The 144,179-nt window shown below is 42.5% G+C and overlaps 2 protein-coding genes across 2 annotated transcripts; one reads left to right on the top strand and one right to left on the bottom strand.

Annotated features, from left to right (window-relative positions):
* Positions 1 to 28,008: 28,008 nt before the first annotated feature.
* Positions 28,009 to 94,881, top strand: ZNF292 (zinc finger protein 292). The gene is made up of 8 exons (XM_024201821.1): positions 28,009 to 28,170; positions 71,414 to 71,568; positions 72,140 to 72,218; positions 73,048 to 73,183; positions 79,402 to 79,604; positions 80,516 to 80,652; positions 82,359 to 82,500; positions 86,770 to 94,881. The coding sequence occupies exons 1-8, from the start codon at positions 28,009 to 28,011 to the stop codon at positions 93,982 to 93,984; spliced, it is 8,229 nt and encodes a 2,742-aa protein (XP_024057589.1). The 3' UTR covers positions 93,985 to 94,881.
* A 13,395-nt stretch (positions 94,882 to 108,276) lies between these two features.
* On the bottom strand, positions 108,277 to 109,083 carry GJB7 (gap junction protein beta 7). Its single transcript, XM_024201819.1, has one exon. It carries the CDS (start codon positions 109,081 to 109,083, stop codon positions 108,277 to 108,279), a length of 807 nt encoding a protein of 268 aa, XP_024057587.1.
* Between the last annotated feature and the right edge of the window lie 35,096 nt (positions 109,084 to 144,179).

Genomic DNA, 144,179 nt, shown 5'->3' with positions numbered 1-144,179 from the left:
TTGAGACAAAGAAGAGATTGACACAGATGCTAATTTTTTTTTAAAAGGACAGATTTTTTTATTAATTTTAGCTCAAACTAAGTTTTAATTAAACTTGTAAATTCTCAGAAAATTCATTCTGTAATCAAAGAATAAGTGCTGTAAGTTTTGGTAGGATACACTGTATTTTGCATACCAAACAAAGAGGTCAAATCCTTGCTTTTAAGTGCAAAATAGAACTCAACCTTACCTACTTTTAAGCAGACCTCCCTGAGTAGGGTATTATGTTGTAATTTGAAATACAGAGGATCACTGTGTCCCAAAACCACCGACCAAGATTTAATAATGATCCATCACAGTGGTATAATTTACCCAGCAGGTAAGAGCTGGGAAGTGTGTTACACCATGATAAAAGGTTATTTAATGTTAGCAAAGATAATAAAACTGTTTGTCAAAAATATATATAACATAATGGGGATTTTATTTAAACTGGAACAATTACAACTGGATTCTACCTACCTATTATAACATTACATTGAGGAAGGATATACATAATAAAAAAATTCTAATGGTTCAAATATAGATGTAAGCAGAGTCAGGATGAGCTCTACCCTGACATCTGGTGGTGAATTATGGCGAGTGTGGAAAAGAATTCCAGGGGCTGATCTTGTTTGCATAGGCACACCCACTCACCTGGCATGAAACACAGCAGCTGAAAGTGGTTACTTTGGCTGGTGTGGGATCCCCAGTTTCTCTATTATTGGGGCAGGAAGAATAAAGTTTTGTTACCCTGATTCTGTGAATCAAGGCCAGTGGAACTGTTGTATGACAGAAGGACTGAGTGAGTCCTTCACCATTACCTAAGTAGCACTTGCTTGACAAGGGGCATGGGTTACAAAACCCAGTGAAGGGAGAGAGGATGGGGACAGGTATTTGTACCTGATGGTATGGGCCCCCTCTGAGGGTTTGAAACACCAATTGCATCGCCTCCTCTCTCCACTGTTGAATGTCAGAGCTAACTTTGATTCCCGTAGGAGTCTAGTTACAGACTGCTGAGCTGAATTCACTTTGGGCCAATGGTGCACCAGCACTGGGGCTCCCCTACTATGAGCTGAAATCGCTAAGAGCTGAAATCACAAAAGAGCTGATGTTATTAAGAGCTGAGATCACTGAGTGCTGTGTTAACTAGTGGGGGAGCCTGAAGCTATATTGCTCAGCAGCTGACGGAGCAATTTGTGGGGACGACTGGAGGAGCAGCGAGCGGCGTGGAGACTTGCGGGGCCGGTTGGAGTGGCCCAAGGAACGGCGAGCGGAGCTGTTTGCGGGGACGGCTGGAACGGCTCACAGGTCGGTGAGCGGAGCGGAGCGGCTTGTAGAGCGGAGCAGTTCGTGGGATGGCAGGAAAGTGGACTGGCTCGTGGTAAAGGCTGCGGCGGAACCCCCACGGAGAAACAGACGGCTGGCCAGCCTCGGATCACGTAAGGTGCCCCTTAACACCCTGCGTGCCCCCCCCCTTTTACTCTGGGGCTGCACGGATCAGGGACAGAGACTTTGGGAGTTGTTGGACTTTTGGGACTTTGGGTGGTTGCTGGACCCAAGAGACTTTGGGGGTGTTGGACTTTGGGGACTCTGGGTGATTTTTGGGTTGCTGGATTCAAGAACCAAAGGGAAAGGACACAGCCCAATTTGCTGGGGTGGGTTTTGCTCATGGTTTGTGTTATGAATCCTGTTTGTGGTGTTTTTCCAATTTTATGCTGATGTCGTTTACCTCATGTTATTAAACATTTTCTGCTACACTCAGACTCCGTGCTTGCGAGAGGGGAAGTATTGCCTCTTAGAGGTACCCAGGGGGGTGGTATGTAATTGTCCCAGGTCACTGGGTGGGGGCTCGAGCCGGTTTTGCATTGTGTTATTGAAACGGAACCCCTAGATACAGAACCCGGCCCTTGTTGCTGCCAACTAGATGGGCAGAAGGGTTACATATATGTATTATACACACACGCTCTATAACTAACTACTAAGTGTATGTAACAAAATATAACCCTCTAACTAAAGAAATATATCTATGTCTATCTCTGTATGCACAGGCTTTTATCTTATATGGTGTTATTTTTTCCTAGTTCAAGGTTGCACTTTCCTCAAATATGTCACTGGGTTCTGTCTAATGCCCAAGACTTTGAGACTCAAGTGCCTCTCGTGACTTCCTGAAGAGATGGACTAGACTCCAGTGATTTTTGCTTGCAAGGGTTCATATTAGACCAGACCCACTGGTATTCCTGTTCCAGATCTCCGGCACCGCACAAATCAATAATAGGAGACAACCAGAACTGATGGTCAGGAACAAACAGGAACTGATGCTCAGGAACACACCATCAAACATGGACTGACTTGACCAGCCACCTTTAAACTAAAGGGATCCTCTTTGGCATGTCTGTCCTGCTCAGTCTCAGTGTTTCCACTTACTCTCAGTTTCCCCTCCATCCCTCTCTCTGCTCTCTCTCCTCACCCTGTTTCTCTCCGTTGACTCACAGACTCTCTGTTTCTCTCCATCAGGCACTGCCTGACTCTGTCCCTCAGTTGTCCCACTCTTCTCCAACTGTCACTTCCCCTCCCTCTGAGGGGAAGGGCCATCTCCTTTCACTTTCTCAGAGGGTGGGGCTTCTTCCTCTCCATAGAACAGTGACAGTGCTTTCACCCTGAACACACCCTAAATCACCATACAGTCCCTTTAACATATTTATATACAGAATCACAACCAGTGCCTCCATAATATTGCAGTAGTACCCACAATGTACTGGGCATTGTACAAACAAGGAAAGATGCTATCTCTCACCCCAAGAGCTTACAGTCTAAAAAGCAACACACAGATGAAGGGCTAGGGAAGGAGAAACAAGCAAAGTAGCCAGGGTAATGACTTGATACTTCCATTTTTTGTCCTATTTTGTTCAGTCCTTTCAGTTTGATAAATCCCTTACCTATCACCAGCCCCTCAGCATTCCCATCCATCATCCAGTACTTGACTCCCACCATACCTGCCTACAGTGTGAAAATGGAAAGCCTGAGATTTTCATTTTGGCTACTTTCTGCGCCCCCGTACCTCTCTTGGCCATCTGACAATAAGCGTTTTTCTATTAAATTAGGGGGGAAAGTACTCCTCTACTTTGAGTGACCTTAGACAACAGTGGGCCTTAGAGCTGAGGAACTCACTTCTTGACAGCCAGCCTAAATAGGCCCTATCTCTCGATTCCTCCTCTGTGCCATTTGTATCACTCTTCCAGCTACAGCACTAGAAGTCCTGAGATTTTTTGATGGCAGTCTTGAAGGACTGAGAAAGTTAACGAAAACCTGAGGTTAAGCATGTATGATCCCCATGTACCACTTCCACATGGAGTCACTGTCCAGCCCACAGTACCCACACCCAGCCCTCACCACAACTTTACTCCTTCCTTCCAGCTGAGGGGATGAAGCCAAGATCTGGCCCAGGTGCCATTACTTCCTATGTTTGATTATTTACAGCTGTTTGGAAAACCAAACACCCATGATTCATTGGCATTACTTTTTTTTTTTTTTCCCCCAGATACCTTTATGGCATTCTCCAACAGTATATATCATAGTTATATAATTCTGTCATTACACATTGTAGTTACATCAATATAAGACCTAAATATACCTCCTTGTAATTATGTATTTTCATTCATTAATGACAATTGGCTCTTTTACCATTTACAATAATTACACCAAAATGTAATACTGTATTTTAAGAAGAAATTTGCATAATAAAATATAATATTTAGGGTCTAGGACCACTCTACAAGAGTGCTGGAATCTACAGAAAAGCACAAAGGCTCTAATCCTGTCATGACCCACGGGCCTCAAACCTGGGTCCCACTCCAACCCTCCATCTGGCAGCCACATTCAAACTCACCATCTAGCTGTTTGCTCATCTGGGACCCATGAAGCCCAATCCCAGTTTGAGGCTCTTGCCCTGCAGTCCTATGGGCAAAGTCCTGGAGCCGCTCATTGGCCTGCTGGCCCTATTTACACCTGCAGCAGGAACAGAACGCTATCAGGACATCTGGGCTCCATCCTGTTCTGGACTGTGTGTCCTCTGATTTCCTGGCATCCTGACCCAGCATGACTCCTGGTACTGATTTGTGGATCTGACCTCCAGTCTGTCTCCGGGCTCTGACCTCCTGGTATGCTGACCCAGCCTGACTCTGGTTCCCGACTCATGGTTCTGATCTCCAGTTATCCTGATCCAGTCAACTCCTGATTCCTGTCTTGTGACTGAAGACTCTAGCTCTGTCTACTAGGTCTGGCCGCCCATGACCTGGCCGTGACAGTGACTCCTGTAAGGCACTCAAAGTCCTTGACTCCCGTTGATTGGACCCTTGATTCTGCAGTCCTTGTCTGTTTACAAAGCACTTAATCATATGCTTAAGTCCAGTGACACCTAAGCAAGCACGTATGTCTTTGCTGAACAGCAATGGATTTAAGTACATGTGTATATGCTCTGCTGGACATAGTTCAGTGGGAGTTCAGAAAACTCAGAACTTTAAAGTAGGCATTCAGCAATCTGCAGAATCAGGCCCATTCTCTTTAATACCTAAGTATTGTAGAGTACAAATTAGGACCCAGTCCTACCCCTCTTAATGTCAATGTTTGTTTGGCCATTTACCTCAATCGGAGCAAGATTAGTCATATATTTTTCCTTCGTCATTTGTGCCTAAGTAATGCAAAGTTTGTCTCAGATCTTTTACTATTATGTAATTTAATGCGGTTTTTATACAGGAATAGTATGCATAAGAATTGCTATCTCAGGATAAAAAGAGAGCTACTAAATTGCATGTCCTGAACAAAGGAAATATTTTTCAAATGTTTGCTTCAAAGGGGATTTAACGGAGGAAGTTAATGCTTTCCAGCATGAATCTCCATTACTATAATACCAGTGGATTAATTGTACGTAAAGCTGAAGCGCTGTCTGAGGAAAAATTGCAGCATAAGGAAGGTTGATGTAAAGTGTGGGATGGCTGGCAGAGATATATGTATAATTTATAATGAATTTTATTAAGCAACCGTTATATTCTCTCAACATTTTTGTTATTCCCAGGACTAACTCTCAACTCTGTTATAGGAAGCATTTTTATTTTATTCCAATAAATCATTTTTAAATCAAGAATTTTATTACATTTCCATCTTCTCATTTTCACTTGCAGTGTTTTTTTTTCCCTGTGCAATGATTTTATCATCTGATTCCAATCAATATTCCTGTAACAGGCAGTACACGCAGCTCATCATCAGTCAAAGAATGGCAAGGGACTACAGAGCACTTACATTTGCCGAATTTGAAATCCATTCCTCCTCCTCCTCCTGTGGTTAGAAAATGGCACTTTTTTTTTTTTTTTTTTCTGTACTTGGCACTTGGATTTGTATTACACCAAGGACTTCCAGTTTGCAGTATTAATTTGCTAAAAAATTAAGGCACATTATATATATATATATATATATATATTATTTCTTCAAATAAACATGCAGCTATAAAATCCAATCTTGGGGAATGTTTTTTTATGCTCTGTGACAACCAAGAGCTGTGTCACTCAGTGTGACAAACTGATTAGGGAAGAGCTAAATATCAGAGAGCTGGCAACACAGAAAGCAGGTTGTAATGCAAAAAATAAAGGGGCTTTTTCTACTGAGCACGTATCTACCAACAAGCGCTTACCTTAATTTTAACAGGATTTTGGCAGCCATCAGTTAAAAGCCAAAAAAATGTTTAATCACTGGAATGCCCTATCTCTAAGCCCAAACAAGGGACCCTCTTTCTTGCATACCTAAAGAGGAACACAGTTTTTACCCTACAAAATGTAAAAGGAATTGAAACAAGGATTTCCTGCTCCATTGACTGCATCTCTTACAAGATATGGAGGAAATGCGGCAAAGAATGTAATGAATGTAGCACATCTTAGTCAATATGCACCTCATAAAATACCCAGTGATTGAACCCTGTTTTATTCAACCTTCAGTACATTTTTCAATAAACAGCTAAGACCCTGATCCTCCAATTGGATCAGCATGGGCAGACCCTTGCACACAAGTGCAGCTACTGTGACAAAGTTCCTCCTCTATCTTGGTGGGTCCTGCGCTTATTGGTGGATTTTCTTGCCTCAGAGATTCACCATGTGGGTTGGGGAACAGCCCAGAGACCTTCCCCTCTGGGAGAACCCACAGACCAGGTCAATTGGGAGGTTTGGGGGGAACCCGGGCCCGCCCTCTACTCCGGGTTCCAGCCCAGGGCCCTGTGGACTGCAGCTGTCTATAGTGCCTCCTGTAACAGCTGCATGACTCCCTGGGCTACTTCCCCATGGCCTCCTCCAAACACCTTCCTTATTCTCACCACAGGACCTTCCTCCTGGTGTCTGATAACCCTTGTGCTCCTCAGTCCTCCAGCAGCACACCCTCTCACTCTCAGCTTCTTGCTCCCAGCTCCTCACACTCCCACCACAAACTGAAGTGAGCTCCTTTTTAAAACGCAGGTGCCCTGATTAGCCTGCCTTAATTGATTCTAGAAGCTTCTTCTTAATTGGCTCCAGGTGTCCTAATTAGCCTGCCTGCCTTAACTGGTTCTAGCAGGTTCCTGATTACTCTAGTGCATCCCCTGCTCTGGTCACTCAGGGAACAGAAAACTACTCATCCAGTGACCAGTATATTTGCCCTCTACCAGACTCCTGTACTCCACTGGTCTGGGTCTGTCACATATCCCTCCCCCCTGCTCAAAGCCAAGGGGTTGGGCAGCTTGGGACGCCAGACAGAGCACACGTGACAAGCCATCGGCGTTGCCATGACGGTTCCCTGCTCTGTGTTGCACACGGAACTGGAAAGGTTGGAGGGATAAGAACCATCTGGTCACTCTTGTGTTCTTCTCCTTGTTCCGCTGAATCCATTGAAGAGGGGCATGGTCGGTCACGAGGACAAATCTGCGCCCGAGCAGGTAGTAGCGCAATGTTTCCATGGCCCATTTTACAGCAAGGCATTCTCTCTCCACCACTGCATATTTTTGTTCCCTTGGAAGGAGTTTCCGACTGAGGTATAGAATTGGGTGTTCCTCCTCCCCGACCATCTGTGATAGAACGGCCCCCAACCCTACTTCCGATGCATCCGTCTGCAGGATAAACTCCTTGGTGAAATCAGGGGCTATCAGTATGGGGTTATTGCAGAGGGCAGTCCGTAGGTCTGTGAATTCTTCCTCTGCTGCGTCAGACCATCTCACCAGATCAGGTCCACGGGCTTTCACTAGGTCTGTCAGGAGGCTTGCCCTTGTGGCAAAGTGGGGGATAAATCATCGGTAATACCCCACCACACCTAGGAACGCCCAGACTTGTTTCTTGCGACTTGGTCGGGGCCAATTTTGGATGGCCTCTAGCTTGTTCACTTGGGGTTTTACCAGACCTTTTCCCACAATGTAGCCAAGATATTTGGCCTCCGTAAACCCTACAGCGTACTTGGCAGGGTTTGCTGTAAGGCCAACTCGCCTGAAGGTATCGAGGACTGCCTCCACCTTCTCCAGATGGATTTCCCAGTCTGGGGTATGAATGACCACATCGTCCAAGTAGGCAGCAGCATAACTGTTATGCGGGCGTAATAGCTTGTCCATGAGGCGCTGGAAGGTAGCTGGGGCCCCATGTAGTCCAAAAGGGAGGACAGTATATTGAAAAAGACCCTCTGGTGTAGAGAACAGTCTTTTCCTTTGCGTCTTCTGCAAGGGGAATCTGCCAGTACCCCTTTGTCAAGTCTAGGGTAGTCAAGTACCGGGCATTACCCAGACGGTCCACTAGCTCATCTATGCGAGGTATGGGGTATGCGTCGAACCGGGATACTTCGTTTAGTCGCCGGAAGTAGTTGCAAAATCTTGTGGTGCCATCAAGTTTGGGCACCAGCACGATTGGGCTGGACCACTGACTGTGGGATTCTTCGATGATCCTCAACTCCAGCATTTTTTTTACTTCTGCTTTTATTTCCTCCCTTTTTGCCGCTGGCACCCGAGAGGGCCTCATTGTTACTCTGGCCCCAGGGTTCGTGACGATGTGGTGATATGTCTCAGTTGTTCGACCCGGTTTGGTCGAGAACACATCTTGGTTCCGGAAGATCATCTCAGACACCTCATTCTTCTGGTCTGGTGTTAAATCGGGAGACACTCTTACCTGTTTGGAAGGCTTGTTTTCCTGGGTTAGGTCTTTTTGGACCGTTGTGCATGCCTCTTGTGCATGCCAAGGTTTCAGAAGGTTAACGTGATAAATTTGTTCTTGTTTTCTGCGTCCTGGCTGCCGCACTTTGTAGGTTAATTCCCCCACGGGTTCAACCACCTCATGGGGCCCCTGCCATTGGGCCATAAGCTTGCTTTCTGCCGTGGGTACCAACACCATAACCCGATCCTCTGGTTGGAACTGTTGTACTTTTGCCTGGCGATTGTAATGGGTTCGCTGGGCCTCCTGTGCCTTCTCCAAATGTTCCCGTACAATAGGGGTAACCCGGGCTATCCGGTCTCGCATCTGCATTACATGCTCTATTATATTTCTCCCCATTGGGTTCCTCTTCCCAGATCTCTTTGGCGATATCTAGTATGCCACGGGGGTGATGCCTGTATAATAACTCGAAGGGGGAAAACCCAGTTGAGGCCTGTGGTACCTCCCTGATAGCGAACATAAGGTAGGGTAGTAGGGTGTCCCAATCCTTCCCATCCCGACTTACCACCTTCCTTATCATAGCCTTGAGGGTAGACCGAAGTTCTCAGGGTATGTATATGAAGCAGCGTACAGAGGTCCTTCATTTGCTTCGACATAAATGGGGTTCCTTGGTCGGTTAATATCTCCTTCGCTAGCCCTATTCAGGCAAAGATCCCCACCAGCTCTTTGGCTATAGTTTTAGAGGCCGTGTTCCGCAGGGGGACGGCTTCTGGGTAGCAAGTAGCATAGTCCAAAACAACAAGTATATATTGGTGGCCCCGAGCCGTCTTCTCCAGGGGTCCTACTAGGTCCATGGCTATTCGCTTGAAGGGGACCTCTATGATGGGAAGGGGTACTAAAGGTGCCCTCAAGGGGGGACGGGGACTGTACAGCTGACACTCCGGGCAGGAGGCACAGTACCTCCGCACTTCTTCATGTACTCCAGGCCAGGGTCTTCTCGTAGGACTCGTGCCAGGGTCTTCTCTACCCCCAAATGCCCCCCAAAAAGATGACTATGAGCAAGACTTAATACAGTGTTCTGGTGTTTTTGAGGTACTAGGATCTGCTGTACCTTCTGCCCCTGTACTGGTGCAACCCGGTATAAGAGATCCTTCTTCATTATGAAGTAGGGTCCTGGTCCCTGGGTTTTTCCTTCCACGGGGACCCCATCTATTTCAGTCACCTCCTTCCTAATGTTGTCATACCTTGGGTCTTCTGCCTGGTCCCGTCCAAAATTTCCTCTCCCAGGGCTAATCTGCCCAAGATCTAGGGGCCCAGTCTCTGTTGCCTCTACTGGTTCAGAAGCATTAGGGTGGGGGTCAGACTCAGGTGCTTCTCCCTCCTGCATGGCCTCCTTTTCAGCTGCGCGGGTCTGCCTACCTACAAGAGCAACCCTCTGGCTTTGGGTCAGTATTCGGGTTCCCAAGGCCTTAGCTGCCCTTCTTTCCCTTTTTGTCTTTCTACCCTGTCTGGGAGTGGAGAACAAATCTGGGGATATTTCAGAGAAGATTGGGGGTTGACAGTCTGCTGTGGATGCCTCACCAATTTTAGGGTCCCCATCTTTCTCCAATCCCCCTACTGGGAGTAAGTTTCCAAACTCTGGGAAGTCCCTCCCTATGAGCACCGGGTATGGGAGTTTAGGGACTACACCTGCTGCTACCTCAGTAGCGTTCCCTTGGATCTCGATTTTTACTGGGATGGTGGGGTAGTAATTAACTGTCCCATGGACACATGTTATCCCCGTACGTTTAGCCTGCAGCAGCTGACTACGCTTCACAAGCTTCCCTGAGATAAGCGTGGTAGCACTCCCCGAATCAACCAGTGCCGTGGTCCCTACCCCATTTAGTTTCACTGGTCTGGTATACATATGTGGGGTTAGTGAGACCCCCACAAGGTGGATTAGGGAGCATGGATCTGCCCAGTTCCCCAGGTTACACTGCATAGGCTCCTCAGCATTGGGACACTGTGCAGCTATGTGTTCCCACTCCCCGCAGGCATAACATCTGTATGGAGCCCTAGGCGTTCCCCGGTCTCTTGGTTTGGGCAGTCTAGCACCACGATCCTCTTCTCCCTCAGTGCTCCGACTCTTTGTGGCCTCTGATGGGCCTTCAGCCTCTCTCTTTTTCCACCTGGGCCCTCCTGGTGGCCCAATCACCCGAACTTTAGGGCTTGGTGCTGCTAGTTTAACCCGGGGTGCCTCTTCCTTAACTGGTCGAGTCAGCTCCCTCGCTGTCCTTCGCCTCTCTACCAGGGCGACAACCTCGTCATAGGTGGAGGGTTCGTTCTGGCTTACCCAGGCACGAAGGTCTGGTGGTAGTCCCCTCATGTATCGGTCGATGACCAGAACCGCTAGTATCTCTTCCGGACTCCGGGACTCTGTTTGCAACCACTTTCGTGCGAGATGGATGAGGTCATACAATTGGGACAGCGGGGTTTTGTCTTCCTGGTACCTCCAACCGTGATACTGCTGGGCCCGCACTGCTGTTGTTACCCCAGATCTGGCCAGGATCTCTGCTTTCAGCTGGGGGTAGTTTTCTGCAGCCTCTTCAGGCAGATCGTGGTAGGCCTTCTGGGCCTCCCCACACAGGCATGGGGCAAGGATGCCAGACCACTGATCTCGAGGCCAGACCTCCAGTAGGGCTGTCCTCTCAAAGGCCAGAAGGTATACCTCTACATCATCCTCCCGTGTCATTTTCTGCAGCCAATGGCTGGCCCGTATGAGCCGCGTCCCATCATGGCCGCGATTCAGCTCTGTAAGGGACTTTACCTGGTTTACCAGTTCCCACCACATAGCTCGGTCTTGAGCAGCCTGGTCCATCAGCAGGCGATTAGTCTCTTGCTGCAGCCGCACTGCCTCCTATTGGGCGGCTGCCTGGACACGGGTAGCTTCCTGCTGGGCCGCCATAGCTTGTATCAGTGCCCGCACTACGTCATCCATTGTGGTGAAAAAAAATAAACCCTCTCCTTTTTTTTTTTTTTTTAAATCACCCTCCTTCTTCCGCCACGCTGTGCACCCCAAGATCCCACCGCTGACACCAGTGTGACAAAGTTCCTCCTCTATCTTGGTGGGTCCTGCACTTATTGGCAGATTTTCTTGCCTCAGAGATTCACCATGTGGGTTGGGGAACAGCCCAGAGACCTTCCCCTCTGGAAGAACCCACAGTCCAGGTCAATTGGGAGGTTTGGGGGGAACCCGGGCCCGCCCTCTACTCCAGGTTCCAGCCCAGGGCCCTGTGGACTGCAGCTGTCTATAGTGCCTCCTGTAACAGCTGCATGACAGCTATAACTCCCTGGGCTACTTCCCCATGGCCTCCTCCAAACACCTTCCTTATTCTCACCACAGGACCTTCCTCCTGGTGTCTGATAACCCTTGTGCTCCTCAGTCCTCCAGCAGCCCAGCCCAGCCCAGCCCAGCCTCAGCTCCTTGCACCTCTTGCTCCCAGCTCCTCACACTCACACCACAAACTGAAGTGAGCTCCTTTTAAAACCCAGGTGCCCTGATTAGCCTGCCTTAATTGATTCTAGAAGCTTCTTCTTAATTGGCTCCAGGTGTCCTAATTAGCCTGTCTGCCTTAACTGGTTCTAGCAGGTTCCTGATTACTCTAGTGCAGCCCCTGCTCTGGTCACTCAGGGAACAGAAAACTACTCATCCAGTGACCAGTATATTTGCCCGCTACCAGACTCCTGTACCCCACTGGTCTGGGTCTGTCACACTACATTAGCTTTCATGGGTTTCTGTGCAGGTAGAGGACTCTTTCCCTGAATTTAATTTAAGGACAGGGGTCTACGCTAGCCAAGAGTGCATGGAAAAGTGATGAGACAAAGGCAATGCAGAGAGTAGGAAGAGGTGCAAGAATAACAGGAGTTGGCAAAGAGGGATTATATGTAGGCAGATGAATGTATGCAGCAGGTGTGGGGCAGAAGACTTTAGAGAAAGCCTGGAGGAAGAATATGAGCAGGGCTTTGAATTAGGTAGGACACAGAGGAAGACAGACTAGGGATAAGGAAAGAAAAGGAAGACACTAAGTAGATAAAAGGGAAGCCCTCGTTTTTGTGTGCGTGTTTACAGCTGAATTTTGACCCTGAAATGATAACACAAATTGGAGGTCAGGTGGCTTTCCCCTGTAATGCTAGAGGTTGGATGACTCACAGCAAGTGTAACTTTGATCTATTGGCAATCACAAACCCCATTGAAACTTGTTGATGGGTGTGTGTGGAGTGGATAAACCTCACACAGGGTTGCCAACTTTCGACTTTCTGAAAACTGGACACACACCCCCACCCCGTCTCTTCCCTTCCCTAGGTCCCACCTCCTGCCCCACCTCTTCCCCCCAAAGACTCTGACCCGGTCCTGCCTCTTTCCCCCAGGCCTAGCCCCTGCTCCATCTCTTCCTCCTAAGCCCCCACCCGGGCTCTACCTCTTCCCCCCAATGCCGGGCCCCCCACTTGCTTCTCTCCCCCCTCCCCCTTCCTTCTTGCTTGATCACCTCCACCGCCCTTCCCCTATCCCAGCTGCGCTCCCTCTGCTCTGAGTCTGGGACAGGAGCTGCAGCCTGACACAGAGCCTGCCTGCCTGCCTGCAGGTAGGAGGCAGCCCCAGCTGAGCAGGGGCTAGCATGGATTGATCACCCGGCATCTCCCCCGCCCGCAGTAACCGAACTTTTGGTGTCCAGTCAGTATATCTGACCAGACACTGCCAGGTCCCCTTTTCGACAGGACTTTCCAGTCGAAAACCAGGCACCTGGCAATCCTACTCACATTGGAGACTTAAGAGTGCAGAAATAACTCCGGGCCCAGGAAGCCTCAGCTTGTCAGACCTGCTGGGCATGCTCCAGTCGAAGGAGGGACTCGGTGGGCATGGGAGAAAGGCAGACCTGCACTTGTTGCTGCAAAGGGACTACACCATGAGGGTATTCCCAGGGTGAGGTCTGCTGCACAGAGGTGAGATTCCCTACCCTACTGAGATCCATGGATAGGGCCCTACCAAATTCATTGCCGTAAAAAAATGCATCATGGACCATGAAATCTAGTTTCCCCTGTGAAATCTGGCTAGTATAGGGGAAGTGCAAGGCTGGGGGCTCCTACAATGTACCAGGCTCCAGCTGCTAGTCCCGCCCAGTCTGATGGGGATAGGACTTCCTCTTCCCCTGCAGGGGCTGCCCCTGGGCCTGGGCCTGGGACAGACCCACCTCCAGGATCTTCCCCCAGCTCCAGGAAGCTCTATGGCTGTTGGCTGGGAGTCCAGCTCCAAAGGCAGTGCTGGTGCCATCAGCAGTGCAGAAGTGACAGTGGCATAGTATGGTATGGCCACACTTACTTATGCACCCTCGCCAGTAGCAATGCAGAAGTGATGGTGGCAATATCATACCATGCCACCCTTACTTCTGCGCTGCTGCTGGCAGCAGTGCCGCCTTTAGAGTTGGGCACCCAGCCAACAGCCGCTGCTCCCTGTCTGCCCAGCTCTGAAGGCAGCACCAGGAGCAGTGCAAAAGTAAGGGTGGCAATACCACAATCCCCCTACAATAGCCTTGTGATCCCCCATGATCCTCCTTTGGGTCAGGACCCCCACAATTACACCAGCTTCAGATCTGACCAAAGGCTACTGGCAGATCCCTCTGACAAGGAGTGTGACACTGCTTCCCATATTTTTCATAGTAATATTATATGATTGTGTCATAATCATAATGTATTTTATGCAAGATAGGTCATGTGAGGTATCATTGGAAAGGTTGTGATTTACTGAATATGATTATCCTATTTGTATGCATGTGATATTTTTGTATCTAAAGTTAAGAATATTGACTACACATCTGTACTACAAAAGTGTTTGCACCTGGGGAATGCCCACCAGATAAAATGCAATCAGTCTGGCTGGCTAGCTGGGAACAAGTCAATGGACCATTAGGGAGAACAATAGGTCTTTGAAGATGCTAATCTAGCACCTTCCTGAGAAGCTTTCCTGGGATGCTACAAACAACATCTGACTCATGGCTGCTTTGACACTGCAGGGTCATGTGATCAAGTCATCTGGTACTGGACTCCATGATAGAATACCAGTATTTTTCCACTGGGGTGGGGTGGGAATCACACTGGAAAACAAAGGGTTCCCGCCATATGTAAAACCTATTTAAAGCAGGGGAGTGACATAATCAGGGTGGTTCTTCACTGAATCCCCACCCAGACTGACTGATGTGAACATCTAAGGGTATGTCTACACTACGAGGGTAGTTCGATTTCACTTAAATCGAATATGTGGAATCGATATTACAAAGTCGAACGTGTGTGTCCACACTAAGGACAGTAATTCGACTGTGTGAGTCCACACTAACGGGGCAAGCGTCGACATTGGAAGCGGTGCACTGTGGGCAGCTATCCCACAGTTCCCGCAGTCCCCGCTGCCCATTGGAATTCTGGGTCGAGCCGCCAATGCCTTCTGGGTAAAAAAATGTGTCGAGGGTGCTTTTGGGTAACTGTCGTCATCCGTCCATCACTACCACCCTCCCTGAAAGCGCCAGCGGGAAATCCGTTCGCGCACTTTTCTGATCAGTGACAGCGCGGACGCCACAGCACTGCGAGCATGGATCCCGCTGCGACCATCGCTGCAGTTGTGGCCGTTCTCAACGCCTCGCAGCTTATCATACACCTTTCCCTGGGGCAGATGCAGAGAAATCAGGAGAGGAGGCTACGGCACCGCCGTGAGGGCCTGAAGTCGGAGAGTAGCACAGAGCTGTCAGAAACCACGAGACCCAGCGCCCAGGACATCACGGTGGCAATGGGTCATGTGGATGTTGTGGAACGGCGATTCTGGGCCCGGGAAACAAGCACGGACTGGTGGGACCGCATAGTGCTGCAGGTCTGGGATGAATCCCAGTGGCTGCGAAACTTTCGCATGCGGAAGGGGACTTTCCTTGAACTTTGTGAGTTGCTGTCCCCTGCCCTGAAGCGCAATGACACCCGGATGCGAGCAGCCCTGACTGTCCAGAAGCGAGTGGCCATAGCCCTCTGGAAGCTTGCAACGCCGGACAGCTACCGGTCAGTCGCGAACCACTTTGGTGTGGGCAAATCTACTGTGGGGGTTGTTGTGATGCAAGTAGCCAACGCAATCGTTGAGCTACTGCTCTCAAAGGTAGTGACCCTGGGAAACGTGGAGGTCATCATAGATGGCTTCGCCGCGATGGGATTCCCAAACTGCGGTGGGGCTATAGATGGGACTCACATCCCTATCCTGGGACCGGACCACCAGGCCAGCCAGTACATCAACCGAAAGGGCTACTTTTCAATGGTGCTGCAAGCACTGGTGGACCGTAGGGGACGTTTTACCAACATCAACGTCGGATGGCCAGGCAAGGTTCATGACGCTTGCGTGTTCAGGAACTCTGGTCTGTTTAGACAGCTGCAGGAAGGTATTTACTTCCCGGACCACAAAATAACTCTTGGGGATGTGGAGATGCCTACAGTGATCCTCGGGGACCCAGCCTACCCGCTAATGCCCTGGCTCATGAAGCCCTATACTGGCGCCCTGGACACTGAAAAAGAACTCTTCAACTACCGGCTGAGCAAGTGCAGAATGGTGGTGGAGTGTGCTTTTGGCCGTCTCAAGGGGAGATGGAGAAGCTTACTGACTCGCTGTGATCTCAGCGAAACCAATATCCCCATTGTTATATCAGCTTGCTGTGTGCTCCACAATCTCTGTGAGAGCAAGGGGGAGACCTTTATGGCGGGGTGGGAGGTTGAGGCAAATAGCCTGGCTTCTGATTACGCCCAGCCAGACAGCCGGGCGATTAGAAGAGCCCAGCGGGACGCGCTGTGCATCCGGGAGGCTTTGAAAGCTAGGTTCCTCAGTGAGCAGGGTAACCTGTGACTATTAACTTTGTTTAAAGAGAAGCTGAACCTGCCCCCGTTTCTTTACCCAGTTTATGTTGACTATCCTCTCCAGCTACATACCCCCTTCACCCCCTTCCCAAAAAATAAAATCTGTTCTGTTTTGTTAATGAACACCGTTGTCTTTATTACTGTTTTCGCGGGAATGTTTTAAACCGGGGACGCAGACTGTGGCGGGGGGCGGGTTTAGTGTTCTGATGCAAATGATGCTTCTAAACTCCCGGAATGACAGGCTCCGCAGTGGTGGACTGGTTGTTTCAACGGAGCCTGCCAGCACTCCTGGGCGGGACTGCGTGTATGTGTCGGATATGTGACTTTCTGGCAGGGGGAGGAGGGTTACAGATCCCCTGCTGCGTGGCTCTGTGATCCAGGATAAGGACCGCTGCATAAGATCTGTAACTGCCCTCCCCCGCCACAAAGTCACAGAGCTAACCCCCCCCGAACATGAAAACCACCTCCCAGACTGACCAGGGCAACTAGTGACTGCACTGTGTATGTGTCCTGATGCTGGACCTGCCCCCGCCTCTGTACCCTGCTAAAGGTGACTGTCCTGTCCAATTACCAAGCCCCTTCCCCCCCTTCAGACAGACTCTCCTCCAAAAGAAAATCATGGAAACAGTAATTAACAGAAACGAATATTTTATTATGAACCACACATGAAACGGGGGGGGGGGGGGGGAAACTTGGACGGGGGCTTGTGTGAGGTGGGTAGGAAAGAACTTTTCAAATTTTGGGGAATAAGAGCCCAAGAGTGCTAGAGCAGTCTGCAGTGGTTGACTGAAAGTTTTAATGGCCCTTGCCGCCCCTCCTTCTTTGGACTTTGGGTGAGGGGGGTGTGGGACTTGGTGGCGGGGGAGGGCGGTTAGAGATAGAGCGCAGCGGGGCTCTGTCCTCCTGCCTCCGGTCTTGCAGAACATCCACAAGGCGCCGGAGCGTGTCCGTTTGCTCCCTCATTAGTCCAAGCAGCGTTTGAGTCGCCTGCTGGTCTTCCTGACGCCACCTCTCCTCCCGTTCCATGATTGCTCAGTGCATTTGGGACAAGTTCTCCCTCCACTGTGTCTGCTGGGCTGCCTGGGCTCGGGAGCAGGACATTAGTTCTGAGAACATGTCCTCACGCGTCTTCTTCTTCCTCCGCCTAATCTGCGCTAGCCTCTGGGAGTGTGATGCCAGGCTGGGTTGGGAGACAGTCGCAGATGTGTCTGTGGGAATGGGAAAAAGGGAGTGAATTCCTGAGACAGATAAATGAAGTTGTGAACAAAGAACATAGTCTTTCTCTGTGAACAAGACCATGCACTGCACCTCTCACATGCGCACTCAGGACAAGGTCGAATTTTCGGACCTCGCCTTCAGTGCCTGGGGTCTTGCAGTGGCGATCTGAGAAGCGGGGCAGGACACCTCAACTTGTGTAGCAGGCAAACATGGTAAGCCGTAGACTTGTGGCTGCTTAAAACTTTAATAGTAGCACTGGCCTCCTTTCACATTGAAAGCAAAGCCAGTCTCTGCTGCCAGCAATCCGGCAAGCATGAACTCTGCCCCTGTCCCACCCCCTCGCGGCTGTCCCAGGGAAAGATCCCTGTATGCTGCCCCTCTCCCGCCTCCACCGCGTCGCTGTAAAGCAGTCCCAATACTAACATTCCCCTCCCTAATTCAAAGCAGGGCATCATGAGTGACATCACCCTGATGAGGATCTCGGACAGCGAGAAGGAACGCATGCTTAGGGAAAGCATGCAAAAACCAGGGCTGTATGCCGCCATGCTTTGCCGTGCAATGATCCCTGAGTATTTGATTGTCTCCTGGCGAGGAAACGTCTCGTACCATGGAGGACCCAATAAAATCGCTCTCCCCAGGAACCTGATGACCAGGCTTGAACATTACCTCCAGGAGACCTATGTTGAGATCTCCCATGAGGATTTCGTCTCTATCCCCGGACATATAGACCGGATTTTGGTGTAGCTGCACTGGCAGGGACTAAAGAGTGGAGCGTCTTGGGCAGCAGAATCATGAAAAACCGGACATTGTTAGTTTTTTTTTAAATAGTTGGGACTAAAAATTTTATCGCCTAAGGCAAAGAAATCATGAAAAACCCATTGTTAATATTATAAATATTCCAGTTCTGTTAAAAATAAAAGTTTAGATGTTTAAATCACTTCAAGAAAAACCCATTGTTAATATTTTAAATATTCCAGTTCTGTTAAAAATAAAAGTTTAGATGTTTAAAACACTTACTGCTTGATCCTTCCCCTGATTCTGTGTCCGGGGTAACGGCTGGGGACGGTTGGTACGGGATCTCGGTAAGGGTGATGAAGAGCTCTTGGCTGTCGGGGAAATCAGCGGTGCAAGCGCTGTCGACTGCCTCGTCCTCCTCATCTCCTTCCTCATCTTCCCCGTCCGCTAACATGTCCGACGAGGAACCGGCTGCGGACAATATCCCATCCTCAGAGTCCACGGTCACGGGTGGGGTAGTGGTGGCGGCCGCACCTAGGATGGAATGCAGTGCCTGGTAGAAACGGGATGTGTGGGGCTGGGATCCGGAGCGTCCGTTTGCCTCTTTGGTTTTTTGGTAGCCTTGTCTCAGCTCCTTGATTTTCACGCGGCACTGCGTTGCATCCCGGCTGTATCCTCTCTCTGCCGTGGCTTTAGAGATCTTCTCCGTAGATCTTTGCATTCCTTCTTTTGGAGCGCAGCTCTGAAAGCATGGACTCATTGCCCCACACAGCGATGAGATCCAAGACTTCCCGATCAGTCCATGCTGGGGCCCTCTTTCTAGTCTGCAATTGCACGGCCATCTCTGCTGGAGAGCTCTGCATCGTTGCCAGTGCTGCTGAGCTCGCCACGATGTCCAAACAGGAAATGAGATTCAAACTGCCCAGACAGGAAAGGGAATTCAAATTTTCCCGGGGCTTTTCCTGTGTGGCTGGTCAGAGCATCCGAGCACTGACCGCTGTCCAGAGTGTCAACAGAGTGGTGCACTGTGGGATAGCTCCCGGAGCTATTAGCGTCGATTTCCATCCACACCTAGCCTAATTCGATATGGCCATTTCGAATTTAGCGCTACTCCTCTCGTTGGGGAGGAGTACAGAAGTCGAATTTAAGAGAGCGCTATGTCGAACTAAATAGCTTCGTGGTGTGGACGGGTGCAGGGTTAATTCGATGTAACGGCGCCAAATTTGACATAAAAGCCTAGTGTAGACCAGGCCTAAGAAACAAAGACAAAGGGGAGGAGAAGAACTGATCCTAGGCTGGGAAGGTATCTGGCCTGTGAAAGAAATGCCTGGAGTTTTAAGCTGCAACCAAGAGCAGCTTGCCTTCAAGAACCTCTGCAATCTGTCTAAAACAACAGGGTGAGAAATTACTACTTGTAACTAGTTTCTTTAGTATTTTAAGATTATATTGTTTTTGTTTTATTTTCTGGGTAATGTGTTTTGATCTGCTTGCTATTCCTTAGAATCACTTAAAATCTATCTTTTTGTAGTTAATAAACTTGTTTTTGTTTTCTCTAAAACTAGTTTGTGGAATTCATAAATGGGGGGGGTGTGACAAAAAGCTGTGCATATCTTCCTCCACATTGAGGGACGGGGCGAATTTCAATGAGTTTACACTGTACAGTTCTCTATGCAGCACAAGACAAGTAATTCCATACTGAAGCCTTCCCATGCCGTGCTGATTTCAGTCTGTGTCTTTCTGCAGCTGGGTGTGTCCCTACATGTGTGTGTGCTGGAGGAGGCTTGAGGGCCTGGCTCAGCAGGACAGTGTAAGGGAGCCCAGGCTGGTGGAACAGGCGGGCTCAGCGGTACCCCAGTACATCAGGTGGCACCCCGGGGTGGGGCAACCCATCACAAGGGGGTCTTCAGAGAAAACAGCCTTTACAACACCTTTCAGCCTGTACCATTTCAAGATTATGACCTTCAGCCTTCATGAGGCTACAGCGACCTTCCAAAGATTGATTGACACAGTCCTGCAACCACATGGTCAGTATGCAATTGCCTACATAGATGATATAGTCATTTACAGTGGTAATTGGGAGAAACACCTTGAACATATAGTGATGGTCCTAAAGGCTCTTGAGGATGCTGGCCTCACAGTGAACACAGCCAAGTGCCAGTTGAAGTTTCATGAGGTGTCATATCTGAGATACACCGTCGGAAGGGGCAAACTTAGGCTTTTAATCAGGAAGGTCCAGAACTTGATGGACTACCTTATCCAATTGACAAAGAGGCAAGTTAGTTGATTTCTGGGTCTAGCCGACTACTATAGATGGTTCATACCAAGCTTCACCATGATAACCATACCTCTCACAGACCTAGTAAAGAACTCTAGCCTCAAGAAGTTTGCCTGCTCCAAAGCCTGCAATCAAGACTTCAGGACCTTGAAAGACCTCCTGAGCAGTGACTCAGTCCTCTTCCACCTGGACATCACATAATGGTTCATACTCCACACCAATGCTTCAGACATAGGGCTTGGGGCAGTACTGTTCCAGGACTTTGAAGAGGAAGAACATCTAAACATCAGCCAAAATCTATTTCTCCAGGAGAAGGCATACTTGACTATAGAAAAAGAGGCCTTGGTGGTGAAATGAGCCATAGAAGCTTTACGGTAATATCTACAGGGAAACATCGTTCTCTTTATAAAGGATCACACACCCTCTGCTGGCTCAATTCTATGAAGGACACTAACCCCTGGATTATGAGGTGGTATTTGGCCTTACAGCCTTATGCCTTCTAGGTAGACCACAGGCCAGGGAACAAACACCAGAATACAGACTTATTTTCCTGGGATGGAGGACTGCCAGGCTTGGACATGGACACAGCAGCACCAGACTTAAGGGATGGGGGAGAGATGGGGTGGATAAACCCCACACTGGAGAGTTAAGAGTATAAGAACAACTCTCTGCCTGGGCAGCCCCACCCTGACAGGCCTGCTGGGCATGCCCCAGTTGGATTTAAAAGGGAGTCTCTTCAGCACAGCAGGGTGGCAGGCAAAGAGAGGCAGATCTGCGCTTGCTGCTGCAAAGATACTATGCCATAAAGGCATTCCCAGGGCAAGGTCTGCTGTACAGAGCCAAGACTCCCTACCCTGCTGAGACCCAGGGACCAGGTCACCAGGGACAACTGCCAGGCACAACATGCCCCAAGGGGAGGGGCAGACTGGCAGGAAGAGGCCCAGGGAGAGCATTAACCAGACCACAGGTAGCATTCTCCTACATTATAGTGAAGACCCTGGGTCAGAACCCAGTGGATTGGGAGGGCCCAGGTTCCCCTAACTTATAACTGCTAGACAGGGCTGCTGCCACAGACTGCAACCTCTGGGCAGGGAGGCTCGCCCCTGCTCACAGCGTGCTAGTCACTTTCCATTCCAGATGAATTGGGAAACAGTTAAATGCCCCTTTACTTAATGATAGCTGAAACAATGGAAGCCACACAAAGCCACCACACAAAGACTGATGCCTGTGCTCTCACAACTCAGACACAGTTCCCCTGGAGGGAAGGACTCCGGCAGTCCCAATGGGCTCAGATGTTGCAGATAGTCCAATCTTTCCCTTCTGTGTTCTCACATGACCTGGATGAACGTGGCTAATTTGTAACCATATCACACAGCCCAGACAGAAGGTCCAGAAAAACCACTGTTTCCTGCCCAGGAAGATGTGAGACACCATACATCAGGAGCTACAGGCAATGTTGGACCTTGGGGTGGTAGAGGAATCTCACAGCAGGTAGAGAAGCCCCATTGTCCAGCTGCCCAAGATAAATGGAATGATGCAGTTTTGTATCAACTATACATATAAAATGATGGGGTCTAAATTAGCTGTTAGCACTCAAGAAAGAGATCTTGGAGTCATTGTGGATAGTTCTCTGAAAACATCCACTCAATATGCAGCAGCAGTCAAAAAAGCGAACAGAATGCTGGGAATAATTAAGAAAGGGATAGATAATAGGACAGAAAATATCATGCTGCTTCTATATAAATCCATGGTATGCCCACATCTTGAATACTGTGTGCAGATGTGGTGGCCCCATCTCAAAAAAGATATATTGGAATTGGAAAAGGTTCAGAAAACAGCAACAAAAATTATTAGGGGTATGGAACTGCTTCTGTATGCGAAGAGATTGATAAGACTGGGACTTTTCAGCTTGGAAAAGAGACGACTAAGGGGAGATATTATTGAGGTCTATAAAATCATGACTGGTGTAGAGAAAGTAGATAAGGAAGTGTTGTTTACTACTTCTCATAACACAAGAACTAGGGGTCACCAAATGAAATTAATAGGCAGCAGGTTTAAAACAAATAAAAGGAAGTATTTCTTCACACAACGCATAGTCAACCTGTGGAACTCCTTGCTAGAGGACGTTGTGAAGGCCAAGACCATAACAGGGTTCAAAAAAGAACTAGATAAATTCATGGAGGATAGGTCCATCAATGGCTATTAGTCAGGATGGGCAGGAATGGTGTCCCTAACCTCTGTTTACCAGAAACTGGGATTGAGCGACAGGGGATGGATCACTTGATGATTACCTGTTCTGTTCATTCTCTCTGGGACACCTGGCACTGGCCACTGTCGGAAGACAGGATACTGGGCTAGATGGACCTTTGGTCTGACCCAGTAGGGCCATTCTTATGTTCTTAACTTTAGGAAGGTAAATGTGATAGCCACATTTAAAACATATCCCAGGCCCCAAGTTGATGAGTTATTAGAACTGTACTACCTTTCCACTGTACTCCCATCTCCCCATTCCTTGGAGAGGGAATAATGTGTAACCACCCCAGCCTAATTCCTGCCCCAACATTCCTCTTTTCGCAGGCCCAGCACCCTCCTCCTGCACAGATCCCTGGACCAGATAAAAATTCTTCATGTAGTCCAAAATGTGGGGAGAGGGCACAGATCCCCTCTTCTGCACAGTAGGGGTGATTTGCACATGGAGGAGACAACATGAGGATCTGAGGGCATGATCTCACTACATACACCTCTTTTTCTTTTTTTTAAGGGATAGTTTCATAGACTTAAATATAGAAAAAGATTTTGGATAGGGACAAAAATGATGGGACCTTGATCTGAATTAGGATAATGAGATGATACCATAATACAAATAAATAATAAATTAATAAAAAGCTCTAAATAAATAGGATATTTTAATATATATACTACTTATACAACATATTCCTGTACTGCATTCACATTTTTTCACTTTGAGCTCATATCTCATTACTGTGAACTGTCCTCACCGGATCCTCTGTATTACTGCTTTCTAGCAATAATCTCCCATTTATTTTGTCTGATAATAATCCTCACATTTATTATGGCATATTGCAATATTGTTGGGAGTCACATGACAGTGCTGTTAAAGAAATCCTACAAATTGTAGGGTCAGTATAAGCAATTAAATCTTGGAAAATGTTTATTGTTGGTTGTGGAGCAATTCTTTTTAGAAAATGTGCATATCACAAGGAAAGTTTGTTCTTGAATATCTACTCATTTTCAGAGCTGCTGTTGCCTACAAGATATACCCATGCAATCAGAGAAAGATATTACATTGTGACAAAATATTATGAGCCAGATTCTCAGTTGGCATAAACTGGCATAGCTTAATTGAAGTTAACAAACCTACACTGATTTAAACCAATTTAAGATCTAACCCTATAGCGTAATGTTGCATTCATTCAAATGTTGCATTCAGAGTGTCAGGATCATTCTTTTTTCATTTTTTTTTTAAGATGAGTACTTTTTTTTTTTTACCTAGTACACTGATACCTCAATTTTCCATAAGCAGTTATCAATGGTTTGGCAAGTTTATTCTCTAGAATTCATGTTGTCAGAGCTGCAGATTTGTATATATTACAATCTGCAATCTACTTCTTTGGTCTTCTTTTCTTTTTAGTTGTCCCAATTATGACACAGGCCAACCTCAAAAATCCCAAAACTGCTGAGAAAATAATACTGCAACTTTTAATGATCCAGATAAATGGAAGGTAGGATGAGACAAAAAAACAAAAACAAAAAAAACCAACTAGAGTTCATTTGAGTTTTATTACATTGCTCATGCCTAACAGGGTTGCCACAACTCACAATTCAATAGCGAGTCCTGTGCTTTTGAGCAATATGTTGCTCATGCTTGACAAGAAAATTTATTTCTCCCCCCCCCCCAAGTTTTCTTCCTTGTTGCTTTCTTCTACTCGGTGATGTAGCAACAATATGAAATTTATCAGAATCATGCTCGTTGACTGATATGTAACATCCAGCTTTTCAGGAATCTGATATGTTGAATGTTACCATATGCACATGAGGCAGAATGGAGCACCGAGGAAAAGCTACATATGGGTGCAGACAATATAGAAACTAAGGCCAATCCTTCAGACACTTAAACTCAAACTTAACTTTACCCATGTTAATAGTTCCATTGAACTCAGCTACTCATGTGTGCAAAGTTAACCACATGCATAAATGAAGGATTAGGGTCTAAAAGCCAGTGAGACTGAAATAACTGCACAGGAGATGGGGAATTGCTTCTCTTTCTAAGTTCACTGTGGATTTAAAAAAAAAATCTTGCAGGGAATCACACCTTTTTCTTTCAAAAAAGATTAAATGGATTTGTGTGTACAAGCTGGGAGAAACAGAAATATTAACTGAAAGCCACAGTCTGAACAGAACATTTAAAATACAAAGAAAATTAGTTCTACTTTGTCTGCAATTTTTTTCTTCTGTATCTTTTATTATTCAGTGCTTAGACAATTATATGTTGTTTTCTGTTTCTGGCATGTAATATATAATGCTCTAATATAAAGGTAGAGCATTCTGTAAAATAAAGTGCCCTTCAATTCAAATTACACTTGACAAAAATCAACAGTTTTCACATAAGAACATAACATATCTGACAGAAATATGACCATCACTCAGTTCCAGTCCATAGAAAATTTAAAAATTGGTGGATGTGGCATGTATGTGTGTTTGCATGAGACAGACAGAGAAATGAATTAGGCGAGCAGGACAAAGAATTCTGTAACTGGTGGGAAACAGTGACTAGTGAGTATGTAGTTGACGACAGTGTAACAGGACCACTGTCTTTTGGAACCAGGCTTAAAGGAGCAATGTTCCAGCTTTCTGCAGCCTTGCACAAACAGAAATAAAACAGTCTCAGGACAGGCTTCCCTCAGCCTGATCTAAATGAGAACAAAACAAATTCAACTCTAAAGTCTCTGAGAACTAACATGTTGTTTTGTAAAAGCAAGACAATAGATTTTCCAGTTTCTCCTTGCTCCCTGGCCTGGGCTCAACTCAGAAAACCCCTGGGAAAGGAGGAAACAAGACAGCAACACAGAACAAGGATGGGCTAAGAATCTGAAATTGACTAACGTGGTTCCACCCCTAAGTGAAAATAATTATAAATAGCAAAATAAATAATTGCAGAGAATTATCCAGTGAAGCACTCTAGGGGAAAATATTTGGACTAATACTGATGCATGAATAACTTAGTAGAAATACCAAATGTCACACTGTGTAGGCAGATGTTTCCAGTGTTTGCTTCTTTCTGTTAATATTGAAGTTGTGGGTGGTGGGTAGTCACTTTCAGTTGCAAAGATGTATCAGCGTGCCTATTCTCAGGGAGTTGCACAATTGTTTGATTTTTCTGGTACTGCGTTGAGGCTGAGATGTGCAAAGATGGAACTGGAGAGGTGTGCCCCTGAATATGGTAGAAGACAGTGAGAAGTGGGTTTTTCATTTAGAAATAAAATAAATAGAGAAATGGAAGACTTAAAAGGAATCGGGCCCTAGAGTGGTGGACAGGATGTTTGCCTGTTCTGTGAAGCTGGAGACATACCCGTCTAACATGAAAAGTTTGGCCAGGGACTGAGGCTTTCATGGAATTTTCTAGGCTCTCAGGTCTACCTCTACAATCTTGCCTTTTCAGTGCTGCCACTGTGAAAGTCTCCACCTCCAAACCCATCATTTGTGCAGTCCCACAAGGATCAATTTTCTTTCTGATCCTAATCAATATGTACCTGCAGCTACTAAGGAGAATTGGTAAGACAACACAGACTCAAATGCCAACAATGGGCAAAGGACACATACTGTAACTCTATTTTTCTTTCATTGCACATGATAACAGAACTGTCGCCAAACTGGCACAGTGCTTGGCCAAGATCAGCCCATGAGTGAACAACAGCTTGGTGAGCATAGGGAAACACTTTGAGGGGCTTGTAGATACAGAGCAGTCTCCTTGGGTTGAAAATACATACCCATAATTGGTTAAATCTATCCACAGTTTAGGTGTGTTCCTGAATTCCTTGCTGACAAATAGCAGCACCTGTGAGTAACACCATCCCTACCATCTCTGGTTGGATAGTAGGTTTCATCACTTCCTGACAGATGGTGACCAGACTTCAGTAATACACACCTTCATCACCTCCTGAATGAACTACACAAATGCAACATCCACAGACACAAAGCCATCAGCTCTTAGGAAACTCCAACACAGCAGCACATCTCCTCCGCAGCATGGATTAGTAGGAGAAAATTAACCCTGCCCTTGCCTCTTTATACTGGCTTCCCATAGGATATCAAGTCAAATTCAAGGTCTCAGTCCTTATCTTCAAGGTACTTAATGGGCTGGAGCCAGGATACCTAAAAGATCTCCTGAGATGAGAACTGTGGTCAACAACTCCACTTCTAAGGCACACTGGAGCTGATCACCATAATGGTAATGCTCATTGATGCAGGAGATGGTACTTTTTTGGGAGCTGACTCAAGGCTGTGGAATGAACTTCCACAGGATATAACAACCAACTCACAGGGCTGTTCTAAGTAAGATGTGTGTTTTTCGCCTTCAATAATAAAACACATATAACACAGCAGTGATAAACTAGATAAATACAAAATATTTAAAATAAACCCACAAAATTCTCCCCAGTGGACAGAAAAGAGAGTCACACATAACAAAAGTTAGTCATGTCACCCAGCGCAGTTCGGAGGGTGCTCAGTTACCACACTCACGGCCGGCTCCAGGGTTTTGGCCGCCCCAAGCAGCCCAAAAAAAAAAAAAAAAAAAAAGCCGCGATCGTGATCTGCGGCGGCAATTCGGCAGGAGGTCCTTCGCTCCGAGCGGGAGTGAGGGACCGTCTGCTGAATTGCTACCGAATAGCTGGACGTGCCGCCCCTCTCCAGACCGGCCGCCCCAAGCACCTGCTTGCCAGGCTGGTGCCTGGAGCCGGCCCTGACCACATTGGTGAAGACAGCATAAGTAGCAGAATAGAATAGAAAGACCATGATGAAGCCTGTTTAGGGAGACTGCAAAGAAATCGGTTATTGAGCACCCTAGAACAAAGGAAGAATAGACAGATGGGGGTTGTCTTGACAGGCTGCAAAGAAATCTCATCGGCCTCCCTTTCCTGCCCTTCGCTGTGGAGCCTGGGGGGAGGCAGCCATTCAGAGCCAGGGAGCCCGTGAGTCCAGCTTCATTTGTTTTATGCCTCCCACACGGCAGTGGTGCCAGGAATGGCAATGAGGTTTCCTGGCCCCTCTGACTCCCGCCCTCTAGGCCAAGCTGCTCTGAAACGGGAGGGAGGCTCCACAGCAGCCTAGATCAGCGCCAGGCTCCTACCCGCCTGCCCACCAGCACGTCACGTGACCCAGGGCACTGAAAAGGCAACCAGACAAGACTGAGCTTCGTCCTCTCTATTTGCCGCCAAAAGGCCATCGGAGAAGGATCACGTGGCGGCGACGCAGCTCCTGTCCCATGGGCGCGCGCCATCGCGTCATGTGACACAATGGCCACTCCTCCCAACCAAAGCCTTCGGCAGTGGGCGAGGGAGCGCGCGCTCCCGCCTCTCCTCCGCACGTGACCCCTCCCCGGAACGTGGCATTGTGTAATCACGTGACCTGAGCGGCGAAGGACGGGGACGAGGGAGGGGGGTTGCGTACGCGACGGAGCGGGGTGCGAAGATGGCGGATGAGGAGGCCGAGCAGGAGAGCGGTAACCTCGGCGGCGGCCTTCTGGAGCTGCAGCGCCTGCGGGAGCGGCTGCTGGAGCTGGAGAGCGGGCTCCGGGAGAGCGTGGAGCCGGCCGTGGAGGCGGCCACCGAGTACTGTCAGCAGCTGTGCCAGGTCAGGCCGCCTCCCGCCCTCTCCCCCCCCTTCGTGTGTGTGTGTGTGTGTGTGTGTGTGTGTGTGAGCGAGAGCGCGCGAGCGGGGGGCGGGAGCAGCGCCGCCCCCGCCGCGCGCGGGAGGAAGCAGCAGCTCGGCGGCGGTTAGTCCCGCTCAGAGTTGGTTGGCCCCGGCTGGCGCGGGCCGGGGCCATGGTGCAGCGCGGAGGCTGCCGCTCATTGTAGGCTCGGATTAGGCGGCCCGCCCCCCGCGCTGGGAGCTGCTCCCGGCCCGTAATCCCTCCCCTCGCCTGCCCGCGTCTCGCGGTCTCTGGGCCCCTTTGTTGTGCTTTGCGGGCTGGTGTCGCCTCGGCTCTGAAGGGCCTTTGTTCCTGGCGGCGGCGCTAGCGGCCCTGGGAGTAGGGCGGTGAGGGCCCCCCCTCCCCCGGGCAGGGCTCGCGAGCCTGGGGGTGGAGCTGAAATTCCGTTCAGCGGCCCTGTTTACACTCCGCGCGCGCTCCGGAGTGCGGGGCGGCCGTGCGGAGAGTCCGGCACCGCCCTGGGGCTTCCGTTATTGTCCGCCGCCGCTGGGTCTGCCCCGCCCGAGGGGAGAAGGGTGCGCTCGGCCTCCTGTGAGGCGAGGGGGCTGCGCTGCTCTTCTCCTTCCTCACGCCCAACGGAATCAGTTTGCAGTGACGGGCTGGGGGACTGTCGGAGCCCCGTTGTCAGTATCACCATCGCTATCGAATTGGTGCAGGAAAAGCATTTCCCGTGGCATAACTCTACAGTTATAATAGCCTCCTATCTTCTCCTGTAAGACAACGTAAATCATACTGAATAGTTCACTTTTCTTCTGTCCCTTCTCAACTAAGGAGTAAAAAATGTTTGTTCAGCTAAACAATAAAATGTTTCTAAACTGTTAAACACCAGAAACCTACAAAAAATACTTGTCTGCAGAATTCTTGCAGGATAAAGAACTTCCAGTTCCAGCGAGAGCTTTTTACATACACGGCCCCATCCACCATAGTGTGTGTAAATTCCTAAACTAGGTCTCCTCTGCCCTGCAAAAATTCCACGTGTTTTCTTTGCTTTTTTTCCCCTACTCTTTTTAACATCTTAATATCAGGTATCACTGGAAGATATAAAGAGAGATATTTTAAAGTTAACTGCTCCTACTACTAAAAGGTTGCGTCAGTTGTGATGGCCCTACAGAGGGCATGGATCAGATTCATAATGCCAGTGAGTGAAAAGCACTATGATTCAATGTTACTTTAAACAACTAAATTCGAAGATACTGAAGTCTTTGTAAGTGCCAAAGAAACAAATAGATTTTGTTTTTTAAATCTGTAACATAGCTTTTCACCAGCTAAGCAATACATTTCCTATCTCTTTATCTACTCTTGAACCCTAAACATGTAGTGCCCACAATCTTGCTGATGCCTAAATGTGTAGTGCTCTCTGTTATGGAGTTTCTTCATAGTAATGGTTATGGTTCAAATTGTAAGTTTGGCTATATACATTGGGTGACAGTGGTTGTTAATGCTGCTGTAGAAAGTCTACATCACTGGAAGTCTCCCCATGGAATCCATATTTTTAGTGGTACTTCAAAGACAACTTCTACCTTGATTTTTAAAGATAGTGTGTTATTTGTATATGCAAAAAAATTAGAAAATTTGACTGCATATTCAAAACTTGCAACCTTAATTCTATGCAAAGTCTGAAAAGCAGTGCTGAAGAAATGTATTGGCTATCACAGTACAATTTACTACGCATGGAAAATGCAAGAGAATGTCAAGATTAAAAACTATAATATGAAAACTTTTGTTGTGTTTTGTTAGATAGCAACAGTTGAATTTGAACAACCAGGCAGAGTTGAACAGATGCATAGATAATGTCAGTCTTTATGAGGCGGGTAGCACTAATTGTGATGAACTATAACAAGCTTAAGAAATTGTAGGTGTTAGAACACCACTTGAGAAATAAATGTACCTTTACGCTTCTTAGAGTAAAGTATAGCTATAAAATGTGCATTAGTTCATCAGTAGATTCTGAAGTTCCAAGCCGAATAAGGGATTTAGCCACTCAAGTTGTGTTAACTTCAGTAGAAGTTGATTAGCTAATCCCTTAGCTAATTTTAAAATTCCATTCTGGTATACACCGTTCAGGTGTCGTAAGTCTTAAAAATACGTTTGCTTGTTCCCTAAAAATAGGATAGCTTTATTCCAGAGTTGTTTACTTATCCTGTAAGAGTGAAACAAAGTGTAAATTCAGTTTTGTTGTAGTTTCATACAGTTTTCATTATACATGTAAGGTAAACATTTTTGTGTATTCAATTTTCATTGTTGCATAGACTTTACACGTTTTAATCATTCTTAGAAAAACATACATGGGATATTAGGCTGTACCTTATTATTCTGCATAGTTCCCAGAAAAGTGCAGTTACTTTATACTATCACAGTACAGCTGGTGTAATGGGATTCAGTTTTACTCTCATTGATTCCATATCAACATTTGTTCAAATTGCATGTAAAGTGACTTTCTTAATTGCAACTCAGTGTCTAAAAGATATGCTGTATTTCTTTGGCTTCTGAATAATCACCTGTAACAAAGATACTGAAATCAAGATTTAGTAATGGACTTGAAAGACAGACTAGGTATTTGCTTTCTAAGAACTAAACCTCATAGCCAGAGGCCTAGTCTCAACAGGCTGTTACATGTGGAAGTCCAACTGTAACCACAGTTTCTGAGAAGAGGGGGTGTACTGGGTTACCTACCAAGTTACTGCCTCTGCCTATGGCTCACGGGCTCCATCTTTCATGTCTGTCTCTGGCTAGTAGTTACTTGAGGGGCTTCAAATTTAAACATCTCTCTCTGAGCCTGTGGGTTGATGGATAGGAAAGCTGTTTCTACTTCTCCAGCTTCTCCTTTTAGGAACATAGGAATTGCCATATCACATCAGGCCAGTGGTCCTTCTAGTCCAATATGTGTCTGTCAGTAGCCAGTGCCAGGTTATTTAGAAGAAGGTGTAAGAAAACTTATGGAACAACCAGGCTACAGGGAAGATTTTTCTAATCTTTGACAATTAGAGGCTGACTTATGCTCTTTTTATGAAATGAAACTGTAAATGTTTTCATCCATATAAATATGCTTATTTTATTCTCTAGTTGGATCTACTTCCAGCTACAGTGTATGCATCTGTTGCTGGTCATACACTTCACAAGCACCAGGAAAGTTATACTGACAAGATCTTGTCCTCTCACTGCTGCCTGCAGGGTCTGAATATTAGTAGTGAAAGTGACTAGTCCCTTGTCACTTACACTAAGCAAACTACTCAAGCAGTTTGGTAAAGCTATGACCAGCAGCAGAGGCCCTAGAGCAGTGGTTCCCAAACTTTAACAACCCGTGAACCCCTTTCACTAAAATGTCAAGTGTCGCAAACCCCCTCCTAAAAATGAATATTTCCAGGGATTTTCTCGTTTGCCTGAATACAAATTATAAAAGCAGTGATCTTGGACATTTGTTTTTATGACATGCTTATTTACACACTATTTATTATTATTATAATTATTTATCATTACAGTATTTTTATTACATTATGAAAACAGCAATAATCTTCCAAGATCTCACTTTCGTAGCTTGTATCGCTTTGAATAAGCCTGTTATAAGACCAGGCTCCTATGTTTCATCAAGGAGCATCAGATATGAAACAGCTTGAAGGTATTTAAGAAGCCAACTCAGAGTTCCTCCTACACAAGCATTCAGGTCTTGAGCAGTCTAGGCAAACAATGCACATTACAACAAAGCTTAAATTTGTTCTTCATAATAATTTTAAAAACAATACTGTCTATTTAATTTTAAAAAATCCATCTCCCTTTCCATTTCTTATAAGAAGTCTTGAAGTTTAAATCTCCTCAATGTGATAGAAAGGCTTGCTTTGATCTGCTTAGCTCTTGGAAGTCCAGGGGCTCCGGGCTGCTGTCCTCGTGCTGTCCGCGGTCCCTAGGGACAGCTCTGTCTGCCATTAGGGAATTTTTTTCCGAGAACCCCCTGTATCATTTCATGAACCCCCAGGGGTTCACGAACCCCAGTTTGGGAACCACTGGCCCTAGAGTGATCTGTATGCAGACTCAGGAAGACAGATCTGTATTGGTTCACTTTTTTGAAGGTTATCTTCAATGACAAGAAGTGTATTTATACCTATCTCATAGAACTGGAAGGGACCTTGAAAGGTCATCAAGTCCAGCCCCCTGCCTTCACCAGCAGGACCAAGTACTTATTTTTTAATGAAAAAGATTCTGAAGTAACTGATGGTTTAAAATGGACAACTCTCCAGAGAAACTGTCCTCCTTGCCACTGATTAATATTTTAAAACTTTGATTTGATAATTTTAATAATACTTAGTTTAAAAAAATTCAACTCACTCTCCTGTAACGGTGTAGAGCCAATACAGCACTGACCAGACTGCCAGAGCTCTAAGCCAAACCTTTACGTATTGCATAATAACTACTATAATCTCCTCCTCTTAGGCATTGACTACTGTAACCTTACAGCCATTAAGTCAGTTGAAAATAGGGCTGCCATATCCTCTCTTCCAACTGTTTGCTTTGTGACACCTTCCTCCTCTCATCCATCTGCTGATTCCTTCCTACTGCATCAGATATAAATTTCTTGTCCTTACTTTTAATGTCCTTCGCTGTTTAGCTACACTCTACCTATCAGGCTTTTTATTGCCTTCACTCTACTAATAGCCAGCCTTAATCTCATACTTCTCCTACACCTTATTTCGCTTATGTTGCCCCTTTTGTGTGGTATAAAGCTCCTTCAGATCTCTTGTAAGAGTCTCTTCTGCTGCTCTGCCTACAGAACATTGCCAGCTGTTAACAGCTCAGCAAATAGGGAGCTAAATTGTGTATAGTCAGTCTCTGAAAACTTGCTGCATACCCACATCTTTTTATCCCGTCTACCTATTGTGTCTTGTGTCAGTGGCTTTGTTTATATTGGGAAAATGCATTTTTAGAAAACATTAACCAAAAACATATAACTAGTAAAATGCTAATGATTTTCTCTTTAGTGTGGACAAGAACAATCATTTTTTGTAAAGTTAGCTAGTTGTGATTACCCTGAGAGGCTCCCTGGCGTTGATAGCATAGTTGCAAAATCATTAAAGTAGGATTAGAAGAGCCAGTGAATGAGGTTTTTTAAGTATAGTTAGTCAGAAAAAGACCTGTTAATATAATGTGCTTTTCCAACATATCTGCTCCCTCTGTGTATTTTGAGTCATATCTGCTTGCTTTAAAACAGGGGTCGGCAACCTTTCAGAAGTGGTGTGCCGAGTCTTCATTTATTCACTCTAATTTAAGGTTTCACGTGCCAGTAATACATTTTAACGTTTTTAGAAGGTCTCTTTCTATAAGTCTATAATATATAACTAAACTATTGTTGTAAGTAAAGTAAATACGGTTTTTAAAATGTTTAAGAAGCTTAATTTAAAATTAAATTAAAATGCAGAGCCCCCCGGACTGGTGGCCAGGACCCGGGCAGTGTGAGTGCCACTGAAAATCAGCTTGCGTGCCGCCTTCGGCACACGTGCCATAGGTTGCCTACCCCTGCTTTAAAACAATAACTTTAGATATTAGTAGACTACAGTTGTGCCTCGAGGTCTCGGTCAGGGACTGGGAACCCACTGTGCTAGGTACTGTATAAACCCATAACAGAGCATCCCTGTCCCAAGGATTTACAAATCTAGGTTAGATCTTGATTATACTGGGAAAATGCATCAGGTTAGAAAAACATGTTAGCTGGTCAGGGTTAACCACAGCCAGCTAGCATGACCTTAAATATTACTGGCCTTGTTCACACTAACAATAATGTTTAACATGCTCTTTTGGAACTGGTCCCTGATTGGGACCACTAGGCAGTACTACAATATTATTAGTAATAAAGACTTGAATTATTAAAGTAAACAAATGTGACTTGGAATAACTACACACACACGGAGCAAGATTTGTTAAGTAAGAACATGCTGCTGACCATAACTAAAAAAGACCCCCATTAAGTTGCTATTCTAATCATACTTTAATGTCTTTCCATTATGCTATCAAATCTGTTTCTGCCCTTAATGGCGATTTGTTGTTCAAATGTATATATGTCAGCATTCACAAAAAGTATCCTCAAGTTTTGCTATACCTAATAGTTTATCCATACATTTCTTACATAAGCTATACATTTATCTAAATATGCTATGCCATACTAAGGCAAGACTTGCACTTGACCTCCATCTGATCTTCCTTATGCCAGGTAGATTTTGTGTGGCTTACTGGCATTGTTTTCCAGTTATTTGCAAACTTATCCACCAGGAACAGACTAAAATAACATTTCACATCTGGGCCAGAACAATCCAAATAACCTTTTTGGCTAGTGCCCAATGCCTAACTGATAGCATTCTCTTCCCATCCTCCTCAGTATTCTGCCTCTCCGTACAAACAAAAGTTCAGTTCTGCTGCACTGCTCTTTCTTGGGCGGGGGGGAATCAAGCACTCCAATTCTACATGAAACATCCAAGCATTGCTTCTGTGAAACAGGGATCACCTATAGGAGTCCATATATTATAACATCACGATTCCTCAGACTGGTATCAGTGGTGTAAACATTCATGGATGCCCGTGTGACAGACTGGGGAGCACAGATAGCCCACACAAACCTATCAGGGGAAATGGTCTGCCCCAGAAAGGAGGATGAAAGTGAACTGTTTGAAATTTAGAGCTATCTGGGAAAACAATATCTTGGTTAAACTAATTGAAAACTCAAGAAGGTGAGACAGTTGGACAACAATAGTCTACATAAATTGAGGTTGAGGTAGAATACTCGAAGCACAGATCTTGAAACAAAAGCTGTCTCTCTGAAAATGGGCAGAACAACGGAAGTTCTTGGTAAACTGTAAATTCTTTGGGTAAAGACTGTGTTTTATACAGTATCTAGCACACTGTGGCCCTGATTTTGATTGGAACTTCTGAGCACCATTGCAATACAAATAAATAATAGCTGTTTACATATAGGGCAAACTCAACATTTCAGTCCGGTGGCAGTCAACATGCGTTTTCCCTCAAGAGTGGGAAGAGAATCAGCAAATGAGCACAGATCAATTTGCCTCAATCAACAATAAATAACCAGATTTTTACATGTCAGATTATGGGAAAAGAAAGCATGGAAAACATACATTAACATTTAAATGTTGTGACCACCTAGTGCATTCCTTCCCCCTTCCTGATCAGGTAGCCTAAAAAATCAAGCTGGATGGAATCAGAATATTTCTGTGATAATGCCTTGTAAGCTTTTTGTTCGTCTGACTCTTAAAGATGTCAGCTCGCTTCCTTGGAGTCTATGTTCTTGACAGTGGCATAGCTGTGTTGTTGTAAGGTCTCTAATGTAGACATAACCTAAAACAGTGGTCAAACTCCATCTGCAAACTGAAGTCCTAGTTAGCAGCTAGAACTTGACTTTAGTGGAACCAACCTTTGAACCAATGTCTACCATTTCCCTGTTACGTTTTTAGTTGAAGTTAATACACTATCCATCAAAGAACCGTTATGTGGCTTTTTGTTTCCTCACAAAGTGGTCAGACTCTATCCAAACTCCTCTTCAAGTTTTCTTCTCTTATCACATTAATAAAGACCTCTCCTTAACACCTTTATTTCTGAAGCGCTCTGACCCTAAGTGTTCAAAATACATTGTCTGAATGTGAGAGGAATTATCAGTAGGGCTGTCAAGCAATTAAAAAAATTGCGATTGCACAATTAAAAAAATTAATCGCCTTTAATTGTGCTGTTAAACAATAATAGAATACCGATATTATTTAAATATTTTTGGATGTTTTCTACCTTTTCAAATATATTGATTTCAATTACAACACAGAATACAAAGTGTACAGTGCTCACTTTATATTTATTTTAATTACAAGTATTTGCACTGTAAAAAAACAAGAATAATATTTTTCAATTCACCTAATACAAGTACTATAGTGCAATCTCTTTATCATGAAAGTTGAACTTACAAATGTAGAATTATGCTTAAAAAAAACTGCCTTCAAAAATAAAACTGTAAAAATTTTAGAGTCTGCAAGTCCACTCAGTCCTACTTCTTGTTCAGCCAATCGCTCGGAAAAACAAGTTTTTTTTACATTTACGGGAGATAATGCTGCCCACTTATTTGCAATGTCACCTGAAAGTGAGAACAGGCATTTGCATGGCACTTTTTTAGCCCGCATTGCAAGATATTTACGTGCCAGATGCGCTAAAGATTCAGATGTCCCTTCATGCTTCAACCACTATTCCAGGGGACAAGCATCCATGCTGATGATGGGTTCTGCTCGATAACAATCCAAAGCAGTGCAGACTGACGCATGAAATACATGGCAAAATGCAGGTAAAACAGCAAGGAGACATGTCGTTCTCCCCCAGTGACTAATGTAATTTTAATGCCTTTTTTTTTTTTTTTTAATGCGCATCATCAGCATGGAAGCATGTCCTCTGGAATGGTGGCCGAAGCATGAAAGGGCATACGAATGTTTAGCATATCTGGCACGTAAATACCTTGCAATGCCGGCTACAAAACTTAGGGGAGCAGGGAGCTGATGCGGGGGGGGGGGGGGGGCTGCCGGTCCACCCTGGTTCCAAGCCCCCACGAGCTAGCTTCAACGGGCTACTCTTCCTGCAAGCAGTGGACAAAGCAGGCGGCTGCCAAACAACGTTATAAGGGAGCATTGCACAACTTTTAACAAGCCTGTTCCCTAATTGATCAGCAATGAAACAACGTTAACCAGGATGACTTTAAGTGAGGAGTTACTGTACACTTTGATTTCAGTTACAACACACAACACAATATATATGAAAATGTAGAAAAACATCCAAAAATATTTAATTTCAATTGGTATTCCTTTGTTTAACAGTGTGATTAAAACTGCGATTAATTGCAATTAATTTTTTTGAGTTAATCGTGTGGGTTAACTGCGATTAATTGACCGCCCTAATTATCAGACATTACTTGGCAGAACAAAAGCATTTAGAAACATATATTTGCAGCATATGCAGAAAAGTAAAAAGACAACGAGACACAAAATGCTATCCTATTAAGATTGGTCTGAGCCATTGTTATTGGAGCATACAGGAAATCAGGTAAAATTTACTACTGCAGTCTTACTCAAGATCCATTTCAGCTTCATGGGCAAAGAAAATAGAGCACTGTGTGGTAAATGGGCAGAGAATTTGGGTAATGACCTTTTTGTTTGTTTTCACCAAAAAGGTTTATAGCAATTAGATGTCTAACATAGTGAATGCCAGTGAAAATGAGGTATAGGATCAGAGGCTAAAATAGAGCAAGAACAAGTTTAAAAATTACTTAGACAAGTTAGATGTCTTTCAAGTAAATAGGACCTGATGAAATACATCCTAGGATGCTCAAGGAGTTGACTGAGGAGATAGCTGAGCCATTAGCAATTATCTTTGAAAAGTCATGGAAGATGGGAGAGATTCCAGAGGACTGAAAAAGGGCAAATATAGTGACAAACTATTAAAAAAGGATATAAGAACAACCTGGGGAAATACTAACCAGTCAGCTTAACTTCAGTACCTGGAAAGATAATGGAGCAAATAATTAAGCAATCAGTTTGCAAACACTTAGAAGATAATAAGGTGATAAGTACCAGTCAGCATGGATTTGTCAAGAACAAATCATGTCAAACCAACCTAATGGCTTTATTTGACAGGGTAACAAGCCTGATGGATGGGGGGTAAGTGGTAGATATGGTATATCTTGACTTTAGTATGGTTTTTGATACTGTCTCGCATGACCTTCTCATAAACAAACTAGGGAAATGCAACCTAGATGGAGCTACCTATAAGGTAGGTGCATAACTGGTTGGGAAAATGTTTCCAGAAAGTACTTACCAGTGGTTCTCAGTCAAGCTGGAAGGGCATATTGAGTGGGGTCCCGCAGAGATCAGTTCTGGGTCTGGTTCTTTTCAGTATCTTTATGCCATTATCTAAATCATTGATGAAGAGTACACTTATAAAGTTTGTGGGAGATATCAAGCTGGGAGGGGTTGCAAGTGCTTTGGAGGATAGAATTAAAATTCTAAATGATCTGGACAAACTGGAGAAATGGTCTAAAGTATATAGGATGAAATTCAATAGGACAAATGCAAAGTACTCCACTTAGGAAGGAAGAATCACTTGCACACATACAAAATGGGAAATGACTGGCTAGGAAGGAGTACTGCAGAAAGGTATCTGAAGGTCATAGTGGATCACAAGCTAAATATGAATCAAGAGTAACACTGTTGCCCAAAAAAAAAAAAAAAAAAAAAAAACGAATATCATTCTGGAATGTATTAGCAGGAGTGTTGTAAGCAAGACATGAAACAGAGGTTGGCAACCTTTCAGAAGTGGTGTGCGGAGTCTTCATTTATTCACTCTAATTTAAGGTTTCGCATGCCAGTAATACATTTTAACGTTTTTAGAAGGTCTCTTTCTATAAGTCTATAATATATAACTAAACTATTGTTGTATGTAAAGTAAATACGGTTTTTTAAATGTTTAAGAAGCTTCATTTAAAATTAAATTAAAATGCAGAGCCCCCCGGACCGGTGGCCAGGACCTGGGCAGTGTGAGTGCCACTGAAAATCAGCTCGCCTGCCGCCTTCGGCACCCGTGCCATAGGTTGCCTGTCCCTGACATGAGAAGTAGTTTTTCCACTCTACTCCACCCTGTTTAGGCTTCAACTGGAGAATAGTGTCCATTTAAGGGCACCACATTTCAGGAAAGATGTGAACAATTGGAGAAAGTCTAGAGGAGAGCAGCCAAAGATGATTAAAGGTCTAGAAAACATGACGTATAAAGGAAGATTGAAAATAATGGTTTAGTCTGGAGAAAAGAAGATTGGGATGGGGGGCATGATAACAGTTTTCAAGAACATAGAATGTTGCTACAAGGAGAAGGGAGGAAAAATTGTTCTCTTTAACTTCTGAGGATCGGACAAGAAGCAATGGGCTTAAATTGCAGCAAGGACAGTTTACGTGGGACATTAGGAAAAACTTCCCAACTATCAGGGTGTTTAAACATGGCAATAAATTGCCTAAGGAGGTTGTGGAATCTCCATCATTGGAGATCTTTAAGAGCAGGTTAGACAACCAGTGATCAGGGATGATCTAGCTAATACTTACCCCTGCCTTGAGTGCAGGGGACTGAACTAGATGGCTTCTCGAGGTCCCTTCCAGTCCTACAATTCTATGATTCCTCCACTTCTTTCCTAAGGCATTTTTAACTCAGTGTCTTGTTTGTGGATGTAGGTTCTCGTCACTAGGTTCTGCAGTCTCTTCATTTCTTCTCATTCTCTTCTCTCTGTCCCCACAACTCTGTGTCCTAGAAGTTATATTTCTGGTTTGATGGATTCCCTGTGTGTGAGAGTGACAATTCCTTGTCAGTCGGGAGAACCATTTCTTTGTTAGCATTAGTGGTTAGTCTTGCTTGATTATTTAAATCGGTCAATCTGGGCTTGGCACAGTCTCTTGCCCTCATAGGAAGATTCATTTAATGCCAAAAGCTTCTGGCAGAGCTGCTTCCATGACTGCTAATAGGTGTGGCTGCATGAAGTCATCTTTGATTGTTGGTCTAATGGATTTACTATGATGAAAACTTTAATTTACTGGAACAAAATTATCCTATGTGAGATGTTTCAGTGACAGGCAGCACTCCACATTCATTCAACCTTTCAGAAACCCACCCCTGCACTTAACACTGTTCTGTCCTCTATGTTGCAGGCAGCAGTTGAATTCTTGTAAAAATCACTTTGTAGTACTTATAGTATCAAAAGAATGATATGGGCTTGAGGGGAAAGTGTCATCTAAGAATGGAATCAAAGAGGACTTTTTTGACTCATTATGCTTCAAAGCGATGGAGAGAATCATGAGAGTATGACGAATAGACAAATCTTAAAACAAGTATACTACTTCCCAAAAGTGTTTGGTAAATTCAAAAATATATTTAGAGTTCCTAATGATTAAAGTAAATTAAAATAGATTAGGGCTTCTCAGTTCTTGTGGTCACTATCTGATCTCAGCGCTGTGTGTAGACAAGCTTTGTGTTATCTGGTGATGACAGGGTGCAGCATCCGGAAGGGGAGAGAAGAAATGTATCACCATGCAAACTCATAGACCAGTAGAAGTGTGTGCGCGCATGTGCAGGGTTGAACTGATGAGAAGCAAAAGAATCTTGTAGGGGGAAAAGGGGGAATATTCCATGGAAAATTTTGAAATGCCCTATGTAACTTCCCATATGCCAGAGATTTTAAAGTATGGTGTTATCCTGAAAAGTGACCTCTTTTTACAAATATAAAAAAAACAAAACCAAAGTGGTTCCATGTTCATTCTTATTGATTAAAAACTTGCAAGTGAAATTGTCATCTTCTCACTGTCAACGCTGTAGCCTCAAGCTGGGTTCTTTCCATCTTGTACATCACCAACCATAATAAAGGTTTCCTGGCTCAATTATGTCCTTTAGTGACACCTTACCTTACAACCTCACTGTCTTCAGATTATGCTTTTTTTATGTTGCTTTCCATGCAACCATCATACTGTAACTACTGATGGAATGTTGCAAAATAACAATATCCCTGTGTCACATATATTTGCTTTTTAAAGGAAGGAACTGAGACACAGAGAAAGTGATTTGCCTAAGCTACATAGTGAGTGAGTCAGTGACAGAGGGCTCCTGGATCCCAAGAGATCAAGGTGCTATATGTGTTAATAAATGGACCATGTTTATTACTAACAATTGGGTGAATCTTTTGCTGATGGAAGAGGTTATAAACTAGATTCAGATAACTGACAAGATTAGGGGAGATTATTTAAATTTAAGTGTTGGGGAAGCTGATAGGTTATAGTTCATAGTTAGACAAGGACCATTTCTTGGTGTCTAATACAAAGAGTCTCTTCCTCTAGTAAAGGATAGAGGAGAAATTACAACTGAACTAGATGGGAAGGTTCAGATCATGGGAAAACTCCAGAAAAAAACTTGGTTTTAGAGTAGAGTTAAACAAAAATAGGAACACATCCAAGAAAACTGACAATTCAACTAAACCAATTCAAGATGCTCAAGCAAAAATATGTGAAATAGATTGGCAGTGGATGAATTTAACATAATAGGTATTTCTGAAACATGGTAGAATTTCAAAAATCAATGAGATACTGTAACAGCTGGCTACAAACTACACAGAAGGGAAGATTAAGAAATAAGACTAGTGAGATGAAAACTTGAGACGAGAGATCCCTACAGTCGGAGTGGTATGGATTCCAAAGATACTGAAAGTTAAGGAGATCAGAAGCACCTAAGTCTAACAATGCATGACTTCAGCTACTCATTTTTAAACAGAGAGAATGTCGCAACACTATGAGGTTTAGGGAAGCAGGTTCTCGACGCTTTAAAAAATTGCTGCTTAGAATAGTTAATTCTTGAGGATGCAGAAAAATTTCTTTGTCCTACTTCATGCAAGATTAGATTCAAGAAGTAACTCTAATTGGATCACCTAAGTAGTAATAGAGAGTGCAATATGACTCTGTTCAACAACGTCGGAGATGAATGGTACAAAAAACAAGTGCTATGACACTCAAGTTCAGAAAGGGGGATTGAAGCAAAACTCCTGCCTTGTATTCCCGACCAGCCTCAACCTAGACACTAGAAATTCTCTTAAACCCACCAACCTTCTGTATCGTGCATTTCTAGTAAGTGCTGTAAACTCACAAACCACCCACAATGTTTGGCTCAAAGGCCATTTCCCCATTTCACTTCCCGTAAATGGGAATATTTAACATCTTGCCTCTTCCCTTCTATGTACAGACCAAGAGACTCAATCCTCCCTCTCCTCATCTTCGTCTTTACCATGATTTCCCCCCCAGTCCACATGCTTGCTCTGGGAATGACAGCAGCCCTGATACCAAAATTGTTTTCTTCCACTTCTGCTTCCATACTATTTGAAATTCCCTTTCAAAACCCCAGTTCCTTGCTCTTCCACAGATTCCATGTGACTATGAGCAAGTTTTTAGGGTATGTTTCCACTGCAAACTAAATTGTAATTGTAATGCAGATGGGCATACCTATGCTCGTTTTAATCTAGCTGGAGTGGATAACAGTAGTAGTGAAACTGTGGCAGTATGGGCATCAGCATGGGCTAGCAACCAGAGTCATAACCAGAGTCATATCTTGGTAAGCTAGTGCTGCAGCGTCAGCTCATGCTGCCAGGTCTTTATTGCTATTTTTACTTGCGCTAGCAATGTTAAAACTAGCAGGGCCGGCTCTACTGTTTTTGCCGCCCCAAGCAGCGCGCCGAATTGCTGCCGCGGACGGCAGGGGCAGTCCGTGTGCCGTTAGGGCGGCACGCGCGTTTCCGCAGCAGCGGCGATTCGGCGGCAGCTTCTGTCTTCAGCCGGAAGACAGAAGCCACCGAATTGCCGCCGCGGGCAGCTGAATATAGAAGCTGTCTCTGAATTGCCGCCGCCACGGAAACACGCATGCCGCCCTAACGGCACACGGAGTACCCCCGCCGTCCGCAGTAGCAATTCAGCATGCTGCTTGGGGCGGCAAAAACACACCGAGTGCCACCCCTTGCAGATTGCTGCCCCAAGCACCTGCTTGGAATGCTGGTGCCTGGAGCCGGCCCTGAAAACTAGTGCAGTGAGCCTACCTGTGCTACTGTTGCACTTTAATTTGAGGTGTAGACATACCTTTAGTCTCCCTGTGCCTTAGTTCCCCATCTGAAAAATGGGGATAATAGTACCACCATAAAGGGATGTTGTGAGGATAAACATGTTAATGGTTGTGGGATGCTCCCTTACAGAAAAAGATGATATAACTATGTAAGACACATGAACATGAATGGGACTCTTCCCGTTGCTTCAAGTTGAGCTGTGTATAAGCATTTGCAGGATCAGAGCCTTAGTGTTGCCAGTGTAGTCTTTTGTGTGGAATTTAAAACTTTAGCTGTGAATTAATTGTTTAATAACTGTCATGAGCATTAATCTTTTTCTTGAGACAGGTGGTTGGTTGCACAGCATCTGCACAAACATCCTTATGTTACTGCATAAGGATGTTTGCAATCTGTTACTGCAATCATGACCTGGAACATATCTGCCATAGCAGTCCTGGGTCTCTTCTGCAGAGATAATTTATTTTGTGACTGATTTAAATAGTTGCCAGGCATTAAAGTGAGATCACTTTTTTTTTTTATTTTTTTTTTTTTTTTTTTTTTTTTTTTTTTAAGATGTTTGAAGCTAGACCATTAGTCTGCAGTTATATCTTCTGGAACTATTGAAATGAAAACCTAGATAGTGAATATGCACAGTAACTAGGGCAGGTGGACAGATTTATGAGGATTACCATCAAACAAAGCTAGAGAACTGCTATTCTTTATTTTCTGGAAAGAGCCAGGAGAGAGGAGTTAATGATTACTTTCATTGACTTTGCTTCCCTGTCTTTACCTGTAGTTTCTTCCACAAATCTTAAGTGTTCTGTGAATTTTATGAAAGACACTATGAAAAATAAAACTCTGTCATGACTCCCACCATTAAATTGACAAGATCCAACAGCCATTGTAAGTAAACAGTGTCTACACAGACAGTGCATGGCCCTAACTACACCAATATAATCTTTGTGCCTCTCGTGGAGGTGGAGTTGTTGGTGTAGTAGGGTACTACCATTGGCAGGAGGAAGGCTGTAGTGTAAACAGTGACATAATTAGGTCGAGTAAGCTGCCTGTGGTATGGACCAGCCCTGAGAAAACAAATTGTGTTGGTTGCAAAATGTTGAAGCCCTTTTTTATTGGAGTTAAAATGTATCTTTATTCAAGAGTAGGTAAATAAGCTGTATTGTTTCTTTTTAGTGCCAGTCAATCAAATTACAAGGTGTTCTTCTTTCTTCCCAATATCAGACTTCTTGTGCTGCTTCCACAAAACCCCTTCCTGCTGGACAGTGGACAGTGAGAGTATAAGCATAGAATCTGGTTTCTTTTTGCCCAGTCCTTTGCATTTTTGCCACCGGAAATTGTAACGGTTTTTTGTTAAAGCGGTGCAGTTTTTGTGTCGACCAGGCCTAATTAGCCTTATCCCTAGCAAGGATTGCAGGAGCAGTGGATTTGAGTGCTGTCTTACTCTGTTTAATGGAGGCTGTTGCGGCAGGAGGGAGAGAGAATCAGGGGGGAGGGATAGCTCAGTGGTTTGAGCATTGGCCTGCTAAACCCAGGGCTGTGAGTTCAATCCTTGAGGGGGCCACTTAGGGGATCTAGAGCAAAATCAGTACTTGGTCCTGCTAGTGAAGGCAGGGGGCTGGGCTCGATGACCTTTCAGGGTCCCTTCCAGTTCTATGAGATAGGTATATCTCCATATATTAAATTTTAAATATCTTTGCTTCTCCTTTCTTCCTTCTACTTTTCAGCTATTCCAGGCATCAAATGATTAGCACCGCACATAGTGTGGCCGCATAGCAGTAACAGAATGGAACTGGTCCGTTTCACATTTGGGCTAGAGTACAGTACTGTGGGAAATGAGGGTAAAAAGGGAAATAAAATTAAAGGGGATTCAGTTGAAGTGGTAGAGAGAAGCATACTGTTCAAGTGTAAGGTTGAGATATGTACCCCAGAAAGAGAAGTGGAAATACATCTCCTTTGCATGCTCTTTAAAGTATACTGGGTGCACTGATAGAGGAGAGGTAGCAATGTTATAGTTAAGGTTGAGATTAAATTACTGTTTCACAGCCAGTTTTTCTAAGTGCTCTAAAGTCTACATGCTAACGTGGATTGCTTTGAAAATTGCTGTACCTCGTGGATCTCAGTCCAAATTTGAGGTCATCTGAGCAAGAGGTTCCTAAGATACAACCCCATTTAAAAAAAAAAAAAAAAAGCTGATGTCAAAATTTTATAGTTCTACAATTTGGGGATTTTGGGCATAGGTCTGAGGTTTGATCGATTGCTCTTATCCTCCTCAAACTGCTATCTGCCCCCAGAGGATTGGTCTCTGCTAATGTCTGTCATCCACTGCCTTCAGGGAAGCAATATTTTAAAAGTTGTCCAGGGTCTACAGTGTGGATCCAGCCAAAATGACAAGCCAGAGTGTCATTTATTTGTGTACGTGCAGCATGACTGGGGCCTTGTTGTGTGCCAGAATGTTTGCAGGCAGCCTTACATCAAAGTGAGTGGTTCAAGATAACATACTGTGGCTATTGAAACCAAGCAGCACCCAGGTACTGTGAGCTTGAGTCCTTTCCTTGGCAGCTTTCTGAGAATGTGTATTGTGTACATTAGTTGCAGTTTGCTGCATTCTGTGGGAGCGTCTTCTGGAAGTTTTACCCTGAGAGAATTTCTGGTTTTAACAGCTGATATTTCAGAGCGCTCTAAAATCCACATACGTATTCAGATTTTTACCGTAAAACTATTATCAAGGACAATAACATTAATTAATAGAGGGAAGATTAAAGACAGCATTTGGGTATTGTAATCATGCTCTTATTGAATAATGGTACTGAGTGTGAGCAAAGAAAAGCAAGTTGTCGTGACTCTCAGCAAGTTGAAAAGATTGCTGAGCATCAGGAAACATACCAATAGAGAGGCCCATTCTAAGGACTGGCATAAGGTTGACATTGGCAAGTGTGGTTCCAGGGTAATGTCATCAGTCAAAACAACTTATGTTTATCCAGGAAAAATAAGCACAGAAAACAAATTACAACTTCCTACGGTAATTCTTCCAGTCTACACAAACCAAGGGTTCACACCTGTCAATTTCACCTTTTGAAATGCTATAATTTCTTGGAGGGGGAAGGGTGTGAAGAAAATGTCAGATTTAGAACAATTTTAGTTACATGGCTGACAATACTTCTGAAGTAAATATCTCACTGCTATTTTGGAGATAGCTTACACTTGCTCCAAAGATGTTGTCTTTTCCTCTGTGGTGTAAGCACATTATCAGTACTAATTTTTCTCCTGGTCAGCCTCCTTTACAGATAGCATTGACAGTGCAGTTATGCTGATTAGTCGCAGTGCTCAGCCGTGATGATTGACTAATTTGAACACTTTCTACAGTGACAGGAACAATAATTACTTTCATACAGTCATGGCTTTGTGTTTGTTTCAGGTCTGGTTCACATTATAGCATATTAGTACATGTGTTTGCAATATAAAGAATTGCACAGTGATCCCCATTGGGGGGATCCTGGGCCTTGTGTTCAAGGGGCAATGCTTAGTCCTCTAAGCCAGAGTCTGAGTGCATTACTCACCAAGAAGTTCCTGAGGAAATAACTCTTAACCGTTGCAAATTGTCTATAAGTTGACATCCTAAAGCTTTTAGAGTGCAATAACTTTTGAAATACTTCTAAACTGATCCTTGGCGCTATTCAGTAGCTGATCATGGGGACAGTCCATACTTTACATTTCATCAAGGTCAGAGTCTTAGATTTTCCGTAGCTTTGCACCAAAAAGGTATATTAGTTATATTAGTCTGATAGTTATAAGCAGCTCACTTTAAATGGCTGTATATCTGGGAACCTCTTGACCAAATGATCCCAAATTTTCATTACAAACTAGCTCCCCTTGTGGCATACCATTTTCAAGACTATTTCTCTATACAGGTGGATATTAGAGCACTTTGATCATTAAAATCGGCTCCTCATTAGGGAGGCTGTGTCAGAGGGACCCTTTGACCAAATAACCCCAATTTACACCACTATCTCTACCCTTGGCCCTGATGTGATACAGTGAGACAAAAGCACCACCACAGTTAAGGTTACATCAGGGTTTCTATTTAACAGGGGTGAAAAGGTCTACAAAACCATCGTGAGTTAGCGTTTTTAAATGTTTGTTGTAGCTTGTACACTGCTTAGATTATTTTTTCTCTATAGCAGTTGGGGACGGGGGAATATAACTTGAGGTTTGCTGTGACTTTTGAAAAGGTTCATTTGACATTTTCTGTAGTGTCTCTGCTGTAGAAAACTCATACTTCTATAGGATTTTGACAAATAATGGTTCTTTAAACAGCTTTTGTTAGAGTAGAAAAGCATGGAGTGATTTTAGTTGTCGATTTGCATTAATTTATAACATTTTAAAACTGACCCTTCCAAAACAAAAGTCTTCTCCAAAAGCCTGAGGCATATAAGAGTGACTCCTTGTTCTTTAAGAGTTAGTCCCCAGAAACCTATGAGGAAATCTTCAATATGCTAGCCGTAAGCGTTTAAATTTAGCAAAGGGTAATAGATATACCACATTTTTCTACTGACCAATTTTATCTCCATTCCCTAGGTCCTGCACTTTTGAAAATAATCAATTATGGACCAATTCCACCTGTCACTTCCCCTGCCCACAGAGCTTCCCTAGAACAGTGGTTCTGAGCCTTTCCAGACTACTGTACCTCTTTCAGGAGTCTGATTTGTCTTGCATACCCCCAGTTTCATCTCACTTAAAAACTACTTTCTTAGAAAATCCGACATAAAAGTACAAAAGTGTCACAGCATATTTACTGAAAAATCGCTTTCTCATTTTTGCCATATAATTATAAAATCGATTGGAATATATTGTGCTTACATTTCAGTGTGATACTTGAACCTGTTTTTCACTTGCGAGCCTTGTCTGAAGCCCGAGCCTTACCACCTAGGACTGAAGCATGTAACTTAGCGTCGCGGGGGACTCCTGTGGCATAGGACCCAGGCAGTTGCCATGCTTCCTACGTCCTAATGCCAGCCCTGTGGTTGTCACCACCTAAACCCGTCCCGCAACCTCTGTGGAAGACGCAACCCCCAGGTTGAGAAACACTGATCTAAATGAGTTGAGTATCCCCGGAAGACCTCTGCGTACTCCCAGGGGTACGCATACCCCTGACTGAGAGCCACTGCCCCAGAAGAAGTAGGGTGAAAGTTACATTTTTTGATATATTTCAGTTTGCTAGGGCAGCAGTAGCAATACAAGATTGTAGAGAGTGGAGAAATACTGAGGGAGCAGATATACAGAAAAGAGTAGAAATGGAAAGAGTGTTTTTTGGTCTGGTGATGCAATGGTAACACTGCAGAGTTCAGCGCCAAGTGCCAGCAGTGCCTGGAGGAGGAGTTGAGGCAGTACACACATGGTCCCTGGGAGGAGAAGCAGCAACCTGTTTTCCTTAGCTAGAAAAGGGGAATAAGAAACCAAGACATTAGAGCAGTGGTCCCCAAACTTTTTCTGACGCTTCCCCCCCTTTCCATCATGGAACCTGTCTGTGCCAGAGCCACGATCTGGGGGCTGGTGCAAGGTTGGGTGGCGCTCCCTTCCTGTCCTCCGGGCAGAGCCTGGCCCAGGTCCCGCCACATATCCCTAGAGTGGCACACGCCCCACAGTTTGGGGACCACTGCCTTAGAGGAGGGTGGGAGTGAAGAGAGAGTGACATCTCAGCAGACCCTTGGAAAAGGAAACGAAGGGAAAGAGAGAGAGAATTAATTTTAGGATGCATGAAACTGTTTCTGGTTTTCATCAGCCAATCAGGTTTTGATTCATAAATAGCTATAAATGTAATGTGTATGGACAATAATTCATTTTTGTTACTGTTTTGGAACAAACACCAAGTGCTCATCTCCAGAGATGCATTAAATACAGATGGCTTTGGAGATACACACAGTGCATGTTGAAGAAGATAATTTGTTTTTTCTGCATAGCCAGTATGTAGATTTCAGTAATTTGTAACAGTACGAATTAAAATTGTTTCAAGCTTTTTGAAGGCATTATTCCTCAATGAGTATTCACTTATGTTTGTTGAGAGATGGTAAAGAACAAAAATTGCAAAAATAAAAAAGCTGACAAGGAAAATATAAATAAAGCTAATAGCCACCTCTCTGAATTCCAACTAATAAGTGTAAAAACGCTAACCAGTCCCATAAACTTGAAACAAAGTGGGGGGTGGAGGAGGGGAGATAATTTTTAATTTCAAATCAGAGCTTTTATTCAGACTCATCCATCACCAAGGAGGAGGAATCATTCTCCAAAGCTGTCACCACTCAACAGGATGGTATAAATCAAAAGAGAAGCCTCTATCAGTATCTTCTTCAGCTTCCTAACTGGAAACATACCAGAAAAATCACATACTAAAAAATTCAAAAACAAAGAGTTTTCATTACCAGAAGAAGAGGAACTGTGTCACCTGGACAAAGGAGAGGAGAAGAGGAGACTGGATAGACTGTTCCTTCTCCATTTATTTGAACTGCGATAAACTATTTCTGTATTAAAAATACATGTGGGACAGATGGAAGAATATTGTGAAGGATAAGAATTGGGGGCATAAGTACTTCCATTTCAAAATCCAGGAAAGTTCTGTGTATGTTCCTCCATCTAACATTTAAGGACCTTTATAAAGACAAAATAGGAAGAAAACACAAGTAGAACAAGAAGTCCAAATTGAGAGCTTAAAATTTTGTATTCAAACCCAAGGAGAAAAAGGGCCCTTTACCTTGCAAAATGTGGATGCAGCTAGTCCTTTCATTATTAACATCAGAAGCAACTGTTCTTTCATAATGATCTGGTGGTGCAAAGTGTCTTTGTACCAAAATTGGTAATTATTGGTAATTATATACCTTTTCTACACCACCATATGTGTAGGATGTTTTTTTGATCAGTGCATCCAGGTTTTTGTTTTACATTACTATAGTACTTGAATTACCTCCTGTTACTCTGCTACAGAAGACTCCTTCAAGGTCATGGACCAAGCTGTGGAAATGGAAGAAGACTTTAAAATCTCTTTAACAAGAGATCACATTTAGGACATTCATTTTGGATAATTTTCCAAAGTATATGGGATTTAAATTGTCAAAGTGCTCTGATGGTATCAAGCTGGATTAAGGTGTATTATTATTTGTGCCACTGTAATGCCTAGGAGCCCTAGACATGGGCTAGGACACTATTGTGCTTAGGTGCTACACAGAACAAAAAAAAACTGTCTCTAATCCAGAAAGTTTACAATCTAAGAAAAGACACAACAGATAAATAGAGATGGAGTATAGTGAAACAATGAGACAGTGTTGCTCAGCATCATGGGCAGTGATCTCAACAGTCTAACCATTGTCAAGCCCCATACACATTATGACATCAGGCCCTCTGTGTCTCCACCTCTGCCCCTGTATCATGGCCTTGTCCCTAGTGTAGAGGTGGCAAAGAGGCAGGGGCAGTAGCATAGGGCTGCTTTCTCCACTCATGAATGGTGGTATGGTGTCTGTCATGTTTTCCCCTCCACCCCCAAATGGGAGCAAGCAGGAGCGTTCTCCCACCTAGAGAGGTAGGACTGGCGGTGGGGACAGAGCAGGAACAGGCACAGTATTTACCCCAGAAGTTGGGATGTTTTTGGGACGATGGGCTGTCCCCGCTGCATTCCTTCCCTATCTGCTACATCCAAAGTCTCCTTGGGGTAGGGTAGGTGGTGCCTCCCAGAGCAGTGGGGCTTGGAATTTAATACTTTGCTGCATGAGGTAGTTCAAACTGTTGTTTCTAGGCTGTCTACTATAGCAGACACCACTGCATCATTTAGATGTGTATCATGGTTTTGAGTTTTGCTTTGCAACCATGAGGGATAGACACTTTTTAAGTGAAAGCTGAGTTTCCAAAGTCATGTGACTTAAGACCTGGTGATCGAGGCACAGTCATATAATGCCTTATCTTAATGTGGCCCTGCATACTATTAGTAGCTATATGTGTATGACCCTCTTAAGGACTGGATCAAAAATAGTAGCTTTTACACAACAACAAAGGGTGGTGAAGAATCGTGTGCGTGTGAAAAATTATAACCAAATGCCTGTTTCCTATAGTTACTTGACTCCACGGGCAGTAAAGACAAATAAAGTGAATTTAGGCAGAGGCTGCCAACTTCTTGAAGTCCTTATAAAAACATATCTATCTTAAACACAGATAAGAGGCAGGTAGATGTTGTGAGAGTTTGGGAATGCATCAGAACGTAGTTATGGTTTGCGGGGTGACCTTAATTGTTCATTTCTATACTTTCTAATTTTCTTAAGTGTATAATAGATACAGAAATATTAAATAAAGAAAATACAACCTTAACCTTAAATTTCCAAGCACGGGTGGGTGGGTGAGGTATTGTTGTTTTCTTAAGAACTACTGTACTAACAAGGAGTTTTTAAAGCCTTAGAGTCATAGTTTGAAATCTAGACAATGTTTAAGCATGAGCTAAATATTCTTTCAGGTACTACATGTCCCCTGCCAATTTGTGACTTTTAAAACTGCATTCTTGTCTTGAAAATGTTTTCTTTCCTCTTTTGCTTTGTGAAAGACCCATGGAAGAGGAGGAAACTAACTGACCTCTATAGCAGAAACAATTTACACAAAGTAGATGAAATAAAAATAATAAGAGGAGAGAGCTCAAATTTAGAACTAACTCTTTCTTTTCTGTGTTATTGAATAACAGACTTGTGCTTTAAGTTTGGGATTTTAAATAGACATTAGTTATCTCCTTTAGCATCACTGGTCTTGTCTGTTGTAATTGGCTCTCCCTTCAGTATTATTATCCAAAAGATTTGCAATATAAAGATTAGGAATTACATTTGTATTCTAACTTATTTGGGGGTTGCCTGTAAGTTGCCTTACAAAATCTTTCAATAAACTGACCTGTCATAGGATTTGCAGAGGAGAACAAACCAATCACCTGTGTTATGTGGTATGGAAAGTCATGGATTTGGCTTCTACTCTAGGTTAACATATCAGCAAGAAACTGTCAGGTCCCATATCAAAGAGTGTACTTTTGTAACACTGAATTTAACTACCCTGTTCTTGGGGTGTTGAATTGCCAGCCAAGTACTTCTACACAGCTACCAAAAATCCTCTCAACTATTTTTTTTTTTTCTTCCCAGTTTTAGGTCTGCACTGAAGTGCAGAGCCATACTGATATCCACATAGTGTTGTATATTCCTAGCATGACACACAGTTATGTCCACCAGCAGAAAGGAGTCCCAGCATCTCCCTAAAATATTGCTGTTGAAGGAAGCCTAGAGTGTCAGCTATAATCCACTACAAAGTGTATGCAGAAGACTGTTATAAATTAGCATTTCAGTGAAGGATACAGAGCTCTACATACAGAAAATCCTGTGAAGCACGACTTACATGGCAGATCCTCAGCTGGTATAAGTTGTCTGACTTCAGTGGCTCTATGAAGTGAGACATCTTATATCCACTGAGGATCTGCTCCCATATCAAAGTTCTTCCTCTCATTGGAAGGCAAATAGAAGAATATCTGACCTGCAGAAAACTAAATTGTGGCTGAATAACTGCACAGAAATCAGATCAGAAACTGAAATTTCCTGAACTGATTCAGCCATGTTGTGCACACACCTAATATTAACAACTGTTAGATGCTCAATTCAGATTTCACCAAAGTTTTGTCATTGCAGGAGACCAGGGCAGCCCTTTCTCCCTTCATTGGTCAGTCTTTGGTATCAACCTGAACATAGCTGTTTTCATCCTGTCTTGAAAATTGTTTATTTGCATGGTCAAATACACCTAGCAAGCCTCTGAAGATGGTAGGGCTCAAAAGGATTTCTTCTCATGGGAAGGATGTTAGGCTGAAGATTTTGAGAGAGGGAGACACTATAGTTGCCCTTCTGAGGCCAGCGGGACAAGTGGACTCAGGAGGGTTTGTCCACAGTGGCATGGATGTTTAAATATGTGATCATTGCTTCCATGTTCAAATAAAACTTTAGTATGGAATAGAGGTCTTGCCACATTATGCAATACACCATTGAGAGCACACCAAGTTTGAAAATGTCCAAAGAGACCTCCTACACTTTATCCAATGCCACTTTAAATATGATGATGGTGGGGAGAACAATAATGCTAATCACTAGCCCAACCCTCTCCTTTTTATATATACCTCTTTAGATGATACATGAGTTTCCCCAGCTAGTTTGGCTGCCATTCTGCTTTACTCCAGTTACCCGCAAGTTCAAATTTCTTGAACTCTGTAGTGTGCTTTATTTTATGAAACTGTACAGTCTCAAAGCATGTGAAACTGTACTCAGCTGGGATTAGCCAAAAAAATCTGGTGTTCGTTTTTTTGGATGACTGACTTCATAGAATCATAGACACGTAGGGCTGGAAGAGGCCTTGAAGTCAAGTTGTGCCCATGTGGAGAGGCAAGAGTAAGTAAACCTAGACCGCCCCTGTCAGGTCTGCACTGTTTGTCCAGGCTGTTCTTTAGCTCAAATGATGGGGATTCCACAACCTCCCTTGGAAGCCTATTCCAGTACTTCTAAATTTAACTATAAAATTAGTTAACGTAAGAGTGTATTACAAGACTTAGAACATAAGAGCAATCATACTGGGTCAGACCAAAGGTCCATCTAGCCCGGTATCCTGCCTTCTGACAGGTTTCAGAGTAACAGCCGTGTTAGTCTGTATCCGCAAAAAGAACAGGAGTACTTGTGGCACCTTAGAGACTAACAAATTTATTTGAGCATAAGCTTTCGTGAGCTTGTCTTCTGACAGTGGCTAATGCCAGGTGCCCCAGAGGGAATGAACAGAACAGCTAATCATCAAGTGATCCATCCCTGTCGCTCATTCCCAGCTTCTGGCAAACAGAGGCTAGGGACACCATCCCTCCCGATCCTGGCTAATAGCGATTGATGGACCTCTATCCTCCATGAACGTATCTAGTTCTTTTTTGAAACTTGTTACAGTCTTTGCCTTCACAACATCCTCTGGTAAACAGTTCCTCAGACTAACTGTGTGGTTGTGTGAAAAAATACTTCATTTTGTTTGTTTTAAACCTGCTGCCTATTAATTTGATTTGGTGACCCTAATTCTTGTGTTCTGTATTCCTTCTCATAACACTTCCTTATTTACTTTCTCCACACCAGTCATGATTTTATAGACCTCAATCATATCCATCCATAGTCGTGTCTCTTCCAAATGGAATAGTCCCAGTCTTATTAATCTCTCCTTATGTGGAAGCCATTCCATACCCCTAGTACCATGGATTTATATAGAGGCAATATGATATTTTCTGTCTTATTAGCTATCCCTTTCTTAATGATTCCCAACATTCTGTTTGCTTTTTGACTGCCGCTGCACATTGAGTGGATGTTTTCAGAGAACTATCCACAACGACTCCAAGATCGCTTCGAGTGGTAACAGCTAATTTAGTCCCCATCATTTTATATGTATAGTTGGGATTATGTTTTCCAATCTACATTACTTTGCATTTATCAACATTAACTCAATTTGTGATCCACTATAACCCCCAGGTCCTTTTCAGCGGCACTGCTTTCTAGCCAGTTACTCCCCATTTTGTAGTTGTACATTTGATTTTTTTTTTCCCCTTCCTAACTAAGTGAAGTACTTTGCACTTATCTTTATTGAATTTCATCTTGTTGAATTCAGCCCAATTCTCCAATTTGCCACAGTTGTTTTGGATCTAATCCTGTCCTCCAGAGTGCTAGCAACCCTCCCAGCTTGGTGTCATCTGCAAATTTTATATGCATATCCGCCACTCTATTATCCAAGTCATTAATGAAACTATTGAATGGTACTGGACCCAGGACTGACCCTGTAGGATCCATTAGATATGCCTTCCCGGTTTGCCACTTGGTAATCTGATTTCAGTGTACAAAAGGTGGAGGGAGGGAAGGCTGATGGGTATGGAGGATCTCTGCTTGAATTGTTGCAGAAAATTAGACACTGCATATTCAGTCCACTTTCCGATTTTCACATCTGAAAAGTATAGCGATTATATTTCTTAAATATAACATATATACCACGTTTATAGTTACAAAACAAAACCATTTTGTCTGAATTCACAAAAGCCATTAACTATTAAAGTATAATACATGTTTGTGGTTTCTTTATAGTTTATTAACTCAAGTGGCCAAATTAATCTGTTTTGTTTTTGCAGCCAACAAAAATCTTCACATCTTCTGGACTGAGGCAAAGCATAAGAAATTTCTGCCCCAAAGGAGGGGGGCAGGGGAAATAACTGAAAAGAGGGTTTTAGTATGGAATGGTGCTTTTGACCTTAACTACAACTTCAATACTGCAACACTGTAATTTTGAGCAAATAATGTTGATCTGTATTCTGTGCCTTCTAATAAACCATTTTGAAAGTGGAATAGCACTACAAATCTCATGAGCCTAATCATCTTCCAGCTATGCATCCTACAATGGATCTTGTGTATCCCTTCAAGCCTTCATGTAAATATTCTGATTTACTCAAAGCCTGCAGTAGATAAATGCAGAGAATGTTCAGGAATATCTGTTTAAAGATTCATTTTCTGTAGTGAAGTTCATACATGCAACACTTGTCAGTTTACACAATGTAAATCTACTTGCTATATCCTAGTATTTTTCCTTTCACAAGTTGTATAGCTGAAATAAAATGCTGTTTTAATCCCACATTCAGCAAAATTGATTGTACCTGTACTCGGACCAGGATACCTTGGTTGGTGAAAAGCCTATCCTTCTTAGGGTACGTCTACACTACGGGATTAATCCGAATTTAGATAATTCGAATTTGGGAAACAGATTGTATAAATTCGATTGTATGCGGCCACACTAAGCACATTAATTCGGTTTTTACCCACATTAATTCGGCGGTGTGCGTCCATGTACCGGGGCTAGCGTCGATTTCTGGAACTTTGCACTGTGGGTAGCTATCCCATAGCTATCCCATAGTTCCCGCAGTCTCCCCTGCCCATTGGAATTCTGGGTTGAGATCCCAGTGCCTGATGGGACCAAAACATTGTCGCAGGTGGTTCTGGGTACAGCCTCACCCCTCCCTCCCTCCCTGCATGAAAGCAACGGATGGCAGACAACCATTTCACGCCTTTTTTCCTGGGTGAACACTGCAGACTCCATACCACGGCAAGCATGGAGCCCGCTCAGCTCCAGACAGCAGTCATGAACATTGTAAACACCTCGCGCGTTCTCATGGAGTTTATGCTGAGCCAGGACCAGAAAAACGAGGCGAGGAGGCGGCGGCGGCGGGAGTGCAGCGACCAGCGTGATGAGGACATGGACACGGACACAGAATTCTCTCAAACCACGGGCCCCGGTGCTTTGGAGATCATGTTGTTAATGGGGCAGATTCTATCCATGGAACGCCGATTCTGGGCAAGGGAAACAAGCACAGACTGGTGGGACCGCATAGTGTTGCAGGTGTGGGATGATTCCCAGTGGCTGCGGAACTTTCGCATGCGTAAGGGCACTTTCATGGAACTTTGTGACTTGCTGTCCCCTGCCCTGAAACGCCAGAATACTAAGATGAGAGCAGCCCTCACAGTTGAGAAGCGAGTGGCGATAGCCCTGTGGAAGCTTGCAACGCCAGACAGCTACCGGTCAGTCGGGAATCAATTTGGAGTGGGCAAATCTACTGTGGGGGCTGCTGTGATGCAAGTAGCCAAAGCAATCATTGAGGTGCTGCTACGAAAGGTAGTGACTCTGGGAAATGTGCAGGTCATAGTGGATGGCTTTGCTGCAATGGGATTCCCTAACTGTGGTGGGGCGATAGATGGAACCCATATCCCTATCTTGGCACCGGAGCACCAGGGCAGCCAGTACGTAAACCGCAAGGGGTACTTTTCAATGGTGCTGCAAGCACTGGTGGATCACAAGAGACGTTTCACCAGCATCAACGCGGGCTGGCCGGGAAGGGTTCATGATGCTCGCGTCTTCAGGAACACTATTCTGTTTAAAGGGCTGCAGCAAGGGACTTACTTCCCGGACCAGAAAATAACCGTTGGGGATGTTGAAATGCCAATAGTTATTCTTGGGGACCCAGCCTACCCCTTAATGCCATGGCTCATGAAGGTATACACAGGCAGCCTGGACAGGAGTCAGGAGCTGTTTAACTACAGGCTGAGCAAGTGCAGAATGGTGGTAGAATGTGCATTTGGCCGTTTAAAAGGTCGCTGGCGATCGCTACTGACTCGCTCTGACCTCAGCCAAAGAAATCTCCCCGTTGTTATTTCTGCTTGCTGTGTGCTCCACAATCTCTGTGAAAGTAAGGGGGAGACCTTTATGGCAGGGTGGGAGGCTGAGGCAAATCGCCTGGCTGCTGATTACTCGCAGCCAGACACCAGGGCGATTAGAAGAGCACACCAGGAAGCAGTGTGCATCAGAGAAGCTTTGAAAACCAGTTTCATGACTGGCCAAGCTACAGTGTGAAATTTCTGTTTGTTTCTCCTTCATGAAAACCCGCCCCCTTTATTGACTCATTCTCTGTAAGTAACCCACCCTCCTCCTTCCCCCAGCTTGCTTTCAAACCAAATAAAGTCACTATCGTTTAAAAATCATTTATTCTTTATTCATAGATTATAAAAAGAGGGAGGGATCCCGGGTGGGGTTTGGGAGGAGGGAAGGAAAAGGCCATTAAGAAATGGTTAAAAAAATGACAGCCTTTTGCTTGGGCTGTCCACTGGGGTGGAATGGGAAGGTGTACGGAGCCTCCCCCCCCGCGTTCTTACACATCTGGGTGAGGAGGACATGGAACATGGTGAGGGGGGAGGGGGGTTATACAGGGGCTGTAGCGGCACTCTGTAATCCTGCTGCCGTTCCTGAAGCTCCACCAGACGCTGGAGCATGTCTGTTTGCTCTCGCAGTAGCCCCAGCGTTGCTTCCCGACTCCTCTGATCTTCCTGCCGCCACCTCTCATCTCGAGCGTCCCTCATGTCCTCACGTTGGTTCCTCCTGTCCTCACGTTCACTGGCTTCTTTCCTATACTTTGAAACCGTGTCCTTCCACTCATTCAGATTAGCTCTGTCACTGCGGGTGGATTGCATGATTTCTGCAAACATCTCGTCTCGCGTCTTCTTCTTCCGACGCCTTATCTGTGCTAGCCTTCGGGATGGAGGAGGGAGGCTTGAAGAATTTGCAGCTGCAGGAGGGAGGGAAAAAATGAGAGAATTTTTTAAAAAGATACATTTTGCAGAACAATGCTTATACTCTTTCACGGTGACCAACACTATTCACATTACATAGCACATGTGAGTGCCTGTGGCTTTGCTGCTAGAGATCACAGACGCAGGTCCGGGCAACAAAATTCGGCTTGCACGCAGCCATGGTAAGCCATTGTCTTTCGGCTTCTGCGCCCTCCTTTCCCACATACCGAGCAAAGCCCGTTGAGTGCTGCGGTTTTCCTGTTAACCTTCAGCAGCAGAAAACAAACTAACCCCCCCCCCATCCAATTCTCTGGGATGATCGCTTTATCCATCCCCCCACCGCGTGGCAGGAACCAAACTAACACCCCCCACCCCGCCATGAATTCTCTGGGGTGATCGCTTTATCCCTCCCCCCACCGCGTGGCTGGTATCAGGGAAGATCCCTGCTAGCCAAACGTGAAAAGAGCTCGGCCACGCCCCCCCCCCCCCCCACGCTCGCCTAACTGCAGGGAAGGATTTCTTTTCAGCCACACGCAAACAGCCCAGTAGGAACGGCCACCTCTGTCCCCTTAATTAAATTCCCGTATTTCAACCAGGTTACCATGAGTGATATCACTCTCCTGAGGATTACACAGCAAGATAAAGAACGGATGTTGCTTGAATGCCAGCAAACACCGGGACCATACGCTGCCAGGCTTTGTCAGGCAATGATACCAGATTACTTGCTGCAAGCATGGCGCGGTCAAGTGTCCTACCATGGAGGACGGAATAAGGCTGCACTGCCCAGAAACCTTGTGGCAAGGCTTTTGGAGTACCTCCAGGAGAGCTTCATGGAGATGTCCCTGGAGGATTTCCACTCCATCCCCAGACACAGGATACTGGCTTGGGAGGGTTCGGAGGGTACTTCACTCAGGCTGAGAAAAAGCTCCTGGCTGTGGGGGAGAACGGAGTGCTGGGTGCTCTCCGCAAGCTCGTCCTCCTCCTCCTCCTCCTCCTCCCCGTCCGCAGAATCCTCAGGTGTAGCTGAGATTACCCCCGCCTCAGATTCCACGACCACAGGTGGGGTAGTCGTGGCGGCCCCCCCTAGAATTGCATTTAGCTCGGCGTAGAAGCGGCATGTCCCCGGCTCTGACCCGGAGCGACCGTTTGCCTCCTTTGTTTTTTGATAGGCTTGTCTGAGCTCCTTCACTTTCACGCGGCACTGATCTGAGTCCCTATTGTGGCCTCTCTCCATCATGCCCTTGGAGATTTTTTCAAAAGTTTTGGCATTTCGTCTCTTTGAACGAAGTTCTGCTAGCATTGAATCCTCTCCCCATATAGCAATCAGATCCAGTACCTCCCGAACAGTCCATGCTGGTGCTCTTTTTCGATTATCAGCCTGCATGGTTACCTGTGCTGATGAGCTATCTGTGGTCACCTGTGCTCTCCATGCTGGGCAAACAGGAAATGAAATTCAAATGTTCGCGGGGCTTTTCCTGTCTACCTAGCCAGTGCATCCGAGGTCAGATTGCTGTCCAGAGCGGTCAGTGGTGCACTGTGGGATAGCTCCCGGAGGCCAATACCATCGAATTGCGGCCACACTACCCCTAATTCGAATTGACAAAATCGATTTTGGCGCTACTCCGCTCGTCGGGGCTGAGTACAGAAATCGATTTTAAGCGCCCTTTATTTCGAACTAAATGGCTCCGTTGTGTGGACGGGTGAAGGGTTAATTCGAATTAACGCTGCTAAATCCGAATTAAAGTCGTAGTGTAGACCAGGCCTTAGGGAGAGGAGGGTATCTGCATGAGACTTGATGGGTGGAAACAAAAGCCCATCTCTTCATGGTCATACATGCAAGGTGGACATCAGTGATTTAGATGGGCTTTACCAAGCATATCTAGATTTCAAAAGTGTGGCTGTAAGGTCAAAGAAATATTGCTAATATATTTGGCATGCGGTATTTGATAGCTTGAGACTGATGCATGGAAAGCATTGCAGTGTGTTAACTTGAGCAGTACTAGATGTAAATAATGCTGGATGCTTTTAGCAGGTTGGTAAATGTGATGATAGTTTCACAGTGGGTGAGGGAGAAGAGAGAATGTGATTCACTGAGCAAACCACAGTGAATTTGCCAGATCTCACATTTTTCTCTCATACTTATTTTGAGAATTAGGGAACTTAGGGCTTGTCTTCATGTACTGTGCTACATCAGCAAAGCTGTACCATTGTAGCACTTTAATGAAGACGCTACTAAGGGCTTGTCTACACTACCACGTGAGGTCTATCTAAGATACGCAACCTCAGCTACGTGAATAGCATAGCTGAAGTCGACGTACTTAGATCTACTTACCGCGGTGTCTTCGCTGAGGTAAGTCAACAGCTGATGCTCTCCCGTCGACTCCGCTTACGCTTCTCGTTCTGGTGGAGTACTGGAGTCGACGGGAGAGCGCTCAGCGATATATCGACCCCCGCTGGATCAATCGCTGCCCGCCGATCTGGCGGGTAGTGTAGACAAGCCCTAATCAATGGGATAGTTTCTCCCATCAACATAGCTAGCACCTCTCAGGGAGATGGATTATGTCAATGGGAGAAGCTCTCCTGTCGACAAATCGCAGTCTACATGGAGGGTTAGGTTGATATAACTATGTGGCTTGGGTGTGGATTTTTCACACCCCTGAGTGACATAGTTATACCGATATAGATCTGTAGTTTATATCTGGCCTCCGTTTACTGATGAATACATTTTTGTTCTTGTTTCCATTTTGTACCAAGAAAAGGGAGCTGGGTTGATCAACTTCTCCTAAACCTCTGTATAGCATCTGAAATTTAATTCCACAACCCCAGTTTCTGCTTGTTTTATTGATCAGTGATAATACATCATTGTCAATACTGTTAGTTGGTTGTTTTTTTTTATAAAAGATATGCAGGCCTTTTCAGTAATGCCCCCCCCCCTCATTTTCCTACATTTATAATATTGTAAAACCTCACACTCAGTTGAAACTTCGTGGTGGTGGGGTTTTTTTCATTTGAATAAAAATAAACATTAGCCTTGACATTTCTCAGTTTTTGAATCTGTATAATTTTTTCATTTGTGTGTTTTCACTTGTGTAGCCCAAATGAATTAGATCTTAAAGGGGGGGGGGGGGGGGGGGGAATGAATTAGGTCTATAAAATAGTCTGTTTTGAAAAACTAATTCAAATTAAAGGTCCAGGATAAATGTCAGGTCTAGATTTAAATGTCAGCTACGCTATATGAGTAACTTTATCCATGAAGTTTCGTAAGTGTCTTTAATGAATATGGTATGCTTCCTAAATATGTAATTACATGCCTGAGAAAAGCAGTTGCGGAAATTATTTAATTTATAAATACATCAGAGCTTTCCCAACGTATGAACCAAAACATGTCTAAATATCACCTTGCCTAGCCTGTAGCCATTCTGCTGTGTGTGTGTAACTTGTTAAATACTGCATAAGTAAATTCAGAATTCACTTTTTGACCCCATTACCATAGATAGTACGTGCCCTATTAGCTTCCATATAAACATTTCCTTTCGTATAAAAGGAGAATTCTATGAATTGTTATGAACTAATAAAAGAGGAAATTCAAAGTCCATTTTGACAATCCCATCTTTAAATATCCATCACTAATTTGATGGACCTGGTACAGTATGTCATGTACCATTATATCTAAGGAAAAGTCTTGTGTAGCATGTGATTCTTAAAAATAAATCAATTTAAGAAAATGTGCAAAATTAACTATGTTGAACTTAAACACCATTTTGTCCCCTTTTACTTCATAAGGTCACCAGTCCTTTGCTCCACCATTCACAACTTTTAAAAATAGTCTTGACTGTCTGAGGATTATTGCTTTATTTAGGAGATGATAAAACAAGCAAAACGGTGATGTTAAGTTGGGACTGAAAGGTATAGTGTTGCTCAGCATATGTTTGTTAGTTCCAGTGCAGAAGAATAAAAGAGAAGGCACATTAGAGTAAACGTTTTTCCTTCAGTGACATTCTCAAGAATAAAATGCATTGTCATTACAGTTTTTAAGAAAAAATGTTTTAATAAGAACCTAATTCACTGTGAAAGGTGCCACAATGACAAGTCCTGTATTCACAGACAGGAACAGTAATGCTGCTGCTTGTCCAAGGTATCTCATAGCGTCTCATTGTTGTGCTTCACCATTAACTTGGAGAGACCAACATATCTAGTAAAAAGAAGGTAGTTAATTCTGCAAAACTTGTCAACTCTCAGAGACCAATATGGCAGTATCCTATTTTTGGAGGGATGCTAGAGGTTAAGCCCCCCCTTATACTGTAGTCTATTAATACTACTCCTATTTCCAGGTAAAGAGTGAAAAACTCCAGTGGTGGTTCCCTTCCTCCCTCTCACTCTCTTACAAACACTGCTGTCTGTTGGCTCAAAGAGTGAAGGACATACAGTTTGCATTTCCAGACCATTTATCCTTATGAGCTGATATCTTACCTCTAAAAAATATTTAAACAGATCAGTTCTAGCAAAGCCAATCAAAAACCATAGTGCATCTGACCACTTGTTTTTGGTTACATGAGGGTGGTTGGGAAGAGGAAGGAAAAATTCCTTTCCTGAATTCTGCTTCTTTCAAGATGTTGAAGCGTGAGCTTTGGTTATTCCAATATTAGTAGGCATAGCCACGTTAGTCATAAAACTATCCAAGGACTAAATTCAGACCCCAAAATAGATGTTCATTACAATTGTATCATCTTGCCTGGCTCCTCCCTCCTGCTTAGTTAGCCTTTCTCTCTTCCCTTCTGCTTTATTTACTCTCCAACTCTCTCGTTGTGCCTATCATACTGTGTCCAGTAGTGCTTCCACAACAGTACAACTCTCCAAAGTAGCAGCAGTAGAGTGAAACAGATACAATCCAACTCCGTTTCACTCTTCTAGTGGGGAAATGCCACGTTCTGGAGCAATGAATCTCTACTACTGCAGGCAGAGTAGAATTACATTTTTCATTCCCTTTTAAATAAATGGTGGAAGAACACTAAAACCTAGTCTTTATGGGTCTTTATTGCCAGTGTTAGGGAACCTGTTATGCTCATACAAAGCACATGGGATCTTTATAGAGGAAGGTAAATACACAGCATTTATTGAGAATACCACAGTTAGCATACGCTTTTTAGACACACACACATACACACATAATCCTGCCAGTGATGTTCATAGTTACCAGTCTGTTGTAGCTCGAGTCAATCTAATGGCCAGTTAGATTGAGCACGAGTGTGGAGCTGGTCGCGATCCGATGCTCCCAGGCTTTGCAGGACTGAACCCAGAGTTCCATGGCAAAACACCCCAGCTTTATAGTTGTAAATTCCCATTTGAGTTCATGCATTTTGCAATGTCATTCTGTAATCATTAGTCCTTAAGTGGTGTTATCATTTGATGATTATTGTCGGGCTTCCCATCGTTATCTCTTATTTGTTGTCTCGCCTTCGGGGGTGCCTGCCTCACCTCCGAGGTCGTCAATGCTGCTAACATATTGTAACATCGGATACAATGGATGTTTTCTAATTGTCTCCTGGTCTTTCCAAGTCTCTCACTTCTTCTTGACCATCTGGACATTTGTGATGGCTTTCACACTTTATCTTTTTCTGATGCATGCATTCCTCATTCACACAAACAATCTCTTACAGAAACCTTCAAAGGTATACAGACCGCAGTATTGTATATTCAGCAGAATACATTGTAAATTAAGCCTTGCTAAATCTTATAACTAAAACAATTCACATTGGGGCTTCAGACCCTCAACATTCCTCTAATCTTCTTAACATAGATACAATAGAGAATCCTGTCTCTTACTTCCTAATTTGTAATACATATAGGAAACCATAGTAGCTTTATAACTTATTCTAAAACAAAAGGGTGACCATAATCACTCATAAGGATTGTTCTGGTCTGTCATTCCTTTCTGCTATTCAAAAGGGGTGGCTGACAGGATGAAATTAAATCATACATTAATTCTCATAGTAAATTATAAAATCCAGCTCCTACAAACCTACATTTAAAACTCTATTCGAGCTAAAACAGTTCTTAAGTTTTGGTCCCCTAGCATGATAGGGCTCTAGGTTAAGCAGCATAGTTTAGCCCTGTTCTGCTTCAAACTGTTAAATTGTACTAGGGCCATTTTATGCTACACTTGAAATAGCCAAGGTAACAAATTTCAATACAATTATTCCCATCACCTTTTTAAAAAAAAAAAAAAAAGGGACAGTGCAGTTTATAGTATACAAATTGCAACCATATTGTCACTAGATGAGGAGAGCTGTGTTGAAAACAGTTTCCTGGTTCTATTTGTAGTCTGGATGAGCCCTTAGTTGAAAAACAGTTTTAAATAAGCTTTTCTCATTAGTAGAGACAGAGCTTAATAGGCTGTCCAAACTAGAATGTAACAGTATATTGCTAGAACACATTAGCTAGCTAACACCTTCTAAAAGTCTAATGTAGACAGGGTAATGTAGATTTTAAATAACTAGTCGAATTAAAGCTTGGGAGGAGCTTAAGTTTTCACTTGTCTGCTTTGTGTACACTAGATTTTTTTAAAAGTTAACATGTTCTAGCACACCTTTTAAATCCTAGTCTAGACAAAGCCAGAGAGTATGAAGTCTTTAGATTGTAGGTCACAGTATGTCCCAAGCATAAAACTTCATTAAGATAGTCATTACTTATGAAAAATGATTAGTATGTTAGATTTATTTTAAAACACACAATACACCCACTCTCTCTTAAATATAAACAAGCAAATAAAACTAAAAAACTTAAACAATAAACCTATTTCTCCTCCAGGTTGGCAAGGAAGTCTCATATTTCTATTTTTAAATACGCAGGAGATGCTCTGGTATAATGGGGGTATGATCCAGTTAGCCTGCATAGAGCTTGCAGTTCTCAGATAATAAACTCCTAGATAAGGTCCTGATCCTGCAGATGCTTACACATGTGCCTAACTTTACTATTATGAATACTCCCACTGTAATCAATGGAACTACTCATGGTGTGAATGAATAACTTGCAAACCCAACCTTCCAAAAATTGTTCAGATGATAAACCAAATGAGGAGTTTCTAGGCCAACTCATTTTTTTGTGGTGATATTTTTATTGGAAAAAAGTCTGAAATATTTCACTTTTTTTAAACTGCCAAATCTTAGTGTTTAGTCCAGTTATTTTTTTAAAAAATTCTGGTTGAGTATATAAGAAATTTCAGAAGAATGGTGTCCGTTCTGGCAAAGCTGAAGTGGGGAGATGTCAAAATCAGACAATAGGAAGTCAATGGTAACTATATACAGTTCTTTCAAGATATTGAGTATCCGTCCTACTACACAATAGCACTAACTAGTATCTCTATTTAATTCCATCTGTTGGTGTAATTATATTTCTCTAAAGGCTATAATCATTTTTAAACTAGTGACAAATTGACAAGCAATGAAAATTAAGTTAAAACTAACCTATGGTTGTGTCAGTTACTACTCACAAACTCCAACTAGCTTTAAAATGGGTAAAGGCATTTTGTTTCTCATACACTGGTCACAGCTATTCTGCACAGCTAGTATAGTTTCACAGACGAGGCTAAATATCAAGGAATCTTTAAAATGAGACTTGTTACATTGTGGAATAGTGTTCTGGGATAGTGGTAGAAATTTTTTTTTAACATTTAAATCTTGACATAAGGTACATTTACACTGCACACTACTGGCAGCAGCAATGAAAAGCAAGCTGCATCCATACTACAATGTGTAGTTACATGTGTCTGTGAAAGCCTCTGGTAGGGGAGGCAGCTTGGAAAGGCTCTGGCAGCTCCCCACCACAGCAGCCTTTCCTTGCTGCCTCACCACTGCCAGTCTTCCAGTTTGGTGGAGAAAGGCAAGAGGAATAAAGAGGCACTCATTTAGCACAAAATCAAAATGTCAGGAGTAAAATTAATCAAGGCACTTGAAAAGAAGGAATTCTATATTTGCCTATACACCAATGCCAAGAGTCTGGGTACTAAACAAGGAAATGGAATTGCTCATTTATGAGCATAAATTCAATGTAGTTGGTATTACTGAAACTTGATGGGAAGACGCACGTGATTGGAATGTTAAAAATCACTGGTTATAACTTATTTAGGAAAGATCGAGTAGGCAAAAGGGATGGTGGAGTGACATTCTATCAAAAATGGCATTGCCTGTTTCTGAGTCACTGATAACTCAGAAGAAAATGATCTTGTATTCTTATGGATTAATGTTCTGCACATAACATGGGGTACTAGATGATGTCTGCTTTGGACCACTAAATCACACTATACATCAGGATGGACAGTTCTCTGAACATCTAGCTTTATGTGTAGGAAAACAATCTGTTATAATGGAGAACTTCAGTCTGAATGATGTATATACTGGAGGTTTCATGCTGCAAGTACTCAAACATCCTTGGAATTTCTAGAAATTGCAGATGACTTTTTCGTATCTCCATCATCCAGCACGAGGAAGTCTATATCAGACCAAACGTTGACAAATACAGACTAATTGATCTCTGAACTAAAAATCAGGTTAGAATAAATTTATTTGCAAACAAAATAAAGTCAAAACAGTAATATACATACTTGGTGCTTTAAAAGCGCTAATTGCACAAAGTTGAAAATAATTATGAGCTGAATCAGCTGGGAGAGAGAATTTAAACTGTAAACTGCGAATGATAATTAGGAGCTCTTTTTAAGAACATTTTACTAGATGCCCAAAAAGCCAGTAAAGAAAGAAAAGGCTACATTGGTTTAAAATAACAGTGTGGTGTAAAGGGGAGATAAAAAGTGTGTGTGTGTGTGTGTGTGTGTGTAAATAATATAAAACAAATGGGGAAAAAGGGGAATTGATAGTATAGGTTAGATGCTAGGAAGCATAGAAAATTGGTAAAGGACTAAAAGGGAAATCTGTGGCCAGCAGAGTTGAAGACAATAAAAAGGAGTTTTTAAAAGAGTATTCCTTTCATTTTTTATACAAACAATGGAATTGGCCCATTACTACCTGGACATTGTAGAATTGTTAACAATAATGCTGAAAAAGCAGAAGTGGTCATTAACTATTTCTGTTCTGTATGGAGGGGGAGGAAGCAGATGATGTTTTCCTATCATATAATTATGATAACATATTTCCCACACCAGCAGAACAAAGGGTGATGATAGACATTTTTTAAATATCCGGTCCACGTCACTTGCATCTAGGAGTTTTAAAAGAGCTGACCTCAGAGGTCTTGCGGCTAGTAATGTTGATTTTCAATAAGTCCTGAAACATGGGAGAAGTTCCAGAGCACTGGAAGAGAGCTAATGTTGTGCCAGTATTTTTAAAAGGGTAAATGGGATGACCTGGATAATTATAAGCCTGTCAGCCTGACTTTAATCCTGGGCAAAATAATGGAATGGCTGATACGAGACCTGACTGATAAAGAATTAGAGGGTAATAGAATTAATGCCAGTTAACATGGGTTTATAGAAATAAGTCTTGTCAAACTAATTTGATCTATTTTAGTGAGACTACATAGTTGATTGATAATAGTGTTTGATGTAACATATTTAGATTTCTATAAGGCGTTTGACTTGTTCTTGCATGACACTTTAATCAATAAACTAGAATGATACAAAATCAACATGGCACACATTAAATATATTCAAAATTAGTTAAATTATAGTTTCTCGGAATGTAATTATAAATACAGAATCGTTGAGTGGCTGAGTTTCTAATGGGGTCCCCCAAGGACAGGGTTTTGGCCTTGTGCTAGTCAATATTTTTATCATTTGACTTGGAAACAGGGCCGGCTCCAGGCACGAGCCTGGCAAGCAGGTGCTTGGGGCGGCCACTCCGGAGAGGGGTGGCACGTCCAGCTATTTGGCAGCAATTCAGCGGACGGTCCCTCACTCCCACTCAGCGAAGGACCTCCCGCCGAATTGTCGCCGCAGATCGCGATCGCAGCTTTTTTTTTTTTTTTTGGCTGCTTGGGGCGGCCAAAACCCTGGAGCCGGCCCTTTATCTGAGATAAAGTTCTCAGATGACACAAAGGTAGGTAGAATAGTAAGTAGTGTAGAGAACAAGTCACAGATGCAGAGCAATCTGGACTGATTGATTGGCACTGGCAAACTCTGCTTCAGTAAAGCCAAATGTGTAAGGACAGGAAGGGGGATTCTATCCTGAGAAGAAGTGATGCTGAAGAAGACTTGTGGGTCTTGGTGAATAATCCGCTGACAAGGAGCTTCCAATGCAACACTGTAACCAAACTGGCCAATGCAATTCTCGGATATATATAAACAGGGAAATATTGAGTAGGAGCAGAGAGGTTATATTACCTCTTTTTTTGGCACTGGTGCGACAACTACTGGAATATTGTGTCCAGTTCTGGTGTCTGCAGTTCAAGAAGGATGTTGAAAAATTGGAGAGAGTTCAAAGAGCTACAAGAATGACTAATAGGTTGGAAAACACACCTTATAGTGAGAGACTTATTTCCCAGAGTCTATTTAGCATATCCAAGAGAAGGTTAAGAGATGACTTGATCATAGTCTAGAAGTACCTCCTTGGGGAACAGAAATCTAATATAGAGGGCTCTTCAGTCTAGTACACCCATAACAAGAACCAGTTGCTGGCGGTAGAAGCTAGACAAATTGACTAGAAATAAGGTGCAATATTTTAACAGAGAGAGTAAGTCATCATTAGAAGAATTTACTAGTGGTTGTGGAGGAGAAACTTTGAATCAAGATACAAGCACAGTTAGTGGACTTGAAGCAGGCATTAATTCGGGGAAGTCTCCCATGGCCTGTGTTGTACAGGTCAGACTAGACCAGTGGTTCTCAAACTTTTGTACTGGTGACCCCTTTCACATAGCAAGCCTCTGAGTACAACCCCTCTTCCCCATATAAATTAAAAACACTTTTTTTATATATTTAACACCATTATAAATGTGGGAGGCAAAGCGGGGTTTGGGGTGGAGGCTGACAGCTTGCGACCCCCCATGTAATAACTTTGTGGAGAACCCCTGGACTAGACAATCACAACAGTCTCTTCTAGCATTAAAGTCTGTGAATCTAATGTTAATGAAATTCTGGTGGTTTCATTAAAAATGTTTGGTTGACTAGACAGATTTTTAAATGTTCAAATGGTAATTACTGTTAAGCTTTTGCCATCTCAGAAACACTCAGCGGATATAGTGAGCCACTAAATCACATGTAAATAAGCTTTAAAATAAAAATCTGTGTGCTAAAACTTTTCAAGCTTTCTTCTGAATCCTTTAATTATAGAAGGAGATGGTAGCAGCCCCTATGTTTTAGTTGCCTACATTTTCCATTATAAGGATTTTTGTGTACTTTTGTTTGAGAAGCTCTATCAATTGTGTACAGCAGACCTTTGATATTCTGCAGGGCGAATCCTCTGACGCTATAGCAGTGCCTTTTCTTTGTCCCATGAAATTCCATTGAGGTTTAGTTTAGTTGGAGAGTGTTAAAAAATAAATAAATCACCATTTCCCTTCTCTGTGTGTCAGGAAACTTCTAGCAGCTTGCCCAAATCACAGGGCGCACTTAGGCTAGGCTAATGCTGCATAGCTCCCAAAGCAGCAGCTTCAACACTGAGAACACTTAGAAAGCTGCCAGAGCATTTGTAACAGTATTGGGGTAAGACAGAGCCAAGCTTGGTTCCCCCTGAACTTAGAGCCCAGTTTCCTACCACCACCTCCAGCGGACACCAGATGGGGCAGGAGCGCCTCCAAATCCGGGGGTTGGGAAGAGATACACAAATCTGGTTCCACCCATAAACCCCCCAGATTCAGCACAGACCCCCCCAGCAGCCTATTTTTGCATCTGTAGGGGGCCATGTGGGACAGGAGCCCCCATGTCCCAGGGTGGCAAAGGAGCGATGGGTTGAGCTCCCCTCCGCAACCACCCTGTGGAACCAGCACATGGTGCTAGCAACCCATCTCCTCTCTGGAATAACAGCCTTCTCTTGCTGCCAGCTGATGTGGTTAGTCCTGTAGTTCAAGTGGTAGCAGTCTGTGTGCTGCAGTGCTAAAGGCTCAGATTTCAAACCCTGTTGATGGTCCATGATGGGGAAGTCATTACAATTGTATATAATAAAAATATTTTTACCTTTGTCCTTTAAAAATAAAACCATGTTAAAATGTTGTTTAGGTTATAAAGGCAGGCACGTGGAAGTTAGGAAAGCCAGATTTACAGTTGCCCATGCAATCATAATTTGGTCCCCTTGTGCAAATGCATTATGATGCAGTCTTTAATTACAGGATCATATATTATTTTTTCCAGAGCCATTGTACAGATTGGATGCCCGGGGTAACAGTGCATTGTAATCCAATGATTTTCTCCCTTCTATGGAAAGCCAGATAGCCACAGGCAGCTGTAGGCAGGTCTTGGCAGGATACAGAATTATAAAACAAAAGTTTGCGTGCCTGGCTGCAGTAAAATGGCAAATTCCGCTACAAAAATTCTGAATTCCGTAGCATCTTGGGAAAATACCAAATGCTGCAGCTGTAGAATCGCAGAGGCCACAAACCCTAATTGATATGAAAGGGGCAGTTATGCCTCTTCTTTTGTTTCACCCTCTCTTCAGACTTCGGTGGGCATCACTGCAATAGATCCTGTTTAGAGAGTATTGTAAGTATTCCTGTGTCAAATAGGAAGTGAATTTGAATCCTGGTTGGCTAATGTCATGGGATTCATGCATTATATTTTTAGAATCCAAGTTGTCAAGTCAGCTTTCCTTCTAGGACAGACAGTGTTTCTGTTAAATGGCACAGGTAAATGGGCAGAAGAGAGGATGCAGACTCCTGAGAAACAGCTCTCTCAGGGTAGGGAAAGTAAGGAAACAGCTAAAATTTCCAGATTTAGTTGCCTTAGATACCCACCCCATCATCTAGGCTTCTGAATAAGTGAACTTTCAGACCCATAGTTCTGCACACACACCCTGAAAATCTGGCTGCCCGTATACATTCCCAAATATGGATTTGCTGTTTAGCTTTAGACATCTACATTTTAAAATGTTGGCCTTGAATATTCAAGTTTTAAAATGTTGCCAAACTGTAGTATATGGATTGAGGAGGATGAGGAGAGGGAGAAGGTCAAAGTCGAGTCAATTTTTATTTCTTCGGATAGCATAATTTTGAGTTCCAGATAAGTTTTCATAAAAACCTCTTGCTGAAGGTCTAAAGAAAGCATTATTTAATTGGAAAGTTTTGGGAACTCATACCTTATCATACCAAGAACATACAGATGGACTAGCTAAGGAGGAAGAAGATATAAGTCTGGGAATCACTATTGTTGAATATATTTTGTGATCACTTTATGTTCTGCCTTCTAAACAGACACTTCTAGAATATGCAGAAAAGTGGAAGACATCGGAAGATCCTTTGCCATTGTTGCAGGTATACACAGTGGCAATCCGAAGCTACGTGAAAGCACGACCTTACCTTACCTCTGAGTGTGAAAAAGTAGCCTTTGTGCTTGAGCGCTTAGCACTGTAAGTATATTTTCAATTATTTGGATACTGTGTGTAGATAACTTATTTTTAAGCCATTTGCACTGGCTACCTGATCATTTCTGGCCTGAATTTAAGAGTTGGGTTTGTTTCATAGGACTTGGGACCTTGCTAGTTGGGAGACTGCTTCTCTCCCAACGCTGCTCTCTCTCAGTTGTGATTGACAGAAGCACCCATTATTAGTTTGAAATAGGCAGAGTCTGTTGACCTCCAGGGCACACTGCAAGGCACATCTATTTACCTGGACTGGTGCAGGGTTGGACTTTTGAGGGAAATCTGATTTGTGTATAGATGGGGAGTTTGATGTTCTGCAGACAGTTATTTGTTATAATTTCTGGCAAAGCACCTACACCCTTGAATAGATGCCCCTTTTTATTTTTTATATATATTTAATAAATAAATAAGCTATATATTTGTAGGATTTTTTGTGGATTTTAAGCAGCATAATAGATAATGGCTCTTTGTTAGACACTTGAAAGACAAGTTGGGTGTAGTGGTTTTTTTTAATGCATTCTTAAAGCCATGTGCATTAATGCTCTTATTTGACTTTCAGAAGCTGTGTTGAACTTTTACTTTGTCTGCCTCTTGAATTACCAGAAAATCAATGGGAAGAGTTTCAAGCCTTTGTACAGGTGAGAGTTTTTCTTGTATAAAGAAAAATACTAAGAAAAGATGGGATCACCAGCTTTTAAAAAACAGTTTAGGAACCTGGGAACATTGAGTCACACGAATTAAGATTAACTCTATGCTTGTTTCCTGTGGGAGAAAGTCATTCAGCTGGAAGTTCTTTGTGCTGTTAGGTAATTAAGTTGTCAATCACATCTTTCTCTATGAAATAGTTGATATGCCAGCTTTGTAGTCAAAGTTTGTTAGGGTGAAAACAAAATGAACCTCTGGTCCCATTTGTTGAGAAATACTTCAAGGGATGCTCAAAGGAAGATGTGTGTTCCTCTTAATAAGCGTTCTGTGACCTGCTGAAATAGCTAGCCTTTTCTAATTGAATTTTTGTAAATTACAAACCATATTACAAAAGACTGCCACCTGTCAACATGTATTTTTACCAATGCATTTAAGAGTATTTTGTTATTCAAAAGGGTTACTTCATGGTGGTATGATGATGACCTTGATTATTTTAAAGACCGCATCCCAGTTGTTCAATAGGTATAGTAGTGCTAGAATCCCAATACAAAAAAAATTCTATTTTGAAGCCTATCAAAATTATCCTAATGTACAAGGTGGACATTATAACACTTACTATACTTAAACTGAAACTTTAAATAGTCTACATATAGGGATTAGAAATTACTTACTGTATTAAGTCTTTTAGAATTGACGTTTTACAAAAAGGGACAAGTTTTACTTTTGAAGTTTTCCTCTTAAGTTTAAAAAAAATCTGAGTGCATATGGTTTTATGTCGTTTGTCATTGCCATAGTCGTGAAATATCTAACACTTTTCTTTAGGTGGCTCATGAAAAGTTGATGGAGAACGGTAGCTGTGAATTGCATTTTTTAGCTACACTTACTCAAGAGAAGGGGGTGTGGAAGAATCCAGTGCTGTGCAGTATTCTTTCCCAGGAACCACTGGATGAGGATAAAGGTAAATTTACAATGGCTTAAGGAAAAAATAAGCCTCTCCAATTATTTAATGAATTCACTTTCTTAACAAATATACAAATAGTGCTACAACATTACTGCTTTGTATATAGTGTTGCTGTAGTTGAAGATCTTTTGCCATTTCCTTTATAAACTCTGTTGTGTGGGATTTGTAACCAGGCTTTTTTCTGATAGGGTAAAAGTAGGTACTCAGGTTGCCAATCCGGATGTACTTAAATAAATTGTCCGTATGTAAGTAAACCAAAGACACAACTATAATTTTTGACTGCCATATGTTTAATAGAAAACTGAAACCTTTACCTCCATCTATGCTTAAAAAAACACATTTAAGAAACCACTACTAACACACTACAGATTTAAGTGATTGCAGTGATTTGAATCTTTCCTGAGAACTGGGACTGTATTTGAAATACAAATATATGTTTTTTAAAACCAAAAACTGTAAGCATTAGTATGGCATTTGAGAACCCTGAACAGGTTTAAGGTGAATGGATTTTTCTGGCTTCTTCTTCAATACCTATTTTAGCTATGGTTATGCAGTAAAGTCCTCCTTTTTTTGCAGTTCAGACACTGGGATAGAAAAACTCGACTTCTGTTACCTATAAATATGCGCTGTAGCTCCATTAGATGAGCTTTTGGATTTCACATTTATTGGTACAGTAATAGGTTACAGCTATGCTATACGTAGCACTGTGAATCAGATTTGTTGAAAAGTGAATTTTATGCTAATTTTCTTCTTTTAAATGTTAAATGACCTGTATAACATTGGAAACATCCACTGATTGATTGATTCACGTGGTCTCTTTAAAATTAGACACACTTTGTGGCAGGGATTCGTATTTTGTTCACACGATACACCTGCTAATAACACATAGTGTTTGTATTGTTTGCATGTTCTCTCTCTCTCTCTCTCTCTCTCTCTCTCCATTATAAAGTCAAAGCCAATCTATTATTTTCATTTGTAGCCTTTCTGTAGTTAAGACTGTGGCTCACTTTCTATTTAAGCAATTTTGTCCCCCACTCTAAAATCCTCAAAGGTTCTTTACATTTCAGATTTGCATGTGTGCTCCATGGCATTAGGAGAATTGTTGCTAAATTTGAGAATATTCATGGAAGTTCTTGAGAGATTTGAACTTTTGAAAAAAATATGGGATTATTGTATTTTGAAAATTCTTCTAATACTTTTTTGCCATGTGTCTCACAAATCGTTTGTCTTAGAAACTTCATATGAGGTTTAATTGAAAGATCTTGATTAAATTTGATGCTGATACCAATTTTGAGATTGCAAGGCACATTTGCCAAATGACTTAGATATGACAGAATGGTGAGCCTGGCTCCAGTTAATTTTTAAAAGGCTGGAGTCCTGAGCTTACTTTAAAGAAAGCCTCTTGCCTTGTTTCTTCAAATGTGTAAACTAAGATGTAATGAGGCTTACCATATTGATTTGTTTTTCACAAAATAAAATAACATTCAACTGTTCTTACCATGAGGTGTGGTGGCTAAGCAGTTATGGTGCTCAACTACAAATCTGAAGGCTGTGGGTTCAAGTCTCATTTGATCTCCTACTGAAATGCCACATCCAGTTCACCCAGTTGCAAAGTGTAGGTATCTGATTCATCAGATTAGGACGTCAAAGATGGCCACATCATTCTCTTATGTACAGTTGGCTATGAAAATGATGTGCCTTAACCATGCAGTGTAGTTGTTTCCCAGACCTGAAGAAGAGCTGTGTGTGGCTTGAAAGCTTGTCTCTCTCACCAACAGAAGTTGGTCCAATAAAAGATATGACCTCACCAACCTTGTCTCTCGTGTCTTAACCATGTCAGCCTGATGAGCCCTTGGCTCAAGGGGACTTTGACTACTCTCGGTAGCTGTGCTCTGGCCTAATAATGCAAGAAACTAATGCAAATAAATCAGACTTCAACATTTTCTTTGGCTTTGTTTGCAACCTTTTCTTCAGATGTTTACATGATCAAATCTTGCCAAATATTTCCAGAAATCAAATTTCAAAGTCACATATGCAGATATATAAGGAAATAGACGTTTGTGTTTTATCTGGATGTATTTCCTATGTTCATCTAGTCAGGAAACAGAAATGCCCACGTACAACTTACCTGACTAATCAAAACAGTTCAAATACTGGATATGAACTAAATGAAGAAACTGCTTATGATCAGTCCACAGAGTTGAGTGCAAAAATATTGATTCAGTAGTTTAATAACAGACCTTCTATTAGCTTGCGTGTACTCAGCAAGCAGTAAAAAGCTAAATTAGCAAAATAAATTACTTATGATTATGAATTAGTCACTTCGCTCCGTCATTCCCTCAGCTACCAGTAGCAAGATCTGCGTACTTGCTTCTAGGTTGCTCTTTTTTCACCCAAAAGGGATCTGTGTCAGTGCAGTGTTCACTCCCCGCATATGTCTGCTCTTGGCTTCAGGAGAAGCTATCGCTAGAGGAACTGTCTCTTATACGTGGCACGGGGGGTTATATGTGGCAACGTTTTTCTCCATAGCACTGGCACAACTTTGAGGTCAGGAAGAAGTTATGGGGATCAAGGAAAAATGAGAATTGAATCCATTACTTCTGTAAGCAACACTACAGAATTACCTTATTTAAAGGACACTACAGTGCTTTGGTATTTACAGTCTTCTACCATATTTTACAAATGAACAGTGGGGAGGTGACAGCCCAGTGCTTCATCAGAACGCAGCATAGTTAGCTGGGCTACAACAGAAGCTCCGATAGCCCATCGGCAATCTGCTTCCTCACCCTGGCATGAGTGCCTACAAAATTCTCAAGCCCACAGCCTTCATCCTGGCCATTGTTAAATTCTGCAGCCTTTTTGACTTCCCAGATGCCTTCTCCAAGTCACCTGACTCATACTCTCCAGCTTCATTTGCTCTCATAGGTTTCATACCTTGATTTCTGTTACTAATCCAAGATTTGCCTTGTGGCATTTTTTTAAATCCACAGGTGCTGCTGTGGACCCTAGTAAAAGTTCACTTTGGCTCTTGCTGACTTACTACCGTCTGCATTAGGGCCAGTGATCTGATCAGCAGGAGGGAACAATGGGAAGCTGACTCTTGAAGCCTGCTGAATAAGGGACTATGGAAAACTCCTAAATTCTGTAAGGTTCCATAGGTTCCCTGGCTCCCAGTATCCCATAGAATTCGCTGGTCCCTCAGTCCCAGTGACCTTGGTATAGTCCACATTAGGCCCATGGCTTCTGCTCACTTCCCCTTACCCCCCATGTAAATGTTATAATGTCATGATCTGGACTTTGTATGCTAGATTTTGTGTGCAGTGGTGTTGTAGCCATGTTGGTCCCAGGATATTAGAGAGACAAGGTTGGTGAGGTTAATATCTTTTATTGGAGCAACTTCTGTTAGTAAGAGAGACAAGCTTTCAGGCTTACTCAGAGCTCTTCTTCAGGTCTGGGTCAGATCTTCTTCAGGCTTTGGTAGTTCATAAACCTTAATGAACAGTGGAGAGTAAATATACTTAATATTTTTCAATAAATCAAGATATTGGTAAGCTATTGCTCATTCTGCTAAGGCATGCTAGTTTTTGTGGACCAAGAGATGAACCTGTTTGCGTTGAAATTGTGCATTCAAGATTTTTCTAGCTTTTCTTGAGGCATTGGTCCTGGGGCAGAGTTAAGGTTGTTATGGTACCTTAGCTAATAACTTCCGTGCATTCATATATTTTTTTTATTTTAACCTCTGAATTTAATAGGTCTGTGATGTTTGGTTTTTTTGATAACTACTGTACTCTTTTAAGATTTCCCCCTTCCCCCCCCATAAATTACTGACTTGTATTCTCACCTTTAACTCCGTCTTTACTGAGTTTTGTCTTGGAATATACTAATTTAATACAGGTTCAGATCCTGATCACAGAATAAGCAAAATTGAAATGAAATTACTGTATTTGGAAGTGCAAAATAAAGCTTAACATTAAAATTTTAACTGTAGTAATATCAATATCACTTGAGGAGGGTGTAGGTATCACATGAGTTAGAACTGTAGTCTTAAATCTGAGACCTTCTTATATCTTATTTCAGAGATAACAGAAAATAGTCCAATATTTATGCCTGGCAGACTAGCTGAAACAGTAAACACGGCAGTTTAAAGGATTATTGGGGCCTGTAAGTGGAAGAGCAAGGCCAAAAACTTGGCATTAAAATATTAAATATAGTAATTTTAATATCATATGGATTAGAGGGAAGACTCATGAGTTAGAAGTGTAGTTTTAAGTCCGAGGTCATCTTATATCATATTTCAGAGAGAACAGAACATGTTCCAATGTTTATGCAAGGCAGACTAGCTGAAACAGTAAACATGGCAGTTTAAAGAATTATTGGGACCTGTGGGTGAAAAAGCAAGGATAAAAACGAACAAATGTAATTAGTCACTGGGTCATTTGTGGGTTGGGAAGAACATGAATGTCTTTGATAAGATACTTGAAAAATGGACACTGAAGGAGCATTTCTTTTGTTTTAAAAAGGAAATGTCCCATTATAAGATTTAACAAATCTTTGAATGTATAATATATATTCAATTCTAGGTTATCATCTACAAGACATAATTCAATGCACTTTGTTTTGATTCTACATAAAGTAAGATTGGCTTCACCCTTAAATGAGAAAATTGTATCTATTTAACTAAATTGGTTTAGAAACTAATTTAGTGAAATTGATACAACTCCCATATGTGGATGCACTTTGTGTTGTAGACTGTGAATTGAAGGGTAGCGAATATTGTACCTATATTTAATGAAGGCTCTTGGAGGAGATCCAGGGAATTATAGACCAGTAAGACTTTATTTATTTTATTTATTTATTTGTATTACTGTAGTGCCTAGGAGCCGGGGCCATGGATCAATACCTGGCAAACTGGTTGAAATTGTAATTAAAAAGAGAATAACAAAACATATGGAAGATCATGATTTGGGAGGGTCTAACCAGCAAGGTTTCTGCAAAGGAAAATAGTGAGTAAAGGAAAATTGGTTGACATAATTTAGACTTCCAAAAGGCCTTGACAAGGTCCCACACAAGAGGCTACTAAAGAAGTCAAGTGACCATAGTGTGGGAGGCAAATTATTGCAATGGACCAGAAACTGGCTAGGGGAGACAAAGCAAAGAGTAGGATTAAATGATCAGTATTCATTGTGACAAAAGGTTAACAGTGCGATGCCCCAAGGTTCCATACTAGGTCATGTGTTGTTTATTATATTTATTAATGATCTAGAAACTAGGGTGAGTAAGTAGGTAGTAAAATTTGCAGATGAAAAAGTACATCCCCCACTTTTACATCCCCTATAACCCATTCACACTCCATCTCTTCTCTGCTCCTTTTCTCTTCTACTCACACCTTCCACCCACCTTCCCATTTCCCTCTCTTTCTCTGTAATACCAGAATACTTTGATAATGTTCCAGAATTTTAGAACAATAGGTGGCTGTCAAGACCATTCCTGTGAAACTGGCTTGTCAAGCTTGAACCCTTCCTATTCTTAAATAACTTGCTAGAGTTTGCCTGTAAACTAAAACTGAATGCTTAAAGAACTGCATCTCTGAAATGTGGTTTTGTGAAAACATACTGTTGCCAAGAACATTTGCACCAAAAAATTACAAGACTGGGGAAAATATAATTTTGTTTATTTAAGGAGCATATGCATATGATTAATGCTACACTTTCCTAATTGTCAACTTCATACTTTAAAATACACATCCCATTTTGGAAATAAAGTGGAATGATTAAAAATTAGATATGGGTAGAAAATAGGAAATCTAGATTCATCCTAAACTATGAACGCTCAACCAACATTTTCATTTCCTTGAACAAGTCATTAGAGGGCATTTTAGCAAGATGACTAAGCATGTTATTGGTGGCAGAAATGCTAATAGAAAATACAAGCTTTTAGTTCCAAACACATTTCAGTTTATTAATTTTGAGAAATTCTTTAACCTCTGAGAACATTTTAGATTTCCTGCCTGAAATGTAGTGCGACCAGTGACAGGTTAAATGAACAGTACAAAAAGCAAGGTATTAGAAAAAACATTTTTTCTGGTGCTCCCTATCTTTTGTGCCCTTTTACTCTGTTTAAATGTTACATATGAATATGATTAAATTCCATCTGTTAACTGCATAACACTTCATGAAATATTTATATGTAACGTTTTGTCTTGTTTTTCTTTTAAGTGAATGAATTTTTAGTGTTTGAAGGCCCCATTTTGCTGGATATGCGAATAAAGCATTTAATGAAAGCAAAGCAGTTGACTCAAGCAACTTCCCTGGCAAAGTTATGCTCTGACCACCCAGAAATCGACACCAAAGGCAGTTTTAAGCAAACCTACCTGGTCTGTCTTTGTTCAGGATCACCAAATGAAAAGCTAATGGAGGAGGTGAGTAAACATTACTTTTAGTTTGTGATTTTTTTCTATAGGAACTGCAGTATTTATGATGATGATGATGGCTTTCCTATAGAAAAGAAATCCCTTGCTTAAAAACAGTATATAAAATGTCGTATGCAACTCCTCCCCTCCTCCCAAATTGCTCATTTTAAGGCTCTCTGTAAAACTGTAAATGGAAATCGTTTTATTTAAAAAAAACAAAAGAAATATGGTCTTACGGCTAGCATACAGATTCAGTTCTGGGCTCTGCCACAGCTTTCCTGTGTGAATGCACAAGATACTTGAACTCTCTGTGCTTCAGTTCCCATCTGTAAAATGAGGGAAATAGTACTCGCTTTCTTCTATCCTTTTTCTTCTAGTCTGTTTTAATTGTAAGCTCTTCAGAGATGAGACTGTTTCTTACAATGTTTCTGTATACTGCTTCGATCTCAGTTAGGCCCCTCTGTTTATCATTTATAAATTATGATGATAAAGAGGCCATGTTCATTTTTGTAATGTGTGACAGGAATATGTACTTTATTTATTAATTAGAATACGTGCAGTTACTTAACTTTTAAACTTGTATTTTCCATCCTGCTGGCCAATTTAGGTAATGGTTCTTTTGGATGAATGGTACTATAGACACACAAGCATTAAGTCTTACAATATCTTTCAGTTACATGCTTCTATCCATTTTACTGGTGTACAACTTTCCTTTTACTTTAGGCAGATCCAGTATTTTGACATACTTGTTCTGTCCAGAAGCTCTTGAATTGCTTTAAGTAATCAATTGAAAAATAAGATGTTTGAAAATGTTCATTAAATTCCTTATTCCTGCTTTTCCACAGAGCACCGTATTACCACATGATTGAAAACAAAACCATCTAGTCAGTCTTCAGTGATCTTGTATTTTTCCTCTCCAGATCGCAGCAGTAGATTGCAAAGATGCCCTAGAAATGATCTGTAACCTAGAGTCTGATGGAGATGAAAAAAGTGCTCTAATTTTATGTGCAGCGTTTTTATCTCGTCAACTACAGCAAGGAGAGATGTACTGTGCCTGGTAAGTTAGAATCTCTTTTTGTTTGTTTCTAAGAGTACAACTGGATCATTTAACACTTTAAAATCTATTGGAAGGAGTAGAGCCTGTCAACTTTTTTTGAAAAAATAAAAGAAAAAGTTTAATATAAAACTAATGCTTTTGTAATAACCCATAATAATTAACATCATTACCTTACAATTCTTTGTTTCAAAGGCCATATTGTGGATCAGGCATCAGCAGATGACGTGAGTGCTGAGTCACTTCACTTGACAATAAATTAACTGTATTACATTGTGGAAACAAATAATTTTACATCTGTTAGGCAGGTGGTCAGCACTGTAATGAAAACTCTCTCAATTTTAGACAACAATTCTGTTGTCTGGAAGAGCACTTTTCACATAAGTCACCTACTTCTTTTTGCCTGTATTCAAAAATGAGCAGGTTTTCATGTGAAATCTTCCAGCAAGATCTCTCCACAGTCGCATTGAAGCCACATGCTAGTTTAGCAGCATTTGGTAGTTAAAACAAGCTTTCACTGGGCATCCAGGGAAACTGGCAGATCTTGTTGGGAGGCAGCTGACCCACTGGAACTTTAACTTCAGTCTGGTAAAATTGGTAATTTGCTGGTTTGGTCCCAGTCCTGCTCCGGGATTTGCTAATGCTGACTCCTGTATCTATGTGAAGTATAATTTGAAAATAATGGAACATGGAAGAGCGCAGGGCTGTGCAGTAATGGATCCTGCTGTAGACTTGGGACCAATCTTTGTGTATCATTCCATTGGTTATCTAAAACACTCTTGTCATTTACACCTTCAGATTTGTTGTTTTCTAATTTATTTTGTTATGAAGCAGCAGTCTGGCCTCCATATTTTTACTTGAATAAAGCATAAGCGTAACAATCTAACTTTATAATGCTAGCTTTCAGAGTAATTAAATATAATAAAGAAATAATGTGTACATAAAGTCTATGTATTAACATAGAATCATAAATATGTAGGGCTGGAAGGGACCGCAAGAGGTCACGTAGTCCATCCACCCATGCTGAGGCAGGATTAGGTATACCTAAACCATCCCTGACAGGTATTCGTCTAACTTGTTCTTAAAAACCTCCTTTGGCAACCTGTTCCGCTACTTAACTACCGTTATAGTTAGAAAGTTTTTCCTAATATCTAACCAAAACCTCCCTTGCTGCAGATTAGGCCCATTATTTCTTGTCCGACGTTCAATGGACATGGAGAACAATTGATCACCCGTTTCTTTATAACAGCCTTTAACATATTTGAAGACTTAACCAGCTTCCCTCTTAGTCATCTTTTCTCAAGACTAAACATAGGTTAAAAAAACAGGGTTTCTTCATAGTTCAGGTTTTCTAAACTTTTTATCACGTTGGTTGTTCTCCTCTGGACTCTCTCCATTTTGTCAACATCTTTCTTAAAATGTGGCACCCAAAATTGGACACAGTATTCCTGCTGAGGCCTCACCGGTGTCAAGTAGAGCAGAACAATTACCTCCTGTGTCTTACATCTGATACTCCTATTAATAAACCCCAGAACAGGTGAACCATGATCTTCTATAAAAGAAAGTATGAATTGTTAGGTTTTTTAGAGAGGCAGCATAAATCCTGTTTTCATCCTTCATATTTTTTTTAAAAGAACGCAAATTGATCAAATATAGTAGTTGTGTTTGTGCTGCCATTTATTCTGTCTTTTAAAACTCTCTGTTTCCAGGGAATTGACTCTCTTCTGGAGCAAACTGCAGCAAAGGGTAGAGCCTTCTGTACAAGTGTATCTAGAGAGGTGTCGTCAACTTTCGGTGTTAACTAAGACGGTTTATCATATATTCTTCCTGATTAAAGTAATTAATTCAGAGGTAAGGATACTCTAGAAGGTGTATTTTCATGGCATTTTGAATGGAACGTCAGATCAGGATTGAAAATTTTCTGGATATCAGCTAGCAAGTACATTAAACCTTCGAGCCCTAAGCCTTACCTACTTATGCAAGTTGTACCAATTTAAGTAAATCGGTTTATAAACTGATGTAATTACATCACTGCATCCCCCTTTTGATAGACTTTCTTAAATCGGTTTGAGTCTTTCATAGCCATTTGGTTTAAGTTGGTAAGGAATTCACTTAAGATGAATCAATGTAAGACACCCTTAAATTGACTTAAGAATGTCGACACAAAGGGTTGCAGTAACTAAACTGATTTAATTTATTACAACTTTTCATTGTACACATGAGGGGGAATAGATGTTGCAGCTCAGCAGCTGGGAGACTGGAGAGCTATAGCTGAGGATACAGTCTCCTGTAACATGAGTCCTACGCTCCAAATAGCTTGACAAGTTACTTTAGTGAAGAGAGGAATGTAAGGACCTGATACTCTTTATACTTCAAATATTAATGAAAATAAAATGGGAAAGAAAAAGATTTGAGGGGGAAAATTTGAGACCGTCTCTTAACATTTTAAACAAATTGTAAAAGGCAAAAAACAACTTGGTTGTTGCTTTATGATTCACCATTAAGGGTATGATTTTGCTTTGAGGGGTTAAGTTACGACTTAACTCTGAAGTATTTTGCTTTTTATGGATTTAGAACTGATTCTGTATCCTAAACTCAATCCGTGTATCTCAGTTAATCTTGTATGTAGGGTCACCCATTGTTTCAAGTCTCCGTTACGTCTTGCTTGTATTATTTAATGTTAATCACTTTAAGTCTTGTCCTCCCTTGAGTTGTTTGTTCTATAGGCTTTGGATCCATAGATAATTGTTTTAAGAGGAAAAACAAGTTGTTTTCAGTTAGTATATCCTGTGGGATTATACTCACTTGTCCTCCTACTCCTTCCTTCATTCAAGGTTACTTTACTTTTTAAATTTGGATTGGGTAGAAATAACTGGTTGCATGAAGAGTTGTGGTCCAGACCTTGAGCCATGTGCATTATATGCCTAATATTTTTCCTAAAAACCAGAAGTCTTCACTGAATGAGCTGTGAATCATTCTCCCTGATAGTAGAAATTTAAGACCTAGGAATAGGACTGTTTATTCATAAATACGATCACCTTACTTCTCATTTACACTCTTCGGCAGTGTAGCGGGATTTTAAAGTGAATATAAATGTAACAGAATTATACAAATGTAGAGCTGGAAGAGACCTCGAGAAATCATCAAGTCCAGCCCCTGTGCTGAGGAAGGAGTAAGTAAACCTAAACCATCCCTGAAAAGTGTTTGTCCAGACTGTTCTTAAAAACCTCAAATGATGGGGATTCCACAGTGTCTCTTGGAAACCTATTCCAGAGCTTAACTAGCCTGATGGTTAGAAAGTTTTTCTAATAGCTAACCTAAATCTCCCTTGCTGCAAATTAAGCCTATTACTACTTGTCCTACCTTCAGTGGATATGGAGAACAATTGATTATTGTCCTCTTTATAACAGCCCTTAACATATTTGAAGACTGTTATCGGCTGTCTTCTTTTCTCATGACTAAACATACCCTTATTTTTTTTTTTAAACGTTTCCTCATAAGTCAGATTTTCTAGACCTTTTGTCATTTTTGTTGCTCTCCTTTGGACTCTCTCCAGTTAGTCCACATCTTTACTAAAGTTTGGCGCCAAGAACTGGACACATTACTCCAGCTAAGGCCTCACCAGTGCCAAGTTGAGCAGGACAGTTACCTCTTGTGTCTTACATATAACACTCCTGTTGATACACCCTAGAACGATATTAGCCTTTTTTTGCAACTACATCATATTGTTGACTCATATTCAATTTGTGATCCATTATAACCTCCAGATCCTTTTCAGCAGTATAACTACCTAGTCAGTTATTCCCCATTTTGTAGTTGTGCACGGGATTTTTCCTTCAAGTGAAGTACTTTGCCCCAGGCTATTGAATTTCTTCTTGTCTTTAATTTGTCAGTTTTGTTTTTAATTCTAATCCTTTCCTCCAAAGTGCTAGCACGCCTTCCCAGGTTGATGTCATCTACAAATTTCCATTCCATTATCCAAGTCATTAATGTAAATATTGAATAGTATCGGACCCAAAACTGACACCTGCGGGGCCCCACTACATATGCCCTTCCATGTTGCATAAATTCTCAAAGATAATTGCTAATGGTTCAGTTTGCTTCAGCTAGTTCCTTAAATTCTCTAGGATGAATTTTATGACTTGAATACCTCTAATTTACCTAAATATTCTGTAACTTGTTCTTTCCCACTTCTGGCTTGCATTCCTTTTCCCTTGTTGATAGTATTAATTGTGTTGAGAATCTGGTCAACATTAACCTTTTTAGTGACGATTGAAGAAAATAGGCATTAAACACCTAAGCCTTCTTGATGTTGTTAGTTATTAGCTCTCCTTCCTTGCTAAGTAGAAGACCTACACTTTCTTTTGTCTTTCTTTTCCTCCTAATATATTTAAAGAACCTCTTCTTATTGCCTTTTATGTCCCTTGCTAGGTGTAACTCATTTTGGTCCTTCATTTTTTTGGTTTTGTCCCTACATGCTTGTTCTTTTCTTTGGCACTCCTCCTTAGCAATTTGTCCATGTTCTGTAGGATTCCTTTTTGATTTAGCAGTCACTAAAGAGATCCTGATGGAGCCATATTGCCCTCATACTGTTTTTCCTTTGCATCAAGATAGTTTGCAGTTGTGCCTTTAATATCATCTCCTTGAGAAACACCCAGCTCTCCTGAACTCCTTTGTCCCTTAGATTTTCTTCCCATGGGACCTATATACCAGTTCTCTTAGTTTAAGTCTGCTATTTTATTTTTGCCATTGTGCTCTCACTCCTTCCTTTCCTTAGAACGATAGTCACTTTCACCCAAATTGCCTTCCACCTTCACAACCAATTTTTCTCTGTTGGTCAGAATCAAGTATAAAATGGTTGTCCTCCAGTTAAATCCTCCACTTTCTGAAACAAAAGGTTGTCCCCAGTACATTGCAATAACTTATTGGAAATGTTGTGTTTGCTGTATTACTTTTCCAACAGTTATCCGGGTAGTTAAAATCCCCCATTACTACCCAGTCTTGTGCTTTGGATATTTGTGTTGTTTGTTCTAGAAATGCCTCATGCACCTCCTCTTTCTAATTTGATAGTTTATAGTAGATCTCTACCAGGATGTCAGTCTTAATTTTTACCCATTTTATCTTTACCCAGAGACTTTCAACTGGTCTGTCGCTCACCTGATTCTTTATCTCCCAACAAGTGTATACATTCTTGATTTATATAATGCAGCACCTCTTCCCTTTTTACCCTGTCTGTCCTTGAATAAGCTATACCTCTCTATACCAATATTCTAGTCATGAGACTTATCATAGAATATCAGGGTTGGAAGGGACCTCAGGAGATAATCTAGTCCAACCCCTTGCTCAAAGCAGCACAAATCCCCAGACAGTTTTTGTTGTTTTTAACCCCAGTTCCCTAAATGGCCCCCTCAAGGATTGAACTCTCAACCCTGGGTTTAGCAGGCCAGTGCTCAAACCACTGAGCTATCCCTCCAAGTCTCTGCCTGGGGGTGTAAAGTGGCCTTAGTGTAAATGAGAATCAGGGTGCTGTGTGTACTGCTATAATTAGTGTAACTAAGAAGGTTAGAAGACTTATTGATTACCACACTTACCTTCTGCTTCTGTGACCAGAATTCAAGTCCTAAGTTGAAGGTCCTAAGTTAAATGAATCTGATATCAACAGAGTCCCTCTCAAAACTATAACATACAATTTGGCATAATTGGTCGGTTTTGTTTGGGAAAGGCCCAGTACTTCATCAGTACAAAGACTGAACTACTGAACACACTCTTAAAATAAGTAATCCTAACAGGGCAACATGGGGGAGGCTTCTGCATTTTTCATTTGTGTGTGAATTTTAAAAAGGCTGGTGTTTCAGATTCCTTTACCAGCCTGGAAACCAAGTAACCCAAGCAAAGCATAATGCTCAGGGCTTTATTTCATTGTGGTGCACAGTTCTACAGTGTGAGCTACTAAACTATCATATTTTTAAACTTAAAATGTGAATAATAAACGCCTTATTATGATTTGCCTTTACAATTTCTTGAAATTCAGGATTTAACAATGAAAATTATCTTGTATTAACAAATGCAGAAACAGTTGAAGTAAATTGACTTTTTAAAATTTGTCTTTGTACATTGCAGATTGAAGCTGCTGGACTTGCAACCTGCATTGAACTGTGTGTGAAAGCACTGCGCTTGGAATCCAGTGAAAACACAGATGTCAAGATATCCATTTGCAAGACTATCTCCTGTTTGTTGCCCGAAGATTTGGAGGTTAAACGTGCTTGTCAATTAAGTGAATTTCTTCTTGAGCCCACTGTGGATGCATACTATGCTGTTGAAATGCTGTATAATCAGCCTGACCAGAAATATGATGAAGAGAATCTTCCAATACCAAATTCATTACGCTGCGAGCTCTTGCTTGTGTTGAAAACTCAGTGGCCTTTTGATCCAGAATTCTGGGACTGGAAAACTCTAAAACGTCAGTGTCTTGCATTGATGGGAGAGGAGGCATCCATTGTATCTTCAATAGATGAGTTGAATGACAGTGAAGTATATGAGAAGGTTGAAGACTGCCAAGAGGAGAATAAAGAAACTTCTCTGAATGGTCTTGCTGGCAATTTTGATGAAGCTACAAGCCTGCTTAAAGGCATAAGAGATGAAAAGCAGAAAAAGAGAGAAATTAAAAAACTGAGAGAGAGGGGATTCATATCAGCTAGGTTTAGGAACTGGCAAGCCTACATGCAGTATTGCGTGTTATGTGACAAAGAATTCCTTGGTCATAGAATAGTTAGGCATGCACAGAAACACTATAAAGATGGAATTTACAGTTGCCCTATATGTGCACACAATTTTAATTCTAAAGAAACCTTTGTTCCTCATGTAACTCTACATGTTAAGAAGTCCAGCAAAGAGAGACTGGCTGCTATGAAACCACTGAGAAGATTGGGAAGACCTCCTAAAATAGCAACCACCAGTGAGAATCAGAAGGCTGATGCCATATCCAAGCAGGAACAACGACCCATTAAAAAGAATAGTCTTTATTCAGCAGACTTCATAGTGTTCAACGATAACGATGGTTCAGATGATGAAAATGATGACAAAGATAAACCTTATGTACCAGAGATAATACCAGTTCAAAAACCATTGCCTGTTAATGAATTCACTTGTCCGGTAACATTTTGTAAAAAAGGTTTTAAATACTTCAAAAATTTGATTGCACATGCAAAGGGGCATAAAGATAATGAAGAAGCAAAACGTTTTCTTGAAATGCAAAGCAAAAAAGTGATTTGCCAGTACTGTAGACGACATTTTGTAAGTGTTACTCACCTCAACGATCACTTACAAATGCACTGTGGCAGCAAGCCCTACATCTGCATACAGATGAAATGTAAGGCAGGTTTTAACAGTTATGCTGAGCTGTTAACTCATAGAAAAGAACATCAAGTCTTTAGAGCAAAGTGTATGTTTCCTAAATGTGGCAGAGTGTTTTCAGAAGCATATTTGCTCTATGATCATGAAGCACAACACTATAATACCTATACCTGCAAATTCACAGGCTGTGGAAAAGTTTACCGTTCTCAGAATGAACTAGAAAAACACGGTGAAGATCATAATAAGCAGCCTGAAAAAGTGTTAGAGATTGAAGGCCAAACTAATCGAACTGATCTCATTCAGTCTTCAAAAGCTAATGAAAACCCTGAAGGGGTCACTGTAAAAAAGGAATTGATCTCTTCTCTAGACAATAACACAAGTAACTTTACTGAAGCAGAAAGTAATGTGTGGGATCAAATCAAAGTAGAATCAATTGGGACAGAGAGAGCAAATAAATCAGCCAGCACACTGAGGCAAGCTGATTCCCTGTCTGTTGATGGTTTGGAGCAATCTGTCACTGGTCTGGTAAAGAAAGAAGCAACAATTAGAATCAGCAACATCAGGATGCCTATTCTTAGCCAGAAGGTCCGGGATAACTTTGTAAGAAGAGGAAAGTTAGCTTCTGCAGGCAGTAAAATAGATACCAGTAAATCTGTAGTCCGGCAGTTGTGTTCAGCAGCAGAAGATTCTTGCAGTGATTCTTGTCTTCCAGTTTTCCAGGAAAGAAAGGAGGAGGATTGTTTCAGTCAATCCCAGAATATTCAAAACATTTCTGTAAATTCAGACACACCAAAAACAGAAGCTCTTGCATCAAAAAGCCTAGAAAGACAAGTAAGTAATATGATGCCCTTCAGCATGCAGAATCAGACAGGTTATCGAAACAACTTACCCATTTCCAAACTTGAACTTCAAGACAGTATTAAGAGTGCAACTAATCCATTTAATTTGCCCCTGAAGACATTAGAGAGTATTATATTTCTTCCATCACAGTCCAGCCTAAGCAGTTCTTTAGTTCCAGCTGTACCACCAGCAGCACCAGTTCAAAAATTTAACTGTCAAGTTGAGGGGTGTACTCGAACCTACAACTCCTCACAAAGTATTGGCAAACATATGAAGGCAGCACACCCTGATCAATACGCTGCTTTTAAAATGCAACGTAAGAATAAGAAAACCAGAAAACCCAGCAATTTGCAAAATATGCCTAGTGATGGAAAGATTATGTATTTTTTGCCATCGCAAGTAGACAACCCCAATAATGCTGCTTTTACATCACAAAACAAAACTAGTGTAAATGCTGCTTGCTCAAGTCAGTTGCAACATGTCTCAAATACACTTTTCCCAACCCACTTAGAAACTTTATCTAATCCAGTGATACCAACAGTGGAAAGTGTCATAAATCCAGTCTGTATTAAAAGTGAACCTGAGAGTGTTTTATGTTCCCAAATGGAAAATCTATCCAATGCGACTTTACCTTCACAATTAGAAGATCTGGCAAAAACAGTTATGCCTTTGAATATTGACAGTGGTTCAGATCCCTTTCTTCCTTTACCTGCCGAAAGCAATTCCATTTCTCTCTTTCCTTCACCAGCAGACCATGTTCCAAATTCAGTCTTCTCGCAGCTGGAAAACAATACAAATCATTTTTCATCACAGCTAGAAGGGAACACTAGTTCTGTTTTTCCAAAGGAGGAAAGTGTTGATGAACCAATTTTTTCTTCTCGAGCAAATAGTGAAAATAACTTCAGTGAAACCACCTCCCAAGTTCCAGCTTCAGAAAAGGTGAAAAAGGATCGTGGACGGGGTCCAAATGGAAAAGAAAGGAAGCCAAAACATAACAAGCGAGCAAAATGGCCAGCAATAATTAGAGATGGCAAATTTATCTGCAGTAGGTGTTTCAGAGTTTTTACTAATCCCAGATCACTTGGTGGTCACTTGTCTAAACGATCTGTTTGTAAACCCATTGAGGGATCAGAAATTTCTCCAGAAGCCCTGCAGACTAATGGACAATCTTCTCTACTTGCCAGTATGATTCTTTCCTCAAATGTAGGAAACTTGCAGCAACCCCAGGAGTCTACATTCAATCCAGAAGCATGTTTTAAAGATCCATCATTCCTACAGTTGCTTGCAGCTGAAAATCGTTCAGCTGCTTTTTTGCAGACCATGTTTCCACGGGCTAGTGTGGCTAACTTTAATCCGAGTGGGAATGAGGAAGGAAATGAAATTATTAAACAAGCCTTGGAAACTGCAGGCATTCCAAGTACATTTGATAACACTGAAATGCTTCCACATATAGTTACAACTAGCTGTGTCACTGGTACAACTCAAATGAATGCAGCAGTTCTCTCCAATCCAACTGTATCCCCTCTCTTGCAGACAGTCTGCAACCCAAGTACCCTACTAACAAACCAAAACCGGGCCCTAAACAACAAAATTCCTTCATCGGATGACTGCAACAATTTGCCTGTTTTTGCAACAGATGATTTAATGCTAAAGACTATTGAAAATGGCTTGTGCTCTGGCTCATTTTCTAATTCTGTTGCAGCAGCACAGAATTTTGCAAGTAATAGTTCACGAGTTTCGGTTATAAATAGTCCCAAGAATTCAGGATCAAGTACCTTGAATAAGAAGGGGAGCAGTGCTTCAAAGAGAAAGAAAAAAGCAGCTACTCCATTGCTTGCACCTAACTCTTCACAAAAATTAGTAGTAAATGATTTAACAACAATGGGACTTCTAGCTAAAAGCATTGAAGGGAGTGTGCAAGTACCAACAGATAATTTTCAATCAAACTTACTGGCAAACTGTGAGTCTCAGGTGTTGGTGGAAAATCTTACACAAAAACTAAATAATGTTGACAATCAGTTGTTCGTGCCCAGTGTCAAAGAAAACTTCAAAACTAATCTTGAGTCTCATGCAGCATTAGCTCCTTTAACAATAAAAACTGAAAATGGTGACTCCCAAATGATGACTCTGAATGCCTGTGCTCAAGGAAATTCTGATTTACAGATTTCAGAGGACAATGTTATTCAAAACTTTGAGAAAACCCTTGAAATAATTAAGACTGCTATGAATTCCCAAATACTTGAGGTAAAAAATGAAATCCAGGATGCTGTCATTGGGTCAACCAAGAATACACAAGTAAATACTACAGAACTGCCTCCAGCAAACTGTTCACAGAATGTTAAGTTACCCAACCATACCCAATTTGCAGTACACACTAGGGATGTCATCACTGCAAAGAGTAACTCTTCTCAACCTGAAACTTCTCAAAAGGATGATGTTCAAGTGTTGGAAATTTTAGAGGGTTTGCAGAAACTGAGATTAGAAAATGATACATCCAGTCAGGTGTCTGATAGTGTATCTCCGTGTCCTCCAGCGGATACACTAGCACCGCTTACTGCTGTTGCTGTTGTATCAACTGAGAATACATCCGTGGCCCAGCCATCTTCAGAGACAAGTAATATTCAATTTAGTGACAAAGTCCACAAGCCTTTTGTGTGCCAGGACCAAGGCTGTGATTATAGTGCTATGACAAAGGATGCATTATTTAAACACTATGGCAAGGTACATCAATACACTGCAGAAATGATACTGGAAATCAAGAAACATCAATTGAAGTATGCCCCATTTAAATGTGTTGTAACTACCTGTCCAAAAACATTCACAAGAAATTCGAATCTCCGAGCACACTGTCAGCTGGTGCATCACTTCACAACGGAGGAAATGGTAAAATTAAAAATAAAAAGACCTTATGGAAGACGATCTCATAATGAAGCTATAAACATAACCCAAAGGCCTGTTGAAATAAAAAATCTGCAGACTCTAATAATGAAAAGTAAAAACGAACCTCGGTTGGTTAAAGGACTTGAAGTAAAGAAGGAGGCTGTCATACAACCTGTAAAAGTCCCAGAAAAGCTAATCCCAGAAAAAAAAAATCCTGAAAAACTGGAAAAACCTCCACAGGTGCTTACTGTCCCTCCAGAGCAATATAATGCAGCGTCTTTCAGTAATATACAGATACAACCAAAAGTTCGCAAAATTAGGAGGCATCGGAAGGAGAAAGAAGAAAGAAAACGCAGGAAACCAGTAACCAAATCTCTTGAGTTTCCTACTAGATATAGTCCTTACAGACCATACCGATGTGTCCATCAAGGCTGTTTTGCAGCTTTTACAATACAGCAAAACCTGATTCTTCATTACCAGGCTGTTCACAAATCAGATTTGCCTGCCTTCTCTGCGGAGGTTGAAGAAGAAAGTGAGCCAAGTAAAGAAGAATGTGATGAAGTTGAAACCAAACAGACTGTGAAAGAATTCAGGTGTGAAGTGAGTGACTGCTCGAGAATATTTCAGGAGATTACTAGTCTGATACAGCATTATATGAAGCTTCATGAGATGACTCCTGAGGAAATCGGAAGCATGAAATCAGCCCTAGATGTTGGAAGATTTTCATGTGATCAATCTCAGTGTAAATCTTCATTTACAGCCTATTTTAACTATATTCTACATCTTGAAACAGATCATGGAATTAAGATAAGGCCAAACAAAGTAGAAGAAGATGGCATATACAAGTGTGATTGTGAGGGCTGTGATCGTATGTATGCAACTAGATCAAACCTTCTAAGACACATTTTTAATAAACATAACGATAGGCATAAAGATCACTTAATAAGGCCCAGGCGATTAACACCAGGTCAGGAAAATATTTCCAGCAAGGCAAACCAAGAGAAGCCAATAAAGTCTAAACATAGAGGACTGAAACACAATAGGTCAGGAAAGGAAGGAAACAGATTGTCGATAAAGACCAAACGAAAGAAAAACGTTAACTTGGAAAGCAAGAATACAAAAAGTGGGCAGATTCAAGAAAACAAGGCTTATTCCCTGAAACGTGGAAAACATGTGTATTCGATAAAGGCTATAAATGATGCCTTATCTGAATGTACAAGCAGATTTGTAACACAGTATCCTTGTATGATAAAAGGATGTTCCTCAGTTGTTACAAGTGAGAGTAATATAATTAGACATTATAAATGTCATAAGTTATCTAAGGCATTTACTTCACAACACAGAAATCTTCTTATTGTCTCAAAAAAACACTCTGTCTCACAAGTAAAGGAAGCATCCTCTGAACAAGAGGAAGCTAATAAAAAAAGTGATGTGAAAGAGTCTGATCCATGTTTGCCAGAGAGCAATGATGACTTGAGTACCTCTGTATTACCACAGAGTGAAATTGAAAAAGGCGAGAAAGATGAAGTGGATGAACTGACAGAACTCTTCATTACTAAATTGATTAATGAGGATTGCACGTGTGCTGAAAATCCAGCTAAAACCTCTTCCAGTGTAAATAGTAACTTTCAGGAAACTGTCTCCTGCCACTCAGAAAAGCAAAAATCGAATAATTTAAAGAGAGCAAATAAAGAAAAAAACCTCTCTCAGAATAAAAAGAGAAGACTTGAGAAACCTGAAGAAGTACTGGCAGTTGAATTAAGTAGCATGCGTAGGGAGGAAGAGACTGCTGTTGCTATTCAGACCGCTGAAGAGCAACCCACGACTTTCGATTGGAGTTCATTTAAGCCTATGGGATTTGAAGTATCATTCCTCAAGTTCCTTGAAGAGTCTGCTGTGAAGCAAAAGAAAAATGCTGAGAGAGACTACCATAGCAGTGGAACCAAAAAAGGGTCTCATTCAAACTCAAAAAAATCCAATGAAAAGACCTCCTTGGCAAGTAGTAATGTTACATGGTCCTGTTCTGAAAGGGAAACCCTTGTACAGTTTGCCAACCCATCACAACTTCAGTGTAGTGATAAAGTAAAAATAGTTTTAGACAAGACTCTTAAAGACTGCACTGAGCTTGTGTTGAAGCAACTTCAGGAAATGAAACCTACTGTCAGTCTGAAAAAACTTGAAGGACATTGGGAGGATGATCCAGCAGCTACAGTTGCAAAAGAAATTCTTGTGGGTAATGAGGAAGGGGAATCACATTACTGATAACTGTGTTTTAAACATGACCTGTAATACATTTTATTTTGAATAGGAAGCCATCAAGCATGCTAGTAATTGTGAAGCTTTTTTATTTTGTTGAAGTGATTTAACCTAGCAGAAACATGACATTAGTCATGTAAATTTCTTATTTGTTTTTATCCCTATGGGACTTGAGGAACAGAATCATTGCTTCAGTTTTGTAAATAGTTGGTCAGAACTTCAACTTTCTATCAAATTGTCCTTTCCATTAACTAAATCTTTGTGAATTGTCTGTGATTGGTATCTTTCACCAGGTCACTTCTCATGTATAACAGTACTCTTTATTTGTAGATACATTTTTTGTATATATTTATTATTGTAAATCATTTGCTGCCACCAGCAGTCTGTAAGTCTAAACTATTAAATGACACATTTATATTCGGAATTTTAATTTGTAACTAAGCGATCAAGTTTTTAAAATTGTCCTTTAATCATTTTAAATTAAGAACTTTTTGAACTAAATCTAGATAAGTCTGCCATATCCAGTTTATTTTGCTTAAAGCATTTATTTACAGGAAAGAAGCTGGATAAGATCACATTTCATATGTTCAGCACATACTGACAGTTCTCATTTTTTGTAAATTTTAACATCCAGTATCTTTGGATGGTATTCATATGTAGTTAAGTCATAAATTTAAATAGTTTTCCTATAACTACATTTTTCATTGCTTTTAATTGGGTACAAAGCTATTATGATTCCATAATACAATGGAAATGTGAATAAAAGTAGTTTGCTACATTGGAGATTTTAAACAGCATTTGGTATTGAAGAACCTGTTGTGAATGTGATAGAAAATTAGTAGTGTGGAGCAGTGTATATATTTGAGGTGGTGATTTGTGAAGTAGCCCAGTATTGCCTTAAATAAAATCACATTTCATTTCTTGTTTTATACATGTGATCTTATGAAGGTTATTTTTGTTTCTGTAACTTAAATTGATGTATAGTTTAGTTGTTTGTTTTTTTTTTTTTTTTTTTTTTTTTGGTTTAAAAAAAATGCTACTTTGGAAACAGTGGGATCTGGGGGAGAGTTTTTTGGGTTTTGGTTTTTTGTTTTTAAATAATGGCTTTTTAAATGTGTTTATTTTGACCATACCAGAGTGGTATCTATCTATAAATATGAGTTCTCATGCCATGACATTTAAAACTGAATAAGTGGAGCACTTTCTAAAAAGAAAGGTAGAGATTGTGAACTCATAGACAAAATATCTGTACTCTACAGGTGGCATAGGTTCCCTCTGCACTCACCTTTCCTCTTGCTGACTGTTTTTGGCAACGATTTTGCCTACTCTGTATTTCCACACTGGAATGAGCGTTGGAAGCAGTGCCACTTATCTCACAAATCCCAGTTATGACCTCTCTTTATGCTGCTAACTGCAGTGACAAGTATCTATTTTGTTTAGTAACCAAAACAGTAAATACATTAGTGGGAGCTCTCATTATCCAAGAAAATTTAAAATGTTTTAAAACAATATATAAGATTATCCTTAATTTACACTGAACCAAGCAGCTATAGTGTTTGGTACCAAAAATCATTTTCCTTGGATTCTTCACTTTTTTTATAAAATTCCATACCCATGTTAGCACCTTTCCTTATTACATAAGAACTAAACATGTTGATGTTAACAGTCTATATATATATATATATATATACACACACACACACACGCTGTTTATGATTGCATTTCAGACTTAGCAGTGAATCTATACTGTTCACAATCACTTGTTTCTAATTAGTTTGTTTCTCATATGTTAGTACCTAGGGACCAGATCCACAAACGGACTTAGGTGCTGCAGTGCTCAGCAACACAGTGCCTACAAAATCACAGGAATAACACTGCAATCCACAAAGCCTGAGTTAGGGGTCTAGGTTCCCTATACAATTAGTGGGGAGAATTAGCTGCCTTACAATGAGATCCACAAAAGCCAGCATGTTAGATGTTGTGGGAGATGCTGACCCAAAGGGGGTGTGCTAAGCCTAGTCTCATGCTCAGAGAGCTGCCTCCTTGCAGGCCAGACTTTGGTGATTATCTTCTGCTTAGCGATCCATGAATGGGAACCTGTTTCCTGGTGTCGTGCAGCTTAGATACCTCTGGTGTTTCTTGTGAGAATGAGTTAGGTGCCTGCCTTGCTCCACTTTCCACACAAAATGGCTAGAGGAGGTTCTACCTGCATTATACCTTTTGTCCCAGTGGATAGAGCACTCACCTGAGATATAGGAGACTCAAGTTCAGTTCCCTTCTCCACCAGAGGGTGGGGGAGAAAGGATCTGAACAAGGGTCTCCTACATCTCAGGAGAGTGCTCTAGCCACTGAGCTATAGGGTATTCTGATGAGGGAGTTCCCTTAGTCTCTCCTACTGAAACTGTGAATAGATAATGAAAGAGTGATTTGAGCAAGTGGACTGGACCTTGGGTCTCCCAGCTCCTGAAAGAGGGAGGGGGTGCCCTAACTTCTGAACTGCAGGGTCATTCTCTCCCTCCCTCTGACCCAATGACTAAGTATTTATCCATGGTCATTGGGTCAGAGAAAGAGCGAGTGGGAAGGATGCTGTAGTCCAGTGGTTAGGGCAGCTCCTTGCAAGGAAAGAGACCTGGGTCCAGTCCAGTCCCCCCTGCTCCAATCACTTCATTATTTTATACACAGTGGAACAGCTTCAGCAGGAGAGACTGGGAGTCCCACATCAGAATATACCATAGCTCAGTGGTTAAAGCACTCTCCTGAGAGAGAGGAGTTGAACAGGAGTCTCCCATCTCCACCTCTGGCAGAGTGGGCGGAACAGATGTCTCCCACATCCAGCCAAGTGCTCTGACCACTGTTCTGAGACTTCTAAGATGGGCACCAACACCACTACTTCTCTGGCTAGATGTTGAATGGGACTCAATTAGATAGGTGTCCTCTGAGCACCAGCTTGGGCCAGGCACATGACTTAGGCTGTCAAAAACCTATCTTCCTCAGGTTTGTGAATCACTCTGCAGCTTTGGCAGGAGATAGGCATCCAGGTGCCTAGAGGGAGGCAGCAGTGTATGTGCCCAGAGGCTGAAACTTAGGCATCAAGTGAACTTTTACCCTGAAAACTTAGGTACTGAATGAGTTTAGGTAATTACAGAATTTGATAGTTTTGTGGTTTGTAATGGAGCCAAAACTGGGACTTAGGTACCTACGTAACTTTGTAGATCTGGGCCTAGGTTTTCATGCCTTCCTATGGAATGGAAATTCCATGAGAATATTGTGGGGCAGCATTCAGTCTTATGTTTGCATTCACAGGTACTACATTGGCATGTTCTAAAATCTCAAAAATTTACCATTGATATCAATATTCAGGAAATCATTTCTATTCATAGTCTGTTTAATAATATGGATCCTAACACCAGTTGATAATATCTCTGAGAAATTATTTCCCATCTTCCACCCTTCCCCACGTTCAGAAACAGACCTTTGGCAACAATACCAAAACAAAGTGGTCATTTAGTCCTCACTGGACAACTTGTTAAATGGATATTGGGTAGCCTAATTAAAGTGTAGTCTAGTGCCACAGTGTAGTATTTTTCCTTATAAATAAAACATTTGAAAAGCAGGTTTTATATTTTTAAAGTAGTTTTGATTGGAAAATATTACCAAGTGCAAAGGATACTGAGCTTTGGCAAAAGTGTGTTTCTTCCAGGAAAAGTGAGTGCAAAAAGAGTACCTCATTATTTAATAGACCTGTTCCTTATGTGTATTCAGTCATATCTGTTCTCTTTAGTGACAAAAAAAAATGTTTTTCACATTTGATAACTGTGTTGGTTCAGTGGTGCTGAGAATGAGCTGAAGTATTTTCCTTTTTGTGCATTATCGGTGGAATTGCTTCCTAAGTTCCATTCGGATACACTAAAAGAAATGGCAGTGTACATATCTGATGGCCTTTTTAATAACTTTTTCAAATGTACTCAGTTTATAAGTGTAAATATGTTTGATTCTGCCAGCTCTACAAACTTAACCCGTGAACTGAGTCAAGCTGGGCTTTTTTTCCTCATACACCACTGACAATTGAGACAATAGTCATGAATAATGCCATTTTTAAACCAAGTCTGCACTTCAAACTTTATTATCCAGTTTTCTTTAATTTTGTGACAGTCTTACAGAAAACATTTTCTACAAGGTTTTGACCTCTGCGTTTTCAAAGCATGCAGCTGAAAATATAAGCTCACTGAAGTAAACAAGTAGATCCCAAATCCAGAATAGCAGAGTGAAAATATGAGATGCTTTGAGTAATTGATGCTAATGTTAGATTTATTTTTAAAACACAAGTTGACATCTTTAAGACATGGAATCAGAGTTCATAAGATTCTGCCCCATAGATGAGGATTGATTATTTTAATTTTGTATAAAGGAGAATAGTGGGTTTGCAGGAAGTTCTACTGCACAGCTCATTTTATTTCTGGGTAGTCTTTCCCTTGTTGCTCTCCTCTGTGGTGGTAAGTGAAATTTGCTTGGGATTGATAGATTTCAGTGCCAGAAGGGACCATTGTGGTCATCTAGTCTGACCTCCTGCATGACACAGGCCGTAGAACTTCCCCAAAATAATTCCTAGAGGATATATTTTAGAAAAACGTGATGTTGATATAAAAATTATCAGAGATGGAGAATCCACCACAACCCTTTGTATATTGTTCCAATGGTTAATTACTCTCATTGTTGAGTATGTACACCTTATTTCCCATCTCAATTTGTCTCACTTCAACTTCCAGCCATTGTATTGTATTGTACCTTTCTCTGCTAGATTGAAGAGCCCATTATTAAGTATTTGTTCCCCATCTTGCTACTTACAGAGTATGATCAAGTCATCCCTTAACCTTCTCTTTAAGCTAAATAGATTGATTTCCTTGAATCTATCACTTTAAGGCAGTGGTTCTCAAACTTATTTGATTGTGCCCCCTTTCTTTGTGTCTGTAGCAGTTTACGTCCGCCCTCACCACACAAATACATGTACCAATTAAAAAAAAAACATGAAACTCACTAAATATTAAAAACAGGCATTGATTCAAACAGAGCCAACAGTCCATTGTAATGAGAGCAAAAGCAAAACTGCGACTGATCGATGCATACAATTAAATGTGGTTGTAGCAAACAGATTAACATGCAGATACATGGCAATGACTGTGAATAATGCTATGCAAGCTTAATAGAAATCAGTCAAAATGAACAGCACTGTCTAGTCCTATACACAGCGCCATCTGAGGACCTGATTTGTCTGAAGGAATTGCTTGTTGTTCGTTGCTGTGGATAAAATGTGCACAGTATGTTTTTTCCCCCCTAAAGCATCTCATGCTCTCCCCAATACATACTCTGTCTCTCCCCGCCCCCCTAGTTTGAGAACCTCTGTGAGTACAAGGGCTGGTCTACACTGGGGGGATCGATCCAAGATACGCAACTTCGCGTAGCTGAAGTCGAAGTATCTTGGATCGAATTACCTGGGGTCCACACTGCGCGGGATTAGTATTTCAGCAGCAGTTGTATAAGTCACTGCTTCCCAGGATAGAGTCCCCCATCTTGTAAGGTTGACCTAGATTCTTGGTTCTTAAATGTATATGTAACCAATTGGGAGTTCTGTCTGTACCACTTTTAAATTTTGGATGATTTTATGAAATTGTATCATGAAATTACTGTCATGGAAAGCCTATATGTATGTTGATCTCCCATGAATTAGCAGAGTTGTAACATCTCTGCCAGGCAAGAGAGGCAATGGTGAGTGAGCAGCAATTAACAATCATTTATTCAAAGTAAAGCACAGTAGGACAATAAGTTTGATCTAGCTGGGAGAAGACACTTCCTCCTCTTGACTGAAGAGCAGGGGGAGAGAGACTTAGGAATAATGGAAATTACCAAAAGACAAAACAAAAGAAGCAGGTGACCCCAGCAGGAATCTATAAAAGGACTCTCAGGAGTGAACTGGAGGCAAGCGCCGTCTTTCACCAGAATCAGGTGATGGGGGCTGCTGCTGGGGCAGAGTAGGCAATGGGCTGAAAGATTTTGCCTGATGGAGCACAGATGATCTCCCAAGATAAGGGTGAGCTAGTGAGGGACACTTGCATTTAGGATGTTGTATTGTTTTGTGTGATCTGTGCTTTTGTGTGCTTTATACATAATTAAGTATAAAGAACATAAAGTTGTTAGATTGAACAAAGTGTGTGTGTACTGATTCACAACTACTGTTTGCCCCTCAGTTAAACTGTAAACCAGAAGCTTCCCACATGTTGGGTGGAGTTCTGGGAGAGGGGTGTGTTTAAGTATTGGGAAGTCAGAGGGGTCAGGGCTGTGCTCAGAGCAGGTGGGCGATTGGACAGTGGGTTCCAACACTTGGAGGGTGTGCCAAATAGAAGGACTGCATGCTAAGCATGTGCCTGACAACACCAAGATTGGGGCAGTGGCTGGACTGACTCCATTCAGACTAACACCCCCAGGGGATCCAGAGCACAGAGGGTTGGCTTCCCCTCTCAGCAGTCCTAGAGGATGGCCAGGAAGGGACACTCACGAGGATCAGTGACAGTGTTTGGGATCTACATGGTAGCCTGTGAAGATTTTTAAAAACTTGCCAGGGGTTATACTTTTGTTCTTAAACTGAAAGTTGGTAGCAGGTCTCTTAATTTGTCTCAGGTGGAAGCTAGTTAGCAAGTCTGAATTACAAGCAGCTCATGAAAGAGCAGCTCCTGAGCCTGTGTGCACAGTGAGGTCTGTCTGCTGCTGCTGTTCAGAAGAAATTAGAGCTGATGGCCATGCTGCGCTCATATCCCATGAGGCAGGATGGGACACCTGCTCCAAACCAGGGACCAGAAGAGGTCCCTTTTTCTCTTACAGGCCATGCGGTGACTGAGCAGATGGAGCCAGAGAGGGCTGCAGCTGTGGCGGCTGGAGTGGAAAAGGCTGCTCGAGGAGGAGAGGCAGATAGAGCTAGGGACATCAGAGTGGAGGCAGAACTGGAATGACAAAAGCTTGCTGACCAGGACAAACGTAGCTGGCTTGAACAGGAGAAGAGGGTCAAGTCACGCTAATGGGACGCCAGAGGAAGGATGTAGGTGTGCCTGATCAGGGGCTAGCAGGCAGACAGATATGAGTATGATGCCTGTGGCCTGCATCACTGGACACCAAAGAAAGTTCTGGAATTCTAAGTGTGGGAAGGTGGGAAGTGATTTTTCTTGATGTTATTTTCTGTAGTGATGTCCAGAGGGCTCAGGTGCAAATCCACCAAGGCCAAACTCTGTGGCCAATGGGGCAAGCTTGCTATCTACCCTGACTGGGGAAAATGAGTCAGTGCTGAGTAAGTCTGTGGCCAAGAATCCTGTTAGGAGCAGATACTGGTACAACAAGGAAACACTGTGGGCCAAAACGCTACTGGGAGCAGGGAAACTGAGGCACAACTACAAGGTGCTGTGGTCAGAACTCCGCTGGGAGCAGGGAAACTAGGCACATAGTATAACTAGGTTCAAAAAATAACTAGATACGTTCATGGAGGATAGGTCCACTGATGGTTATTAGCCAAGATGGTCAGGGATGCAACCTCATGCTCAGAATGACCCTAAACCTCTGACTGCCAGAAGCTGAGATGGAAAGCCCTGTTCTGTACACTTTCCATGAGACTAAGGTACTGGCCACTGGAGAGACAGAATACTGTCCTACATGGGTCATTGGTCTGACCCAGTACGGCAGTTCCTGTGTTCTTAAGTTCAGAAATATTTATTGGGCTCTTCTGCTTTTGCTGTATTATTATTGATAATTCTACCTTTTCCATCTAGTAATTGACCAATACCATTGTTAGGATTCTTTTTTGTTCCTAATATACTTTTTAAAGTTTCTCCTTATTTTCTTTAACTCTGCTGATTGTAGATTTCTCCTTGTGTCCCTTTGCTTCCCTTATCAATTTTCTACAATTTCTAGCTTATGATTTATATTAATTTCTATCAACTTCCCCTTTCTTCCATTTGTGTGTGTGTTTGTGTGTGTGTGTGTGTGTGTGTGTGTGTGTACATACATATATACACACACACACGCACACACACATCTTACTTCACTTCCCCACTAAACTAGGTATGTTTATTAACGAATGTAGCCTTCTTCCATGATTGTGGCTTTTTGGACCTCTACTAAAGTGTCATTAAACAATTCCCAATTATCATTCACAGTCTTCTGACTAAATTCTTCCTCCTGACTGATTTGGCTCATAATTATTTTCAGCTTTGTGAAATTGGACTTTTTAAAGTACCAAATATATCAATCACTGGTCAGGACTTTATTCTGTTTGCATATTATAAATGTGCTCAAGTCATGATCACTTGTTACCATTAGTTTTTTAGTTCTGTGATTAGTTCTTTATCTGTCAAGAGTGGTATAACATAGAATTCCCCCATGTTGGATGCAACACTTTTTGAGTTAGGAAATTGTCATCTATAATGTTTAGAAATTCCAGGGATGTTTTAGTACTGGCAGCATGGGAACTCCAGCATATGTCACTCCATGATTACACATTGTAGGTAGGTGTACCAAGGAGCTCATCATCCTGTTTCCTAGTGTAATTTGGTGGTCTAGCAGATACCAGCTAATACCCCATCTTGTGCTTTATTTATTAAGACATTGATCCAAGTAGGGCCCTACCAAATTCATGGTCCATTTTGGTCAGTTTCAGTCATAGGATTTAAAAACTCATACATTTCATGGTTTCAGATATTTAAATCTGAAATTTCATGGTGTTCTAACTGTGGGGATCCTGACCCAAAGGGGGACTGGGGGTCACAAGGCTATTGTTCGGGAGTCATGGTATTATCATCCTTCTGCATTCATGCTGGTGGCAGTGCTGCCTTCAGAGCTGGGCAGCCAGAGAGCAGCGCTGCTGGCTGAGAGCCTAGCTCTAAAGGCAGCGCCACCCTCAGCAGCAACACAGAAGTAAGACTAGCATGGTATGGTATTGCCACTCTCACTTCTGCACTGCTACTGGTGGGGGGCTTATTTTTTATCACAAATATTTGCACTGTAAAAATGATGAAACACACTATTCCTTTTGTTTAATTCACCTCAGACAAGTACTGTAGTGCAATCTCTTTATCATGAAAGTGCATCTTACAAATCTTGGGCTTTTTTGTTACATAACTGCACTCAAAAATAAAACAATGTAAAACTTTAGAGCCTACAAGTCCACTCAGTCCTACTTCTTGTTCAGCCAATCGCTCAGAAAAACAAGTTTGTTTACATTTACAGGAGATAATGCCCACTTATTATTTACAATGTCACCTGAAGATAAGAACAGGCATTCGCATGACACTGTTGTAGCCAGCGGCACATGATATTTATGTGCCAGATGCACTAAAGATTCATGCTTCAACCACCATTCCAGAGGACATGCTGATGATGGGTTTTGTTCGATAACGATCCAAAGCAGAGCGGACCAACGTATGTTCATTTTCATCATCTGAGTCAGATACCACCAGCAGAAGGTTGATTTTTTCTTTTTCTTTGGTGGTTCGGGTTCTGTAGTTCCCTCATCGGAGTGTTGCTCTTTTAAGACTTCTGAAAGCATGTTCCACACCCTGCCCCAATCAGATTTTGGAAGGCACTTCAGATTCTTAAACCTTGGGTTGAGTGCTGTAGCTATTTAGAAATCTCACATTGGTACCTTCTTTGTGTTTTGTCAAATCTGCTGTGAAAGTGTTCTTAAAATGAACAACATATGCTGGGTCATCATCCGGGACTGCTATAACATGAAATATATGGTAAAATGCAGGTAAAACAGAACAGGAGACATACAATGAGTTCAATCACAAATTTAATTAATGCATTATTTTTTTAACAAGCATCATCAGCATGGAAGCATGTCCTGTGGAATGGTGTCCAAAGCATGAAGGGGCATACAAATGTTTAGCGTATCGAGCCTGTAAATACCTTGCAATGCCGGCTACAAAAGTGCCATGCGAATGCCTGTTCTCACTTTCAGGTGACATTGTAAATAAGAAACAGGCAGCATTATCTCCTGCAAATGTAACAAACTTGTTTTTCTGAGCGATTGGCTGAACAAGAAGTAGTACTGAGTGGACTTGTAGGCTCTGAAGTTTTACATTGTTTTGTTTCTGAGTGTAGTTTATGTAACAAAAAAAACTAATTTGTAAATTGCACTTTCACAATAAAGAGATTGCACTACAGAACTTGTCTGAGGTGAATTGAAACATACTATTTCTTTTATCATTTTTACAGGGTAAATATTTGTAATAAAAAAAATAAAGTGTGTACTGTACACGTTGTATTCTGTGTTGTAATTGAAATCAATATATTTGAAAATGTAGAAAAACATCCAAAATATTTCATACATTTCAATTGATATTCTATTGTTTAACAGTGTGATTAAAAGTGAGATTAATCACAATTATTTTTTTTAATCGCAATTAGTTTTTTTAGTTAATCGCCTGAGTTAACTGCAATTAATCGACAGCTCTATTAGTTTTCTCTCATGTTTCAGTCTGGATGAGTTGCAGAGACAGAGGAACATGTTTCCTAATATTACTATTCCATGCAAGCAAATTGCCTAGATGCCTCATGGGTGTTATGTGCAAATGGGTGGGGAGGTATTCACAAGATATCTTCTGAGGCAATCCACCCTACAAAAAAAGTTTGAGCCCTATCCTAGAATGTTTTGCTCACTGAAAAGCAGTGAAAGCACAAATTTAATTGAAAGCCTATGTTGGTGTTTCAGTATGTGCTTCTCTCTCTGACTCTCAAGTAAACACAGTTAAAAAGTCCTCTTTCATTATTGTAATGCTTTTAGAAAATCCCAGTCCCCTCCAAGATAAAGTATTTACCATTAGTTGAAGCTGGCCCCTTTTTTCTCAAAGGAAGAGGATGTGTAGTGCATAAAATGGATAGAAGTCAAGATAGGACTGAGTTTCCTTTCCTAGAGTTACTCATTATGACAATTCAAATGGTAAAAGTAAAGGATGAATAGACTTGTTATGGAATGCAAAATTGTTTCGTTCAGTACTTGGTGCTTTTTTCTGCAACAGCTAGCTCAACTCATGCATTTGAAAGCAGTTTGGACACTAAGTTTTGTATAGATAATGCATGGAAAATGTTTGCTGAAATTTTGCCAGGCATAGGGAAATACAGTGTAGATGAAATTACTATAACATGGGTTCACAACTGGTTGGAAAACCATTCTCAAGGAGCAGCTATCAATAGTTTGCTGACAGACCTGGTGGGAGGTGTATCTAATTGGATCCCACAGGGATCTGTTTAGGGTTCAGTACTTATCAACATTTTCACTGACTGGATAATGGAATGGAGAGTATGCTTTCAAAATCTGCAGGTGACACCAAGCTGGGAGGGGTTTCTAGCACTTTGGAGGACAGGATTAGAATTCAAAATGATCTTGACAAATTAGAAAATTGATCTGAATTCAACAAGATGAAACTCCGTAAAGACAAATGCAAAGTATGGCACTTAGAAAGGAACAACAAAATGGGGATTAACTGGCTGGGCAGTAGCACTTCAGAAAAGGATCTGGAGGTTATAGTGGATCACAAATTGAATATGAGCCAACAACATGATGCAGTTGTGAAAAAGACTAATATAATTCCGGGGTGTGTTAACAGGAGTGTCATATATAAGACCCTGGAGCTAATTGTTGGCACTGATGAGGCCTCATCTGGAGTATTGTGTTCAGTTTTGGGCACCACACTTTAAGAAAGATGTGGACAAACTGAAGAAAGTCCAGAGGAGAGCAACAAAAATGATCAAAGGTTTAGAAAACCTGGCCTATCAGGAAATGTTTAAAAAAAAATGGGCATGTTTAAGTCTTGAGAAAAAAAGACTGAGGTGAGAGCTGATAAATCTTCAAATATGTTAAGGGTTGTTATAAAGAGAAGGATAATTCAGTTGTTCTCCATGTCCACTGAAGGACAAGAAGTAATGGGCTTAATCTGCAGTAAGAGAGATTTAGAACAGCTATTAGGAAAAACTTTCCAACTCTAAGGGTAGTTGGGAACAGATTATCAAGGGAGGCTGGGAAATTCCCATAAAATGAGTTTTTTAAGAACAGATTAGACAAACACCTGTCAGGGATGGCCTAGATACATTTAGTCTTGCTTCACCATGGGGGATGATGGATTAGTTGACCTCTCGAAGTCCTTTTCAGCCTTACATTTTTATGATTCTATGATCCTGGCAACAACGGATAAGTATGATCAATCAAGCAGTGTCCCATCTTTACTATTCCACATACATGCTATGGTGCAGTTTTGTTAAACATGCAAATCTGAAACTGGCCACTAGCTGGCAGGCTGACATCTAAAATTCAGTTAGATTCTGCTGCCCTTGTAAATAGGAAAGCAACAGAAATATATTCTTTCATATATTTTAAGAGGCTTCCTTTTAGCAACACACAATGAGAATGCGCGCACAGGCTTCAAAAACATGATAGCTTAGTTTATTATGTACATTGATTTTTAGCAAAGCTAGCACTATAATGAAATAACACAATTTGCTTTTATACCAATAGGCTTGAGTGTGTTTCAAAAAAGTAAGGCTTTAATTAGTTGTTCCTTAAACTAGCTGCTGTTCTGAAGGAAACGTTATTTAAATGATCAGCTAACATTTACTCTTTTTCCCCCTGGATATTTTTTTATCGGAGAGACATAAACCATGGTCTGTGTTAGCCGGTGATGATGCAGGCAAGGTCCACTATATTCTCTTTTACAGAGTATCACCACAGGCTACCTTCCTTTTTCAGAGGACATTCTTTTCCTCTGTAAAAGAGAATAGAGTCGTCATCAATGTTTTTTCCTAATGTTGTAAGTGCCTTAACATGGGAATGCTTGGGGGATCCCAAGATGGAAAACAAAAACATTTTATGTTGAAATCAATGTTTATTTCAAAAGCCCATTCAAAACAAATATTTTTATTATGAATTTTCTAGCTGAAATTTTTGTCAAACTCCATATTTTACCATGGAAAACTTCTATTTCAGCACAAGTACATTTTTCAATGTGAACATTTTTCAAACTATTTCAACCAGTTCTAATCCCTAGCAAGTTGGACAGACAGATGGACACATGTATCCACTTCTTAAAACACACAGTTTGATATCTACCGTAAAATTTAAATTATTCTAAGCAATGTTAATCTGTTATAGTAAGGAAGACTTAGTAAATCAGGAGTAGTTATCTTACTGCAGTAAAATGTATATATACTGTATTAAATCTTGAATTCAATGAAGATTGAAATAAGTCACAAATTGGAACAGTTGAACCTAGGCATAAGCATAAATGCTTACCATAGAAATTAAAGTTGAAAAGACCGATTGTCATCTTTTCCCATAGAATTTCAATAGAGAATGAATTTTTTCCTGTCCTAATTTCTCTCGCTTTCTACCTGTTAGCAGGAAAATGATGAGTATTCCATGAAGCCTATCTCCCCTCTAGTTTAACTATATAATGTTAATTTTAAAAGACCATAATTTTGAAGCACGTTCTGAAATCCTCTCACCACCATCCATGGTGCCCAGCTAGTGTGCCTCAACCCAAACTTGAGACGCAGGGCTTTGATAGATGACAAAGTTATTCAATCTCTATAGCTGTAGAGAGGAAGGAAGGTCCAGTGGTTACGGAGATAGTCTGGGACATGGGAAACGTGGGATCAATTCCCTACTGTGCTGCAGACTTCCTGTATGATCTTAGGCAAGCCATTTAGTATCCCCATGTCTGTTTCTGCCGCCTATAAAAATTGCAAAAATACCCCCACAGGAGGTAAATACATTATAAATTATAAATACATTAAAGATTGTGAGGTGCTCAACTACTACAGCAATAAGTGCTGTTTAAGTAGCTAAGATAGACAGCTACCTAGGTCCGTCCTTGGTATCAGTCTGCCAGCAGCTGTGTTTAATTGTTGTTGTAAAATAGTACAAATATTAGTATATAAACAGAACTAGGCTCAGCCCATCACTCATATAGTGACCTAATCACATAGGACAGTTAGCAGCCATAAGTTGTCAACCCTTTTCAGTTACTCCTATTGTCCTGGGCTGGATTTGAATTGGCAGAGTGACCTAATCCCTACGGCTTTATATCCCCTTTTCACTCCTCTATTCTAACCGGTCCCAGGAATCTGACAATTTTTTAAGAGAAAAAGAGAATACACATTTTCTAGATAGAAATAAAAGTTCCTCCTTATCCACTCATGGATTTCTTTGAACTCATGTAAGAGGAATAATTCAAACAGTTTATTTAACATCATGCAATATTATTTTTATCCTTCTCTCAAATCAGTAGGTAAGTTACTTTCAGGTTTATCTGGCATATTGACGAGCACTGGTGAAGCATTGCTGTGGAACAGAGCTGTACTTGCTGTTTCAGCGGGATCAACGTATTTCAGCTTCTGGCATTCACTTTTCATGGTTTGAACTTTCTTGTTATATCTCTCAAGGTAACATTTTATGGTGTATTTGAAAATCAGATAGCTCAGTTCACTTACATTTAATACAATGCACAAGCACGAAGTCACCACCACAAAATAGAGGAAGACTTTCTTCTCTGTGGGTTTGGAGATATAGCAATCTACAGTGTTAGGACATGGCCTCATGTCACACTTCACAAGGCGTGGCACATTGAATCCACCATACAACTTGTAAAACAAAACCAGGAAACCAATTTCAAATCCTGTTTTGAAAATGAGGCTGATGAGATAAGTACACAACAATCCACCATCCATGCTGCCTGGGGTCTTGTAAAGTTTCATTTTGTGTCGCTTTTCCCTGCTCTCTCGATAGGCAACATGGAGAACAACCAAAAGAGAAGGGGTGGAGACCATGATCAGTTGCAAGGCCCAAAGCCTGATCTGGGAAATGGGGAAGAAGTGGTCAAAGCAGATGTTTTCACAACCCGGTTGCCTGATGTTGCACTCGAATTCCTTCTGTTCATCCTTCCAGACGTGTTCTGCTGCCACAACATAGACAAGCAAGCGGAATACAAACACAATAGCCAACCAGATCCTGCCAATCCCTGTTGAATATTTATTCACTCCACTTAGGATGTCTCGCAGGAATCCCCAGCTCATGTTTTTTTCTGAAGGAAGGCCAAAATGCTGTAACAAATAAACATATGGTTAGAGATTTCCCTTCCTCGGGAGAAAGAACAAAAAACAAATACATTCAAGCTGAATCATATTGGTATAACTAGTATCTAAACCAGCCTAAAATAATTAAGGTCAAAGTGCTGCTCCTAGATCCATACGGCAGATTTTAGAGCTGATATTTGGTACCTCCTATGGTTGCTAATACTGAGAACAGTTTAACAGCAAGTGTAGGCAAGCCCAAACCATGTTGGGCACCATATCAGACAGTCAGGTTCAGCCTTGCTCCAAACATGCTATAAATACAAAGTGGGACTGTTCTTATTAATGTTAAGAGAAGTCATAAAAATTTCCCATGAAAGAATAGTTTGACTATTTTAGGACCCAGAGAGCTCCCAGGAATCAAGGCTAAAACTACTATGTACTCACCATATGATATAAATTAGGGGGGAAAGGCAACCATAAGGAGTATGGTGTCCATAATCGCATCTTCAACCCAGACTGCACAGATGCATCTGTTCTATCATAGGATGTTGCTATTTCCCCCCCTCCAGAGATACTGTACTTAAGTGGAGAAGCAGCTCCATTGACGATCATTAAAAAGTAATAATTTTGCTAGCCGATATCAGTTAGTAGAACAATAAATAATAGAACAATATCTTAATAGAAGGAAAAGCTGATATCTTGGGTGTGTCTTGAATAATAGCAATTGCAGACATTTTGATGGTGAACATTGCATATGAAAAAATTATGGGCCAAGAACATCCCAGGTGATGGATGCATTTGGCACCACAATTTGAAGCATAATGATAAAGATAGGAAGATTATTGTAATCTCTCTCCAATATAAATGGATGGGAAAATCTTATTTATAAGAGTTTGGGTTATTTTTGGATTGGTTTCATTTTTTCCCTCCTTCTCACTGTTCCATTTACAGGCTAATATAGAATGGGAGTTACTTCATTGTCCTTCATTACTTTTAGCTAAGCACATCTGAAATCCTCCTCAAAGGTTAATGTCTGTGTGAATGATTAAAATGAACAACTACTCTGTAAAACAAGGATTAGTTTTCACCATAGGTAGTGTCACCTGGCACATCTGTAAATATTTGCCAACAGCAAATCCATATAATGTCACCCAACAGCCTTTGTGAGCCCTTTAAGCAAAGCCAAAATAAGTTGCAGCTGGTAGGCCAAATGTATTGTCAAAGGAACAAGCAGGCCTATAAAACCATCAACGTAAGAGGTGTTCCAAGCCCCAGGCTTCTTTCTGTCCTTTGAAAATGGTAGATTTAGTGCTGACATTCATCTTCTCTGTCTTTGTGTTTAATTTATGTTCTGCTACATTCAGACCCTCCCCTCTTTCCTGTGCTTTATGGGGGGTGCAAAATTTGCCATGCAGTTCAGTTGCTGTAAAAGGACTACATTTTTCTGCTTTTTATGGATTATGTGCATAAAATTAACAGATTCATACATTATAAGGCCAAAAGGGACCACTGTGATCATCTACTCTGATTTCCTATATAACACATAGGGCTTCCCTAAATTCCTACTTGAACTAGGCATATGTTTTAGAAAAACATCCACTCTGAATTTAAAAAAAATTTCCAGCAGTGACAGAGAATCCAGCACAACCCTTGGTAAATTGTTCCAAAGTACTGGGAGGTGGGGGGCACTATGTGAAAGAAAGCATAGAGTCAAATGAAGTAAAACTCTTAAATGAACCAAACTGTACCATAGAATCTCTATGGATAGTAAGTCCATGCTTGAATAGTAAGAATCTAGTACTAGGGATATACTACCAACCACCTGACCAGGATGGTGATAGTGACTGTGAAATGCTCAGGGACATTAGAGAGGCTATAAAAAGAAAAAACCTCAATAATGGGGGCTTTCAGCTACCCCCATATTAACTGGATATATGTCAGCTCAGGATGGGCTGCAGAGAGATATACCTATCTCATAGAGCTGGAAGGGACCCCAAGAGGTCATCAAGTCTAGCCCCCTGCCTTTGCTAGCAGGATCAAGTACTGATTTTGTTCTAGATCCCTAACTGGCCCCCTCAAGGATTGAACTCACAACCCTGGGTGTAGCAGGGCAATGCTCAAACCACTGAGCTATCCCTCCCCCCAATAAATAGTAAAGTTTTATTTAAGATAAAGTTTTTTGACACCTTAAATGACTGCTTCTTCAAGCAGCTAGTCCTGGAGCCCACAAGAAGAGATTTCTCCTGATTCCTGATTTAGTCCTAAGTGGAGCAGAAGATCTGGGCCACGAGGTGAATATAGCCGAACCGTGTGAAAATAGTGATCATAACATAAAATTTAATATCCCTTTGGGAGGGGGGACACCAAAGTAGCCCACTATGGTAGCATTTAAATTTCAGAAAGGGAAACTACACAAAATTGAGGAAGTTAATTAAACAGATATTAAAAGGTACAGTGTCAAAAGTGAAATCCCTGCAAGCTGCATGGAAACTTTTTAAAGACACCATAATGGAGGTTCAATTTAAATATATACCCCAAATTAAAAAACATAGTAAGAGAACCAAAAAAGTGCCATCGTGGCTAAACAACAAAGTAGTGAGAGGCAAAAAGGCATCCTTTAAAAAGTGGAAGTTAAATCCTATTGAGGAAAATAGAAAGGAGCATAAACACTGGCAAATGAAGAGTAAAAATACAATTAGGAAGGCCAAAAAAGAATTTGAAGAACAGCTAGCCAAAGACTCAAAAAGTAACAGCAAAATTTTTAAGTCCATCAGAAGCAGGAAGCCTGCTAAACGACCAGTGGAGCCACTGGACGATTGAGATGCTAAAGGAGCACTCAAGGAAGATAAGGTAATTGTGGAGAAACTAAATGAATTATTTGCATCGGTCTTCATGGCTGCGGAGGTGAGGGAGATTCCCAAACCGGAGCCATTCTTTTTAGGGGACAAATTTGAGGAACTGTCCCAGATTGAGAAGTCATTAGAGGAGGTTTTTGAACAAATTCATAAATTAAGCAGAAAGAAGTTACCAAGACCAGGTGGTATTCATCCAAAAGTTCTGAAGGAACCCAAAAGTGAAATTGCAGAACTACTAACTGTGGTATGTAACCTATCATTTAAATCAGCTTCTGTACGAGATGACTGGAGGATAGCTAAGGTGATGCCAATTTTTTTAAAAGTCTCCAGAGGTAATCCCAGCAATTACAGGCCAGTAAACCTAACTTCAGTACCAGGCAAACTGGTTGAAACTATAGTAAAGAACAGAATTGTCAGACACATAGATGAACATGATTTTGGGGGGGAAGAGTCAACATGGTTTTTGTAAAGGGAAATCATGCCTTACCAATCTACTAGAGTTCTTTTGAGGGGGTGAGCAAACATGAGTACAAGGATGATCCAGTAGACAGAGTGTACTTAGATTTTCAGAAAGGCTTTGACAAGGTCCCTAACCAAAGGCTCTTAAGCAAAGTAAATTGTCATGGCATAAGACGAAGGTCCTCTCATGGATCAGTAACAGGTTAAAGGATAGGAAACAAAGGGTAGGAATAAATGGTCAGTTTTCAGAATGAAGAGAAGTAAACGGTGGTGTCCCCCAGGGGGGGTCTATACTGGGACCAGTACTGTTCAACAGATTCATAAATGATCTGGGAAAAGGGGTAAACAGGTGGCAAGATTTGCAGAGGATACAAGACTACTCAAGATAGTTAAGTCCAAAGCAGACTGCGAAGAGCTACAAAGGAATTTCACAAAACTGGGTGACTGAGCAACAAAATGGCAGATGAAATTCAATGTTGATAAATGCAAAGTAATGCACACTGGAAAACATAATCCCAGCTATACATATAAAATGATGGTCTAAATTAGCTGTTACTACTCAAGAAAGAGCTTGAAGTCATTGTGGATAGTTCTCTGAAAACATCCACTTAGGCTAGGTCTACACTACAGCGAACTTCCGACCTAAGATACGCAACTTCAGCTACGTGAATACCGTAGCTGAAGTTGCGTATTTTAGGTCGGCTTACCTGGCGGTGAGGACGCGGGAAAGTCGACCGCTGCCGCGCTGCCGCCGACTCCGCTACCGCCTCTTGTCGAGGTGGAGTTCCGGAGTCGACGGTAGAGCCATCAGGGATCGATTTTACCGCGTCCTCACGAGACGCGGTAAGTCGATCCCCGATAAACCGATTGCTACCCGCCGGATCGGCGGGTAGTGAAGACGTAGCCTTATTGTGCAGTGACAGTCAAAAAAGCTAACAGAATGTTGGGAATCATTAGGAAAGGGATAGCTAATAAGATAGAAGATATTATATTGCCTCTATATAAATTCGTGGTACTCCCACATCTTGAATACTGAGTGCAGATGTGGCCACCCCATCTCAAAAAAGATATATTGGAGTTGGAAAAGGTTCAGAAAAGGGCAACAAAAATGGTTAGGCGTATGGAACAGCTTCCTTATGAGGATAGATTAATAAGACTGGGACTTTTCAGCTTGGAAAAGAGACGGCTAAGGGGAGATATGATAGAGATCTATAAAATCATGACTGGTGTGGAGAAAGTAAATAAGGAAGTGTTATTTACTCCTCATAACACAAGAACTACGGGTCACCAAATGAAGTTAATAGGCAGCAGGTATAAAACAAACAAAAGGAAGTATTTCTTCACACAAGGCACAATCAGTCTGTGGAACTCTTTGCCAGAGGATGTTGTGAAGGCCAAGACTATAGAAGGGTTCAAAAAAGAACTAGATAAATTCATGGAGGATAGGTCCGTCAATGGCTATTAGCCAGGATGGGCAGGGATGCAAAACCATGCTCTGAAGTGTCCCTAGCCTTTGTTTGCCACAAGCTGGGAATGGGCAACAGGGGATGGATCACTTGATGATTATCTGTTCTGTTCATTCCCTCTGAAGCACCTGGCATTGCCCACTGTTGGAAGACAGGATACTGGGCTGGATGGACCATTGGTCTGACCCAGTAAGGCTGTTCTTATGTTCTTATTTTCAAAGGTTAATTACCCTCACTGTTAAAAAAAAATTGTGACTTTATTCTAGTCTAAATTTCTCTAGCTTGAACTTTCAGCCATTAGATCTTGTTATACCTTTGTCTGCTAGATTGGAGAGCTTTACATTTATGTTCCCCATGTAGGTACTTATTGACTGTGATTGAGTCATCCTTTAATCTTCTCTTTGTTAATGTCACCTTGTGCCAAATAGATAAAACTTAAAATGTGGGTGTAACAGGCAGGTTGGAGGGCCAGGTGGCCTAGTGGTTAGAGCACATGGCTCTCAGTCTCCTGCTTGGTTGTGGAGCTTCAGACTCTAAGGCTGGGTAGGTAGAGGGACTCGGGCTCTCCCCCTCCATCAGGTCCCAGCCCAGGGCCCTCCCAGCAGAGAGTCTATATCCACTGCCCTGGGCTACTTCCTACCAGTCTGTTCAGTTTAGGGTTTGCCCCCCACCAATCCAATTTGTTGGGTGGCTTCCTCATGGGTTTTGGGCGGGGCCTTGTCATGTTCCCAGGCTCCTTCGGGTGGGGCAGCCCCAATTTGGTGAGGGTGAACCCCACAATATCTCTGTGGTTTGCTCAGTTACCTCAGGTGCTGGAGACTCCTAGGTCTCATTCAGTCTCCCTGGGCTGGGGAGACAGTGCTTACTCCCAAGTGGCTTACTTGGCTGGCAGGCTAGTGACCCTTCCTCTAGATAGGCAGGCAGCTAGCTCCTGCCGCTTCACCAGTCAGTCCTGAACTGGGCCAGGCTCCCTCCTTTTTTCCCCCTCCAGGCCTGGCATTGGCTGCAGGTATAACGGGGTGGGGCTAGCTGGGCCCAAAGCCTTTATTTAACTCCTGCTGTGCTGGTGGGTAGGTTCTCTGCTTCATCACACAAACCCTCCCCCATGACACCATTTGAGGTCGTCCCCCCCGCCATCTGTTCTCCTCTATGCCATGAAAAGAAGTCAGCATTCAGGTTGGCTCTTCAAGCCCAGTGTTGAAGGTGGAAGGAAAAGGGCTGGAGGGAGCGGTACTATCTCAGAATTTGGGGGTTAGTATCCTTCATGGCATGTAGCCATCGTAGGGGGGCATGGTCGGTGACTAATGTGAAGTGAGTGCCCAGAAGGTAGTAGCAGGGCAAGTCCATAGCCCACTTTACTGCCAGTGCCTCCTTTTCAATCACAAAGTAGGTCTTCTTCCTTGGGAGAAGATGGGGTGCTAGTCATCTCACACTACCTGGCTCTTAGGCCCGCGTCCGATGCATCGGTCAGTAGCAGGAACTCCTTGGTGAAGTCAGGGCTGTACAAAATGGGTTCTCTGCAGAGTTGGGCCTTCAGGACTTGAAAAGCCTCCTCACAAGCTTTCGTCTACATTGTCATCTAGGTACACAGCAGCATATTGGCCATGGTCCATTAGTCGCTGGACCATGGCCAGGACCCCAGGCAACCCAAAGGGCATTGTCTGGAAGTGAAAGAGCCCAAAGGGAAGTTGGGAAACTGTCTTTTCCCTGGATTCGGGTGTGAGGGGGATCTGCCAATATCCCTTTGTTTGATCCAAAGTGGTGATGTATTCTGCTTCCCCTAGCTGGTCAAGTAGTTCATCAATGCGAGGGTTCGGCGACCAGGAAAGAAGGGAGTAACTGGTCCTAGTTTTGGACATCCATAAGGACAAACTTTCAGAGCATCGTCTTTAGTGTTCTGTTTAATCTTTCTACCAGGCCGTCTGTTTGGGGGTGGTGATCAGATGTCCTGAGAGTCTTGATTTTCAGCATTCGGCACAGTTGCTTGATCATCTACAACATAAAGTTCGATCCTGATCTGTTAAGATCTCCTGCAGCACCCCAACTTGAGCAAAGATTTTCATCAGTTCAGCGGCCACCGTTTTGGCATTCATAGAATGTAATGGGGGTACCACTTCCAGGTACCTGGTTATATAGTTTACTATAACTAAAATGAATTAGTATCCTGCAGTGCTCTTCTCCAAAGGGCCGGCTATGTCCATTCCAATCCGCTCAACTGGCAGGCCTACTAGCGGGAGGGGGATCAAGGGAGCTCTCTCTGTTGGCTTAGGGCTGTGAGCTGACACTCCGGACATGAGGAACAGAAATCCAGAACAAAAAAATGGGCTAGAATCCGGGCTAACATCTTCTCCCTCCCTACATGCCCCTTGAAGGATATGGCGTGGGCAAGTTGCATCACCTCCCTCTGGGAGGATTGGGGTACCAGAAGCTGATTCCAAACTTCTCCAGTCTGCTGGTCCTTCTCACAGCAATATAGCCGGTCCTCCTGAATTTCAAAGGGTGGGAACACTCCGCTTGATGGGGCTCAATGGTCTCCCCATTTACTACCGCCACTTGGGTGTATGCTCAGTTCAGCATGTTGTCCACCCATTGTTCCTCTACAAAGTCGGAGAACTGGTTCAGAATCTCTGACTCAGGTAATGGGGGGGCCTCGTCATTATGCTTTGATGGGGCCTTGTCTTGCTAGGTTGGCTCAGATGCATGGAATGTCCCCTCACCAGGATCGGGGATCTCCCCTGCTACTCTTGTTAAGTATGGGGTCAGCACCACAGCGTATTGGGCTTGGAGCCAGAGGTCTACTACGGCCACCTGCTCAAAGTTTCAAGGAAGGCCTCAGGATCATCACTGGGCCCCATCTTGGTAAGTCTGATGGGGTGGCAGCATGGGTGGTGCGTGAGTCTTCTGTTTGGGGAGGCTTACACATGAGTGCTGGGAGCTCCCTAGAAGTGGAGGGGTCCACTGTGGCCCCGCTTCCCCAAGGGCCTGCCCCCACTGACTCTTCCCCCGAGGCACCCCCTGCCCACCCGCCTCTCACTCCTCCTCCCTGCCTCTTCCCCCGAGGCCCGCCCACCCACCACTCACTCCTTCCCCCCACCTCTTCCTCTAAGGCCTGACTGCCCACCCACCACTCTCTTGCTCCTCTCTGCGCCAGAGAGGAGTGACCGGTGGGTGGGGTCTCAGGGAACAAGGCAGAGCAAGGGTGGGACCTTGGTCCAGGTGTCAGTGGCCCCCCCCACTTTTAGGGAGCTTCACTTCCAGCACCCCAAAGGTGATGGGCCAGCACACGTCCAAAGGAAGGTGACCCACGCCACAACTGCACCATTTGCCCTTCTGCATGGCCAGCCTTTTCTGGGGAGGCTTAGCTTCCCCAAGCCTATTATACGTGCCGCCCATGGGTGGCAGTTGCAGCTGGGGCAGGGTTTGCTGGCTCTGTGGGAGTGGGTGGCCATAATATCGTGACCACCTGCTGGACCAACTGTTGCTGCTGCTGGTTGGCCATTTGCAGAAGCAGTTTTGCTGATGATGATGGTGGGTGTTTTGTTCGTCCATCGGTTTTAGTAGCTGTTCCATTTCCATTTAGCTAGAGTGCTGATTGTTTGAGGGTTTCTTTCTCTCTCTTTTTTCTTCAATTCCCTAATCTACCCGCATTCTTCACCAATCTGTAACAGGTGGCTTGAGGAGCTGGACAGCCTAGTGGTTACAGCGCATGGCTCACAGCCCCCTGCTTGGTTGAGGAGCCTCAGTCTCTAAGGCCAGAGGAGTTAGGGGGACCTGGGCCCTCCCTCTCCACTGGGTCCCAGCCCAGGGCCTTGTGTACGGCAGCCTTTGAAGGGGGGGGGGTCCTCCCTACTTCCCACCAATCTGTTCAGTATGGGGCATGGACCCTCTAGTCCAATTTGCTGGGCGGCTTGCTTCCCATAGGGTCCTCTCTTGTGTCATGGGTTGTGCCTTACTGCAGTCCCAGACTTCTTTGGGCAGGGCAGCTGCAAGCTGGGTGAAGGCAAGACCCCCAATGTCTATGGGGTTCGCTCACTCACTTACCTCAGGTGCTGGAGACTCCTAGGTCCTCTTTGCAGTCTCCCTTGGCTGGGGAGACAGTGCTTACTCCCAGATGGCTGCCTTGGCTGGCAGGCTAGTGCTCTTTCCCCTCAGGCAGGAGGCAGCTAGCTCCTACCTCTTCACCAATCAGCCCTGAACTGGGCCAGGATCCCTCCTTTTCTCCCCCCTCCAGGCCTAGCATTGGCTGTAGGGTGGGGCTTTCTGGACACAAAGTCTCTCTTTAACCCTGCTGTGCTGGTGGGCAGTTTCTCTGCTTCATCACAGTTAGCATGCAATGTGACAGAGCAGAATTTTTTATCTTCCTCTTCTGGGGTAGGATATATATATTACAAATGGAGTTTGGATTTATGGATATTATATATATTAATATTTAAATGAGCATATTGTATACAAATGAATATTCTGTTAGCATACTTAGCCCAATACAGATAAATTAAAGTGTCCAAATATAAAAAAAAGTGTAATTATAAACCTAAGTCTGAAATAACTAAAACAAACATTAAAACGATAACTGCTATTGTCTAACATGCAACTAAGCCACTATAACTGTATAACTATATGTGTCCAAGTAAACATTTTCTAATAAAATCTAAAGCAGCCTACAAATTTTAGACATAATTCCCTTTGTCATATGTAAACATTCTAACAGAGGATTACAATGTAATGGTGTTTTCTGATGAATTTTACAGTTTTACTAAGTGCTATTAAGACATTAACTTAAGTTAATATGAATGACATCAGAGGATGAGATGGTGTGAGATTTCAAGCATGTGGAGTGAGGTTGTCCCCCAGGTTCAAATGTTCAGGAACAGGTTGCCAAAAATTGTGGAAGCCTATTATAGAAAGAAGTGAAATTGCATATGATACTTGCTTTGCTAGGCATAGATATTCCCAGGAACAACAAATATTGCACTTCCAATAACAATACAAATCAGACCTTAAAATATATGGCTTTTTATCCTCTCTAAAGCTTGTCATGGGTTGGTAAAACACCCATAACTAAGTAGTTCTGTGAGATTTGATTTGACCTGATCTATATAAGTGCCAACAATGGTTATTTTTATTATTAATTACACAATCAAAGGAGCAGCACCAGACTTGTTCTCTGACATTAACCTTCTGGACATTATCTCAGCTAGATGTTACTGGATATTTGTTTTCATTGTTCTTTGATAAAAATGATTTCTTCTCTCACTAAATGGTGTAACACTTTTTTATACCAGTCTCCATACACATTATCTTCCTGCTGATTCCAGAGGAAGCCATAAGAAGTATGTAAATTTTTAGCAGTATGCCACAACCTGTGCACTGTGTGACAGCACGCTCCAGTTTATGCAAATACTTGCTACATTCTGTCTAAGGAAATTCCATTTAACATTCAGACTTCTGTGTAGGAGCCAACTATCCCACGATATTAGGCTGAATTATTTTTCCAAAATTATAGACGTTTGCTGGGACGTTCTTTTACCTGTCGATCAATGTTGCATTTTAAATCCTCCACTTCTCTACTGGGTATACTTCATTTCATAGTTTAACACATGCCCTAACCTTAATCACAGAAACCTGCCTATGTTTCCTATGTGTTTCCCCACCATCCTTGCTGTAGAGGTCTTCTTTTGTGCATGTCCAGCATCACCAGCTGGACGGGGAGCCCCTGGCAGTGCAATTCCCATCAAAGCCAGAAGGGGGCTACAGGACAGACAGCGAGGGCAGATACACGACCTCTATCTGGCAAGGCCAGGCCTCCATGTTCTACATGGATCTTGGAGGATCTGCTGCTTTTGGGGCCCAAAATCCCTTGTTCTGCAAGAGGAGGAACAAATCTGCCTCACAGGAAATGATGCCAGGGAAACACTAAGAGAGGGACTTGCGGCGTTTCCAGTCCCCTGTCCCTTTAATTTTTCTCCCTACTTTTTACTCGTTAGCTGTACAGTCAATACAACTGTGGGAGAGTGAGCTGGAGTCTTCTCAGTCCCCTGCATCTTCAGTCGGATTGTTTGCTCAATTCCAGTCCAGAGTCTTAGTTGCTTAGATTCATTCTGGCTCTGACAACACTAACAGAAGTGTTTGTTCAGCATAAACTGCAAAATCTTAGGGCATATCTACACTGCCCCTCCGTTTGGACTATGGGAGTGTGAATAGCAGAGTGCACCAAAGTGTTGCACTGTATCTCTCCCACGTGGGGGCTGAGGACCCGAACTAAAAGATTCCTACTTCCAATTAATGTAATCCTGTTTGACAAGGGAAGCGAGCTGACTAACAAAAAAATAAATATGGTCCCACTTAATAAAATACAGACAAGAAGATTAGGAATGTGCCAAGTAGGTTTTCCTTTTCTAACATTAGGTAAATTACTCTCAGTCTCAGAAAACCAGGTTCTGCATTAACTGCTGTGAAAACAGCTTATAGATAAAGTCATCATTCCTACCAAGTAACTTTTTTACTTAAGGAATCCCTCCAAAGGCAGTGCGGGAATTTTAAGAGGTGTATTGGAACGGAGTAAAGAGAGTCTATATTTCTTGTCCAGTGAAAATCCATGCTGCAGCTCTTTGTTGGGGGTGAGAGTGGCTGGGGAATCAGCACTTTTGAAAATCAGGCCACTTATGGATTTAGGAATCTATCTTTAGGCACTTGCTTTCGAAAATCTCTGCCAGTGTTTCCATATCAGGGAGTGCCTACATACGAACTGGGACTAGAAAAAATGTTCCTTACCCCTGGCCCCACCAATCCTACACTGAGAACTGTCTGAAGAAAAGCACAAAGGAAAGACCTGTCCAGGGAGAAGTGGGAATAAGAGCTTGGAGGGAATTCTCAGACAGCCCTTAGGCATGTATAGGCCCCAATCTACTGAAAGAGCAAAGAGGAGGAAGAGTTTAAATCATGTAGCGCTGATACAGAAGAGATACAGAAAAGGATTTTAGTTATTGAAGACTTACTTACATAGTTACTTGATTAAATGCTGCTTTGGCTGAAATGAGACTTTTATAAAGTGATTGTGGAACACACAGCTATACTTTCTGGAGCCATTAATTCTCAATCAACAAGCTCTAGGCAACAACATGCCAGTGTTTTTACATCTGTAGTCTTCCCTGTGACACTGGTTGAATGTTCATGGGACAAACTTCAGCTGAGCAGGTCTATAGAGTAACAGAGCTTGTTTTGTGGCATTCCTCAGGGTCACAGGCAACATTTCTGCCAAAAACAACAAGGAGTCTGGTGGCACCTTAAAGACTAACAGATTTATTTGGGCATAAGCTTTTCTGCCAAAGGAGACGGAAATGTGTCCTTAAAAGGAAAAAATGTTTATTTTATGTGCGATTGTTGCTATATGGCAGTGTAGCTTTTAACTGATGCTCAGGTTGATACTGTACAATGCCATTCATTCTTCAAAGGCTTAGACTTTGCAGAACGCGTTAGTCATCAGTTAAAGAATAAAGCACAAAGACAGTGAAAGAGTGATTCAGTAGATGAGAGGGAGACAGTAGACTTTCTGATGGAGCAGCACATGTGAGAGTGACATGCAGCTATAGGGAGAGGGGAAGGGGAGGCCAAACATGGTGAACAGATGGGCCTGAGACTAGAGAAGATGAAGCCATTGTGCGAGGAGTCAAATCCAGACCAGTCTAGGGATTCAGAAAGACCATAAAGGAGGAATTGAAATAGTCAAGTTGGGTTGTGATTGTGACAAGAGGGAGATCACAATAAGGGGGAGTTTTGGCAATGTTCCAGAAGAGGGGAGATAAATGAGCAGAGCAAGTTAGAGGTGACTTCTAGTCTTAGCAAAATTATATTCTGCGTTAACCAAAGGGAAAGTCTAAGATGCTTTATACCCGGAAGGAAGATTTCACGCTTTAGAGCATCCAAGAGTAGAATGATTGGTGCAGCATTAAATGAGCAGAAGGAAGAAAGACAGTTGAATGAGGAAGCAGAGGGACCAGAGAGTAAGTTGAGGGACATGTAAGATTGGTATCATCTGTATCGAGGTGATGTCTAGCACTGAAGCTAGCAATGAGAGGTCACAAAGGGTGTCAGGAAAAGAGAACAAGAAGCGGGCCAAAGATGGAGCCTCCACTGTGGAAGAGATGAAGGAAAGTTATCGTCTCTATCAGAAATGAAAAGGGAGTCATTAGAGAGAGTTCAAATCAGCAGAGGAGAGGTGGCTGAAAGGGAAAGAGTTTCTTGTTCAAAATACTCTAGAAAAAACAGACTGAACAATATGATTGTATGGAAAGCTGTGCCATTAATTGCTAAGCTGCTTGAATATCATTTATTGAAAAATGTATTTGAATAATGCCACAGTTGAATGAATTATTTATTGAACAATTGTATCATTCAGTCAGGTCTACAGCAGCTTGAATAATATGCATTGAATAATTCATTCAATGAATAGCATATTATTTGATTAATAATTTCCCCCAGATTTTGACCATCTTTGCTAACTATGTTAGCAGTAGAAAAAGTACCTTTGTACAGAGGAGAATGGGGAATTAGGAAAATGTGAGGGGGAAATGAGCCAATGGCAAATGGAGCTAATCCATCAGGAGTATGTGGGGCGGAGAAGAGGGGATACTTTCAGGAGGTACTGGTGAGGGAAGGACACTGGGAGTCACCAGGGGAGCACGCAGTGAAGGAGTGGGGAGTATTGTGTTGCTGTACAATAAAAGCAGTGGAATGCAGAGGTGGAGCAGAGAGGGCAGGTTGTCAGCCTGGGAAGTGAGGGTGAGGCCCACAAGTTGTGTGTCCAGGCTTGGAACTGGCCTAGCAAGCTGTGCAATGGTGACATTTTTTTCTGTGTAACCATTGTTGATTTAAAATATCAATTCTGTTCACTACAAGACATAGTCTTTCTTTATGGGTGGCTTTATGACAGACGAGGGAAGGTGATGGAAACCATTGGGAAAGACACTAAGGGAATGGGGTGATGCTGAGAGTCACGGAGGAGGGCACAGGAAAACAGAATGTGGAAAATATGTTGAGACATCAACTTCACTGTGGGGACAGTGAAGTCTAGTGACTAGAGCAAGTTACAAGATGCCAGACCTGATTCTATTCAGAGTCACCCTGATCAAGTCACTTATGGATTGACTTTCAGAGGTGCTAAGCACCCACAAATCCCATTGAAGTCAATGGGAGCTGCAGGTGCTCATCACTTTTGAAAATCAAGCCACAACCCTCAGTGCCTTAGTTTCTTTATCTGTAAAATGGGGGTGATAATACCAACTTTGAGAATAGATTTCAGATGCTTGGGTGAAAGCTGCTATGGAAATGCAAGTGTAATAATTTAACACTGGGAAATTATTTTTGTCTAGGGTCTTTCATTGTCCATCCTAAAATGAGTCAAACTGAAATAAAAATGTAAATTTCAATACTCGTCGTTTTTTGAAGCCTACAAGAAACTAGCCAGCTAAGATAATTACTTCTTATATTCCATTAGCAAACAAACCCACCTCTGCTGAACTGTGCACTAGCCCTAGTTGATTATTATTTATAATATGGCAGTGTCTAGTGGTGCCAATTGAAAGAGGGACCCCACTGGTGTAGACATGTCACAAACACAGAGTAAGAGACAGAGTAGCTGCTCTGAAGAGTTTACAGTCTAAAAGAGACAGACAAAAGGTAGGAGGGAAAACAGAGAGGCAACATTATTTATCAAAGATCATACAGCAGGTCAATGGTAGAGGCAGGAATAAAACCCAGGTCTCCCATATCCCAGTCCAGTGCCTGAGCCCTGTAGCATGCTGAGTTATTGTTCTGCTTTATTAATGTTAACCTCTCATTACATCAGGTCTAGCATTAGCTTGTAAGCTCATCAGAGCACAACTCATGTCCTTTTATCTCTCAGGAGGAGGCACCTAACACTCTTTTGGGTGCCATAATAAGTAATATTTTAAGCAGAATTTCCAAACTTCCCAGGCCAGTATAATAGTGGTTAAAGTGTGTATGTATAATGTGTAAAAACACTAGCCTGGATATGTACTTGCTAAATATGTACAGGAATGGTAGTGGACAGACGTAAATGGAGGAAGGCTGGTCATTTGGTTGTGGCCCTGGACTGGTACTCAGTAGATTTTTGGTTTTATTCCTTGCTCTGCTATTGACTTCCTGTGGTAACCTTAGGGAAATCATGTAATCTCTCCGGGCCTCAGTTCTTTGTCTGTAAAATAGGGGTAATACTTCCCTTTCCCACTCTGTCTGTCTTGTCTATTTAGAGTGTGAGCTCATCAGAGCAGGAACTTTCTGTTAGTTTGTGTGTGTACAGTCCCTGCCACAATGGGATCCTGTTCTCGGTTGGGGCATCGAGGTGCTACTTTAATAAAATAATTAATAATGATAATAAACCACTTGGGTATAATTCTCTGCTCTGCTACAGACTCTCTGGGTGACCAGCGGCTAGTCACTTAATCCCTCTATGCCTTAGTTCCTCATCTCCAAAGTGGGATAAATATGTTTTCTCTACCTCTTTGGGGGAGCATGAGGGTCAATTCATTGATACAGTGTTTCCCAGATTTTTGAAAACTTTCATCAGGAAAATTAAACTAATCATCTACCTCCACTCCTCAACAGCCCAGCCATGTGCTGCTAAATATTGAGGCACTCAGACATGATGATGATGAGTACTGTACAAGAATCTAGACAGATGTTACTCAAGAGCCTGATTCAGATCTAAATAAGGCAGATTTTTAACATCAGCTGACAATTTCTTCTTTAAATCAATACACCTGCCCTCCTTCCCCACTCACCCCCAGAGAATGTGTGGAAAGATCAAAATAGTTTGCATTTAGGGGAGAATATCATCCACAAACTACCTCCTCAGTGTTTGTCAGAAGCTTAACTCTGATTAGCTCTTTTTTTCTATCTAGTAGTTGCATTGCTTCATCTCACTAACATTTTATATTTGCATTTGAGAAATTAAAAGCACCATTTAACAACCCAGCAGCTGTCAAGTATGATATTCTGCCAGAGTGTGGTGTTTTTAATTATTTTCCACATTGCAGGACTGATTCTGGGAGGAACAGTAACTATCAGTCATCACCTTTTCTGTGTATCTTAGTAAATTAGGTAATCAAGTAAAAATGATACTTGAAATATCCAGGATTACATAAAATACCAAAGTAGTTATGTCTGCTCCATATCTGCACAATAAATATTGCAGTTCTCATAAGCACAGAGAAAAACCTATAACCATTCTACCTCATGCTCTCCTATTACAAAGAAAAGCTACTTCTACCGTATCCACAGCAATGAACCCAGGTATTAACAAGTGTTGTTACACTGCTTGGGTCATTCCTGTAAGGGTTGTCAGAGGGCAAAAGTATTACAGTCCCAAGGCAAGGGATTTCAGCTTTGGAACTTACTGAAAAAAATGAAATTAAAACATGGACAGTGGGTCATAGATGACTACCTTCCAGTTTGTAACAATTAATTGTTTAAAAAGTATAGCAACAGTGCATGGGAAAACTTACTGCCATTTTACAAGCCTTATACTTAATTAGAATTGCATATACATTTGACACTTTCTGGAAGGACACTTTCTTAAAACTAATATCCTGATTGTTGATACACACACACACAACCTCTCCCTAACCTGTTTCTTATTGAATAAAAGCACATTTTATCAGAACAAGAAAATCTTACTTACCTGAACAGCAACAGGTGATGATTAAAATTGAACCAGCAGTTTTCTAGTACTATTAACAATTAATGACTCATTTCCCAGAAAGGGAGTAATTGCTTTAAGCTGTGAAAATGGAGTCCAGTTGTTTCCTAGGTAGTATAATCTAAACAGGTGTAACCCGATCACTTGTTCTGGCATATTATTCAAATGAGTACTACAGTGTGTCTAGTGCTGTCAGGAAGATGTATGATGAGTAACTTGAGACTAGAAACAACTATTTAATGCTACACATGTAATTTTTCTCTCTTACCCATCCACAAATATTAACTCTAATGAAGGACAGCAGTTCTTTGCTTCTTTTCTTAGGCCTGGTCTACACTACGAGTTTAGGTCGACTTTAGCAGCGTTAAATCGACTTAAGCCTGGACACGTTTACACTACGAAGCCCTTTCTGTCGACTTAAAGGGCCCTTTAAACCGGTTTCCTAACACCACCTCGACAAGGGGATTAGCGATAAAATCGACCTTAGGGGGTCGGAATTGGGCTAGTGTGGACGGAATTCGACATTACTGGCCTCCGGGAGCTATCCCACAGTGCTTCATTGTGACCGCTCTGGACAGCACTCTCATCTCAGATGCACTGGCCAGGTAGACAGGAAAAGCCCCGCGAACGTTTGAATTTCATTTCCTGTTTGCTCAGCGTGGAGAGCACAGGTGACCATGCAGAGCCCATCAGCACAGGTAACCATGATGGAGTCCCAGTCCCAGTCCCAGGATCGCAGAAGAGCTCCAGCCTGGACCGAACGGGAGGTACAGGATCTGATCGCCATCTGGGGAGATGAAGCAGTGCTCGCCGAACTCCGAAACAGTAAAAGAAACGGCAAAACATTAGAAAAGATCTCCAAGGCCATGAAGGACAGAGGCCATAACAGGGACGCGCGGCAGTGCCGCGTGAAAATTAAGGAGCTAAGGCAAGCCTACCACAAAGTCAGAGACGCAAACGGAAGGTCCGGGGCAGAGCCGCAAACATGCCGCTACTACGCGGAGCTGCATGCCATTCTAGGGGGTGCAGCCACCACTAGCCCAAGCGTGTTCTATGAGTCCCTCTCTGCAAACGGGGAAGCGGGTTCGGCGGACGAGGAAGATGAGGATGGAGAGAACATAGATAGCTCACAGCAGCAAGGAAGCGGAGAAACCAGTTACCCCAACAGCCAGGATATGTTTGTCACCCTGGACCTGGAAACAGTAACCCCCGAACTGACCCAAGACCCTGAGGGCACACAGGGGACCTCTGGTGAGTGTACCTTTGTAAATATTACACATGGCTTAAAAACAAGCGTGTTTAATGATTAATGATTAATTTGCCCTGGCAATCGCGGCCAGTACAGCTACTGGAAAAGTCTGTTAACGTGTATGGGGATGGAGCGGAAATCCTCCAGGGACATCTCTAGAAAGCTCTCCTTCATGTAATCCCAAAGCCTTTGCAAAAGGTTTCTGGGGAGGGCTGCCTTATCCCGTCCGCCATGGTAGGACACTTTACCACGCCAGGCCAGTAGCACGTAGTCTGGAATCATTGCATAACAAAGCATGGCAGCGTATGGTCCCGGTGTTTGCTGGCATGCAGACAACATCCATTCCTTATCACTCTTTGTTATCCTCAGGAGAGTGATATCATTCACGGTCACCTGGTTAAAATGGGGCAATTTTATTAAGGGGACATTCAGAGGTGCCCCTTCCTGGTCTGCTGAACAGAAATATTCCCCGCTGTTAACCACGCGGTGGGGGGGAGGGTTGAAGTGACCATCCCAGAGAATTGGGTGTGAGGGGGAGGGGAGTTAGTTGGGTTTGTGCTGCATGTTAAACCTGAAATCGCAGCCCCTCCTTTTACATTGCAAACCCATTTTAAATGGCACGGGTGCTTGGTATGGGAAATGAGGGCAGAACTGTTTGAAACCATCCCCACATGTTAAGAAGGTTAAAAAAGCCCAAAGACTATATGTCTTACCATGGCTGCCTGCAAGCTGAAATCTGTGTCCTGGCACTGCGTGAGTGATCTCTCACACCAAACCAGGAGACTCTCAATATAAGAGGAAAAATGCGACCTTGTAACGAAAGCACATGTGCTGTGTGATGTTGTGAACAGCAAAATCTAACGTGAAAGAGTCTACCCATTGTTCTCTAAAATGTATCTTTTTTAACAACCTCTCCCTTCTCCACCAGCTGCAAATCTTACTCCTTCGCAGAGGCTAGTGAATATTCGAAGAAGGAAGCGAAGGACGCGTGACGAAATGTTTACTGAACTTCAGACTGCCTCCCACGCTGACAGAGCACAGCTGAATGCGTGGAGGCAGTCAATGACTGATTTTAAAAAAGCCCAATATGAGCGAGAGGAGAGGTGGCGTGCTGAATCGCGGGCTGAAGAGGAGAAGTTGCGTGCTGAAACGCGGGCTGAAGAGGAGAGGTGGCGTCAACTTGTACTCAGAAAGCAAGAGTCGATGCTCCGGCTGCTGGAGCATCAAAGTGATATGCTCCTGCGTATGGTTGAGCTGCAGGAAAGGCAGCAGGAGCAGAGACCGCCGCTACAGCCCCTCTGTAACCAGCAGCCATCCTCCCCAAGTCCCATTGCCTCCTCACCCAGACGCCCAAGAACACGGTGGGGGGGCCTTCGGCCACCCACTCACTCCACCCTAGATGATTTCCATAGCAATAAGTTTTAAAGTTTTAAATTGGAGTGTGTCCTTTTCCTTCCCTCCTCCCCCACCCATCCCGGGCTACCTTTCAAATTATCCCCCTAGTTGTGTGCTGAATTAATAAAGAATGCATGAATGTGAAGCAACAATGACTTTATTGCCTCTGCAAGTGGTGCTCGAAGGGGGGAGGGTAGTGGGGGAGGGTGGGGTGGTTGGTTTGCAGGGAAGTAGAGTTAACAGGGTGGTGGGGGAGGGGCAGAGGGTTCATCAAGGAGCAACAAACAGAAGTTTCACTCCGTAGCCTGGCCAGTCACAAAACTGGTTTTCAACGCTTCTCTGATGCGCACCGCGCCCTGCTGTGCTCCTCTAACCGCCCTGGTGTCTGGCTGCGCGTAATCAGCGGCCAGGCGATTTGCCTCAACCTCCCACCCCGCCATAAATGTCTCCCCCTTACTTTCACATATATTGTGGAGCGCACAGCAAGTAGCAATAACAATGGGGAGATTCTTTTCGTTAAGGTCTGAGCGAGTCAGTAAGCTGTGCCAGCGCGCTTTTAAACGGCCAAATGCACATTCCACCACCATTCGGCACTTGCTCAGCCTGTAGTTGAACAGGTCCTGACTGCTGTCCAGGCTGCCTGTGTATGGCTTCATGAGCCATGGCATTAAGGGGTAGGCTGGGTCCCCAAGGATCACGATAGGCATTTCAACATCCCCAACTGTTATTTTCTGGTCTGGGAAGAAAGTCCCTTCCTCCAGCTTTCGAAACAGAAGAGACTGCCTGAAGACGCGAGCATCATGTACTCTTCCCGGCCAGCCCACGTTGATGTCGGTGAAACGTCCCTTGTGATCCACCAGGGCTTGCAGCAGCATTGAAAAGTACCCCTTGCGGTTTATGTAGTCGGTGGCTTGGTGCGCCGGTGCCAAGATAGGGATATGGGTTCCGTCTATCGCCCCACCACAGTTTGGGAATCCCATTGCAGCAAAGCCATCCACTATGGTCTGCACGTTTCCCAGAGTCACTACCCTTGATATCACCAGGTCTCTCATTGCCCTGGCAACTTGGATCACAGCAGCCCCCACAGTAGATTTGCCCACTCCAAATTGATTCCCGACTGACCGGTAGCTGTCTGGCGTTGCAAGCTTCCACAGGGCTATCGCCACTCGCTTCTCCACTGTGAGGGCTGCTCTCATCCTGGTATTCTGGCGCTTCAGGGCAGGGGAAAGCAAGTCACAAAGTTCCATGAAAGTGCCCTTACGCATGCGAAAGTTTCGCAGCCACTGGGCATCGTCCCAGACCTGCAACACGATGCGGTCCCACCACTCTGTGCTTGTTTCCCGGGCCCAGAATCGGCGGTCCACGGCATGAACCTGCCCCAGTAACACCAAGATTTCCACATTGCTGGGGCCTGTGCCTTGTGAGAGGTCCATGTCAATTTCCTCATCACTATCGTCGCCGCGCTGCAATCGCCTCCTCCTCAGCTGGTCCTGGTTTGGCTTTGGCATGTCCAGGAGGCTCTGCATGTTTTCCAGGACAATGCGCGTGGTGTTCATAGTGCTCAGAATTGCCGCGGTGATCTGAGCGGGCTCCATGATCCCAGTGCTGGCTATGGCGTCTGGTCTGAAAAAAAGCGCGAAAGTAGTATCTGACGGACCAGGGGAAGAAGGGAGGGAGGGAGAGAGGGAGGGAGGGGCGAGTGACACCGCGTACAGGTACAGGGAATTAAAATCAAGAAAGGTGGGTTTGCATCAGGGAGAAACACAAACAACTGTCACACAGAATGCCCCCCCCCCCAAAGATTGAACTCAAAAGCCTGGGTTTAGCAGGAGGGAGGGGGGAAGCAAATGAATGGAGAATAAATCTATTTTTTACATCTTAAGACGACGGTGCAGCATGACTGATAGCCCTTGGCATTTTCTGGGTGCTTGGCAGCAAATACTGGGCGCTTGGCAGTAAGCCTTCAGGTCTATTGCACGATCTGATGCCCACTGCAGTATGACAACGATGGATACCAGTCGTAATATACTATCTTCTGCCCAAAAGGCAAGGGGTTGCTGCTGTATAGCAATGTTGCCCCATCCTGCGAATAATACATCTGATAACCATCATCATCAAGGCAAGGGGGCTGGTGCAATGCAGCCCCACGGCTGCCAGCCCCATGTCTGCCAGCACCCAGATAGCCCTCGGCCTCTTCTGGGTGCTTAGCAGACAATATTGGGCACTTGGCAGAAAATAGCATACTACGACTGATAACCATCATTGTCTGCCCGGGTGCCCATGATCGACAGCCACTGCAGTACGATGACGACGGTTACCAGTTGTAATATACCATCTTCTACCAAAAGGCAAGGGGCTGGTGCAATGCAGCCCTACGGCTGCCAGCCCCACAGCTGCCAGCACCCAGATCGCCAATGAAGGCTACCAGTCATGCTGCACCGTCTACCGCCAAAAGGCAGTAAGCTGCTGCTGCTGTTTAGCAATGCAGTCCCACGTTTGCCGGCACCCGGAAGAGATATGGTGACGGTGAGCTGAGCTGAGCGGGCTCAATGCTTGGCGTGGTATGTTGTCTGCACAGGTAACCCAGGTAAAAAGGCGCGAATCTATTGTCTGCCGTTGCTGTGACGGCGGGGGAGGGGCCTGACGCAATGTACCCAGAACCCCTCGCGGCACTGCTTTGCATCATCCGGGCATTGCGATCTCAACCCATAATTCCAATGGGCGCCGGAGGCTCCGGGAACTGTGGGATAGGTACCATAGTGCAATGCGCCGGAAGTCGACGCTAGCCTCGGTACTGTGGACGCGGTCCGCCGACTTCATGCACTTAGAGCATTTTAGGTGGGGACACACACAATCGGCTGCATACAACCGGTTTCTATAAAACCGGCTTCTATAAATCCGACCTAATTCTGTAGTGTAGACATAGCCTTACACTATCACAGGTAGAGCCTCAACAGTGAATGACGAATTTGACATGGTATGGCAGAGGGAAATGGTTCTCAAGCTGATTGCTGATCACTGATGGTCTATGGAGGACATTTAGTCTTCCAACTCACAAAGTGTTTCAGTGAAGTCCAGCTAGCGCCCCCAAACAATATGAAACATTAAATATTATTTACAAAGAATTAGAACTTATGTATAAAAATTCTAGAAAGAAATAACGAAGGGATCCAGTCCGTTCCCTTTTTCCAGATACTGTAATCCCACCTGATTTACACTGTCCACCCACCATTAACTGTCTCCTGAAATTTGCAAAGATATGTGCAAAGATTGGTATAACAAGGACTGGCCTTCACTGAAACACACTTTCAACCTGAACACTTTTTAAACAAAGCTTTTTGTTTGTGAATTTGGCTGTGTTCTCCACCCCCTCCCACTCCCACCATGCACTCCAAAACTTTAAAATGGGTTGGACTATACAACCCCCAGGAAGAGAGCACTACAAGATCCATCAAAGCAGAGATCCCCTCTTGCAGACCTTAACAAGGCCAGAGGAGCAGGTGTGAGTTATACCTGGGTGGTATAACTGAACAGTGGAGGGGAGAAGGGGAACCTTTTATCCAAATGGAAAACTTTAACCATGTCATGTTTTATACCGAGGACACATTGAGCATTTAGGATAAATTTTTCAGAGACGCCCCTAAATAATGTAGGAACATAAGTCCCAGTGACTTTCAATGAGACTTAGGCTCCTGAGTCATTTAGATGCTTTTGAATATTTTACCCGTACAGCTTTTAATGTTGATAAAAGATTCTGGCTTTCCCTGGCCATCTTTGTGCTTCCCTGGTCCCCTGTACACACCCCACTTTGTGCCTTACATCATCGCCCTCCCTCCCTCCCATCTGCCCCAGCCTGGACCCCTGCATCCCTGCCTCTCCATAATAAGATGCGGAGAACATAGTATACAGTACACCCACACCTGCACTTATAGAATAAGTTTATACTGCCCCATATCAGCTGCGATTGATGCTGTTGTTCATCTTTATTCGATTTCATTATTATTATTGTTGTTACCTCTTTTGACCCAAGCAATTAGCCAATACTTGGGGTCTCGCAGGTTGTTTCCATTAGAAGGAGAAAATGATGATAGTAAATTATTTCTTTGATGCGATCCTGTTCATTTACAAAGAACATACGCAAAATTCTGTTTCCCTGAAAACAGTAGGAATCAAACAGCAAGAGACTTTCTTTGCTCACAGTTCCAAGCATCTTTCCAGCCAGCATTCTGCCCAAAAGCGCTCTCTCTTTCTCTTAGGACCACACTACAGGTACTTCTCTGGTTGTCATGGGGGCTTCCTTGCTGCTGTCTCTAAGTGCATCTGTGCTGTTTCTATTCTCTCTCTCTCACACACACAGCTCTGTCAAACAATATCCAGCCTCCTGCATTTGCATTTAGATCCCAGGGAATCCCGTTCAGACTGCATAGTTCAACTCCTATTCTAGCCTTGTATGTAGCCTGTGTTTTGGGCAGTGGCTCCTCTTGTTCCAGCTATCTATTTAAATGTACTTTGGTTACTGTATTAAATTGATTATTTTAATTATTCTTATGTCCAACTATGTGTTGAGATGATTTCTAATGCATGAGCAATGTAGCAAACATACATATCCTATTCTAATATATCTTACCATGTGTTGGAGTCTGTCTTCCTATACTTACTTTGATTTTTAGGCAGATTTTCTATAGGATTTGATTGTGCTGGTAAATAACAGAGAATAAATTGACAGCCTGAATTTATTCCCTGGTTAAGATTTCTTAATAGTAGTAATCGCTTCTCGGCTCTCTATGAGCTGAGGGGTGAAAACATTATGTACTTATACAATATGTATGTAACTACTGGACATATATATATATATATATATATATATATATATATAAAGATTTCCAGAATAAAAACTATATTAAAGTGAAGACAAAGTTGAGCACCTATCAGTAATTTAAAGGTGAAAATATTACAGGGATATTGTAATTATCCCCAAAACAAGCATTGCTAACCCAGGAAATTCAGAGTTAAGGCAAACATGTCAAGAACATAAAAGTATGAAAAATGTATCTTAGTCACCAAAACTATGCCCTGTAGTGGCATCAAGAGGGAAAAAAAAATGAAAAAACATGAATTTGCCTTTTAAAAATCAATGTAATCTACTACCAAAACCATTTTGCATTAGTCACAGTTGTATGGTTGTTGTGTGGTAACACCATAGGATAGAGCTAAGGCTGTCCTGGTGCCTTAGCTGTGCAGAACACCCATCTTTACATCTCCCTCTCATCTCATGCACAAATGCTAAACTGCCTCTTTGTAAATGTTAAGTATCAAGGGGTAGCCATGTTAGTCTGTATCTACAAAAACAACAAGGAGTCTGGTGGCACCTTAAAGACTAACAGATTTATTTGGGCATAAGCTTTCGTGAGTAAAAACCTCACTTCTTCGGATGCATACATTTTGTAAATGTTGTCACCAACCCTGTCTGCTTGAATAAATTAATTAATTACTTAATAATAGTCCTTTCCTGTAGGTCTCTCTCATTTTGTATCAAATGTCTGTCTACTTAGAGATGCCTACACGGTCTACCAAGCCTACAGAGTTTATAAACTGCACAGGGCCCAAGAGTGTGTTGGCTCCAGTGTCTCTATCTAGTCCTGTGGACTTTGTAATCTCTGCAAACTCCACAGAACAGGGGGTCTCCATCACTAGCTTCTATTATGGATACTACAGTAAGGGGATGTTCCTGAGACACCTGGATACAGGACTGGTTTTACTTGTGGTGTGGGGAACAATAACGAGAGGTCAGCACTGCGAATCTTTCTCGCCTCTCTTTTCAATAGAAACCTGATTTTCCACTCCACGGGGACATTTTTTGTTTTGGTGGCATCCTGTTCTCAATTCCATTGTTGAACGTCACAAATCAAACAGGTGCCATTCATGAATTAAAGTGGAACTGAACAAAATGTTTTTTGTCTTCCAAGTTAAATCCACTTCAAATGATTAATAAGCTTCTTTGGTATTTGAAAAACAATTCGTTTAATCTTTGTTGACAAGCAAGGTTGTACGGTGTAGTCCACCCATTTCCCACAGATGACACTGGCTAATAACAAACATTAACCTCAGAAATATATACGGCATTGCGTAAAACGGAGGAGTTCATGTCTGACAGGATCGTTTGTTTATAACATCATCATTTTCTTAAAATTGCTTTGGCTCATCAGTGACTGGATCCATACAAGTATAGCCTGGAGCCTGGATTCCTTGTGCACACACAACTCTCAGTGATTTCAGTGGGAGTTACACAGATGTACAGTAATGGCTGAATACCCTGTATGGTAATACCCTGAAAAATCAAGGAAAGAATGCGTGAACTAAGTAACACATGCGTAAAAATTCACAGTGGTACCTCAGTCTAGCTTGACACTTTGTTTTCTGCATTTATATTTTTTTAATAAGGCAACATTTTGTTGTATATGCCTTAGTGAAATAATTACATTTTTTCCCCTTAACTGTGAAAAGGATGAGAACGTTATAATAATTTCATTTACAAAATGCCTTCCCCTTCCTCAGCTGCTCCACACAGAGTTGCTCAATGCTGTTTTGGAAAAAAAAGATCACCAAATAGTAAACACTAATTCAAACAGTGTAAAATAAGTACACAGTATAAAAACACCATTATAAAAATCAAAGAAAACATTGTAACATCCCTTCATATGAGAAGAAAGATTGAAGCCTGTGTCAAAATCAAGCTCATGAATCAAGATGTCTCCCACACCGCAACCCTCTCTATTGCAAGCAAGCTGGTGCTGGGGAGGATAACATTTGTGTTCTGTGTCTATGACAGATCTGTAGCTAGGAGCCCATCCATGTATTTTAATATTATAGCCATTTGTTTACTGGAACTTGAGTTGTAGCATCTATAGTTCAAAGACCACCCTAACCTTTCATTTTGTATGGTGTTTGACGTAATCGGGGCCTGTGTGGTGAGTGAGCGAGGGTGCTGAGGCACAATAAAACTGGCTATTGTGTACTGTTGCTGTCATAAACTGGCTATTGTGATCTGTGTTGATATCAACTGGATGGAATATGAGAACTGCTCAAATGTATCGTAGTGCTAATAGTGATTCTCTTTTGCCTCAAGTGATAGGGGTCTGAGCTTTTAGAACATTGGGATCTGTTATGAAGTCGTGAGTGGCCCTAGTGTTCAGCACAATTTCAACAGTGAATTCCCAAGTGTCTCTATTTAAAAGAAAAAACAAACAAGCAAGCAAACCCCTCAATGCTAACTCTAGGTTTGTTTCTGCCAGCAGGGCTGAAAGAGAGGTGTTTTTGTTTCCTTCTCATGGATGGTATTCAGATACCAAGGGATGGGCAACCTTATAAACACTTAGATAGATAGCCATAGATACGTTACAATTCTAGTATTTACATAGCAACTTCCACAAAAAGATCTCAGACCACTTTGTGAACATTCATTAATTAATGCCCAACATCCCATTAAGAAGATAAATATCATGGTATGCATAGGGAGGAAAACTAGGTGACTTTCCCAAGATCACACAGCAAGTCAATGGCAAAGTCAGCAATAAAATTCAGGAGTCTTGACACTCAAGCCCAAACCCTTAAAGGTATTTAGACACCTAATTCCATTGATTTCAGTGGAAGTTAGATGCCTAAATACCTTTGAGGATCTGGTGTGTGTACTCTAAACGCGTACATATCACCACACACAAAGTGTCAGAACTGTGGGAGAGATATACAGAACATACATTGGAGTACCTTAAAAAGCTCTCTCTTCTCTCTCACCCCAAGAAAAGAAAGTAACCTCACTAATACAACGAGGCGTCCTTTTGGCACCTTAGAGACTAACAAATTTATTTGGGCATAAGCTTTCGTGGGCTAGAACCCACTTCATCAGATGCATGGAGTGAAAAATACAGTAAGCAGGTATAAATATACAGCACATGAAAAGATGGGAGTTGCCTTATCAAGTTGGCGGGTCAGCGCTAATGAGGCCAATTCAATTACGGTGGATGTGGGCCCATTCCCAACAGTTGACAAGAAGGGGTGAATATCAACAGAGGGAAAATTACTTTTTGTAGTGCTAACGAGGCCAATTCAATCATGGTGGATGTGGCCCATTCCCAACAGTTGTCAAGCAGGTGTGAGTATCAACAGAGGGAAAATTATTTTTTGTAGTGACCCAGCCACTTCCACTCTTTATTCAGGCCTAATTTGATGGTGTTAAGTTTGCAAATTAATTCCAGTTCTGCAGTTTCTCGTTGAAGTCTGTTTTTGAAGTTTTTTTGTTGAAGAATTGCCACTTTTAAGTCTGTTATTGAGTGTCCAGGGAGATTGAAGTGTTCTCCTACTGCTTTTTGAATGTTACAATTATTGATGTCTGATTTGTGTCCATTTATTCTTTTGCATAGAGACTGTCTGGTTTGGCTAATGTATATGGCAGAGGGGCATTGCTGGCACATGATGGTATATATCACATTGGTAGACGTGCAGGTGAACATGCCCCTGATGGTGTGGCTGATGTGGTTTAGGTCCTATGATGGTGTCCCTTGAATAGATATGCAGACAGAGTTGGCAACAGGGTTTGTTGCAGGGATTGGTTCCTGGGTTAGTGTTTCTGTTGTGTGGTGTGTAGTTGCTGGTGAGTATTTGCTTCAGGTTGGGGGGCTGTCTGTAAGCGAGGACTGGCCTGTCTGCCAAGGTCTGTGAGAGTGAGGGATCATCCTTCAGGATAGGTTGTAGATCCTTGATGATGCGCTGGAGAGGTTTTAGTTGGGGGCTGTAGGTGATGGCTAGTGGCGTTCTGTTACTTTCTTTGTTGGGCTTGTCCTGTAGTAGGTGACTTCTGGGTACCCCTCTGGCTCTGTCAATCTGTTTCTTCACTTCCCCAGGTGGGTATTGTAGTTTTAAGAATGCTTGATAGAGATCCTGTAGGTGTTTGTCTCTGTCTGAGGGCTTGGAGCAAATGCGGTTGTATTTTAGGGTTTGGCTGTAGACAATGGATCGTGTGATGTCATCTGGATGAAAGCTGGAGGCATGTAGGTAAGTATAGCGGTCAATAGGTTTCCGGTAAAGGGTGGTGTTTATGTGGCCATCGCTTATTTGCACTGTAGTATGCAGGAAGTGGATCGCTTGTGTAGACTGGTCCCGGCTGAGGTTGATGGTGGGTGGAAAATGTTGAAATCCTGGTGGAATTCCTCAAGGGCCTCCTTCCCATGACTCTAGATGATGAAGATGCCATCAATGTAGTGCCAGTAGAGTAGGGGTGTTAGGGGACAAGAGCTGAGGAAGCATTGTTCTAAGTCAGCCATAAAAATGTTGGCATACTGTGGGGCCATGCAGGTACGAATAGCAGTGCCGCTGACTTGAAGGTATAAATCATCCTCAAATCTGAAATAGTTGTGGTGAGAACAAAGTCACAAAGTTCAGCCACCAGGTTTGCCATGACATTATTGGGGATACTGTTCTTGATGGCTTGTAGTCCATCTTTGTGTGGAATGTTGCTGTAGAGAGCTTCTACATCCATAGTGGCTAGGATGGTGTTTTCTGGAAGATCACCAATGGATTGTAGTTTCCTCAGGAAGTCAGTGGTGTCTCGAAGATAGCTGGGAGTGCTGGTAGCGTAGGGCCTGAGGAGAGAATCCACATAGCCAGACAATCCTGCTGTCAGGCTGCCAATGCCTGAGATGATTGGGCATCCAGGATTCCCAGGTTTATGGATCTTGGGTAGCAGATAGAATACCCCAAGTCAGGGCTCTAGGGTGTGTGTCTGTGTAGATTTGTTCCTGTGCTTCTTCAAGGAGTTTCTTGAGCAGATGGTGCGGTTTCTTTTGGTACCTCTCAGTGGGATCAGAGGGTAATGTGGTGTCAGAGAGTTGCCTAGCAGCCTCTCATTCATACTCTGACCTATTCATGATGACTACAGCACCTCCTTTGTCAGCCTTTTTGATTATAATGTCAGAGTTGTTTCTGAGGCTGTGAATGGCGTTGTGTTCTGCATGGCTGAGGTTATGGGGCAAGTGATGCTGCTTTTCCACAATTTCAGCCCGTGCACGTCGGCAGAAGCACTCTATGTAGAAGTCCAGTCTGTTGTTTCGACCATCAGGAGGAGTCCATGCAGAATCCTTCTTCTTGTAGCATTTGTAGGAAGGTTCTGTGGGTTAGTGTGCTGTTCAGTGGTGTGGTGGAAATATTCCTTAAGTCGGAGACGGTGAAAGTAGGATTCCAGGTCACTGCAGAACTGTATCATGTTCGTGGGGCAGAAGGAGAGGCCCCGAGATAGGACAGACTCTTTTGCCGGGCTAAGAGTATAGCTGGATAGATTAACAATAGTGTTGGGTGAGTTAAGGGTACCACTGTTGTGACCTCTTGTGGCATGTAGGAGTTTAGATAGTTTAGTGTCCTTTTTCTTTTGTAGAGAAGCAAAGTGTGTGTTGTAAATGGCTTGTCTAGTTTTTGTAAAGTCCAGCCACGAGGAAGTTTGTGTGGAAGGTTGGTTTTTTATGAGAGTCTCCAGTTTTGAGAGCTCATTCTTGATCTTCTCCTGTTTGCTGTATAGGATGTTGATCAGGTGGTTCCACAGTTTCTTTGAGAGTGTGTGGCATAATCTCTCACCATAGTCTGTGTGGTATGTTGATTGTAATGGATTTTTTACCTTCAGTACTTATGGTATGATGTCCATCTGTTTGCATTTGGAAAGGAAGATGATGTCTGTCTGTATCTGCACGAGCTTTTTCATGAAGTTGATGATTAGTTCATACGGCTAAATTCAGTGTCTTGCATGGTGACAGGTATCAGAGGGGTAGCCGTGTTAGTCTGTATCAGCAAAAACAACAAGGAGTCCTTGTGGCACCTTAGAGACTAACAGATTTATTTGGGCATAAGCTTTCGTGGGCTATAACCCACTTCATCAGATGCATGGAGTGGAAAATACAGTAGACAGGTATTAATACACAGCACATGAAAAGATGGGAGTTGCCTTATCAAGTTGGCGGGTCAGCGCTAATGAGGCCAATTCAATTACGGTGGATGTGGGCCCATTCCCAACAGTTGACAAGAAGGGGTGAATATCAACAGAAGGAAAATTACTTTTTGTAGTGCTAACAAGGCCAATTCAATCATGGTGGATGTGGCCTGAATAAAGACTGGGAGTGGCAGGGTTACTACAAAAAATAATTTTCCCTCTGTTGATATTCACCCCTTCTTGTCAACTGTTGAGAATGGGCCACATCCACCCTAACTGAATTGGCCTCTTTAGCACTGACCCCCCACTTGGTAAGGCAACTCCCATCTTTTCATGTGCTGTATATTTATATCTGCCTACTGTATTTTTCACTCCATGCATCTGATGAAGTGGGTTATAGCCCACAAAAGCTTATGTCCAAATAAATTTGTTAGTCTCTAAGGTGCCACAAGGACGCCTCGTTGTTTTTGCTGATACAGACTAACATGGCTACCACTCTGATACCTATCACTAATACAGCTGTTCATGCAAGTATTTTACAGTAGCTTTCTTCTTAATTATATAAAGAGACAAAGATTAAGAGCAATAACAGTAGTGATCTTCATTCAGTACTGATTCTTTCTTTACTGCTCTGTGGATTAAACACAAAACCTGCTGCCCAGCACATGCTGCCAAAACAAGCTACCAGCTTAGCAGATTGTGTATTGTGAATTAAATATTGACACAAACCACAGATGTACCACTGAGCTCTTTCCCTTTATTTTCCTCACTCTGTGATATTTGCAAATAGCAATGGATAACTCAATTTGTATGGACAAAATTTAGACTTAGGTTTCACAGTGGACAAGCTGACCAATGGTATCACACATACTGCCATTTAGAAGACATCAGACAGTTTGAGTATTGTTATTATATGAAAGTAAAGGACAAGAAAAAAATAAAGATAGGGATTTTACACAATGTTATTAATCATTTTCCCCTTTACAAATAGGACAGAGAAAACCAAAGAATAATTTGACTATGATTTAAACACATCCATTGGTTTTAGACATGGGCCCAAGAACCAGAATTCAGATCCAAATGCCAGAAATATGGCTGTTTAATCCAAACGTAATAAAATTGAATTTGTTGGGCCTAACTGTGCTTGCAGATGTGTATGTGTGTGTAACCATTGTTGACATGTGTAGGGATGTTCAGACCCCAAGAATCTGCAGACTTGGGCACCTTTGTGTTTTTCTTTACATTCTTTTTAGAATTCAAAGATAACTGCCACTAATCCATGTAGCCTCAAGTATACTTACACACCCACTGGAAAAATCTGGAATGTTTTTCATTTGGTTTTCTTTGTTTGAATAAACAAGTAGCCCATTGTGTCAAAACTCTCGCGTCATCATTTGTAAACAGTTTCCTAATGCCTTGAGGCCTGGTTATTGCAAATGGAAAACAGTTTTCAAAAAAAGAAAGAACAACAGAATAAAAAAGAAAGAGAAAGTCAAAATCAAAGTATTGCGGGAAGAAGGCAGGTGTGTGTGAGAAAGAGAGTGCACCAGGGAGACTTCCTTATTCCTGCATAAGTCTCAAATGTTTTACATTTCCTTTTGGAGTGCAGGAGAGACAGGGAAGGGTCTTGTGAGGGTTGTGTTTGTACCAGCACTTTATTATGTTTCATGAATTAATATATATTTCACTTCTCTCACGGTTTTTCATCTCCAAGGAAAAAAGATTTTTCAGAGATGCCTACTCCTCCCAAATATTTTCATCTAATTTTGAAAGTGGAATGCCAAGCACAGGTTCTCAAGATGCATATCACTGTAGCTAGTCTTTATACTGTCTTGGTGTTTGATTTGGCTAGAATCCATGAGTGTATATGATTAGCAGTATTAATTGAATCTAAACCTCATCCATCTGGAATGTCAGGTTTGTCTGTTCCCCTTAGGGCTTCGATTCTCATCAGAAATTTCAGCCAACAGAAGGATTAATTGACAAAAGACTGGATATCTATAAAATACTTTTCTATTTAAAAACCACAAAATGTCAATGTAGGCTCTTAATCTTCCATAATGGGAATGTTTCATACCCCTTCAAGTCTTGGGGGTTGCATTAAAAATAACATGTAAAAGGTGACCTAAAGGGTGTTAAAGTGGCTTATGAAAACTAGGAAGCAGGTTGAATTTTGTGATCTGACTAGAGGGAATTGGGAGAGAATTTTGCAGGAGGGAGTTGGCTCTGGGGTTTGATTGCGTATTCCACGGGCAACAGAGGTCAGGGGCAGTGCTAATTCCTGTGTTCAGAGATCATCTGAATTTGATTTGGGTCTGACACAGTAATCACCATAGTCGGTGCTGTGAAACAGAAACCTAAGGAGCCCCCTAAAGAATATGAAGAATTACTTTTTTTTTCTTATTCTCTGGTCACTAATAATCCATGGGTTCTCTTTTGTGAGGTACAGAGGTGTAATGAGGAATTGGAGAAGGAGGTACAGAGTCTTCAGGAGATGACCTCAGGAACGAGGAGTGGTTTGCTGGCTAGAACTGCTTCCTCCATCCCCCACTATGGACACCAAGGCTCCTTCTACTCACCAGGATTCTTATCTGCATTATCTTGGATGAGTGAGGATGCCCTAATGTGTCATCAGTTATTGGAGGCATTTGTAAGCAAGTTTTGCTTGATAATGGGGTGTCTAGTTCTTTAACACCTAGAATTCAGACGGAAGATGTCAGACACCAGTGTATTACCATAACTGGAGTGACAGGGCAAGGAGCCACTTGCTGGCTTACTAAATCCTTGGCTGTCCCGGTAGGCAGCTTTTCTGTTACATATATTTTTGTGGCCCATGATTCTAGGGAGATTACAGACACAGCTACAAAATTTGCTAAGTTGAAAAATGAGTATAAAAGGCACAGAGATCTGCTTAAAGCTGCAGAATACATTGGCTGAAAACTGTGTTGTGCTGGGCTAAAAGGTAGACAGTTTACAATCCCAGAATTAAGTAGCTAGTGAGGACTCAGGAAATGTCCTAGCTCACAATGAAAAACTGAAGCTGAGTGATTTAAAGAAAAGGAATGTGACGTTAAATGGAGTTTTGCACAGACCCTAAGAACACTGCCAAGCTCGGAAGGGACTCACGAACTGGGGGTAGTGCAAGTGTTAAAAAATGTAAATGTTAAAGAGAATGCTGATGAGGTTTGTTTGTTTTTTTTAAACAAAGGGGGAAATACCTAGTAAGTTCAATAAGAAAAAATGACTAACACAGCAGCTAATGCTGGCTGTCAGAAGAACAGTTTAGGTATAACAGCAGAGATACTGACATCTAAGTTGGCTGAGACTCAGAAAAGAATAAAGAAATCAAAGCAGAAGTAAAACAAAATGTTGATAAAATGCAGCAGTTAACAGAGCCCAGGCGCGCACACAAAAAGTTCTCAACTGTGAAAAACACATTCAAATCTGAAATATAAAACTAAAATGTGAGCTGCTTAATTTAGGGGAAGCCTGAAGAAAAATGAAAAGATATTTTGATAGCCAAGCTTCTGGCAAGGAGTATGAAGTGGGAGACCAGGTACTTGTGCAGGACGTCTCAGATGAAAAGCCCTCGCCAAAAGCCAGCTGGGAGGATCACTGCTGTAGAATGGGCAAGGCTAGTCCATCCGTATACCTGGTTCATGAAAAAGGAGTGATGAATCCAGGGCTGCATGCTATGCAGCTGAACCCAGACAGAAGGAAGCGCAGAAGTGGATCTGCTCATGTAAAAAGAGGGAGGCGAGAATATTTGTTTTCTCTTTCATGTGCTGATCAGGATCCGTGGTATTCGGGATACAACAAAGGAACACGGCAGTGACAGTGCACGAGGGGGAGAATGCCACCCTATCCGTATGGTTCTCGGGGAATCAGTCAGGAAAACCTACCGTGTTCTAGTACAGACTGGACTGCAGCCAAGGTGGGGGGCAGTACATGCAACTCTCAGGAGCAGGGACTGGGACTGGGGACCTAGAGGTGTTGGGGTGTTTAAATGGGATGGGAATGGCTAACCTAACCATTTATAGAATGCAGTTAAAAAATGAGGGAAATATTACAGTGACTTTAGCATATCATCAAACTACCGCCCTTGAGTCCACCTACCATCCCAGGAAAGTGACTGAGACTTTGACCTTCTCTCCAAATGTGATTAAGGACTGGCAGATTACCATCGCCACTCCTGAACATACTGGAGTAACAATACCTCCTACTCCAGAATTAAAGCAAGATGATGAGCCATGCTCAGAAACTGAAGCGGGACTTGATAATGGACTAGTGATAAATTGAGAACATCAGATTATGTATAATGTACCTGTAGTATTGAATTTAACCAATTTTACATTACCACAGCAGCGTTGTCCTGCAAAATATGTACACTTCTATATACAAATGATAGCAAAAGTGGTGCAGAATTTGGGATAGTCAATGGACGGGGCAGAATTGGAGGAAATTTGGTGGCCTGAGAACAGGGCTGGTGCAACCACTAGGCGAACTAGGCGGTCGCCTAGGGTGCCAAGTGGTTGGGGGCGCCAAAAAGTGGTGACCTGGCTCGGCAGGGAGGAGCCGCCTTCCGGAGGACCGGAGAGCCAGAGCGTCCCGCTTGTGGGTGCGGCAAGCCCCAGCCATGGAGGAGCCGGCACGGCGCGGGGGGGGCAGCAGCCCTGTAAATGCGGCGGTGCCACTAGTGGGGAGCAGCCGCGCCCCCCGCCCCTCCTGCCCAGGCTGCAGCCTGACCCCCCCGGGGGGCTCCAGCAGGCTGCAGCAGATGCATGCGGGCGGCGGACCCCGTGCGCCCCCTGTCTTCCCCCTTGCCGTGCTCGGGCTCTGCGACTCCCGGGCATGTGAGTCGCCGCTGCTGCCGGGACGCGGGGCCCTGAGCCTGCTCTGGGAGGGGCAGCAGCGGCAGCGGCTCACACTCTTGGGAGCCGCAGACCGTGAGCGCGGTGAGGGGGGAGCCGGGGGGCGCATGGAGGCC

Source organism: Terrapene carolina, unplaced genomic scaffold (assembly GCF_002925995.2).
Source record: "Terrapene carolina triunguis isolate 2854851 unplaced genomic scaffold, T_m_triunguis-2.0 Scaffold42, whole genome shotgun sequence".
Classification (NCBI taxonomy): domain Eukaryota; kingdom Metazoa; phylum Chordata; order Testudines; family Emydidae; genus Terrapene; species Terrapene triunguis.
This window is presented reverse-complemented; position numbering and strand designations above follow the sequence as displayed.

Bases quoted from the DNA above. Each gene is read 5' to 3' on its own strand.
- GJB7 (XM_024201819.1), bottom strand. From the start codon at position 109,083: ATGAGCTGGGGATTCCTGCGAGACATCCTAAGTGGAGTGAATAAATAT.
- ZNF292 (XM_024201821.1), top strand. From the start codon at position 28,009: ATGGCGGATGAGGAGGCCGAGCAGGAGAGCGGTAACCTCGGCGGCGGC. The intron at 71,569-72,139 runs GTAAGTATATTT...TTTGACTTTCAG, and splicing joins GTGCTTGAGCGCTTAGCACT to AAGCTGTGTTGAACTTTTAC. The intron at 79,605-80,515 runs GTGAGTAAACAT...TTTCCTCTCCAG, and splicing joins ATGAAAAGCTAATGGAGGAG to ATCGCAGCAGTAGATTGCAA.